We start from the raw sequence: 116259 nt of genomic DNA, 5'->3' as shown, positions 1-116259 counted from the left end.
AGGGGGTGCGGGAGGGGGTTCCGACCTGGGACAGGGGGTTTGGGATGTGGGCTCTGGCCGGGCGGCACATACCTCAGGTGGCTCCCGGTTGACAGCGCAGCAGGGCTAAGGCAGGGGAGGGGCCAGGTGGCTCTGCGTGATGCCTGCATCTGCAGGCTCCGCCCCCGGCCATTCCTGGTCAATGGGAGCTGCAGAGCCGGCGCTGGGAGTGGGGGAGGTGTGCGGATCTTCCCTGATTGCCCCTGAACCTAGGGGTTGCAGAGACAGGCTTGGGGCTTCCGGCCCACGGTGCCGGATTAAATGAAGCAGGCCGTAGGTTCACCACCCCTGGACTAGATGATCACAATGGTCCCTTCTGGCCTTGGAATCTATGAATATGAATGACCACCATATAAAAGGATCTGAGTTCAAGGATCAAGAATGGTGCAAAGGCAGCATGCTTAAGCAGAGGAAGGGAAGAAGGAGGACCTCACATTGATCCCCGTTCAGTGGATGCATGAAGCAGCAATAAGTGACTCAGACGTTTTGGCTCCTCTTTCCTGGAAGGAAAGTCACAGCATGGGGCCTTTTAAGGAGAGTGGGAGGAGGAAGCTAAGATCTACCAGACTCAACGAAAGACTTGGGGAAGCAGCAAACCTCCGGGAAAAGGGAGGTGGTGAGAGGACTGGCTAGAGCCAGGCAAACTGCAGGTGAGGTCTGTACAAGCTTCCTACACACAGCAATGTCAATGTACCTCAGTCCTAACACCACCCTGCTATTCCAGTCCTGGCCCCCTCCCCAGTTCTGCCAATGCACCTCAATCTTAACTCACAGTCCCCCACCCCCGCTATTCCGGTCCTGACCCTTTCTCCCATTCTGCCAGTGCACCTCAATCCTAACTCGCAGCCCCACTGCTATTCCAGTCCTGCGCCCCATCTCTGCCAGTGAACCTCAATCCTAACCCACAGCCCCCCTGCTATTCCAGCCCTGGGCACCCCATCCCCACCTCTCTGCAAATGCACTTGTGCTGCAGGTCTACTAGTTACATCTTTAAAAAAAGATTTATTTGTGAGATGTAAGACATAAAATCCAGTCAAGTAATACCAAAAGCAATGTGGAAACAAAAAGGTTTAACACACAAATACAAATCCTTCTCGGTCTGACTGATGTTCAGACCTTTCTAAGGTGTTGTTACAAGAAATTACACAGATAAAATCTCACCACCACTGAGCCTTTTGTTGTCTAGTTTAAAACACTGAGCCAAGGAAGTCTTTTCTCATCTCTCTGACACTCAACTTGGGCCAGATCATGGTCGAACTTGAGTTACCTGCAATTTTGTCATTGATTTCAGTAGAAACAAAAGTTTGACCCTTCCAGACCAGTTTGTTTAGTCTTCAGGAGCATCCTTTGTCGGTGTTGGGTTGCTCGAAAAGATTAATTCAGAAGGACCCACCCCCACCCCGAACTATCAGAAACTCTGAACATGGAGAGAGTGGTCTGGTGGCTAGCACAGGGGTTGAGCATCAGTACTCCTGAGTTGTTTTCCTGGCTGTGGGAGGGAATGCATTCTGGTGGTTAGAGCAGGTGCACATTCCTATATTTTATTCTTGACTCTGCCACTGGTTTAGCTGTATGACTAGTTCAAGGCACTTGATCTTTGTGCCTCAGTTTCCCTGCCAGTTGCCTGATCTATGGATTGTGTATTAATTATATTGATTGCTTAAGAATTCCAGTTATCACTTTGAGGTTTGACAGGTACTTGTCCCAAGATCAGGCTCTATGGGCTACATGCAGAATGGGATTAATACTTCCCTATCTCACAGGAGTGTTGTGTGGGTTAGCTAACAAATATTATTATACAAATGCTATTGCACTAAGTCAGGGGCCACACTACTTATGTTCACAAAGGCTAGATCCAGTGCATGACTTTAAGGGGGACACCCTGTACCAATCTGACCAAGACTACAGGCATCTGGCGATGGAGCTATGCAGTATTTGGCTTAGTGGTGAGATTCACTCTACATTCCCTCTTCTCAGTTTCAGCCTGTTACTCTGGCCCAACCTGCGCCCCTGCATCTGAGCTATTCTTATAGAAACCCCAGCCTGACCATCTGCACAGAAGGCTGCACAGCTCCTGCAGACACACAGCCCCGCCAGAGCGCCTAGAGTTTCTCTGCCCTTTGTTTGCGATGTGCCTCGGCAGCCACCTCCCTCCCTTGGTGCCATTAACCCTTCCACCATAATCAAAAAGAGGATCCTCCTATTTCGGGCATTGTGCGGGAAAAAATAGAGGGAACGCTGCTCACACTGCTCACTGCCCAGGGAGCATCACAGGGTACTGTGAGATTTAATGTGTTCATAGCGAATAAGGATGGCACAGGGGTTAGGAACTTGCCTAGGACTCAGAAAAACTAGGTCCAGTTCAGTGCTTTGCCACAAACTCCCTATGTGACCTTGGGCAAGTCATTTAGTCTCTCTCTGCATCAGTTCCCCAGATGTATCATGGGAATAATAGTACTGCCCTTCCTCACCAGAGTGCAGTTAGAATACATACATTAAAGAATGAGAGAAGCTCAGATACTACAGGAATGGAGGCCAGATAAGTACCTAAGAATAAAGGATGTTGTGTTCTTTGTGTGTAAGGAGCTACAGCAAATGCCTCTGGAATGGATCTGAAATAAATGGACTGAGAATCCAGATAATCTTCCTCATAGGATTATGAACTATTTTAAGAAGGTCAAAGTTTGGGATGAAGATATTTGATAGTGACTCTCTACCAGATAATGTGTGATCCCCCTCTAGTTTGAGATTCAGTAAATATGACCTATTTAAAGCATAATAGCTCATATTTATAGTATCTTTCATCCTAAAGGAGCTCAAAGTGCTTTCCCAACTTCCCACAAATACAGTTCCTAGATCACTTCATCAGCCTCTGATGCAGCCACCTCTAGTGTGGTGGTATGTGGCAGCTGTTTCACAACAAACAGTAACACCAGTTAATACAGGAACCAGAGAAAAAATCTTATTTCCAACTAAGACTGCAGAGTGGGGGATCGGAGAAAGCAGAATGTAACTGCTGGAGTTGGAATTCAGCAGGGAAATGGGACTAACTCGCCTGCTCTGGGGATCACTTCTACAGGACCTTTGCTGATCAGGAGTGGTTAGGTTCTTGTTTCATCTGACACACCAGACTGACATTCCTTGTCTAGCTCTTACTGCTCTATGGGTTTTGTTTCCAGCACCATCACTCTGAGTGTTTCAGCTTGAGTGGCCAGTGACTCACGCTGATCCCTTTGCTCTCTGACTTTCAGTTGTTGTTTAGCATACACCGATTCACAGAGCAGGGTGACATACTTTCTAAAGGTCCTGTCTGGAGAGGATGTTCGCTGGTGTCTCTCATATCAGTGGTCAGCTGCCTTTGCAGCTTCTTAGGGGAGAAAAGGATTTTAGTTACCTTGTGCTGCTCTTTGGGGTCTAAATTTTGAGGATCAGATCCATTCACTGCTTTTGCACAGAAATTAGTGGCTGTCTCTTCACAATCCATGGTGATCACTGCTTGATTAAATAATCCAGCGCAGGGATTTTCTGCTGGATACTGCAGCCTCTAGTCAAGGTCAGCCAGAAAAATAAGACAACCAGGTAACTGCTCAGAGACTTCTTGTTTAGCAGCTTGCCACCCAGTAGACCTCAGATGAGGGGCAAGACCATGGGAGAGGCAAGTGATGGCCACATTTCCCTATAGAGCAAATTGGAGGTGGGGCTTCACACTCAGTTGGTGCTCTGCAGATGCAAGATCACTTTGTTCTGAGCACTCACCTACGTCTGGCTAGCAGGACCCATTCATTTGCTCTCCCAGGAGGTCTGCACCGTCACCTATCCACATGGACACAACCACATCAAACCTCAGAGATCTCCACCCCCTCCCAGGCACTCTGGATTCCCACTGCATCTCTACACATGGCTATGGCCCCTCCTATGCAGCCCCACTCCCTCCTCCTCCCCGCTAGCAGAGGCTATTTCTTTGCCCGCTGCTATTGCAGCAGGATGAAATTGGGAACCTGACTCCCAACCCTTGTATGACACAGCCCTGACCCCCAATGCTTCTCCATTACCACCTCTTTTCCTGACATCCCCACCCACATTCTCCCTCCTGCCCTCCAGCGTAGTGTTTCTGCTGCTGTCACGGCTCTGTATTGTGAAAAAGCTTCACGAATGGCCTGTTATAGATATTACATGCTGGTGTAGCAGGGTTGGAGAGTGGGCTAAGGGGGTGGTGCTTAGATTTTAGAATGGCCTGGAATGGGAGATCTCCAGAGAGCATCTAGGCGATGCAGGAAGTAGTGCTGGCAATTCCGTAGCTCACACTCCTTCCTGAGTTAGTACTGAGCCAACACCCCAGCAAGGTGCAGGCGGGGGAGGGTGCTGTGCTGTGGGAGGCACCATCTTTCAGGAAAGGTGGAAAACCCAGGGCCTATTCATTTGGTATCTTGGATCTCCTGGTACTTTTCATATAAAAATGCCACTTAATCCCGAAGTTTCTGGCAAAATTCTAGCTAGCGTCTTCCTAAAATTCCCCTTTGCAGTTTCAGTGGGAGCCAGAATTCTCCTTAGCACTCTGGCTTATACTGTTGGGTAGGTTCAGATGTGCTTCTAAACAGCTGCTGAATTCCATTCCAGCACTGCCTGTGTTTCAGTGGTGGGTGGAGTGATCCCTCTCGATCTTTTTCCTACTTCACAGGGGTCTTGTGAAGCTTAATACATTGAGCTTGTTGGATGAAAGCTGCCAGTAACTTTATATAAAGGCAAAGAATTATTAATAATACTCTCAAACTCTCCAGAGCGTACAAAAAAAAATCACAAAGCGTTTATCTAGCACTATTCATCCTTAGATCTCAAGACACTTTTACAGAAAGGGAAACTGAGTCACAAAGCAATAAAGTGACTGGAACAGAACCCGTCTCCCAGTCCAGGGCTCTCTGCACATCACCACACAGTCTCCCTGTCAGTGTTTTTTCATATGCAATGATACAAGCCCTGGGAAGAGAACAAGAGGTGCTACATGTTCACACCTCATCCTTCTGGATTCAGCTGAAGTGCTTTGTGAGTGAGGTGCAGGCCAGGGGATTGGGAAGCTCAGTCCCTTCCTGACTGGAAACCTGGGATTCTCTTGGCTCGTTTCTGGGATGCCGTGGCTCTGACTGAGCTGCTTTGGGGTTCTGTGCTGCAGTTAGCTGGCACCGGGAGGTCTGAGCGTCAGTTACTGCTGCACCTCCTAAGAATGAGTAATGCTGTGAGGTACTGCTTGTCCGCAGCAGGCCGGTGTCACGGCGTGTACGTTAAAGGGTTCCGGTAAAGAGATCGCAAAGTGACACTGTTTCTGGAAGGGTTTTGGGGGAAGTGGGGAGGGGGGGGGAGATGCTAAGGGCACAGTGCTGCTCCCCGGCTGTTAGTTAGCATGTCAGCCAGCCAGCATCCTGGGGGTGGGCTCATCGATGCACGTGGTGGTAGGCTGGGGAGGGAGATACGTGGATGTATGTGTGTGTGTGTGTGTGTATACTGTATATATATATATACACACACACCACTGTGACAGAGACACTGTGGAAGAGTCACATATCAGAGGAAGCCTTGCTACTGACAACACACCCTCAGGTAGGTAATTGCTTGATAATACCAGCACTGCTCTCTTTGTGTCGTTGGGGAACAGAGGACCACAAGGGCTCGCTCTCTCTCTCTCTCTCTCTCTGCATGCAGGTGCTTCTTCAGATCAGGACATCCTTTTAGTATAAAGACAATGGGAGAGGCTTTTGGTTTTACTGAGATTTCCCCCCCATTTAAAGGGTTACAATAAATACATTCCCTTTAAGGAGTTTCTCTGGCTGAAAGGGACTAAAAGATCAGACCCTGCTTAAGATGCTAGTTTGGGTGAGTGGTTCAGAAAAAAAAAGTTTTGCCTTCACAATCCAGCTACCTAGAAAATCTTTCTTGGACCTAATTACATGAAAGACCAAATGTAACTGAAGATGGAATTGCTCAGTGTATTGAAATCTACTAACCCTGTGGAAAAACCACATCATCTTCTTAGTAATATGTTTATTGATTTCTACCCTCCCTGTTATTTCTATTGATATTTATTGGACAGGTATCATTTACATGACTGCTCATTCTAGACAAATATTTTGCAGGTGCCTGATCCTCAGTTGAACAAAATGGGGGATTTTTTGTTTGATATCTTTAAAAAATAAATTGCTATGAGCTTTGTGCAATAATTCCCAGGAGAATTTCTTTGACCCAGGCTCAGAATTCCCTCCGGCACTGCACCATTATTTCCCCCATTCGGTATTTCTATCTCATCTAATTTAAAGCAAGAACAAAAGAGATCACTAACTTTGGAACTTGACTGGAAGGTGTTCTCAAAGACATCTGAATTAGGGGCGGTGCCTTGATCTTTTTGAAAACACACAAAAAGGTAAACAGAGTATTCTTGCAGTCACCCGTGCAGGACAAGAAGGGGTAGGAAGACTGAGATTCAAACTGGGTTATACTGGAAGGAGAACGGCAAGGAAAGCTTTTCCCAACATTGCTCTACCTCTAAATTGCATTTCTGAATCTATAGATTTACTCCATCTTATAATTTGGCCAATTATGACCAATTGAACAATTTAGTGAATTAACAAGAGAATACACTTGCTTTTCTGCAAGCATCAAATAAACTAGAGGAATCTATGGCCAATAAAAACCCTCACTGAAATCTCACTAAAGACAGAAATAAAATTTTCTTCTTATCCGCCCATTCTTGCAAAGGAGTGTGATTTCAATAATGTTTGTGAACTGCTTTAAGATACTCTAGACATGTTAAATATTCTTATTATTTTGTATACATACGTCTTTTAAAACAACATTTTCTGTTTTATGAATCAGATTCTTCCTTGCTTACAGACAGGCTAGTCATAACTTTATACTTAGCATTGGAAGAGAGATTCAGAGAGCAAAACTGCCAATGTTTTAACTGTTGCCAGTGGGGGGCACTATGGGACAATGTTGTGGCTATTTGCTGAAATCAGTTGGACACATTCCCTGCGACTAACATCTGCTAGCCACAGCATGTTCAGACCAAAGGCCTGATCCAAAGCCCACTGAAGACAATGGGAGTCTTTCCAATTGGGCTTTCGCTCAGGCCCCACTTTGGTGTGTGTGCATGAATGAATGAAAGAATGTTATGGATGGATTAACTTTATAAATGAAAACTTTAAAGAATGCAGGGTACAATTCTTTGTCATTCCCTGGTATGGAAATCACCCTTTTCCTTGTCTGTTAGCTCAGTAAGAGCATGACTGATTCAGTATCACTTCACCCACAGAGCAACAGCTCCACACACACCAACAAAGCTATAGAAAACTGATCATATTGTCACCGATTCTAACTTTTCTGGCTATTGAGTCTACAGAAGGAAAACTAGACCATCCAGCCCATCCCCTCTCCCCGCTGTGGGATGGTTCCCTCCTAGACATTGTGTCCAGCCTCATGTCCCAAGCAATGGGGCTTCTGCTACGTCCTTTAGGAGATTGCTGAGCAGCCAGTGGGTGGGAGGGGGAATTAATAATTCTGAGCCTGCTCTCACAAACGCTCAGTATAAAAGCATCAGTACCTTTTAAATTAATTTTCGAAAGACAAACAAGAGGGCAAAGATCCTGCCACTGGTTCTCTGCCTGGATAAAGTGCTTTAGTGCAATAGAAGATGCCTATGAGAGGAAGTATTCGGTCTTTAGTACTGCCAGACTCCAGCATTAGGCTTATCTGCAGCATGAAGTAAGACTAGCTCTGAGCTGAAGAGTTGGCTGGCTTGGATACAGTAGGTCACAGGAACAGGTTCAGTCTTGACTTTTTAGGTTGTTTCACAGCAGTATTACCAAATGGCAACATGTTTTGACCGACAAGGTGCTTTCTGCAGTGTTATCTGATGGGGAGGAATTTCTTCCTAGTAGCCTGCTACTGATCAGTTTGTGCCCTGATGCATGAGGACTGATGGGCCTTGTAGTTTTTATTCTAACTGGCCGGTACTATTCTTAGTCATCTAAATGTCTAATCCATTTTTCAATCTTACTAACCCATTCAATGCAACATCCTACAGCAGCACGTTCCACAGCTTAATCATATGCTACTTTTTAAAAATAGCATGTTCTTTTATGCCTCCCTTTCCACTTGTATCATATGGAAAAGGGTTATTAATGGACGTGCTTGACTGATCTCATGAGCTGTGCTCAGTACAAGTGGCCTCAGTATTATTCATAATTTTATATACCTCCAACATGCTCCTGTCTGGAACCACAGATATCCCTCCAATAGCCAGACTCCTAATATCTGAATTGGTAGGCTGGATTTCCATAGTGCTTTACAGCTTGGCTACTTCACAGTAGAAATTGAGCACAATTAAGCTACATTGAGTGATAATAATTACCAATATTTTATGCTTCCCTAACACATTCCATCCAGAGATCCCAAACACTTTACAAAACATGAATGAACCTGCATACCCCCGCCCCTCCCTGTCAGGTTGGAAGGGAGAGATGCCTTGTTTCCCCCCCTCCCCCTTCCCCTCTGGAAGCTACATCAATACCCCTATTCCAGGCAGAGATTTCTGCTGAGCGCATATTTGTTCTGGGGAAAAAATCTTTACAGCTTCATCTATACTTTTTGCTAATTCCGTGAATAAGGGTACATTCTCCTCTTGACACCCTGTGGGTGGAGATGTGATGACTATAGGCTAGAAGAAAAGGAGGACTTGTGGCACCTTAGAGACTAACCAATTTATTTGAGCATAAGCTTTCGTGAGCTACAACTAACATGGCTGTTACTCTGAAACCTGACTATAGGCTAGTACGTTCGAGTGTCTTACGCCGCCATTTGCATTACTGGAATGCTTCTCACAGAAGCTATCGGCATCTCTTTGGTTCCCTGCCTTCACACTCATTCTTCCTCCCATGCTCCCTGCAGTTTATAAAGCCTCATAGTTCTGACCCTGCAGTTCTGTTGATTTCAACATGAAGGAAGGGCTCCAGGGCCTGGCCCTGTGTCATTGAGCATTCAGAAGACAAGTTCAAATCCTTCTTCATACCTTGGTACCTTAAATGCTATTTCTATTGGAGAGGGCAGTCACCAAGCTGATGCCCAGAGAGGGAATCTGGAGAGAAATTCTCCTTTTGCTCACTGCTAGACTTAGACTGGCATATTTTTGGCTACATTTAATGACACCAAATTTGGAATTTGAATGTTATTACAAGTCTATGGGCCAGAACCTCATCTATGACCAGCAGAAGGGTGTGGGTGGGGGTGGCTTCCCAATCCTGGGGCTGGTTGCAAGTCCCACCAGCCCTCATGTAACTTAAGACAACCTAGGGGCTGCTCTGAACTACCCTGGCTGGCTCTGGGCTCCAAAGGCTGTACACCAACCAAGATTGCCAGAGTGCTCTGGCCATGTGCCCCTACACCTGGGACTGCGTGGGAGGTGGGGTGGGTGAGGCCAGGGTAGGAACTGTTTACGCTGGCTCTACATTCACTAGCTGGGGACTTGTGGCTGCTTCTTGACCATATCTCAGCCCTCTGTGCCCTTGCTCAGATCTCTGCCCTCCATCCCAGGGACCCCCCATCACTTTCTGACTGGGCTGATTTTGGGAAGTTTATGACAGCAGGAAGGTTCATAGCTGCTGCTCTGACCCCACCTCATGGTTGATCTCTTGAGAGCCACAAGCAATTGTGTGCCAAACCAGGATTTCACATTGCACAGCAGTACAAATCAGCTGCTTCGCTTATCTCTCTAACCAGAACATGTCTGTCCTAGCCAATTCTCTGTGGTGCGTTTCATTCACTGGGTGATGATTGCTAGTGCCTGGAGAGACTGGGCTGATAAAATCTTTCAATTAGCAGGAAAGAAAAGACTCAATGGTAGTCTGTGTGTCTCCCTCAGCCACTTTGTGACAGCCAGTTGCAATCTGCCTTTCTAGGGCACAGTGAACTTGAAACCTCTTTTGGGGACAAAAGGAGTGTGGTAAGCTGCCTGGAGGGCCTGATCCTGATCCCAGTTACTTTGGTATGAATCAGGATCAACTCTGTTGCAGTTACATGGTTTACACTGTGTGAGTGTGGTCAAAATCAGGCTCACTGGAGTTTTGCCCTTTGTAGTACGGGGGAGAGCACAGCCTTTGTCTAGTTAGTCTGGGAAGCAGCAAGAACTACTGGGTCTTGAATATGTCCAGCAGCTGCCACAAAAGAATCCCCTTTATATTAATTACAGCCAACACCTGCCTCTTTCCCACTGCCTTGCATGAGAGCAGGATGGAAGCCACACACTCTCATTGACGTCAGTGAGTGTGGTGCCAGCCGTTCTGGGCTGAAATAATAATTAATAAAGTCAAGGGAAAGAAGAGGTCTTAAACATTAGACTCCAATAAAAGGGTTGTAAATGAATAAGTATTGGTAAGGTGCTGTTTCTTTATCCTAGTCTTAATTCTAAAATAACCACTGCGCTTTGTAGAATGATTAACAGATTTCACAGTCAGAAGGGCCATTAAGATCATCTAGCCTGGCCTGAATGGCCAGTGCAAGAGCTTCATAGCACTTCCTACCACTACAGCACTTTTCATTCAAGGATCTCAGGTGCAGCCCAAATGTAAGAGTTGAAAAATGAGAACAGGCTTTAAAACCAGAGCCTTGTAGTGACCAGGTAAAGAAGCAGGAGATGCCACAGACAGAGAGATGCTGCAGATAGTAACAGTTAGCACTTGCAGGGGGTTAGACTAGATGACCTCCTGAGGTCCCTTCCAACCCTGATATTCTATGATTCTATAGAGTTTTTCCCATCTCCAAGATATTCTATGCACTTCAGTAATTAGCCCTCATAACACTGTGTGAGAGAGATCAGCCAGAACCAGTAACCCCCATTTTACAGATGGGGAAACTGGGGCACAAAGGGGTGACACAATGTGCATAAGGACACCCAGGGAATCAGTGGCAGCACTGGGTTAGAACACAGCACTGCCTGGCCCTCTAAACCATGCTCTGCCCTTTAGGTCACTCTGCCTCTGTGCATCGTGAGAGAGATTAATCCGAATGACTTTTAGGGGTGCGTTGAAAGGGTGATTGCCATTCCCAGCCCCTCTTCTGGAAGCTTTTGCCAATCCTCTGACTCATTCTGCCATCCAGCTTTAATGAGACTCAGCAAAGATTAAAGTAGTTCCAAACCTTATCAGCTCTCTCCCTTATACAGTCGGCAAACAACAAACAAGCTACTGAGATTAACCCTTCCATGCCTTCGGCATACTCTACTCCAGCCAGAGAGAAACTGTGTGTGACCCTGGTACCAAAGTGCTATGAATCTGATACTCCAGACTTTATGGGAAGCTGGGTAACACTCCTACACTGCTGGTAACACTGAATTAAGGAAACTTTGTATGAACCAGCCCTTCATAGCATCACTTCCAAGCAGAAAGAAGAAGCCCAGCTTTCATTTCTTTACTGCCTTATGTGTTCTTTGTACTCAGCCTGGGAAAAGAATCATGGTTTGAGGATCCTGAGGGCAGCCTTTTCCTCTCTACATTTGCCACTATCACAAGCCCCAGAGAACTAGGTCAGACCAGATCAGATTGGAACCAGTTCAAATGTTTCCCCAAGTTAGAGCTGACCCTGGCTCAAACTGAGTCTTTGTTCTCAGGCATCAGAGCTTTGGACAAACTAGTTTTCATGGCACTGCAACCTTGATTTTCCAGTAATAGACGGATGTTCCCTCCTATGCCTGTCCAATCCCCCAGCTTCAAACTGTTTACACTCAGCTTGCTTCCCTCTACCCAAATCCCCTTTTTCTCACTTGGGTTCTGATCAACCAGTGAAATGAGCATTTACAATAGGACGAGAGTCACGGGACCACATTCAACAAGGCAACCTGGAACAAGCAGCTGCAACATCTATAGATATCTCTGGGCCAAGTTCAGCAGTGACATACACAAGGGTGTGCTCAGATGCCGGGGTGATGGGTGGCGGTAGAAACCCCTAAGGTAAACAAACTACATGTTAGCTCCAAATCTCAGAACTGCTCTGATTACTTTGCCTGGTCTTGTACGTGAGATGGCATATTCATGCCCTGCATGTGACTGCACCTGTTTCCGCCACGAACTGCTGGGAAAACATGCCATGGCCCCAACACCAGCCAGCAGAGCCAGCTGGAGACACCAGGGCAAGACATGCTGTACCATCCTAAGGTGCAGCAGAGGCCCAAGGAGCCATAATCCTTTCCGCAGCTCCCTCTGGGGTAGCGCTGAGACACCAGCTCAGGGCAGCGCTTATCAGGCATGCTTGGGCCCTAATGGATTCCACACCCTGACATCCCTCTGAGGAAGATGAATGATCCCCATTTTGCAGATGGGATAAATGAGTCACAGCAAGGTAAAGTGACTTGCCCAGGACCACACAGTGGCAGAGCTGGGAAATGATCCCAGGTCTCTTACCTTCACATCCAAACCCCAAATAAATCCATTTTACTCTGTATAAAGCTTATACAGGGTAAACTCATAAATTGTCTGCCCTGTATAACACTGATAGAGAGATATGCACAGCTGTTTGCTCCCCGGGGTATTAATCACTTACTCTGGGTTAATTAATAAACAAAAGTGATTTTATTAAGTATAAAGAGTAGGATTTAAGTGGTTTGAAGTAATAGCAGACAGAACAAAGTAAGTTATCAAGCAAAATAAAACAAAACACACAAGTCTAAGCCTAATACATTTAAGAAACTGAATACAGGTAAATCTCACCCTCAGAGATGTTCCAATAAGCTTCTTTCACAGACTAGACTCCTTCTTAGTCTGGGCCCAATCCTTTCCCCTGGTACAGCCCTTGTTAGTTCCAACTCAGGTGGTAACTCAGGGATTTCTCATGACTGGCAGCCGCTTTGTTCTGTTCCACCCCCTTTTATAGCTTTGGCACAAGGCAGGAATCTTTTGTCTCTCTGGGTCCCCACTCCTCCTTCTAAATGGAAAAGCACCAGGTTTAAGATGGATTCCAGTACCAGGTGATATGGTCACATGTTCTGTGAGACCCCCAAGCCTCCGTTCTTTCCGGCCTGAGTCACACAATAACAGGAAGGCTTACAAGTAAACAGAGCCATTTACAACCAATTGTTCTAGTTAATGAGAGCCATCAAGATCCTAAGCCACCATTAATGGCTCACACTTTGCATAGTTACAATTGGACTTTAGAGTAATACTTCATATTTTTAGCTTCAGATACAAGAATGATACGTTCATACAAATAGGACGAACACACTCAGTAGATCATAAGCTTTGTAAAGATATGCTTCATGCAAAAGATAAGGTATTTCAGTTACATTATATTCATACTCATAAGCATATTTCCATAAACAGATGGAGTGCAATATCACAACCCCTTTCAGGAGTCTGACTTGTCTTGCATACCCCAAGTTTGACCTCACTTAAATTCTACTTATTGACAAAATCAGACATAAAAATACAAGTGTCACAGCACGCTACGACTGAAAAATTGCTGACTTTCTGATTTTTACCATATCATTCTAAAATAAACCAATTGGAATATAAATATTGTACTTACATTTCAGTGCATAGTATACAGAGCAGTATAGACAAGTTATTGTCTGCATGAAATTTTGGTTTGTACTGATTTGGCTAGTGCTTTTTATGTAACCTGTTGTAAAACTAGGCACATATCTAGATGAGTTGATGTACCCCCCTGGAAGACCTCTGCGTACCCCCAGGAATAGGCGTACCCCACGTTGAGAGCCACAGATCTAGTCCATCCCTCAGATGCCAGTACAAGGTGATTCCCTATGTATATGCTCCAGTGCATTGTCCAGTCTAGTTTTCCCTTTGGGAGATTCTTCCACAGGCTACATGCATATGTGTGCCTGGATTAGCTATACACTGCAAAGGTGCCACGTCGGGTGAATGGGGCAGCACCCCAACCTCAGATCTGTGCTACGTGAGGCAGCTCTGACAGGGATCTGATCACTTATTTTCGGTAAATTGATGCTGCAGCAGCAGGTGGTTAAGTAACATTATCCTGTGACCACATTCCAACCCACTGACAGCATCGCTGCAGTAAACTGTACCCAGGGGAATGATTTTAAAGAGGATTCACAATGTAATATGCAACCCTTCAGTTATGCAGGTGGACTCATCTCATCTCTCTGTAACAAAGCCCCTTTTAAATCTCTTCCAGTCAGGCACCCTAGGCTAAGTTCTGTACACCCTTTTCACTGAAGTCAAGAGAGCTCTGCATGCAAACTCTATACATGAGGGAGTTATGCCCATCCTCTTGGCATGAGCTAGGGGCCTGGATTCTCATCCCTGTCTGGAATGAGATAGCTGGCACAAAGGGAACAGAACCAGGATTTGGCCCTAAGTCTCAAAGTATCTTCTTCTCCAGCCTTCTCTGTTTTCCCACCTCCTATCTCTCTCTCTTTCCCCACAAAGACTTTTAGGGGTTGCACTAGATCCTGTTTCACACAGCAACCACAAGCAGAAGCAAAAAGAAATGTTGTGGTCCGAATCCTGGTCTTACTGAAGTCAACAGGCCCAGTTCTGCTCTCATACCAGTTTGACACCCGCTGAACTCCACTGACTTTGACCAGGTTACTTTCAATTTACCCTGGTGTGAGCAAGGTCAGAATCAGGTCCAACTGGCATTGTGCCACTGACTTCAACTGCATCAGGATTTGGCCCTCGTTTATTAGGTCTGTATCAAACATCTCACTTTTGCATTTGTTCAAAGGCAATTACAAGCTGGATAGCAGGCAGAGCAACAAATGCTGCAATCACAAGCACTATACCTGATTTCTTATTGCAACAAGGAGTTGGTAAAAAGCATACTCAAGTGCTTAGTTAACCTTGTAGCCTCCCGAATCTTCCCAATTAGACAGTTTCCTCTTAGAATTTGTTTATCCCTTACTATTGTCATCAGAAACACCCTAAAAAAAACTAGTTCACAAAATGTTTTTGATTATACAGGTGAATGGGAATTTCAGCTCTGAGCTGCTAATCATTTGAATAAAAGCTGTTATCCCCACTGTGGAGAACAACACTGTGACAAATAAGACCAGTGCGGAGGGAATTGCCTTTCCTTCCATAAAATGATTCATTATTTTTGTTTTTGAATGGTGACGTGCGCTAAGGTTAAAGACCTTGCTCAAGCTATTCACCTAACTGAGTAATGGCAAATGAGCCTCTGGAATAAGATTCACGTCTGCCTCTTCTAAGCTAAGTTTATTCACAGTGACAAAAAAATGGTAGTCTTAAGGCACAGGTTACAAAAGTGAGGAATGAGACAAGCAGCTTCTTTAAATGCTACAGGCACATCTCAGACCTGCCATGGCATTTTTGGCTGCCCACTCCTTCAGCAGCCTGGGGCCAATTCAGGGAAGCCCTGGCTAGTCTAAACTACACCCAGATGGCCATGATCCCAAAGAATCATCTGCCATCGACTTGCCAGAGCACATCATGTGCTGGCTATGCCATCTTCCCCTCTGCCACCAAGAATGACTTGACATGCCCCCTGTACTATGGGCTGCAGAAGGTGCTGGTGTAGGAGTCAGTTAGCCTGACTCTCTGCCAGTGGAGAACTTGTCCATGTGGGGGGATTTCCCAGCTGGGGAGATCTGGCTGCTTTCTAACTTCTTCGCACCAAGACCAATGCCCAACAGGGCCAGAGCGGGGCTCAGGATTGAATCCCACTGTTCTTCTGTTCATCCACATCCACTGCTGTGTGAGTGAGTAGAATTTGTGCTGCTCTACACATCGTCTCTAGATCCAGTCCTTGGTCTCTGATCAGAAGGAGCTCCTGGCCCTCAGTGTATTGCTCAGGGAGAACAGTGCCATCGAAAGCAATGCCCCATGCTGTCCCAGCTCATGTCCAGTTCATAGGGCGGCCCCCCATTCATGGATTGTCACCTCTGAGCAGAATCTTACAGTGTCAGGGAAGGAAATGAAAGTCACCGTGCAGGGAGGGGGCCTTCCGAAGCCTGCCAGCTTCGTGCCACACATGCAGAGATTGCTTGACACTGAGGACGGGAATGCGAATCACAAACAGAACATCTCATTAGACAGGAGACATAATGCTGAACATCTGTCACACCACCCTGCTTTGTGGGAGTCATTGCCCCATGCAGGGGAAATGCAGATCAGGAATTTCACAGGAAGCAGAGAGACTGGCATCCCCACTGTATTCAGCATAAATCACCCTGGTGACAGGCACCCTGCCTGCTCCTGGGCTCTGTTCATGAGTAATTGCGTGTCATGTATCCTCTCTTACTGTCATGCAAATAAGAAAACCTGCTTCTCCTGTGTGCCAGGACCCAAGTCCTTGTTCCACTTCTCCCAGCCCTGCTGATTACATACAACAGCTCAAGAGAGAGCTTTCAGATAGGTCAGACCTCAGCCTATATGTACTTTTACAGCACCTTGCACAGTGACTCTCAGATCCTTGACCGGGGCGCCTGGGTGCTCTTATAGTACAAACAATAAACAATAATATATCCAGTGCTGGAATTGCAGTGGTGAGAACTTTGGGGGACAAGGGAAAAGATGGTGGGCCACCTGCTTTACTTACTTTTGTTTAAGTTGATATCTTAATTTGAAATGTACCAACTCTCCTTAACAAGGGGAGGAAGGATGGTTAAAAGAACAAGCCACTGGCAGGAGTCCTGGGTACCACTTCTTCAGGCCTGATTCACTGCTGCTCCTTGATTTTGTCATTTCACCGCTATTTGCCTCAGTTTCCCCATTTATAACATGGCAATAAACAACCCCAGTCTCACAGAAGTGTGAGTCTTCATTCATGGCTAAAAGTGTATTCAGATCTTCAGATGAAAGGTGCTTGAAACAAGATAGCATAGTCTTCTATTGGCCCATTTCAACTATTCCCATATTGACTGGGTACATGTCATCTCAGGATGGGATGCAGAGATAAAGTTTCTTGACACTTTAAATGCTTACTTCTTGGATCAGCTAGTCCTGGAACTCACAAGAGGAGAGATTCTGATTTAGTCCTAAGTGGAGCACAGGTGCAGGTCCAAGAGGTGAATATAGTTGAACCTGTTAGTAATAGTGATCATAACATAATAAAATTTAACATCCCTCTGCGGGGGAAAACACCAATGCAACCCACCCTGGTAGCATTTAATTTCGGAGAGGGGAACCACACAAAAATGAGGAAGTCTGTTAAATAGAAATTAAAAAGTACAGCACCAAACGTGAAGTCCCTGCAAGCTGCATGGAAACTTTTTAAAGACACCATAACTGAAGCTCAATTTAAATGTATACCCTAAATTAAAAGACATAGTAAGAGGACAAAAAAAGTGCCACCGTAGCTAACCAACAAAGAAGAACCAGTTAGAGACAAAAAAAGCATCCTTTAAAAAGTGGAAGTTAAATCCTATTGAGGAAAATAGAAAGGAGCATAAACTCTGGCAAGTGTAAAAAAAAAACATAATCAGGAAGGCTAAAAAAGAATCTGAAGAACAGCTAGCCAAAGAGTCAAAAAGCAACAGCAAAAAAAATTTTAAGTACGTCAGAAGCAGGAAGCCTGATAACAACCAGTGGGGCCACTGAACGATCGAGATGCTAAAGGAGCACTCAAGGACAATAAGGCCATTGCAGAGAAACTAAAACTAAACTAAACTAAACAAATGAGGCCATTGCAGAGAAACTGAATGGATTCTTTGCAACAGTCTTCATGGCAGAGGATGTGAGGGAGATTCACAAACATGAGCCATTCTTTTTAGGTGACAAATCTGAGGAACTATCCCAGATTGAGGTGTCATTAGAGGTGGTTTTGGAACAAACTGATATATTAAACAGCAATAAGTCACTATGACGAGATGGTATTCATCCAAGTTCTGAAGGAACTCAAATGTGAAATTGCAGAACTACTAACTGTGGTTTGTAACCTATCATTTAAATCAGCTTCTGTATCAGATAACTGGAGGATAGTTAATGTGACACCAATTTTTTAAAAAGGCGCCAGAGGCAATCCTGGCAATTACAGGCTGGTAAACCTAATTTCAGTACCAGGCAAATTGGTTGAAACTATAGTAAAGAACAGAATTATCAGACACATAGATGAACTTGATTTGTTGGGGAAGAGTCAAGATGGTTTGTGTAAAGGGAAATTATGGCTTACCAATTTACCAGAATTCTTTGAGGGGGTCAACAAGCATGTGGACAAGGGTGATCCAGTGGATATAATGTACTTAGATTTTCAGAAAGCCTTTAATAAGGTCCTTCACCAAAGGCTCTAAAGCAAAGTAAGCAACCATGGGATAAGAAGGAAGGTCCTCTCACGGATCAGTAACCAGTTAAAAGAAAGAAAACAAAGGGTAGGAATAAATGATAAATTTTCAGAATGGAGAGAAGTAAATAGTGGTGTCCCCCAGAGGTCTGTACTGGGACTTGTATTTTTCAACATGTTCATAAATTATCTGGAAAATGGGGTAAACACTAGTGAAGTGGCAAAATTTGCAGATGACACAAAACTAATCAAGGGTTCAGAGTAGCAGCCGTGTTAGTCTGTATTTGCAAAAAGAAAAGGAGTACTTGTGGCATCTTAGAGACTAACACATTTATTTGAGCATAAGCTTTCGTGAGCTACAGCTCACTTCATCGAATGCATTCAGTGGAAAATACAGTGGGGAGATTTATATACACAGAGAACATGAAACAATGGGTGTTACCATACACACTGTAATGAGAGTGATCACTTAAGGTGAGCTATTACCAGCAGGAGAGTGCCGGGGGGGAGGGGTGGGGAGAACCTTTTGTAGAGATAATCAAGGTGAGCCATTTCCTTAGAACAACACTTCCTCAGCTCTCGTCCCCTAATGCCCCTACTCTACTTGCGCTATATTGATGACATCTTCATCATCTGGACCCATGGAAAAGAAGCCCTTGAGGAATTCCACCATGATTTCAACAATTTCCATCCCACCATCAACCTCAGCCTGGACCAGTCCACACAAGAGATCCACTTCCTGGACACTATGGTGCTAATAAGTGATGGTCACATAAACACCACCCTATACCGGAAACCTACTGACCTCTATTCCTACCTACATGCCTTCAGCTTTCCTCCAGACCACACCACACGATCCATTGTCTACAGCCAAGCTCTACGATACAACTGCATTTGCTCCAACCCCTCAGACAGAGACAAAGACCTACAAGATCTCTATCAAGCATTCTTACAACTACAATACCCACCTGCGGAAGTGAAAAAACAGATTGACAGAGCCAGAAGAGTACCCAGAAGTCACCTACTACAGGACAGGCCCAACAAAGAAAATAACAGAATGCCACTAGCCATCACCTTCAGCCCCCAACTAAAACCTCTCCAACGCATCATCAAGGATCTACGACCCTGAAGGACGACCCATCACTCTCATAGATCTTGGGAGACAGGCCAGTCCTTGCTTACAGACAGCCCCCCAACCTGAAGCAAATACCAGCAACCACACACCACACAACAGAACCACTAACCCAGGAACCTATCCTTGTAACAAAGCCCGTTGCCAGCTGTGTCCACATATCTATTCAGGGGACACCATCGTAGGGCCTACTCACATCAACCACACTATCAGAGGCTCGTTCACCTGCACATCTACCAATGTGATATATGCCATCATATGCCAGCAATGCCCCTCTGCCACATACATTGGTCAAACTGGATAGTCTCTACGTAAAAGGATAAATGGACACAAATCAGACGTCAAGAACTATAATATTCAAAAACCAGTTGGAGAACACTTCAATCTCTTTGGTTACTCGATTACGGACCGAAAAGTGGCAATTCTTCAACAAAAAAACTTCAAAAACAGACTCCAACAAGTGACTGCTGAATTGGAATTAATTTGCAAACTGGATACAATTAACTTAGGCTTGAATAGAGACTGGGAGTGGATGGGTCATTACACAAAGTAAAACTATTTCCCCATGTTTACTCCCAACCCCACCCCCCACTGTTCCTCAGACATTCTTGTCAACTGCTGGAAATGGCCCACCTTGATTATCACTACAAAAGGTTTCCCCCCCACCCCTGCTCTCCTGCTGGTAATAGCTCACCTTAAGTGGTCACTCTTGTTACAGTGTGTATGGTAACACCCGTTGTTTCACGTTCTCTATGTATATAAATCTCCCCACTGTATTTTCCACTGAATGCATCCAATGAAGTGAGATGTAGCTCATGAAAGCTTATGCTCAAATAAATTTGTTCGTCTCTAAGGTGGCACAAGTACTCCTCTTCTTTTTGCGAAAACTAATCAAGATAGTTAAGTTCCAAGCAGACGGCGAAGAGCCCTTTCTCACAAAACTGGGTGACTGGGAAACAAAATGGCAGATGAAATCCAATGTTGATAAATGCAAAGTAATGCACACTGGAAAACATAATCCCAACTATACATATAAAATGATGGGTCTAAATTAGCTCTTATCACTCAAGAAAGATCTTGGAGTTATTGTGGATAGTTCTCTGAAAACATCCACTCAATGTGCAGTGGCAGTCAAAGAAGCCTACAGAATGTTGGAAGTCATTAGGAAAGGGATTGATAATAAGACAGAAAATAATACATTGCCTCTATATAAATCCCTGGTACATCCATATCTTGAATACTGTGTGCAGATGTGGTCGCCCCATCTCAAAAAAGGTATCTTGGAATTGGAAAAGGTTCAGAAAAGGGCAACAAAAATGATTAGGAGTATGGACCAGCTTCCATATGAGGAGAGATTAATAAGAATGGGAATTTTCATTTTGGAAAAGAGACGACTAAGGGGGATATGATAGAGGTCTATAAAATCATGATTGGTGTGGAGAAAGTAAATAAGGAAGTGTTATTTACTCCTTCTCATAACACAAGAACTAGGGGTCATCCAATGAAATTAATGGCAGCAGATTTAAAACAAACAAAAGGAAGTATTTCTTCACATAATGCACAGTCAACCTATGGAACTCATTGCCAGGGGATGTTGTGAAGGCCAAGACTATAATAGGGTTCAAAAAAGAACTAGATAAATTCATGGAGGATAGGTCCATCAATGGCTATTAGCCAGGGTGGGCAGGGACAGTATCCTTAGCCTCTGTTTGCCAGAGGCTGGAAATGGGCGACAGGGGATGGATCACTTGATGATTACCTGTTCTGTTCATTTCCTCTGGGGCACCTGGCATTGACCACTGTCAGAAGACAGAATACAAGGTTAGATGAATCATTGGTCTGACTCTGTATGGCCGTTCTTACGTTCACATTCTCAGCAGCTGCTGACTGATTCCTGCTAACTAGTTTTGGCACTTGTGGAGGTGGAAGTGGGATAGAAAATTAGGATCTGAGGTACAAAGGTCCTTCAGGTAGAGCCCTAGAGCCAACCAAACCTGGGGAGAGGGCTCGGGTTGTCATATTGTCAATGACAAGGGCTATGGAAGCACTTAGATAGAAGAAAAGGAGTACTTGTGGCACCTTAGAGACTAACAAATTTATTTGAGCATAAGCTTTTGTGAGCTACAGCTCACTTCATCAGATAACATGCATCCGATGAAGTGAGCTGTAGCTCATGAAAGCTTATGCTCAAATAAATTTGTTAGTCTCTAAGGTGCCACAAGTACTCCTTTTCTTTTTGCGGATACAGACTATCACGGCTGCTACTCTGAAACCTTAGATAGAAGAGAAACTTGTATTCTAGTTGTGTTGGAAATAGAGAGAGACTAGAGAGGCAGAGAGAAGTGAAGTGAATACAAACGAGCTGAAGCTGGAGAAGAGGATGGCTCCAAGGACTGGGAATGAGATGTAAACACGTTCACTTCTAGATTACTAGCTCAGACGGGAGGTGGTCTCTGCTCAGCTCCTAGCAGACAGGATCTACATCCCACAAACTACATCCCTAATTAGCTTTAAATCAGCTGCCTTGGCTGGCAGCCTCAGCTCAGAAACTATGATGGGTCACAAAAACTTACTTCCCCTCACAGCCAACATGTGATCACTCCAGGGTCATAGAATCATAGAATATCAGGGTTGGAAGGGACCCCAGAAGGTCATCTAGTCCAACCCCCTGCTCAAAGCAGGACCAATTCCCAGTTAAATCATCTCAGCCAGGGCTTTGTCAAGCCTGACCTTAAAAACCTCTAAGGAAGGAGATTCTACCACCTCCCTAGGTAATGCATTCCAGTGTTTCACCACCCTCTTAGTGAAAAAGTTTTTCCTAATATCCAATCTAAACCTCCCCCACTGCAACTTGAGACCATTACTCCTCGTTCTGTCATCTGCTACCATTGAGAACAGTCTAGAGCCATCCTCTTTGGAACCCCCTTTCAGGTAGTTGAAAGCAGCTATCAAATCCCCCCTCATTCTTCTCTTCTGCAGGCTAAACAATCCCAGCTCCCTCAGCCTCTCCTCATAAGTCATGTGTTCTAGACCCCTAATCATTTTTGTTGCCCTTCACTGGACTCTCTCCAATTTATCCACATCCTTCTTGAAGTGTGGGGCCCAAAACTGGACACAGTACTCCAGATGAGGCCTCACCAATGTCGAATAGAGGGGAACGATCACGTCCCTCGATCTGCTCGCTATGCCCCTACTTATACATCTCAAAATGCCATTGGCCTTCTTGGCAACAAGGGCACACTGCTGACTCATATCCAGCTTCTCGTCCACTGTCACCCCTAGGTCCTTTTCCGCAGAACTGCTGCCTAGCCATTCGGTCCCTAGTCTGTAGCGGTGCATTGGGTTCTTCCGTCCTAAGTGCAGGACCCTGCACTTATCCTTATTGAACCTCATCAGATTTCTTTTGGCCCAATCCTCCAATTTGTCTAGGTCCTTCTGTATCCTATCCCTCCCCTCCAGCGTATCTACCACTCCTCCCAGTTTAGTATCATCCGCAAATTTGCTGAGAGTGCAATCCACACCATCCTCCAGATCATTTATGAAGATATTGAACAAAACCGGCCCCAGGACCGACCCTTGGGGCACTCCACTTGATACCAGCTGCCAACTAGACACGGAGCCATTGATCACTACCCGTTGAGCCCGACAATCTAGCCAGCTTTCTACCCACCTTATAGTGCATTCATCCAGCCCATACTTCCTTAACTTGCTGACAAGAATACTGTGGGAGACCGTGTCAAAAGCTTTGCTAAAGTCAAGAAACAATACATCCACTGCTTTCCCTTCATCCACAGAACCAGTAGTCTCATCATAAAAGGCGATTAGATTAGTCAGGCATGACCTTCCCTTGGTGAATCCATGCTGGCTGTTCCTGATCACCTTCCTCTCATGCAAGTGCTTCAGGATTGATTCTTTGAGGACCTGCTCCATGATTTTTCCAGGGACTGAGGTGAGGCTGACTGGCCTGTAGTCAGGTCGAGGTAAACTTCACATCTAGACAAATTCCATCTCCAGCCAATCCTTCATCAACATAGAATTAACTTTTAAAACCTGTTTCAGTTACACTGAAGCTTAACAGAACTTGCTTTGGGTTTGAAGAGTGCCACAAAGAAGGGCAGAGCTGCACCCATTGATTTTAATGGTACACCCCTGTAAGAGTGACAGTACAACTTGGCCCACTTTAGCTCACTGATATGCAGTTTTCCTCCAGCACCATCTCAAATATAAAATTAATGTACCAGACAAGTACATCTATCACTGAAGACAATGTGAATTGTATGAATGTGTCTGAAAGCAGAATTTGGTCCCATATGTTTAACAATATCTCCCTTACATGTGTCACTTAGAGCTGATGGAGTATTATGAGTAATACGGTTTGTTATGGATTTAGCTGCTCTTTAAATTATCAGATTGTTTGGAAGCCAAATTTGGTCGCCTATGAGTGTATTCATTACTCATGTTTGCTGAATAGTTTCGACAGATACATTTTCAGACCAGAGGCTCTTCATTAACAGTTTACTTTGACTATTTGCACCTTTTGTTCCATGATCTTAAAGTGCCTTACAAACAATTAAGTCTCACACTGCTCCTGTGGAGAGACACAACCTGCAATTTAATGATGGGAAACTGATCTGAAGAAATTAAATGATTCATCCAAGGTCACATGGGGAATCAGTGGCAGAATTGGTAACAGAACAGTGGAGTCCTGACCATTAGTTTTGTAAAATCATGGACAGTTTGGGGAAGCACCAACTGACTGGGGCAAAAGCAAATGCAGTATCTGTTTCCAAAAATGAAAGCGTGATCCTGGCAGTTACTGACCAGTCAGACCACATGCACCTTGTTAGTATACTGGGAAAATAATCCGGTTGCTTAAGAGCTTTTGCGGCTCTGGTGACTCAGCAATGGAGAAGTTCTCTTTCTAACAGACCGGGAGTGATCTCTTCAATGCGCTACTTGTCTTTGTTTCTCTGTTCTCTAGGTCTTGCAACTGCCGCCATGGGGGCTCTGCTGTGGGATCTCTTGCTGCTGTGTTTGTTTGCCCACGTGCTCGGCGACTGTCAGAGGGACTGTCTGAGCTGCAACAGACACTTGTACAACCAACAGGACAACTTCAATGTTCTCGTAAGTCAGTCAAGGCCATAGCCTCACTCACTCTCCAGCGACTGACATGCAGATGTCCCAGGTGCACCAGTAATGCTGCCCTGTCCCGATGTCACCAGCATTAGGAACAGATAACACAAGCAATCACCTAGAGCCACATCAGGAGATGGGGGGCAGTAGAATTGGTAAAGTGCTTCACGGGAATAAATGAGCCCTTCTGTCAGGGTTCCTTCCCCACTCTGAACTCTAGGGTACAGATGTGGGGACCCACATGAAAGACCCCCTAAACTTATTCTTTCCAGTTTAGGTTAAAAACTCCCCCAAGGTACAAACTTTTCCTTGGCCTTGAACAGTAATCTGCCACCACCAAGCGTTTTAAACAAAGAACAGGGAAAGAGACCACTTGGAGACGTTTTTCCCCAAGCCCTACACACCCCCTTTCCTGGGGAGGCTTGAGAATAATATCCTAACCAAATTGTTACAAAATCATGAAAGACCCAAACCCCTGGATCTTGGAACAATGGAAAAATCAGTCAGGTTCTTAAAAGAAGGATTTTATTAAAAAAAAGAAAGGTAAAAGTCATCTCTGTAAAATCAGGATGGAAAATACTTTACAGGGTATTCAGATTCAAAACACAGAGGGCAAAACCCTCTGGGCAAAACCTTAAACTTACAGAAAACAGGAATAAACCTCCCTCTTAACACAGGGAAAATTCACATAAAACAAAAGATTAACTAATCCGCCTTGCCTGACTTACCTATACTGGTTGCAATATTGGAGACTTGGCTTAGGATGGGTTGGAGAAGATGGATTTCCATCTGGCTTCTCTCAGTCTCAAGAGAGAACAACCATGTAAACAAAGAGCACAAACAAAAGCCTTCCCCCGCCCCAAGATTTTAAAGTATCTTGTCCCCTTATTTGTCCTTTGGGTCAGGTGCCAGCCAGGTTTGCTGAGCTTCTTAACCCTTTACAGGTAACAGGATGTTGCCTCTGGCCAGGAGGGATTTTATATATAGAAAGGTGGTTACCCTTCCCTTTATATTTATGACACCTTCTATCCCTCTTTTTTTGTTGGAAATATACCAGGGTCATCTTGTACCCCATAGTGAGATCCCCACCTGCACCCATCCACTCCAGAATCCTTTATTCCTTGCATTAGCAGCCAGGGCAGCCCCATGCAAAGGACTCTCAGGAGCGTTTGGAAGTAAGGTGGGAGATCAGATCCGTTCATCTCCTAGGGCTTCCAGGGACAGACCTGGGGGTTGCTTTGCAGGAGAGCTATATCATCTATGAGTGTGTGAAACATCCAGCTATATTTTTATGGCTACAGATTAAGAAGATCAATGGCTAGAGGGACAGTCAAGTAAATAAAAAGCATAGAAACAAAGGCCTGATTCTGAGCTAGCATGCCCTGGTGTAAATCAGGAGTAATCCTATAGAAGTTAATGGAGTTACACCAGTGTAAAACTAGCATAGCACAGTGGTGAATCAGGTCCACCCTTCTCTTCTCTGAATTTGTTAGGAGCCCTGGAAGGCACCTCCTAAAGCTGGAATACTTTGTGGGACCTGTATGTTTGGCACAGGGACCTATAACATAGCACCGCGTACAGCTATGGCATTATATACATGGCTAGCAATGGTAAAGGCCTGTGTTTTAAGAGCAGCAGGTTACAAGTTCTCACCCAGATGTCACCTGTGTGCAGGTCAGTTAGACACTGAGAGGTCTTATTTCCACCCACAATCGTAGAATTTCTGAGATTGATTACATTAGGACACTTGCTTCTTGGACTTTCGACACTATAGCAAGGGGTGCATTAAAAATAACGCAGAAAGACAGGCTTGTTGGGGCTGTGGACACACAAGTGGGGTGTTTCAATCTGATATGTTGAGGGCCCCCAATCAGAAAGCTGAGATCTTGGTGTTGTCAGCTTCCCACCCCCGAAAATACAGTTGCCAGGTGTCTGGTTTTCGACCAGAAGGTCCAGTAGAAAAGGGAACCTGGCCGGGTCCGGTCAGCGCTGCTGACCAGACACTAAAAGTTTGGTTGCCTACAGTAACCAGCCTCTGACACCAGGGCTGCTGTAGCCTGGAAGAGCGCTCAGGAAGGGCTTGCGTGGAAGGAGGCACCAGCGGCTCCCCTGTCCTGCCCCGAGCATGGCTCTGCCTGTCCCACTCACCCACCCCCAATCGCCTGCGCCCGGAGTGTGGCTCTCCCTGCCCCACTCAGCCCCCCTGCACCCCACCCCTAGAGCACAGCTCTCTCTTCCCTGCCCTACCCCAGTCACCCTCCCACCCTCAGAGCCTGGCTCTCCCTCCCGTGACTTGTCCCAGTTACTCACCCCTATAGCCCGGCTCTCTCTCCAATGTCCTGCCCCAGTCACCTCTAGAGCCCTGCTCAGCTGGGAGTGGGAGGGTGGTGGAGATAGCAGCGAGCGATGGGGCGGGGCCTCGAGGGAAAGAGGCAGAGCAGGGGGCGGGAGAGGTTCCAGCACTCAGTGTCCGGTTTTCACAAATGCGAAAGTTGGCCACCCTACCCCAAAACAATCTCTAGGCCCAAACTGCTCATAGATAGAATCTGAGCCATTTCCTGATGTGACTTTGTTCTGAGGACAAAAGAGTTTTTCGAAGTGTCAACCCTCGAGTCAGCCCAGACAGAGACAAGACTGTTATAGGGACACTTAATTACAGCACCTAGATCACAGCTGGCTTGAACCATTTCACTGCTCCCCCCACTATTCTACTGCAGCTTTAAGCCCATAGAGAAGAATAGTCCTGCCTTTCTTCTTCTTCACACCTCCTTCTCTCTCTCGAGCACAGTGTTTGTTAGGCAGTGAATCCTGACCAGTTTTATTGGCAACAATGTGTCTGAAAGGCCTTGTCTGGCTCTATAAATTTCTGTTGAAGTTTATGGCTCACAAGAGGTACCACAGAATGCACCAGGCAAAGGAGCGGAAAAGCCCAGCTCATAAAAAACAAGTCTCAGTAACTGCACCCAGGAGAAGGGTTTGCAGTTTGCCTTGGGAGTTACAGCTGGGCTCAAGGAGAGTCAGGATTTGATTCCCGTCTGGTGCATATTAATAATCAGTGGGAAGTGGCTGAGAGAATGTCCATCTGTATGGGTAACGGTAGCTTCTATTACTTGGTGTCCTGTGCAGAGGAAGAATTTCCAAGGATTTGTATTTACACTGGAAGAGGTGGATAAAGGGCCTGAAGTAACTCTCACCCCCTCATCACAAGATTGAGGTGGCAGAGCTGGGGGATCTAATGCACCAGCTTTACTGTGTCTCTGACTTCACACTGACACAGTCTGCTAGGGTACCTGCTGCACTGCGAGTCCTGATCCACAAACACTCATGTAACCCTTCTGCCTGTCAGAGCTGGCAGCAACAAGGGCCGGGTTCAGTATCTAGGGGTTCCATTCCAATAACACAATGCACAACCGGCTCGAGCCCCCACCCAGTGACAAATATATACCACCCCCACTGGGCGCCTCCAAGAGGCAATACTTCCCCTCTCGCAAGCACATAGTCTGAGTGTAGCAAAAAGCCTTTTAATAACAGAGAAAAACAATGTGGCATTATGTTGGAGAAACACCACCAACAGGATTCATAACACAACCCATGAGCAAAAAAACCCACCCCAAGCAAATTGGGGGGTGTCTTTTCCCTTTGGTTCTTGAGTCCACCAACCCAAAATCACCCAAAGTCCCAAAAGTCCAACGACCCAAAAGTCTCTGTCCCTGGTCAGGGCAGCCCCAGAGTTCAAAAGTTTATCTGCAGAGTTTTACCTCCCAACCTGGGTGGAGATTGCAGGGGTGGGGGGGAATTAAGGGGCACTTTATGTGGTCCAAAGCTGATGGCCCCAACTCTCCATGGGGCTCCGCTCTGCCAGCCGCCCCATGAGCTGCTCTAGGCATCTGACAAACTGCTCTGCTCGCCATCCCACAAACTGCTCCACCATATATCTTCAGGCTCCCCCACTACTTAACACAACACTCAGTGATTTCAGCTCTTAGTAAGTTTAGCTCTTTTGTGATTGCAGCTTGTAGTAGGGGAGCCTCAGTGCTGGGGCACCATTAGCCCAAAGTGAATTCAGCTCTGCAGCCTGTAACTAGACTCCTAATAGAATCAAAATTAGCTCTGATATTCCACAGCGGAAAGAGAAGAAAGTGAAATTAACATGTAAGGCCCTCACCAGAGGGCCCATATCACCAAGTATTAATACCTGTCCCCAACCTCTCCCAATTCACAGAGTTTTGGAACCCATGTCCCTTGCCTAGCGAGTGTTACTTAGTTGATGGCGAGTCCCTCCATCATAACAAAAGGCCAAGTACAGTTCCACTGTCCTTGATTCCCATAATCAGGGTAATAACAATTTATTCTTCCTGCCCCAATAACAGAGACACTGAGGATCCCACAGCAGCCAAAGTGACCATTTGGGCAGCTATGGCCTCATTCTAGGCGGGGTGGGTGTGCCTATGCAAATGAGATTGGCCCCTGAAGTTCTTTTCCACAACTTGCCACACCTCACCACCAGATGTCAGGGTGGAGCTCATCCTGACTCTGCTTACATACTCATGTTCAGGGCTGGCTTTAGATGCCTCCTGGTACTGATTGAAGTGTCAGGAAAAGGATTTACAAAGTTGGTCACACTAATCTGGGCACATGATGATGACAGATTAGGCCAAATGAATCATATTGCTGAATGCAGATTGGCTGTGGTTAGTGCTCTTATCCATACAACTGTTTAGATTCCATCCAGTCTCCTGCTTCCTGCATCAGTGGCAGTAAGGGGTTGTGCAGGAAGGCTGCTCAGCCGCTCCCATTGCTTAACAGGGACCACTCTGGCCGGTTGGGCTCTGAAGAGCAATTATTCATATCAATTTTAGAGTGCAATCTGCCTTCCCACTCCAAGCTAGGGCTGGACAAGGGTTACAATAAGGGCGGTGTGGGGATACACAGCTAAAAGCCAAGGGAGAAATATCCCTCTTCTACCAGGCTCAAGGGAGCAGAACTCCCCACACGTCCTCCTCAGTTCCAGTTGGGTTTGGGCAAACTTTGCCATCCCTATTCTGTTTCTTTCATACAACCCTGTGCACTGCAGCTAGAAGGGAAAGTGCTAAATACTCAGAGAAAAGCAGTTCTCATGTGATTTCCAGCCTCAGCTGTTTAAATCCAAAATGTCTAGATTATTCTTCATTATTTGTATTACTGGGATGCCTAGAAGCCCCAGTCATAAACCAGCACCCCTTGGCAAGGTGCTGTACAAACCTAGAATAAAGAGACAGTCCCTGCCCCAAAGAGCTTACAGTCTCAGTAATGTAAGCCAAACTTTTGGATGTTCATCTGAACCTCTGTACCCTTTCGGAAGCTCAGCCACTGCTAATGCAAACCACCATTTAGAATAAAGGCGTTGGCCACATTATAGTTTCATGCATGAATATTACTCTGAAGGATTTTAAGTCTCATCCTCTCTTTTACATGTAAAATAGTGCGTTGAAGACACACACACAAAAACAAACACCTCTGGCTGAATCCAGCCTGGGTTGGTAATAATCAAAAGCAGCTGCTGCCTGTTTGGTGGCCTCTGTGAAACACTCTTTGTGTCTTTACACCCCCTTTCCAGCACCCAGGTACCCCTAACATAATGGACAATAGCTAGTCCCCTTTCTCAGCATTCTCAACACAGACACCAACAACTGCATGGTCCATGGAGGGTGCGTGGCCATCTGATTCCCAGAAGTGGTCTCTCCTCCTGGGCAAGGTTGAGGCATGGAGAAGGAGGAAGCTGACATGATCACTCCTCCTGTTGTAAATGTTCTGGGGATAACAAGAGGACTTCAAACTCCAGGGCTGTCAAGCTAGCAGTAAGTGCATTCAGAATGGAAACTTTTAATTGGAAAGGAATGAATCAGCATGTCAGACCCGACTCCCCGACCCCAACAGACATGAGCCTTGGGAGCTGGCGCGTAACTTTATAATCTAGTCTTTAGACACATTTTCAGAAACCATGCTAAGCTTTGCTAGTCTCCTGAGTCACTCCCACTCTAACTCGTCGCAACAACTCATCCCTGTTGCCAGCTGTTTGTCCCTCAGGACTCAGCCTTACACGTACAAATGAAAACTGTCTTTGTCAAGACCAGCGAGGCTCACTGTGCCGATACAAGGTGACGTTCTGATCTGATTCAACATGTAAACTGATTAATGAGCATTACTTAGTTCAGAGCATCTCCTGATGCAGATCACACATGTGGAGAGGGGCAGAGCAGGACTGGAAGGATAGGAAAGAGGACATTTCTATCCTCCCTAAGCTATGATGGAAATGAAGGGCCTGATCCCGAGAGGTGATGAGTAGCTGCATCTCCCATGGAAGTCAGTAGGAGGTGCACTTGCTGACCACTCTCCGGATCAGGCCCTAGCTTCCCTAGGGAAGTTTGGGTGTCTAGATCAGTATCTTCTCATTCCTTGGTTATCACTGCTCCGATCTTTCTAGCCTGTTGTGCAGGAAAATGAGACTTGCCTTCAGCACTTGATTAAAGAGCACACAGGGATGAGAGCCATTAAAGACTCTGGCCAGTACTTTTTCACAGTTCATAATGCTTTCTTTTCCTCTCTATTGATCCTCTGTGACAGCCTTGGTAGGCGCCTCTCTTTCCCTATTGTTCTTTTCTCCTTGGTATGTATTGATTTCCCCTCCCCCTTTCTATTTCTTAACAAGCCCAAGACAGTACATCACGGTGTTTTACTTGAGTTTGTCATGGTGACAAGTCCTGAGTCACTTGGGTACATTTCACAGGATGCATCTTCTGCACTGAATGCCCTGCAGGATCCATCACCCTGCAGCAGATGGGCCAGACTTGGACTGCAGGAGGCACCTTCTGCATCAGCAAACCTCCTATAAATGTGCTGAAGAAGTTAATTCCTATTGTGAGGGGTTCTTCTAGGGACCCTCAGTGCACTCGTTATCTGCAGGAGTGGGAAGCAATATGGCCCAATGGTTAGGGCACTACCCTAGGACTCAAAAGTCTTGCACTCCCATCCTAGCTCTGCCATTAACTTGCCAAGTGACCTTGGACAAATTATTCTCTGTGCCCATGTTTCCCCAATTGTAGAATGGGGATAATAATGCTTAGATGATGATTACCAGATACTATGGTGATGAGCACAGTGTAATTGCCTAGCTACAGCCAACCAAGACATCAGCTGATCATGGTGCCGCCACATCACCCAGCCCAGTGATTTTGGAACCAAACATGGATCTTCCAAATCTTTGTGTTAGGCTTATGTTTTGTAAGTGTGATTCTGGCCAGTGCCAACCTGGAAATGCAGGGGGAGAGGGAGGAGATGGTTGGGACAGTAGGGAATGCACTGCACTTCTCTGGGTATGCCTACATTGCAAATTAAAACCCACGGCGCTGAGTCTCAGAGCCCAAGTCAATTGACTTGTGCTCTGGGCTAAAAATAACAGTATAGAAGTTCCCACTTTGGCTGCAGCCTAGGCTCTGAAATCCCCCCAGTGGGGTGGGACTTGAAGCCCGGGTTCCAGCTCAAATTGGAGCATCTACACTAGTATTTTTAGCCCCACAGCACAAGCCCCACAACCCCCAGTCACTTGACCTGGGCTCTGAGACTTGGTACTGTGGGTTTTTCTTTGCAGTTTAGACATACCCTCTGAGCTGGCTGGCTCTGTTTGCCAGGAGAAGACTCACCATAAACTGCACATGGATTGTCTTTTAACATATATGGATTTTACAGTTCTCTAAATGAGAGAATTATTGTGTGCAGTGCATTCCAGTAGCACCAAGAGGCCGCAGCGAAGATCAACGCCTATTGCACAAGTGCCTGTCGATTTAGATTGTGAGTTCTTCAGGGCAGGGACTATCCCAAAGAGTTTGCAGCCTAAATATATACAGACAAAGGAAACGTCTTTGTCCCCATTCTGTAGATAAGGAACAGAGATTAAGTAACTTGCCCAAAGCCACAAAGATTCTGTGGCAGAGCAAATGGCTCAACCCTTATCTCCCAATCCCTCCCCCAAGGCCTTCACCACAAAACTAGTCTTCCTCTCTATTCTCCTGCTTAAAAAAACATGGAATAACAGTTGCGTTTTTCAGTCTGCGCTCTTTTAGACCTGGAGAGCAGCAACAGGATATTTAATACCTCACACAGCTTAACAGCTCTCAGAGGGGCAGCACATATAAATAATTTACCATCTTGTAGAAAGAGTGCTACCACCTGGAAGATGCTCAGAGACTACAGGGCACAGCGCTTGGATCAACTACATGAGCATTCAGCTCAGTCTGAATCTGCTCAGACGTCTAGAGACATCAAGTAGGGGCATAGCGAGCAGATCGAGGGACGTGATCGTCCCCCTCTATTCGACATTGGTGAGGCCTCATCTGGAGTACTGTGTCCAGTTTTGGGCCCCACACTTCAAGAAGGATGTGGATAAATTGGAGAGAGTCCAGCGAAGGGCAACAAAAATTATTAGGGGACTGGAACACATGAGTTATGAGGAGAGGCTGAGGGAGCTGGGATTGTTTAGCCTGCAGAAGAGAAGAATGAGGGGGGATTTGATAGCTGCTTTCAACTACCTGAAAGGGGGTTCCAAAGAGGATGGCTCTAGACTGTTCTCAATGGTAGCAGATGACAGAACGAGGAGTAATGGTCTCAAGTTGCAGTGGGGGAGGTTTAGATTGGATATTAGGAAAAACTTTTTCACTAAGAGGGTGGTGAAACACTGGAATGCATTACCTAGGGAGGTGGTAGAATCTCCTTCCTTAGAGGTTTTTAAGGTCAGGCTTGACAAAGCCCTGGCTGGGATGATTTAACTGGGAATTGGTCCTGCTTTGAGCAGGGGGTTGGACTAGATGACCTTCTGGGGTCCCTTCCAACCCTGATATTCTATGATTCTATGATTCTAAGTTCACACAGGACATGCTCAGAAGTACTCAGTCCCGTACTGGTAATTGATCCCTCTCCTTAGTCACGTAGTGTAAATCCAAATGACCCACTGATGTCAATGGAGTTACTCCAGTTTGTCAGGAGCGTAATGAGAATTTGACTTAATTACATTTATAGCTCTTCACTTGTTGTTACTCATCCTATCACTCAATCTACTAGAGCAGTAGTTCTCAAACTTATTTGATCAGGCCCCTCTTCTTTGTGTCTGTAGTCATTTATGCCCCCTCCCCAAGTACATATATCACCACCCAGCTCTGAAGGCAGAGCGGAGAGCAGCGGCTGCTGGTTGGGTGCCCAGCTCTGAAGGCAGTGCTCTGCCAGCTGCAGCACAGAAGGGTGGCAATGTGAAAAGTGATATTTGTCAATATCACTTTTCACAGCAGACTTAGCGCCCCATTGCCACCCTTACTTCTGCACTGCTGCTGCCATCCTGGGGCTGACCAGGTGAGGGATTGGCAGGGGAGGAGATCCTGAGTCTGGGCTGCCTCCCAGTGAGGGATTCCTGCAGAGGGCGGGGAGGAGGAGAACCTGGGTGTGCACAAGCCCCACCATCCCAGCTGACAGCTGGAGCTCTTTTAAAAAAAAAAAGAAAAGAAAGGCACACAGCTCGTGGTTCCTGTAACACATCCTGTGCCTCTCTTGGGAGGCCCGCCCCATAGTTTGAGAACCGCTGTACTAAAGCAGGGGTCCTTAATCTTGTCTGAATCACACCCCACCATAGAAACTTTTTTTTAAACTTAGAGCCCCGTCCCTTTTTCCAATAGCAAAAATGATACCGCTACATAACCATGTATTCCTCAGACAAGGCACCCAAACTACCCTAACTCTGCCCCCAGAGAGATGCCAGCTTATCTTATCCACACGTCCAGTCTTGAAATTGTGTGTTTCAGGATATTAGCTTTCTAACGTCTCATACATGGCTCTGGTAGTAAATGTGCTGCTTTGACACCACGGCAACCTTTTCCTTTTTCATACAAGTGCTCTACCTTCATGATCTGACCAAATAAAGTTTGCATACAGAGACATATTAGCCATGTGTCTAATGACACTTGGAGAGCTGGCCACCTGATTCAGCAGGTTATGCTGAGCACCAGCTGAATCATAGGACTGGAAGGGACCTTGAGAGATCATCTAGTCCAGTCCCCTGCGCTCATGGTGGGACTAGGTATTATCTAGACCATCCCTGACAGGTGTTTGTCTAACCTGCTCTTAAAAATCTCCAATGATGGAGATTCCACAACCTCCCTCTGCAATTTATTCCAGTGCTTAATTATCCTGACAGGAAGTTTTTCCTAACGTCCAACCTAAACCACCCTGGCTGCACTTCAAGCCCATTGCTTCTTGTCCTATCCTCAGAGGTCAATGAGAACTTTCCTCCCTCCTCCTTGTAACAACCTTTTATGTAGTTTAAAACTTTTATGTCCCCTTTCAGTCTTCTCTTCTCCAGACTAAACAAACCCACCTTTTTTCAAACTTCCCTCAAAGGTCATGTTTTCTAAACCTTTAATCATTTTCGTTGCTCTGCTCGGGACTTTCTCCAATTTGTCCACATCTTTCCTGAAATGTGGCATCCAGAACTCAACACAATACTCCCATTGAGGCCTAATCAATGCTAAGGAGAGCAGAATAATTACTGCTCATGTCTTGCTTACAACATACCTGCTAATACATCCCAGCAGGATGTTCGCTTTTTTTGCAGCAGTGATCCACTATGACCCCCAGATCCCTTTCTGCAGTACTCCTTCCTAGGCAGTCATTTCCCATTTTGTACATGTGCAAATTATTGTTCCTTCCTAAGTTGAGTACTTTGCATTTGTCCTTATTGAATTTCATCTTACTGACTTCAGACCATTTCTCCAGTTTGTCCAGATCATTTTGAATTTTAATCCTATCCAAAACACTTGCAACCCCTCCCAGCTTGGTATTGTCTACAAACTTTATAAGTGTACTCTCTGTGCCAGTGGTTTTCAAACTTTTTGTATTGGTGACCCCTTTCACACAGCAAGCCTCTGAGTGTGACCCCCGCTGATCCATTAAAAATGGGAGGGGTAATTTAATTTAATGGAGGCTGGGAGCTGTCAGTCCCAAGGAGTTGACAGCTTGCGATCCCCATGTAACCACCTTGTGACCTCCTGAGGGGTCAGGACCCCGTTTGGGAACCCCTGCTCTATGCCATTATCTAAATCATTGATGAAGATATCGAACAGAACCGGACCAACAACTGATTCCTGTGGGACCCCCACTTGATAGGTCCTTCCAGCTTGATTGTGAACCACTGATAACTATTCTCAGGGAACGATTTTCCAACCAGTTATGCACCCATCTTATAGTAGCTCCATCTAGCTTGTATTTCCCTAGTTTGTTTATGAGACGATCATGCGAGACAATATAAAAAGCCTTACTGAAGCCAAGATATACACATGTGCTGCTTCCCCCCATCCACGAGACTTGTTACTCTGACAAAGAAAGCTATTAGATTGGTTTAACATGATTTGTTCTTGACAAATCCATGCAACTATTACCTATCATCTTATAATCTTCTAGGTGTGGACTGATGTGGAGAAAGTAAATAAGGAATTTACTCCTTCTCATAACACAAGAACTAGGGGTCACCAAATGAATTAATAGGCAGCAGGTTTAAAACAAACAAAAGGAAGTATTTCTTCACACAATGCACAGTCAACCTGTGGAACTCTTTGCCACAGGATGTTGTGAAAGCCAAGACTATAACAGGGTTCAAAAAAGAACTAGATAAATTCACGGAGGATATTGGCTATTAGCCAGAATGGTCCGGGATGGTGTCCCTAGCTTCTGTTTGCCAGAAGCTGGGAATGGGCAACAGGGGATGGATCACTTGATGATTACCTGTTCTGTTCATTTCCTCTGAAGCACCTCGCATTGGCCACTGTCAGAAGACAGGATACTGGGCTAGCTGGACCTTTGGTCAGACCTAGTATGCTGTTCTTATGTTTGCAAATTGATTACTTAATTATTTGCTCCATTATCTATCCAGATACTGAAGTTAAGATGACTGGTTTGTAATTCCCCAGGGTTGTTCTTATTCCCCTTTTTATAGATTAGCACTATATTTGCCCTTTTCCAAGTCCTCTGGAATCTCACTCATCTTCCATGACTTTTTGAAGATGGCTCACATATCTCCTCAGTCAGCAGCTCCTTGAGTATTCTAGGATGTATTTCATGAGGCCCTGGTGACTTGAAGACACCTAACTTATCTAAGTAATTTTTAACTTATTCTTTCCCTATTTTAGTCTCGGATCCTACCTCATTTTCACCGGCATTCACTATGTTAGACATCCAATCGTTATGAACCTTTTTGGTGAAAACAAACAAAAAAGTCATTTAGCACCTCTACCATTTCCATATTTTCTGTTATTGTTTTTCCCCCCTCACTGAGTAACAGGCCTACTCTGTCCTTGGTCTTTCTCTTGCTTCTAATGTATTTGTATTGAGTATCCTCAGCACCTTGAAGGATCAGGCTCTTAATAAGGTCTGGGGAATTACTGCCTTCTGTGTCTAATTAACAATTTGTAAAATGTTTTGGTGTGCTATGTATGGCTTTAAAGACGGTTGTGAAGTAGCTCAGCCACTGTATGATTAGGATTGTTTTTTTCACTGACAAATGGAACTCTTTGTTGTGGATGGATAAGGTGGGCTGAGTTCCCTACACTCAGGACATAGCTGCAGGAGCAGAGCTGAAGTCATTAGAGTGCCTAGTTTGAGAAGTGCAACCTGAATTCTGTGCCAGGTCTCAACACCACTAACTCAAATTTGACCTGGTTCACTGCACTCCCCTAAAGTTTGATGCCCCCCAGTTGAGAACCTTGAGCACAACAGTCCCCCAGTTAGAGTTACCTCCTCCTGTACGCTCTACCTTGTAACCATGCACAGGACATGCAGTGCAAATGACTTGGTCCTAGGAAGGTACTGGTTTATATTCTACACCAAGCCCTGGATTCATTCTGAGGGCAAGTCTACATTTAAAATGCTACATTTGCACAGTTGCACCACTGTAGCACTTTAATGAAGTCACTCCTGCTGGCTGACTTGGTCTGTGAGAGGAGCTTTTGGAACCTCTACAGCTCTTGACTCCCCACCCCCAATTTCCCTGTAAAGGACAACAGACAGTTAACACAGCTGATGCATCATTACGGTTAGTTTTGAACACCCATCACCATCCCATGCTGTGCTCTCCCATGGTCTCTGTGCTTCAGCACTATGACTAATCCCTGCCATAACATGCTTCACCTTCAACAGCCCTTCAAGGGCACAGCAGAAGGGAGAAGGCTTCTGTGAGCTCTTGCTGCTGCTGTGCTTGGGAGCAGCGATGTGATGGCCTCGCAGCGAGGGATTGTGCAGATGGTCACTTTCTGGCTCAGTAGCCCAGGCAATCACTAGGGATGATGAACGAATGCATGCACTGGAAGAATCCGCGTTAGCAGCTGGCGTCATGAGTGGCCCCTGGCAGGCAGCTAAGCAAACGGGTATTTGGAGCAGGAGGGAGGGTGGCAAATGAGTACAAAATAATGGATTGCATGGGGAAGTAAATAAGAACTAGAAGGTGATAAAGCAAGGCTGTTCCTATGATCCTGTTGCTCACTTATCATAGTTATTAATATAGGACCAATGATTTAAAGGGAAACAGGATCAGGACCATAGTCTGCCCAGGAGGTTGCTCTCCCTTTCTGTATTAATAGCAATAATTTGCGAATCAGCTACTATAAACCCCCATTATCATATGCTCAGATTTCTGACACGTTCCCAGCTCAGGCTAAGATTCAAGACTCAAAGATTTATTTTTTTCCTCTTGAAAGTTAGAGCAAAGTCCCTCCAGTTCCTTTTTTTATTGCAAAAAATTATTTTCCCATCACTGGCTCTAGCCCCCACTCCACCATTTTTTCACAGAACTACCTCAAAAGGCTGAAGCTTGAAGCATGCTCAGTTCTTCCCATCTCTGCTTTCCCCAGCATATCAGGTCTTCTCTGTGTCAGTAAACAGCTTATCCATAAGCTCGTCAGGCAGCGCTCCTTATTGCTGTGGCTCGTGCAGCACCGAGCACATAGCTGAAGCTCCCTTTTATAGGAATTGGGGAAACTGATCCAGGCTACCAGTTCTGTAGAGTGACAAGTCAGATTCAGCTCTCAGTCACACTTGGACATAACTACTGAAGTCAAAGGAGTCAACTGGTGTAAGCGAGATTAGGCTTTTCCCTGAGGAATATAGACATATTCTGTTTTGGAGAGGATCTGGTTCTGTCCAGTCTCTCAGCTACACTTTTTGCTGGTGCACTAATAGTGAGGACTGTCTCCTTAGCCTTAAAGGCCAAGAAGGTTAGTGCGTGGTTGCCCTAAAGAAACCGAGTTTAATAGCAAGGATGACAGGTAGTTAGATCTTATGCCCATTGAGTACTGAGAGTTGGCCATGTTGGGAATATTTCCAGGCAAGATGAAGGGAAGTGAGATGTAGGCGAGAGCTCAGATTTCCTGCTAGCTCGTGATTCTGGGACACTGCGTGGTGTCCAGTACAATCTCACATTTTGTCTCAAGCCAGATGCAAGTTGAGCACCGAAGAAGAGCATTTTACATTATGACAGACTTGATTTGCCCTGCAAGGAGCTAAGTTTCTTGTTCCACTTGAGAGTGTGGCAGGACGGATATGAATGATAGCTGGCATGCAGCCACCAGCAACAATGACCAGTAAAATGTAGGTGACTAGTGGCATTGGAAATAATTGCTTCATGAGAGGAGATGACTGGCTGGTGGTGGGCCAGTGTGTGACACTGAGACACAAGCAGAGGATGACTTGAATCAGGGAGGCTCAGATTCCACAGTGATAGGCACAGTAGACTTAGAAAGAAGATTTGGTTTTGACAGTAAGAACGTTATACTGAAACCTGATATGGGATGCCTACATTTTCTAAGCATCAGCCAACTAATTCTCATTCAGTCTCATGGGCAGGTGAAGCCCCACTCGACACTTTGAAAATGTAGGAGTAGTTTTTCAGTGTTGTGACCTAATTGGCTGGCTGGTTAAGACTTCTTAATGATGCCCTAGCCAGCTTCAGATCCTGCAAAGTTATGGGCATGACCTCAAGTCCTTCGTCATCATATCAACTTGCTGTCAGTGGGGGCAGGAATTTGGGGTGAGGTGTAAAGGACTGGGGGGAGAAACTCTGTGGAGCAAATGTAGATGAGCTGTTCAGTCTAGTTCACTCTGAGCCAGACCCACACCTGGTGTAAATCAGTGGGGCGCTATTCACAGCTCAGGATCTACCATTATGGCTCTGGGAAATTCAAAACAAAGGGGTGTTAGAAACTGGGATTAGGGAAGTGGATCTGGCATGTAACATTCATTCGGACAGTCCCAACCCTTATCTCCCACCCCCATTGCAACCCCTGGCAGTGTCACTGTGTCAGCCTTAATCAGTAGGTGCCTGTGTGCCCTGGAAGGCACAAGTTAAAGAGAGAGAGGAGAACCCTGACAACGAGGGCCTCTCGCTCCATTAGAGCTCCATTGAATCCTCCTGAGGAAGCCATGTCTAGCATGTAATGTTCCTAATGTAGACACAGATCAGTGCCTAAACGGCAAGTGGAAACCCATTTGCAAGTACGCTTGAGTGGCAACAAAGGAGTTTCATTATCTTTTATTGGAAACGAAGCATTAAAAATTGCACCTGCTCTCATTCTGACAGAGAATAGTCTGGGGGCAGCAGGGTGGGGGAAGGAGAGACAGATGTCATTCCCCCTCCCCGCACCCATCAGCTCAATCAATAGCATTCAGGACCTCTATTTCTGCTCACTGGCTTGGAAGTGAAGCGGTGGCACGGTACGGGGAGGCACAGTTGATAGTGTCTTTCAGCTGACTTGTTAAATGGACCGTTAGCATGATCTTTGTGGGGAAGTAATGCTCTGCTTGCTGTCCGCAGTGTGTGCGCTGCATGGTCAGGTTTAAAGCAAAAGACAGGGAAAGGCTGCAGTCCTAGGCGCCGGTGGGACAACTTCCTGTGGCCATAACATTTGGGGCTGTGAGCTGGCCAGACAGTATAAACTAAGAGGGGCTGGCTAGGAGACCTCCAAAGGAAATCTCGCTGCTGTAGGACGTGGAAATGACGATGCTCTTTCCTTTGAGTCAGTGCTATGTTAATGCGTGAGGACAAGCGGCACTAACTACTAGCAGTGCTGTCTTATGGATGAGCTACAGAACAAAGGCCACTAAAGCCGGGGGGGCATCAACCCTAATGTCTTGACTAACTTCCCATTGTGCCTAAAATTCCTCTGTAGCTCTAACTGGATAAGGTACTCTAACTTGAGCCAGTGTGTTTGAATCTACCACAGTGCAAAGTGCGGTGCAATGTGATTTCAGTGAGTAGAGAGAAGGTACAAATGTTAAACACTTCCCAAACATTTCAAAAAAAAAAAAAAAAAAAAGGAAAAGGAAAAGAAGACTTAATTCTTCTTCTAAATTATTTTAAATTAATTGTGATTAATCGCAGTTTTAATTGTGCTAGTAAACAATAGAATAGTAATTGAAATTTATTAACTATTTTTTGATGTTTTTCTACATTTTCAATTATATTGATTTCAATTACAACACAGAATACAAAGTGTACAGTGCTCACTTTATATTATTATTTGCACTGTAAAAATGATAAACAAAAGAAATAGTATTTTTCAATTCACTTCATATAGGTACCATAATGCAATCTTTTTATCGTGAAAGTGCAACTTACAAATGTCAATATTTTTTGTTACATAACTGCAAAAACAAAACAATGTAAAACTTCAGAGCCTACAAGTCCACTCAGTCCTACTTCTTATTCAGCCAATTGCTAAGACAAACAAGTTTGTTTACGTTTACGGGAGATAATACTGCCGGCTTCTTATTTACAATGTCACCTGAAAGAGAGAACAGGCGTTCACATGGCACTCTTGTTGCTGGCATCGCAAGATATTTACGTGCCAGATGTGCTAAAGATTCATATGCCTCTTCATGCTTCAGCCATTGTTCCAGAGGACATGCTTCCATGCTGATGACACTCGTTAAAACAATAATGCATTAATTACATTTTGCTGAACTCCTTAGGTGAGAGTAGTATGTCTCCTGCTGTTTTACCCGCATTCTGCCATATATTTCATGTTATAGCAGTCTCAGATGATGACCCAGCACATTTTGTTCATTTTAAGAACACTTTCACAGCATATTTGACAAAACGCAAAGAAGGTACCAATGTGAGATTTCTAAAGATAGCTATAGCACTCTAAGGTTTAAGAATCTGAAGTACCTTCCAAAATCTGAGAGGAACGAGGTGTGGAGCATGCTTTCAGAAGTGTTAAAAGAGCAACACTCCGATGCAGAAACTACAGAACCCGAGCCATCAAAAAAGAAAATCAACTTTCTACTGGTGGCATCTGACTCAGATGATGAAAATGAACATGCATCGGTCTGCACTGCTTTGGATCATTATTGAGCAGAACCTGTCATCAGCATGACGCATATCCTCTGAAATGGTGGTTGAAGATGAAGAATCTTAGATTTCAGAATAGCAGCCGTGTTAGTCTGTATTCGCAAAAAGAAAAGGAGTACCTCTCGAAGGTGCCACAAGTACTCCTTTTCTTTTTATAGAACCTTAGAATATCAGGGTTGGAAGAGACCTCAGGAGGTCATCTAGTCCAAGCCCCTGCTCAAAGCAGGACCAATCCCCAACTAAATCATCCCAGCCAGGGCTTTGTCAAGCCTGACCTTAAAAACTTCTATGGAAGGAGATTCCACCACCTCCCTAGGTAACGCATTCCAGTGTTTCACCACCCTCCTAGTGAAAAAGTTTTTCCTAATATCCAACCTAACATATGAATCTTTAGTGCATCTGGCACATAAATATCTTGCAATGCCGGCTACAACAGTGCCATGCAAATATCTGTTCTCACTTCCAGGTGACACTGTAAGCAAGAAGCGGGCAGCATTATCTCCTGCACTTGTTTGTCTGAGTGACTGGCTGAATAAGAAGTAGGACTGAGTGGACTTGTAGGCGCTAAAGTTTTACATTGTTTTATTTTTGAATGCAGTTATTTTTTGTACATAATTCTACATTTGTAAGTTCAACTTTCATGATAAAAAAATTGCATTACAGTACTTGTATGAGGTGAATTGAAAAATACTATTTCTTTTGTTTTTACAGAACAAAAATTTGTGATAAAAATAAACATAAAGTGAATACTGTATACTTTGTATTCTGTGTTGTAATTGAAATCAATATATTTGAAAATGTAGAAAACATCAAATATTTAAATAAATGGTATTCTATTTGGTTCCAAATATTTGGTTCTATTTGGTTCTATTGGTTCCAAATCCTACTACCAATGAAGTCTGTTGACATTCATGTCAAGGGCATTTTTTGCCAGAGGACTGAGCCCCAAACTATCCCTCACAAAAACACTGTAAGCAAGCAAACTTATTAATGATCTAATTTCTTCAAACACAGCTAGTGCCTGGGCTTGCAAGGAGAGGTGACTATAAAAAGTTTGAAGGGATAGTGTAGTAATCAGTCTGCACTAGAAGGAGACAAAGGAATGTTAGACCATTTTTTTTCAAATCTAGGTATTTATTGACCAGTCAGTCACTTAGACTGATTTTCTTCAAACTTTGCAGAAACAGTCCTCCGTTGTTTCAGACTAAATGTGGCACTTTTTAGTTTAAAGGAATTTTCCAAACCAAAGCTGTAGGGTGTTAAAAATAGGATTTTATAACAGAAGCTGGCTGCAACTAACTACTGTATGGACAGGCTGCCCCCCTTTCATAATGCCAATATAACAAGGGTGAGCCTTTACTGTGTTTGTAAAGCACTTTGGGTTCCCCAGAAGCAAGATGCTATAGAAATGCCACATGGACCAGAGTAAAAGCATACCACCACATAGGAGTTACAATGAAAGTGGCATACAGTTCACCAACAGGTCTATACTTACCTCTGAAGAGAGCATTCACAACTCAGGATAGATCTTACCAGGAGTGCTGAGAATAGCATTCCATACTCCTAGAGCCCTCTGTTTTAATGTAAGGTGTTCTCCCCATTATTAGATATACAAAAAAGATGGTCACAACCAAGACTCCAGGTCCAGACACCCCTGGACTTTGGTAAGACAGGCCCATGAGCTACATAATTAATATACCTACTGGTTTCTAACATGGGTGTGGTTTGGCAGGGCACTGGCAGGCACAGAATTCCACCCCCCCCGACCCGCAAACGCAGCCCCACTGGCCTGACTGCAGCTGCTCCCCCCTCCCCCCCACAAATATAGAAGTCACACTACACCTATGGTTTCTAAGGGTAGTTCCCTCCTAGAGGGCCCCAATCTGTAAAGGTGGTGTAGTCCCTGATTCCACCCCCCTTGGTTACTCTCAGACCCTCTCCCTTCCCCTTAGGACCCATGGGCTCTGGGTCCAGGTGACAGGTGCCCCCACCTAAAGGCAGGCATACACAGGGCTAATACCCAATGACCTCTTAGATAAAAACTAACATAGCAAATCTAAACCACATCAAAAATAACAACAGTTTACGCCCTGGAACAGGAAAGGGGATCATTAAGGGAGGAGAAAGGGACAGGAGACGGAGCTAGGGATGGTGACTAAAAGCTGCAAGCAATTTTACAACACCTAGTAAAAACCCACCACGATACCAGTACATAAGAACATAAGAATGGCCATACTGAGTCAGACCAAAGGTCCATCTAGCCCAGTACCCTGTCTTCTGATAGTGGCCAGTGCCAGGTGCCCCAGAGAGAATGAACAGAACAGGTAAATCATCAAGTGATCCATCCCCTGTTGCTCATTCCCAGCTTTTGGCAAACAGAGGCTAGGGACATCATGCCTGTCCATCCTGGCTAATAGCCATTGATGGACCTATCTTCCATGAATTTTTCTAGTTCTTTTGTGAACGCTGTTATGGTCTTGGCCTTCACATCATCCTCTGGCAAGGAGTTCCACAGGTTGACTGTGCATTCTGTGAAGAAATACTTCCTTTTATTTGTTTTAAACCTGCTGCCTATTAATTTCATTTGGTGACCCCTAGTTCTTATGTTATGAGAAGTAGTAAACAACACTTCCTTATCTACTTTTTCTACACCAGTCATGATTTTATAGACCTCAATCATATCTCCCCTTAGCAGTCTCTTTTCCAAGCTGAAAAGTCCCAGATTTATTTATCTCTCCTCATACAGAAGCCGTTCCACACCCCTAATCATTTTTGTTGCCCTTTTCTGAACCTTTTCCAATTTCAATATTTCTTTTTTGAGATGGGGCGACCACATCTGCGCATAGTATTCAAGATGTGGGCATACCATGGATTTATATAGAGGCAACATGATATTTTCTATCCTATTATCTATCCCTTTCTTAATTATTTCCAGCAATATTAGGAGAGAACCTCACCTCTCCCCAAAGGCCATCCGCAGCCTGATCAAGGGAGCTGTTTGAGGGGCAGATAGGTATCACTGTCTGAGCTGCAGGCAGCTTCTGCATGCAGCTGGTTGATGTCCCACTCGAATCAAGGCCCGGCTGACTCCTGGCTTCCAGTGTGGGGAGTGGCCCATGGGCTCTCTGGGGATCTGAGGCAGACTCAGGCCCTCTGACTGGGACAGTCAGAAAACGGCTCCCTCTCCATGTGGTGGTGGAGGTTAACAATCACCCCCCCCCCCTTCTCTTCTGGGTCTCTCTTGCTCTGGTCATGCAGTCCCTCTGACAGTACCTCCCAGGGGAAACCCAAGTTGTCAATCACACTTCTGGTGTGTCCACTCCCCAGCCCAGGTAGATAGTCTCTGTGCGGCCCTGTTCCCTGTGTGAGCTACATCTCTGGAGCCCCCAACTAGCAGGGTCTACACACATTGTTTAGGTTTCAGAGTAGCAGCCATGTTAGTCTGTATTCGCAAAAAGAAAAGGAGTACTTGTGGCACCTTAGAGACTAGCCAATTTATTTGAGCATAAGCTTTCGTGAGCTACAGCTCACTTCATCGGATGCATTCAGTGGAAAATACAGTGGGGAGATTTATATACATAGAGAACATGAAACAATGGGTGTTATCATACACACTGTAAGGATAGTGATCACTTAAGATGAGCTAATACCAGCAGGAGAGCGGGGGTGGGAAAGAAAACCTTTTGTAGCGATAATCAAGGTGGGCCATTTCCAGCAGTTGACAAGAATGTCTGAGAAACAGTGGGGCGGGGGGGGGGGGGGAATAAACATGGGGAAATAGTTTTACTTTGTGTAATGACCCATCCACTCCCAGTCTCTATTCAAGCCTAAGTTAATTGTATCCAGTTTGCAAATTAAATTCCAATTCAGCAGTCTCTTGTTGGAGTCTGTTTTTGAAGTCTTTTTGTTGTAATATTGCAACTTTTAGGTCTGTAATCGAGTGACCAGAGAGATTGAAGTGTTCTCCAACTGGTTTATGAATGTTATAATTCTTGACATCTGATTTGTGTCCATTTATTCTTTTACGTAGAGACTGTCCAGTTTGACCAATGTACATGGCAGAGGGGCATTGCTGGCACATGATGGCATATATCACATTGGTAGATGTGCAGATGAACGAGCCTCTGATAGTGTGGCTGATGTGATTAGGCCCTACGATGGTGTCCCCTGAATAGATATGTGAACACAGTTGGCAATGGGCTTTGTTACAAGGATAGGTTCCTGGGTTAGTGGTTCTGTTGTGTGGTGTGTGGTTGCTGGTGAGTATTTGCTTCAGGTTGGGGGGCTGTCTGTAGGCAAGGACTGGCCTGTCTCCCAAGATCTGTGAGAGTGATGGGTCGTCCTTCAGGATAGGTTGTAGATCCTTGATGATGCGTTGGAGAGGTTTTAGTTGGGGGCTGAAGGTGACGGCTAGTGGCGTTCCCTCCCCCCCACTCTCCTGCTGGTATTAGCTCATCTTAAGTAATCACTCTCCTTACAGTGTGTATGATAACACCCATTGTTTCATGTTCTCTGTGTATATAAATCTCCCCCCTGTATTTTCCACTGAATGCATCCGTTGAAGTGAGCTGTAGCTCATGAAAGCTTATGCTCAAATAAATATGCTAGTCTCTAAGGTGCCACAAGTACTTCTTTTCTTTTTACACATCGTTTAGTTTGATTGATCTGTTGCTGCAACCAGTGTGTCATTTGGGCCCAGCCTGCGTCATACAAGGAACTTTGGTGAGGACCAAATTGGTTTCTTTCTGAAGATAACAAAAAAATACTATTTCTCTCTGAACCAGTTTTCCCCGTTGGCTGGTTTAGTCATCAGCATGAGGCTTACTAACCATGACTAATAGCAAAAGCTGTGGCCACATGGCCCATTGTTTGATCCACATCCTAGCCTGGGGAGAACTAGGTCTGATAAAAGGAGGAAGCATGCGGATGATGCCTGGATTAAGGACAGAGCGGTAATAAGCAGAGGGAGAGTGGAACAGAAGCACAAACTTCAAAGGGAAACGTGAATCATTTTCACCAATGAGTGGATATTGTTTTTTGAAGCAGTTGCTGTCTGCTTCCCCAGTAGTCAGACTGAGGATGTACAGATAAGTCCTTGCGAAATGGGGGTGAAGTGAACAGTCTTGAAGATCAGTTTGGATAATTAATACATTGTGCACTTCTAAAAGGCATTGCATTTCTGTGGCTCTTTTCAACCCAAGGGAATCTATAGTGCTTTACAAGCATTAGCTGCCCCCGGATAGGCAAGTATTATCATTCCAAGCTGATGGATGAGCAAACAGACATATGGCAAAGTGACTTGCTCAAGATCACACAGTGAGACAGTGTCTGAAAACCCATAAGTTCAGATACTTACTTGACCTATTGGAATCTCTCAACTCTCCTATATTTGGGGTGGAAGCCTCTCAGGGTCAGACTTGTTATTGTAAAGATAACCAGTAATGTTAAGTCAGACATATGGTGAGAACAGCATCCCACATGTGTATTTCATAGTGGGGATGCCAGAACCAGAGACCAGAAGGTTTTTAAACAAATGAAAGCTAAGGGAGAGGGAGCAGTTCCAAAGCTCAAAAAAGGATCATTTCAGGCTAGTTAGTTCTGATTTTGGGTAGACTAGTTCACCCGATGCAAGTCAGTGGAGTTACTCTGGCTTTGTACCAGCATAACCCAGAAGAAATCTAGCTTTGTGTCTACAGTGTCTAAAGGGATGCCTGCTGGGCTGTAAAAGGTGCCCAGATACTATTACCCAGGTACTATTACGATGGATGCAGTATGATAATTCCAACATCAGGTTTGAATATTGTCTGTGAATCCTCTGCACAGACAGTTCAGTGCTGCCAAGCAGCCAAAGCAGAGAAAGGAAGGAAAAACGTGGAAGGGTGTTAACTATACAATTTCCAAACATGCTTCAGTGACAGGATTACAGGGCTGGCTAGATAGCCCCATTGTGAGCACAACTGCTTTCCCCATAGATCTTTTAGTCACTTACAAAAAGCTAATTAAATACCATTCTGCAGATCAGAGGGGCTGCTGTGCAGTATTATAACCTCAGCATTACACAGTTGCGGGCATTTTACAGGCTGCTGTAATCGGACAGTTGGGATGAGCATGAATGGTATCTAGCCCCCTCCGCGCGCGGGGGGGGGGGGGGGGGCTCTGCACAACCTTCTACAGCTGTGGCTGATGGGAATGTATTTTGCCACGAGGCTGAAACGAAAGATTTGTTTCAAAATGTCCTCCAGCAGAAGGGTGCATTTAACGCACACACTCTGTATTTTAATACTGCTGTTATGAACTGGATTAAACCTTGTGATGGGTGAAATAAAAACCTCATTGAAACTGATGTGCGAATTCACCCTTCACTTAAAATAGCTGTGAAGCGTTTCGGGTGTGGCCCCTTAACTAAGGCCTAAGAGAGCCCACCCAGGGGCTCTTTGACTGAGTGGGTGGAAGGGTTTTGCTGAGTATTGGTTGTAGGGGGGGTGTTCATGTGTAGGCAGAACACACAGAAATTGAGAGACAGAACAAAGAAAGAGAGGCGGCGGGGGAGGCAAGAAAGCCCAGCAGTAGTCAGTGAACACAGTATGACCCTGGAAAAGGCTAGAGAGTGTGCAGCTGCTTTTGTTCGTGGTTCCTACTGCGTTTGGGGAAGCAGGTCCTTGTTCACTCCTTGTAAATAAACAAGATTGTATCAAAGCTAAAGACCAGATTCCATCAATTTCTACTTCCAGCTAGAACATCCCCATTACCTAGGGTGACTAGATAGCAAGTGTGAAAGACAGGGGCTGGGGGATAATAGGTGCCTACATAAGACAAACTCCCAAATATCGGGACTGTCCCTATAAAATTCAGATATCTGGTCACCCTATTGTGGCCCCAAAATGTAACTAGTTGCCTAGGTCAAAAAAGCAACACTATGTCATGGGCATCCCAGCTAGAAAAGCAAAGTCATGCCATTCCTCTGATGTGCAGAACTCCATGCATACCAAAATTAGCTCTGCCTGCAGGCCTGGGAATTAGCATAATTACTTGCTTCAATTAATCCTTATTCTGTGCAGCCCTTTTCAAACATCTTGGGATTACTGGTTCCCTAGCAGTTTAGGCAGAATCCTGGAAAGACTCTGAGGTCTTTGCCAGATCTGTACAATGGTCTACAGCTATTACTTGTTGGCTAACAAACAGCCAGCTTGGGAAACCCAAGTGTAACACCAACAGACCCTGGCTGTCGGCGGGTGGGATCACACCTGGGACCTCTGAAGCTAACTGCATGAGCTTCTACTGAATGAGCTAAAAGCCATATGGCTGTTAGCTAAGGCTGTAGAGCAGAATCATTAATCTCTCTCTCTTTTTCTAAGTGGTCTCAGTACCACTAGATGGAACAGAACACCACACCCAGGAGGTTACGCAAGCTCACGTTGGTGAGCAATTGTCACTGAGGGCTTAAGTAGGGCTTGAAGCAGAGCACAGTGTACTAGTGTCCTGCAGGAGGTTACTTCCACTTGCTGGAGAAAAGGTTGCATGGCCGATTGAAAGCCTCCTTGTTTTGTTCCTCTCTGCAGGTCTGCATCATGGAGTGCGAAGGGAAGGCCTTTTCGAGTACTACCTGGGAGCTTTGCACCAAAGTGGCTGGGAAGTCATCCATACAGGTGAGCACTGACAGCCTGGAAGAAGATTCCTACCAGCCATTAGAGATGGAAGACAGTGGCCTGTTCAGAGGCAGCCGGAAGCACTTCAATGACCTCACCAAAGTGGTGGATCTTAGCAAAGTGGAAGGTGAGAAGAGAGTTTCCAAGGTGAGCAGCCTGATCCACCAGCGGGAGGTGGACAAGGGTGTCAGCAATGGGAGTGAGACCCCGCTGGGTGACTTCCAAGAGCAGCCCAAGGATATTTCCAAGCGGCTTGGTGGCTTCCTCAAAGGAAAGTACAGTTACAGGCAGGTGCTGGAGCCCACCGGGCAGGGGGTGCAGAAGCGGTACGGGGGCTTCATCGGGGTCAGGAAGTCAGCCCGGAAGTGGAACAACCAGAAGAGATTTAGCGAGTTCTTGAAGCAGTACCTGGGCATGTCACCGCGCTCCAGCGAGTACGATAGCTTAACCAATGACCTGAATGAACAGAACGAGATCTAACTGGAAACTCTGTTTCACGTCACTGACACATAGTGAATCGGTTTAAGTCTGCTATGGCCAAAGAAGTCAACCCCTTCCCTGATCCCAAAGAGCCTGTGTTAGGAATGGTTCACCAGACACAACCGGATTCATTGCTGCTCAGAATCAAGGGGGGAAAGCCTTCTGGTGGTGGTTTCTGAATCATCCAATGTATTTATTAATTCTTCTACATTTTCATGGCACTTTTGGCTGCAAATACAAGACAACTGTCCCTGCCCTGAGCTTACAGTCTAGGTTTATTAGAATGGGAATTTTCTTGTGAGGGGAGAGAGAGAGAATCAGTCAGGTTTCTCTTTTCACATTCAAAATGGATTTCCAAGTGTTTTAGTCCCTTAGGATACGTCTACACGGCAATTAGACACTCGTGGCTGGCCTGTGCCAGCTGACTCAGGCTAGTGGGACTTGGGCTAAGGAGCTTTTTAATTGCATGGGCTCGGGCTGCAGCTTGAGCTCTGGGACCCTCCCACTTTGCAGGGTCCTAAACCCTGAGTTGAATGCCTACACTGCAATTAAACTGCCCATTAGCCTGAGCCCCCTGAGCGTGAGTCAGCAGGCACAGGCCAGCAGCCGGTTTTTAATTGTAGCGTAGATGTACCCTAAGTCTCACAGGGCCACATGAGTAACTCAAAGCTCCACTAACTACAGAATCCACAAACCTCTGAGGCCTGTGACTTCCAGGGGCAGTGCAGGCACCCATTACCACCAAGGTAATCCCCCTCCAGAGCAGCCAAGGGAAATCCCATGGCCATCCCTCTCTACCTGGGACCAGCATGCCCTGGGGGATACAATTTCTAGCCCAACAAGATGGAGTTGTTTAAAATCAGTCATGTCACTCTTTCCTTCTTCAATCTGGGCTTTTGCTTTTAAAAATGTAGCCCTTCCAAACCTAATACCCATGCTGCTCTCCCTGCTCCACATGGGGACTTTGTTTGTTTATTTTAAATGCATTTTCTTTGGGTTAAATGTGCTGGATTAACATCCCTGGAGGCTAATCAACTACAAAACAAGTATGCCATGGGCCAGCAGGAGTGCAAGTCTGATGGCCGCCACACCACGAACTGAATCGGGAACCTCCTGAGCGTGAAAGCTTGAGCTGCTTCAGCTTGAGCTAAAGAGACAGGCTCTGTAGCTCTGGCTGTGATAGACTCATTGTCTAAGCCCAGGCACAAACAGGGACCTGTAATATAAATTTCCCAGTGGTTACAGAAGCTTCAGTACACACTGCCCCACCACCATGCCTGAGCCCTGCCCTGGGGGCAGAGAGGGGAGTTGATTCCCAATGCCCATTCATTCTTTGAGCTCTCTTCTGAGACTTAACCCACACCAGAAGGCTCCAGGTACACTCCAACTGTAACCTTGGCAGAGGACAGGGTTAGAACATGGTCATCACATAGCCCAGTTTCAACATGGATAAATCTGTAGTGTAGATGGGATCTATTTGTGTCCCCACACCAGGTTAACACCTTGGACTGATCAAGGGTTTAGTGACAGGGACACGGTTACTACAATTTTTATCTGTGTTGTAACCACAGCCCCCCCAAGCCAGAGAAAACCTTTCCTCTCTGCATGAGTTCACCTCGCTCCTGCCCACTGCCCTCCTTCCTCAGTGAAGCTGGCAACCATCCTTTCTCTTTGACTTTATCCAGACACTGCAGTGTCACTTACAAGATGAACCCCCATGCTCACAGCTGGGGAGGAAAAAGAACTCTGACACCAGAATCAGTTATGTGGGCTAGGAGGATTATTCTGGGATCAGAGGATTGATTATGTACCTGCACCGCCTGGAGGAGAGTTAGGGCATATATACACGACAGCTGCATGGTTACAGTGCAGGGTTTCAAAGTAAAAAGGCGGCCTCTTCAGAGTTGGAGGTGAAAGAGCCATGGTAGGACAGAGGGAGAGAACTGTACATGATTAGAGATTCCAAAATACTCAGCTCTCATGAAACAAATGAGAGCTCACATACACACCTGAACAGGAGAGCCACTAGCGGGCAGCCTCAGCAGAGACTCAGGGCTGACTGGGCCATGGGAAATGAGCTCTACCACTTGAAGTGTCCCTCCAGGACAGAATCAAGGCACTTTGGGAGTGGGTAATATCTGATCAAAGAGAGTGGGCATTACCATTGCCTGTGCTGCACGTGCTCTGTGGTTAAAGAGGACTACAGTTTTCAGGACTGCTCATCCAGCACCAAATTCATTGCCTTTTTTAAAAAAAATTAAAGAAGCTTAATGGCCCCTTCACTGTGTGTAAATACAGACTCATTCGTGAGAACATTGCTTCAGTTTGTCCTTAGAAAAATCCTTTGGATTAAAATATCTCATATACATCTATATAGCATCCAACTCATTCTGGTGGATCCCAAAGCACTTCAGACTCTTATTCAGGACTTATTCAGGAATCACTTTACCAACTACCGCAATGCAGCCACCTCTATGGTGGGGCATGAAAGCTGTTTAACATTACAGTTTAACAGAACAATAACAGTTAAAGACAGGATGTAAAGAAGGGTGCATCCATCTGCAACTGGATTGTGAATTTACTGGAGCAAAGGACTATGGGTAGTACAACTGGTGGAGGAAACAGATTTTACAGAAGAGTTAACATCTGATTGGTCACTGAAAATACCAAACTAGATCTGTGGGTCTGGAATTTCAACAGAAATTTTTTTTCATCCCCCTGTAAAAAGCAATAGGCCATTCCAAGTGGTGATACTATGTAAGGATATTTAAAATGATACTCCTGTTATGTCCTCTGTGTCTCTAATACATGCTGGTTCTATTTTCAGCTCCACGACTGACTCACTGTGAGACCACAGGCAATCGCTTCCCCTCTTTGTGCCTCAGTTTCCCCCTCTGTATAATGGGGGTAGTGATCATATTTACCCCCTTACTACTCTGGAGAGTGCACTGAGTTCATTAGAGAACAAGTGCTATTGCAATACAAAGTGCTGTCATCTCCCTGTCTGAGTATTGGCAGGCGAGGTCCTGAGTCCTCCTCTTCCTTCTTCGCATATGCACATGGCTCAGGTGGCACATGACCCAGGATTCATCACCGAATTTGGTCCACTGGTTGGATCATTAGCTTCCCTGGCTTGGGCCAGGTACTGACGGAGATGCGATAAGAATGTTGATCAATGCCCCCCCACCTCCCTGAGTCCTTTACCCAGCTGGTCGTTAATTGCCAGGAAATGTCTGACTAGGAGATCAATATTGCTATTAGAAACTACAGAAATATAAGAGCGTAAATGAAACCTAAGGACTGTATTCTGCTTCCCTTACTGATGTTAAATAATGCCTTACTGCATGAGTGGACCCACATATGGAGTAAATTGCTATTTTGTATGAATAAGGGCATCAGAATTTGATCCTACTGTAATTATTTTAAATGCCTCACACTTCTCTACCATCTTCCCCCAGGGGCCACAAAACACTCAAATTTTGATAGCATTAAGCCTCACATAACTCTTGGATTGTTATAGCTCATTTTACAGATAGGGAAACCGAGGCACAGAGAAGTCACAAGACTTGACCAAGGTAATCCAGTGAGCCCAGAGGAGTGCCCAGATGTCCCAACTCTTAGTCCCCTTCTTTTGTTACCAAGTACTTCTCTTTCCATCCCAGTTAAGAGTTGAACTGTTTACTGCCATGAACACAGGTATCCATTTACTGTTCAAATCCAGTAAGGTATACAAGGGTTGTCAGAGTCAGCACCAGCCTGTCAGTTAAAGGCTGGTACAGGAAGCAGCAGGAAAACAAGGTTTCCTGGTCAGCATTCCTTGAGATTTTATAATCACTCCGGGGTTGACTTCTTTGCTCAGCGATACAGCGGTGTCTGTGTTTTCATTATGTCTCTTTCCCATGGCATGTATCTTGTCCTAGCTGCTGTCTCAGTGCTGTCACTTTAGAGGGTGTATTTTTGTAACTCCCAGGATGACAAATGGAGCCGGGCCTGCCGCTCTGCCCTATTCTGCCTAACTCGCAGATGAAAGCATGACCAATAAACAACAAGCCTGGGTCTTACCTGCGTCACTGCCGTTACTGTTTGTAAAAAGAACCAGTTCTTTTTAATTGTTTCATACAAATATTTCTCCATTAAACTTGTACATAGCAAAAAATGATTAATAAATTAGTTTACTATTTCTACTGTATCATTGTGATCGACACAATCACTGGGTCTGGCTTCCTGAGCACCCACCCCACAAACGTCCACATAATACCACCTCCACTGCTAGGGTCCCACAGGGCAATATAACCAACCCCAAACTGTTCAAAAATCACCAATCAGACCTCAACATAATTATGAGATTAGTTTAAAAACCATGAAAATTTTTAATAAAATAAAGCATTTGGGTTATTGGCCTCAGAGTCTTTAGAGTGCATTTGGGTTCAGGTTTTGAAGCTTTTCTCTACTACCACAAGGGTAGAAGTTTGTTGGGTTTTTTTAAAATGAAGGCTGAGATTCTCACATCATCACGTGACTCCAGGTGTGGGGGCATTAGGAAAAGTACTGCTAGACTCATGACAAACATTGAGAGTTGCCATGCCTGCATGGAGGAAAGCAGGCTTCCCTTAGGTATGGAAGGAAGAAGAGACCAGGACCATGGGTCAGTTCCTTCCCACTTTGGTCTCGCTTCTGGGGAGGAGATAGGGAAGGAACCGACTTGTGGACCCCACTCTGATCCTGCCTCTGGATCCTTACAGAGGATTGTAAGGCAATGAGCATTACCTCCCACTAGTCTCACACCCACAAGGAGAGACAGGGCCAAGTCTTCACAGAACTGTGGAATTCCAAGAAGTCATTTGTGCCCCATGCCATGCCTGCATCCACCTCTCCTGGACACAGGTGCAGACTTTCCAAAGTGCCGGGGGGTGCTCGACCCCCATCTCTGCCCAGGCCCCACCCCCACTCCACCCAGCCCCGGAGTCGGCGCCTATGCAGCTGGATCTTATCCAGCACCCTACCAACCACATCCATTTCGTGTGTCCAGTCACTTACACCTTCAGGACCATGAAGGATGTAACCGTAGCCGGCTGATCTGCAGCATGCAAGTGGAGCTAATGTAGACATAGGCTTGGCAGAATTCAATTTTTTTTTATAATTTTGACAGATAATATTGATGTTTATTTTTAATTATTCGTTTAGATTTTTATCTGTTTAAATGTTCATAATTGCACAAAATTATGGGGCGTGTCACACAATAGGACAGTGGTCCCCAAATTTTTTAAGTCACCCCCCCAGGCCTAATGTAATTTGTCTGCACGCCCTGGGAGCCACAGCTGGGAGGTGAGGCCGGGAGCAGGGCCGTGGTCAGGGCTGGGAGCAGAGCCCGAGCCGTGGTTAGGAGCCAGGGAACAATGTTAGGGCTGGAGCTGGGGCTGGGGCTGGGAATGGGGCTGGGTTGCGGCTGGGGTAGGGCTCTGGCCAGGAGCCAGGGGCCATGGCCGGGACCCAGGGACCGAGGTCGCAGCCAGGAGCCACAGCTGGGGATGGGGCTGCAACGGGAGCCAGGGCTGAAGCAGAGCTGGGGCCAGGAGGGCTGGCCCAGGCCCCGCTGCGCCCCCCAAATGTTCCTCCTCAACTCCTTAGGGGGGGCGCGCCCCACAGTATGGGGACCATTGCAATAGGGGGATGAGACAATCATTATTTAATTAGAGTAGACATTGAGATTCAAATACTGTAGTTAAAGCTTTATAACCCTTAAAACACAAATTGTAAGATCACAGGTCAAAATACACAAAGTAAATATCCTTAAATCAAACGCTAGTAAGTTCTAAAGCAGCATTGTTCTTACTTTGCCTATCTCGACATTTCAGTCAACATTCACTGATAAAAATTCCAAACAGGTTTATACAAATGAACTAGCTGGCACGCTCTCAGTTTGCAGACACATGCATACACATTCTTCTGAGTGATACACAATCTTCTATCCATAATGAAAAACAGAGTTTTTATTTAGGCAAGAAAACAAAACAAAAAGTCTTTGTGCATAGCATGGGGCGTGGGGAGGGAAATTCATCTAGATCAGCAAAGCAAAGCTAGTCCAATCATGAGATCCCTGGGGTGGGAGGAGGGGTTGTCTCAGTAGATGCTGGTGTCCACATCTCAGACCAGTCTGTATCCTTACCGGAAACCAGGCCAAGTCTGATGGATATGATTACTGAATGGCTGTCTCACCCTAGATTAGGGAGGAGATACCTGTGTAATGACCCCTCCATCAGTTTGTTCCCTTCATTCTATTTGCATGCTAAGGGAGGACCTTCAGCACCACACCACAGATCTCTAACCCCTGAGGTACAGGATTAACTTGATTACATGGTAGCGGCAGTCAGCTATTTCCCTTCAGCCAAGGACACTACGTACACTTTGCCAGTGTGTTTCATCTGTACTGCCCACTGCCCGCCTTATGTCTGCCCTGTGGCTAAACAGGGAGCTTCCATCTTCCAATGCCATCAACTCAATGCCTTTAGTCAGCTTCAAATTCACCGGAAGAGACATTTTAACCAACTCCCACCATGCAAACTGTTTCGGGGGGATAATAACACAACTAATTTGCAGCCAGCTAGGACTTCACAGCAGCAGCTGTGCCGCGGGCCACGGCTACTCAGAATGTCACGGAGATAGCAAAGATAGAGCTGCACATACCTTACCCAGACAGATGGATTGCCACTCCCACTCCGTGCTGAGCTCCGTCTCTCTCTCTCTCTCTCTCTCACACACACACACACACAAATTTCCCCTTTATTCTTTTGGGCCTAGAGAGGATACACACTTAGCTCCTGAGAAATCTCTCTGCTGCGAAAGGCAGGCCGTGCAAAACAAAATTAAAGTAATGATTACAAAAGCAGTTGATGCCATCAGGACTCGTCTCTAGTGTTTATTAGAAATTGCCTCCTCCAGGCTGAGTGTTGGGATAATAATAAGGATCAGAACCAACTGTGCTTCTGACTCCCATCCTGCCTCTGAGCATTTCCTGAATACATGATCATTTTCTTTCACTCGCTACCAGAAATTTTTAAACTTCCCTAAGGATACCGATATCTGCTCTGCCCCCTCCAAGCCATGGTCATTCATGTTTGAATGTAAAGCCTGGATTAGATACACAGGTTTCTCAGGAATTTAACATTGTGAATATTACCTTTAACATTGTGTCTCCTGTAGCTCTTTGTGGCACATGGTATTAAAACATTGTGTGATTTAAGTATTAACCAATCATGATGCTTTTACTATGTTATTAATCAACTGTAGTTAATAAAATAATACTTGGTGTAGTGAGGTGGAGTGGCCTGCCTCCCCACTTGAGAGCGAGGGACTACTACACTCCCCGTGGTGGACAGAGCCACACCCTCCTTGCTGGAAGTACCAGGGTGGGACAAGAAGTATAAAGGGAGGGCTCTGCAGCTCAGTTGAGCAGAAGCCAGGGAAGGAGATGGATGCCTCCACTTTGCTGAAGCACTTTGGATCTGAATCTATGCTCTGCCGCACCCTGCCCCCAGTGGAGACTGACCCTGAAGAGGAGTTGTCGGGACTGCCAGCAGCTGTGTACCCAGAGGAGGCAGAGGACCTGTGGATTACAGAGGTACCAAACCCCTGGGAGGTAGGCAGTAGCTCGGGGGCAGCTGACAACTATCTGGCTAAATTGCTGACTGACTCTAGAGCAGCGTGTTGCGGCTGACCCAGTGGCAGACCACTCCGCTGCTGTTAGGGTCCTGGGCTGGGATGCAGTGGAGTTGGGCAGGCCCACGTCCCCTTACCCCCTGTCACCCCACCCCTAGGGTGCCAGACTCTCCAGCCTAGGCCAGAAGGGGAAATACAGGTACAGTCGCTCTGAACCCATAACTTTTCATTGTTTTACTGTATCAACTTTTCATTGTTTTACTCATACAAGAAGAGACGGCCCAGCAAGGACACCCACTCTTAGGTTCCCAGCTTTTGCCTCTCTTGGGTGGAGGAGAGACACCTCTCCCTTCTGTCCCAGGTATTTCCAGGCTGCACAGTTCCCCACCTTCACTGTCTTCCCCAGTGCAGACAGGGTGCCCAAGCACATCTGCTGGCTTTCTCGTCAGGGATGGTTAACAGGTGTAATTGCTACAGTTATCAGTACCACACAGTTCTTTCTCTGCAAGCCTATTTTATTCTTCAGATAAGAAGCATTAGAGAGAAACCATATTAAAAATGATAAAAGAACCTACGCACATGCTAATATCAGGGGGTAGCCGTGTTAGTCTGTATCCACAAAAACAATGAGGCGTCCGGTGGCACCTTAAAGACTAACAGATTTATTTGGGCATAAGCTTTCGTGCGTAAAAAACCCACTTCTTCAGATACATGCTAATAAGCTCGCCAGAATTAACCCCAACCCTAACATAGATGCTGGTAGGATAAATCCTTCACCCGACTCTAGGGGTTTCTTTGTAGTTACCAGTTTGTCGGTACAGTTGCCCTGAACCATACCATGTATCAATTTTTCATTGTTTTACTCATACAAGAAGAGGTAGTGGTACAACAAACAGAGGTCGAGTTATCATCGGCTTTTCATTCCCCGTAGGATTAGGCAAGGAGTGGGGGGGCATGCAGAGCAGTTTGTTGATGTCCCTCATATCCTTCTGGGAGATCTCAATGAAACTTTCATGGAGATACTCTGTGGTCCTCTCCTGAAGGATTCTAGGGATGGCAGCCTTATTTCTTCCTTCACAGTAGGACGCATTCCCACACCACTCTTTACAGAGTTCGTCTGGCATCATTGCAGTAAACAGGCTAGTGGCATATGGGTCCAACTGGCTTTTGGATGCCAGCAGCAGCTGTGTTCTCTGTGCCTTTGTCACTCTCAGGAGTGAGATATCAGCTAAAATCATGGCCGCCTGTGGAAATTGGAGCCAATTTTCAGTGCCATTGCCCTATGCTTGTACCCACGGATATATGGACCAAATTGTTTCATGCAACTTAAAATGTTAATTTCATTCTCCTTCCCCCCCAGTCCCAGTCCCTCATGGGCAATACTCATCATAGCTGGGGCTGGAAAGCAGTACAGTGCAGAGGCACTCCACAGCAGAAGTGTCAATAAGACATGCCTTACTAAAAAAATGTTAATGGGGACGAAGGAAGAGTTTTGAAATGTATCTTTCACTTTCCATTGTGATGGTAAAGACAATACGTTTGTCTGTTTTATCTATAGCTGCCGCCATTGTGGCCTTGAGGGGGAATCTTCCCCACACCCACAGAATGCCTGACCCTGTTGCAGAGGAGAAAGAAGAGGATTAGGGAGAACATGTTCAGCAAGATGCTGCAAGCCAGCTCTGCATCGAATTGTGAACAAAGGCCAACATGGCAGACAGCATGGAGAGAGATAGCGAGGACAGGAGAAAATGGAGAAAGAGCCAAGAATCACATCAGGAAAAAAGGAGAGGGAGATTCACCAGGACACAATGGGGATTCTCAGGCAGCAAACACAAATGCTGCAGACTCTAGGTTGACCTACAGGTCCAACAATCATGGACTCACCACCCTTTGCAGTTCCTGGAGAACTCCATGATGGCAGCTCCCTACACCCCCTCCAACAATCCAGGTGGCACCATGGGTCACATCCTTACCACTGTATGCTGGGAGACAGTAAGGACAATCACAGCTTCACATACAACAACCATGCCTCTCATAGGTCAGTGTATGTGTAGCCAAACTGGATTGTATTTCTGCACTGAAATGGACAGAGCTGTTTGCTGCCTTTCTATATTTAAAGTTTAATTTGGTTAATTTATGTTTGAAGTTTGCATTGTATTGTCCTCTTACTTATACATTTTTTACACTGCTTTTGTCAGTTGATAAAATTCCATTTAAAAAACAATATAGCTTCATTAGCTCACTGCACATACTGCAGAATGTATAGTAGGACTCAAAGCACCCAGTACTTTAAGTGTGCAGCCCGACAGTACTCGTACCTTCAAGAAACCACCCAATCGTATGTAATATACAGCAAGCACTGCATAATGCATTGTGTGAGTGAAAGTGTCAGTTATAAATGCACAGCAAAACAGGATAATTCCTAGGTTCACTATAAGACACAGGGTTATACGCATAAACGTACACCAAGCACTACAGCGTTGCATTCCTAACAAACCATTAGGGCCAGAGCACAGTCAGGCACAGCACATTACTGTAGCTGATTGTTAAAATGCTCTTTCAAAGTCTCCCCTAACCACATAGCTCCACGGTGGGCTCTGGCAATGGCCCTTGTGTCCAGCTGTATAAACTCAGCAGACAGCCACTCCACCTCCATTCTCCACCGCAGCAGCAACTTTTCCGACTTTGCCTCATGTCAGGGTTCCTTCCCCACTCTGAACTCTAGGGTACAGATGTGGGGACCTGCATGAAAACCTCCTAAGCTTACTTTTACCAGCTTAGGTTAAAACTTCCCCAAGGTACAAACTATTTTACCCTTTGCCCTTGGACTTCCACTGCCACCACCAAACTTTATCTGGGTTCCTGAGAAAACGTAGTTTGGACACGTCTTTCCCCCCAAAATCCTCCCAACCCTTGCACCCCACTTCCTGGGGAAGGTTTGGTAAAAATCCTCACCAATTTGCATAGGTGACCACAGACCCAAACCCTTGGATCTTAGAACAATGAAAAAGCATTCAGTTTTCTTACAAGAAGACTTTTAATAGAAGTAAAAAGGAATCACCTCTGTAAAATCAGGATGGTAGATACCTTATAGAGTAATTAGATTCAAAACATAGAGAATCTCTCTAGGCAAAACCTTAAGTTATAAAAAACTCACACAGACAGGAATATTCATTCTATTCAGCACAGCTATTTTCTCAGCCATTTAAAGAAATCATAATCTAACACATACCTAGCTAGATTACTTACTAAATTCTAAGACTCCATTCCTGTTCTGTCCCCGGCAAAAGCATCACACAGACAGACACAGACCCTTTGTTTTTCTCCCTCCTCCCAGCTTTTGAAAGTATCTTGTCTCCTCATTGGTCATTTTGGTCAGGTGCCAGCAAGGTTACCTTTAGCTTCTTAACCCTTTACAGGTGAGAGGATTTTTCCTCTGGCCAGGAGGGATTTTAAAGGGGTTTACCCTTCCCTTTATATTTATGACACCTCACATATAATATGCAGCACAAAACAGGCATCTAACACCATTGGGATATTTTTCATACTTAAATCCAATCTAGTGAGTAAACAACACCAGCGACCCTTCAATCTACCAAAAGCACATTCAACTGTCTTTCTGCAGCTAATGAGCAGATAGTTGAATCTTTCCTTGGTGCTGATGAGGTGGCCGGTGTATGGCTTCATGCACCAGGGGAGCAAGGAGTAGGTTGGGTCCCCCAGGATCGCTATTGGCATTTCAATATCACCAATCGTAATTTGCTGGTCATGAAAGAAGCTGCTTGCAGCTTTCTGAACAGTTCTGTGTTCTTAAAGATGCAAATGTCATGCACCTTCACTGGCATCCGTGTTGGCTAGTCAGAGACGCATCTGCAGTGATCCACCAAAGCTTACATAACCATAGAAACCATTAACCATAGAATAACCATAACCATACACCATTACATAACCATAGAAACCATATACTATGTATGTAGACTATAGCAACATAGGCTGGTGCCAAAATAGGGATACGCATGCCATCTATTGTCCCATCAGAGTTCATAGTGAGAGTCACAATCCTGCATAGCAGGCAACAATTAATGGCCCTGCACACTTGCATGACAATGGCCTCCATTGTGGATTTTCCTACTCCAAAATGATTTCCCAGTGACTGGCAGCAATGCAGCATTGAAGTTTCCAAAGTGCAATCACCACTCACTTCCCCACTGCCAGGGAAGCTCTCATTCTGGTGTCCATGAGCTGAAGGGCTAGAGCGATCTCTGCATACAGACCCAGAAATGTGGCCCTTTGCATCTGAAAGTTCTGCAACCACTGCTGATCATCCCAAACTTGCATTATAATGCGATCTCAACAGTCAGTGCTCATTTCTCAAGCCCAGAAGTGGTGCTCCACCATCTGCCGCTGCTCTGTGAACACCACTAAGAACCTTGAATTGTTTTTCACTATGTCCCTCAGCAAATTGTCCTCAAAGAAATCATCATGTCCCCCCCACTGTTATGGACCTTCCTGCAGCGCTGATAATACTGGAAAATTTTGAACACTGCAAATACAGGATACATGACACTAGTACACAGCTGTGTGGGCTCCATGCTTTTGTCAGAGTTGGCAGACACTGAATAGTGCCATGTGGATTTGTGGGATTTTTTTTTAAGCAAAAATTATGGGATATAGATGGCATTAGGGAGGGAAAAAGTTGCATGCTGGGAACTTGACCTCTACCTCCCAGAGATCCCTACGTGAGTTATCTGTCCCCCAAACTATTTTGTAAAAGCTTCCCAGAAGGCATTGCACAAGATGGTAACACATGGCACACTGGGATACCTACCCATGGTGCACTGCACTTTGCATCAAGACTCAAGCACTCTTGGTATGTGCAGCACCAATGCAAAACAGCCAGGTATGCACGCACATGAACAATACACTAACTTCCGCAGCTGAATGCCAATGTAACTTGCATCGACCAACGTTTGTAGTGTAGACATGGCCTCCCATCCAAGAACTGATCCAGCCATACTGGCTGATAACATCTCTTGGTGTACATGCAGGGAGGAAAGGAATGAGCTTCCCAAAAAGCTGCATTTAATAAAAACTACACAACAGCTGTAGGGAAAGGAACCTGCTGGGACCTCAGAGTTCAGAACACCTCAGGAATGGAGGGTGTTCGTATCTTTGAAATGTTCGTAACTCTGAACAAAACGTTATGGTTCTTTCAAAAGTTTACAACTGAACATTGACTTAATACAGTTTTGAAACTTTACTATCCAGAAGAAAAATGCTGCTTTTAACCATCTTAATTTAAATGAAACAAGTACAGAAACAGTTTCCTTACCTTGTCATATCTTTTTTTTTTTTTAAAAAACTTTCCCTTTTTTTTTTTGTAGTTTACATTTAACACAGTACTGTACTGTATTTGCTTTTTTCCCCCTTGACTCTGCTGCTGCCTGATTACTTCCAGTTCCAGATGAGGTGTGTGGTTGACTGGTCAGTTCATAACTCTGGTGTTCATAACTCTGAGGTTCTACTGTATCCTGATTTTGGTTAAGAACAGTTGTAATTTGGTCTGCATTTAGTGCAACTCCCTGTTCAATCGTTTACTCTTTCAAAAGACAGACTGAGAGCCTCAATATACACAACACAATGATCCAGGCAGGGGAATGGGATTTTTACAGTTGTGCTTGAGGAACCTGAGATGTCAAAGCAAGTTCCCCTAGGCCCATTCCTGGTGTCTGTTCAGGAGCAAGTTACAGATGCCATGGCCACGTTCAATCAGGGTAGGGAGTGACCTGGCCCCAGCTAACCTTTACTCTCTCAGGAAAACAGCTGCTAACACCCACAGCTGCACGTGAGCTACAGCTGAGTGCAGGAGGGCTGACGCATTTACCTGCAACAGTCACAGCACAGGAAGTATAGAGCTCATTGCTTTGTTAAGTGCCTAGAGTATGAAAGACACTAGTTATAAAACCATATTCTATCCGAACAGGAATAATGGTCTTGGCTTACAGGATTTCTTGTACGTTAATGGCCCACAGCAATCAGCTCTTGGCAGGGAATTTGTTTTCCTGGAAATGCCACATACTTGCACCTTTTTTCTGAAGGAGAAGGAAGTCTGGTCATGTAATTAAAGACCCAGATCCCAGCTCTACTGCTAAGAATTTCCTAAGCGACTTTGGGAAAGTCACCACCTCTGTGACTTAGCTTCCCTATCTGTAAAATACGGATCATATCTTTCTGCTTCACTGGGATATTGTTGCTGTAAGCCAAGGGGTTCACCAGCTGCAGAAACAAGGGAAACACTGGTGTTTCTCTCCCCATCCTCTTCTCCTGCTGAGCTGCTCCTTAGCTTCCTTACCAACCCTCAATAATCCCTGCAGCTCTCCCAACAAAAGCTTCTTCCCCCATGTTCTTAGGGCATATGACCAGTCTATAGGAATAGGGCTTCTGGAATAGGAGTTTGGAGGCACCCACGCCCTCCTAAAGCTCACAGAGATTGTGGGACCCTTTGCCAACCAGGTGATACAATTGTCTGAGAACAGCTCTATTCCTGTGGAGCCCCTATGGTCAGCAGAAAATGGGCTCCCCTCCTAGAGAATGTCGGAGATGTGCATTAGTCTGGCTCTCACCCTGCCAACCTCAGGAAGCCACGAGGAACAGAGGGGAAGTCCCCAACCTGAAAACTTCCATCATTCACCAGTACCATGCCATGCCTGTTTTAAAAACTAAGGAAATTTCTACACCAACAAACTTCATTAAAATGAAGTTAAGGCTGCAGGCACATATTGTTAAGGAAAAGTTAGCACAGGTGACTCCATTTTGGTTTGGGGCCCACCATTGTTTAAATGCCAGCACATCATACACCAGGAGGAGTAATCCTTAGATACTGAATCCCTGTGAAAATCCTCCTCCTTGTCTCCAGCCTGCCTTGACTCCCAGTATCTGTTTTTTGTCAGTCTCTAACTCCCTGTCTCTTGGCCTTGATGTGAGGCCTCCCATCCTGATAATAAAAGTTACTGATGCATGGCTTTAGGACCATGCTGTGTAATTAACATACTGGTATAGCACGAGGAATGCACCAAGCAGGGATAGGTGGTAGATAAGACAAGGGTTTGTTTATTGGCTAAGGTTTCCGATGCACGAGGGCAACATGCTTTGCTAAAAGGTATATAACCTTTGTATAATCTGCATTCAGGGTCCCCTCCTGGCTAGCAGGGAGGCACCACGGTTGAGCGTAATAAACTTAGTGTCTTTTGGGAACTCTGCAGTTGTGGACTTTATTTCTGTGCCTCAACCTAGATTCGAACTGTGCGTGACCTATCAGGTGTAATTCGCAGCACTTGTGTGCGTGTCCTACCAGGTGTAATTCGTAGCACTTGCGTGCGTGTCCTACCAGGTATAATTCGCAGCAGTTGTGTGCGTGTCCTACCAGGCATAATTCGCAGCAGTTGTGCGTGTGCCCTACCAGGTGTAATTCGTAACAATATCAATGGTTGGAGTGCTTATTACTTTCCTTGAATGTAGGAGTTAAAACACTCTCAAGCATTAGATACCCAGGAAATGCAGAGATAAAGATATATTACTCTAACAAGATACCCAGCTCGCCTTAGCACTGCATATGTATCAATGCCCTTAAATAAAATAAACACTGCTATTCTTCCTCAACCATCCATAGAATATAGAATCATAGAATATTAGGGTTGGAAGAGACCTCAGGAGGTCATCTAGTCCAATCCCCTGCTCAAGCAGGACCAACACCAACTAAATCATCCCAGCCAAGGCTTTGTCAAGCCGGGCCTTAAAAACCTCTAAGGATGGAGACTCCACCACCTCCCTAGGTAACCCATTCCAGTGCTTCACCACCCTCCTAGTGAAACAGTGTTTCCTAATATCCAACCTAGACCTCCCCCACTGCAACTTGAGACCATTGCTCCTTGTTCTGTCATCTGCCACCACTGAGAACAGCCGAGCTCCATCCTCTTTGGAATCCCCCGTCAGGTAGTTGAAGGCTGCTATCAAATCCCCCCTCACTCTTCTCTTCTGCAGATTAAATATCCCCAGTTCCCTCAGCCTCTCCTCATAAGTCATGTGCCCAGCCCCCTAATCATTTTCATTGCGCTCCACTGGACTCTCTCCAATTTGTCCACATCCCTTCTGTAGTGGGGGGACCAAAATTGGACACAATACTCCAGGTGTAGCCTCACCAGTGGAGGACCTGACAAATTTTGTGAGAACAGTGCCAGACAAATTCACAATAAAATGATTAAAAGTAATAGTATGCCTTGCCCAGGAAAACAATAGAATAGAAATACTGAAATCATCAAGATGCTTTGATACAGACATGGTATTCCTATTCTGATAGGATAATCAAGAAGGATATACACGGAGGATAACAACAAAATTACATCCTCTTTCTCCTTTATCTTTCCTTTCTTTCTATTCTCCTGAGATACTTCCCTGACCAGGAAACATTCTGCTTCCTCCCCGCCCCCAAAGAAGTTAATATGAATGGTATAGCATGTTAAGGTTGTCTTTAAATAATTGGGGGAGGGGGTGCTATAACTATAGATGGTCAATATATAATATGTTGCTTAGTATTGGTAATTCTGTAATAAGATATGTACTTAGGTGTGTCAAGACTATGTAAACGACCCAAATGATCCTTAGGAAGCCCCAGGAGGATAACCAATCAGAAAGGGTCACACAAAAGGAAATGAAGACTTAATCTCTCATTGGTTATTGGTAGCTTCTCACTGGAAAAAGAAAAATAGCCCAACCATGGAGGATGGTTAAAAATATATAGGAAGTTGTGGTTATGGAAGAATTCACACACCAATTACGTACTCAGCAAAATTGACAGAGGACAGATAGATACGAAGATATTTGGTTATCTTTTATTCAGTACTCAGACAAAGTACATTCACCTGCAAAAAGCCCAGCACACCTGTCCAATTATTTTTAATATTAACATTTGATAGACATACCTTGTCTGTTAAATGTGTATATAAAGATTTCACTCAATTTAATAAAATCACTCGAAACATAGGTATTGTAATGATGCTCACTCTGTAACATGGTAGCACCCTGTTAAATAGAAAGATCCAGTGACTATATTCCTGTATCATGTCTCTTTAAACAAAAGATAACTGCTGTAATGGATTGTTTTGTTTCTGATAATTGCATGGCAAGGATTTGTAAACTTGTTAAAAACTTCCCAAATAAATAGTTTAAAAAAATTAAATAAATGAAATCTCCCTCCCCTCCAAAAAAACAATATCTATAACACTCTTTTCATTTCCAATCATATAGCAGCTGGATAGTTTTGTGGCTTTCTTTATCATCAGACACATACAGGGTTTTTACAAAACCCCATTGCCTTCAGCATGCTATCATTCTCCACTCTTCTTTAAGGGGCCTGAGCCTGCAGAAGCGGGCAGGAGCGGGTCATAACAGAAGGCAAACACTCTGGAAAGGCTTTATTCGAACACAGGATGAACACAGATAGCCTCTGATGACATCATAATGTAGGCATCATGCCTATGGTTACAGGGAGCTGGCATCAAGCCTGTTTCCCAGCTGGCTTAGGATGTGTTTCTGAGGACACCATCCAGATGTTATTCACCTACCAAATGTAGGGTGCTTGGAAAAAAGACTGTCTTGCCAATAGGGAGGGAATCCTAAAGAAGGGATTTCCAGAGAAGGTCTCTGAGAATCAGCTTGTACCTGTAGCTTCCAGGTAAGTGACGCACCTGTAAGCCTCAGCATTAAATCAAAAGACTTAGCTCTGCTTATCTTCTCCATCCCGTCCCATTGTATTGTTACACCCTATTCCATGTTTGTTGTAACATGATAATTTTGCCTACAGTAACAAAGGCATCAGAGTTCTCTCTGATCAAATTGTCCCACATTCTGCTCGATAATTCAGCGCAAAGGAATGAAATTCTCCATCTGCTTTCTCCTGCCTGCCAAGGTATGTCTAAGCTGCATTGTGAACCTGGGTCTGCAGGACCCAGGCTTGTGGACTCAGGGTTTCCGGTCCACATTTGAGCATCTCCACTGCTTTGTAAATCTGGACTTCCATTTGCTGGACCCAGGTCTCACAGCTGTGCTAATGCCTCTGTACTACACTGCGCGGACCTTCTGACTCAGGTCTGAGGCTTGAGCTGCATCCACATTGCAAAATGAGAGGAATTGTATCCAAGTCAGAACAGGATTCAGGCTCTGACCCATCCCTCTAGTGATGTCCTAGCACCTGGGTACTGAGTGCTTGCTGACCTGAATCAGACTGATTTGCGTGTGGACGGAAGGAAGGTTTGGGCTCAAACCTGAGTCAGAGCCCAGGCTTAGTGTGCAGTGTAGACAGACCCCCAAAGGAATGCCTGCCTTCTTCTCAGCTCCCTCTGTTTATCCAGCAGGAGCCAGGCCTTTTTGACTATCTAGTCTTTGCACTCTCAGCTCTCCTATAAAGCTCATGCCACCTAGAAGAGCTTACCTGTATTTCTCCACCTGACTCACTCCAGTTTCAAATCTCATCTTCAAGCCTTAGGCCAGAGTCTCCTGTTCATTATTACGGCAAAACTGCCTTAAAACTGGTACATCCAGCTACCAGAAAGGATCACTGGAGTGCAGAGAAATCCTCTGGTGCCATCCAGATGCTGTAGACTTTCATGCTGACCATGTTGCAAAATCCTTTATAGAGATGAATAATATGAGACAGCTGTTGCTCCAATACCACCCCTCTCCTAACCTGCCAAGCAGGCTGCACGTCTGGGGAAACAGGGACATTTCTACACCCCTGCAAGCCTCAGCAGCAAGAACAGTTCCTCGGGACCATTGTCAGACAATTCAGTTTACAGCAAGAAGATCAGGGGCCACAAAATGGCCTAAAGACACCTGTTCACTCCCCCTGCACTCTGGGTGTTCTGCTCCATACAGTTCAGACAGACTGGAAGACCTGGGCTAAGATCTTTTCTCCCTTCCCTAGACATACACACACCCGCCAGTACCTATCCCCCTTTGTTATTAGCAGGGCTCTGTGTAAATCACAAAATTTTGTTTAGAAAATTAATGATAGTATAAAGGGGCAAAGTACTGAATGTCACAGTGCATACATAAGTAATATTACAACTAAAGTCACCAGTAAACACAAAAATATACAGTTCCCTAAAGGTCACTAGCAAGGGCTACCATGTGGTTATGTCTAGCTGCACAGGGCAGTGAAAGGCTCTGGCAAGGAGGAAGCAGTAGGACATTACCCAGCTTTAAATAGCACCATAGACATTGGAGACACTGCTTGGGCATGTAGAGAGCCTATATAGGCTACATACCCTTGGGGGAGGAGGGGGGGAATCAGGCATGTAGGGCACTCCACTAGCTTAAGCCACACCTCACAGTCTACATTGTTATTTATACCCATGGTAGCTGGGCATGCAGTGTCTGTACTCTACACACCACTGTAAGTGTAGACGTACCTTGAGTTAAGCAGTGATCCCTGATGTACTGGACTGTAAACTTTTAACACGTACGATGCACTGTCAGCGATAAATGCAGCACTATCATCAAAATCCACCCCAAAGGTATTCTAGCATTTTACAATAGCTTGTGCAATGGTGTTGTAATTAACAAATCATATCAGCCAGCACAACTTTCAGTTCTGAATTAGATGTGTCTTCATCGTTTAGGCCTTGCAAAACAAAATAAAATGTGACACATATGGATTGTGAGCATCAGTCGATTTGACAGTGATCATGGACAAACAATCAGACTGCTTTAGCAATGCTATAATCTCATCCTTGTGACAATTGGTAACATTATATATTCATGTCTTAGTGAGGCTGATGAAGGAATCGATCAACCATTTGCTACATTAGGACTGAAGAATTCCCATAGCTTTTGGTTGTCCATATTTGTGCAAACAAACCCCTGTGTAAAGTTAAAATTTAAAGTTACGTACTTTACAGTTTTCCACAGAATTTTGAAATGAGGAATTTTTGTTCCTTCACAAGTAAAGCCGTTGCCACAATTTGAATTTCCATCTTTCTTTTGGTGAAAACCCAAATCCAGCTGCCTGTCAACAGACCCTTTTTGGTAGTGATCAACAGTAGTATTGCAGGAGGTACAGAGGAGGTTGCCTCCATCACTGTGTAAAACTCCTGGTGGATATCGGTGACTGGTACTTGACGAGATCTGCGGCAGACACCTTTTTAGCTTTTCTTAGAGACATCCAGTTTCCTGTTTCAGCGTTTCCCACCTAGATTGCATTTAGATCAATTCACTTACACAGCACTCTATGTTGCGCATGCAGAAGAACAGGACACACAGGTGCGTAACAGCTGGGCTGCACAGTTTGCTACGCTGATTTTTTGGATAAATTACTTTATATTATACACTTGAGAATATTGAAAAAAAATATGGTATTGAAGTATTTTCATGATTTCCAGGCATTCCATGAAATCATGATTTACACAGGGCCTTAACTATAAGTCCAGAGCTGAGACAGCTGATCAGAACTCCAGAGAAGGCTGAATGTGTATGTCCATGTCCAAGCTCAGGGCCATCTCTAGTTAGCAAGCTGATGACTGAATGCTTCCATTTACTCTCCATATGATGGCCCTGATTCTCCACTACTTTGCACTTTCGGACATTTACATGAGTTCCCAGTAAGTGTAAAATGGAGCCCTCAGATGACTGTAGAGACCCTTGAGAGAGTCCCATGTGTGAGTTAGAAAGTTTGATTCTTCGCATGGGTGTTTGCATGTGCATGTTTGCTTGTGTGCATGCTTGTCTGTTTGGACTGTGGTATGTAGCTAGAGACAGAACCTGCCACAAGGTGAGCTAGAAAAGTCCTTGAACCTCCTGCCTTTGGTTCATTCTGTCATCATGGCCTCTGGGTTTCTGGTACCAGTCTTGAAGCTGCAGGGTTTTGTTTGCAGACACCGCAGTGTGATGAACTCCACTATCAGCCAGTCAGAAAGCGAGGTCTCTTCCATGGCCTGGATCCCCCACAGGGAAGACCTTCAAAGATACCTGGATGAAGGGGAATATCCTCCCTTTCGGTCTGTTGCAATGTTTGAGAGCAACTTCATCCAGGTAAATGGGGACTGGACATTGAAGTGGGAGGGTTGGATCGCAGACCTGGGAGCCTTGAGTACTTGGTTCCAGCACCTGGCTTTACCACTGACTTTAAGACCTTGGGCATATCACATCACCAATCTGCAAAATGGGGATGGGGCAGAAAGGGGATAGTAACATCACGCCTGTTCAACAAGCATAGAGATTTAACAGCTATTGGAACCAGAGATCAGTAGAAGCATCTCCCTGGCAGTTTTAGGCATCTATCTCTCAGCTGTAATCCACACTGGGTGGCGCTGTCCCTGTGTAGCGGTGGGGGCCAGGTCACACGTAGGGGTTGATGAGCCAGCTACCGTGTTAAGTAGCTGAGGTGCGTCTTTTGGCTCAGGCAGTAAAGCTCATATGTTAAGACCCAGAGTTCCCAGGTTCGATCCCTACTGCACACTACCCACACAGGTGTGCAGTGTTACAGAAGGAGGGAGTGGCCAGGTGGAATAGTGCAAGGAGGTTCATTCCCATGCGCACAGGCCCCCTCCTGGATCATACTAGAAACTTGGGTCTTATCAGTCTACTGCTAAAGCAGAATATGTCCCCTTCTAGTCCACGGGAGAGGCCTCAGACACTCCCCTTCTGCTCCCATGGGTCGGAAGGGAAGATACCCTAAAGGTTAACATAAATGCTGAAGAGTTTATCTACTGCCCCCAATCCCAGAGCTGAAAGAGATCCCTGGGTGTAACCCCCTTTCTCAACATGCTGCTATTTATACGGGTGCCGTATGCAGGCGTGCCGATCACAGCTCCACCACACCAGGCACTGTACAGACATGCCAGAGAATGACAGTTCCTGTCACAAAGAGCTCACAGTCTAGGTTATGATAAGAAGCAGCAAGTGGACAAAGCAAATAAATCAGATGGAGATTTGAGGGGGAAGTAGCAGTGAAGTGAGCAAGTTATTGTACAGTATCCACTCCCTTGTATTGCAATGTAGCTATTGCCATGATATCTCAGGCTTTCTGCACAGATTACTAGGAAGGGCAAGAACGTGGACGTCCATAATCATCCGACCGAGGCCACCATCGGCATCATCTCCACCGACAACAAACTGCCACTGCCCAACATAATGCTTATCGCTCGCCCAGTGCCCAGGCAGAACGGCCAGGTCTCCGCAGGGTGCCGCACTGAGCAGCTGGTGCTCACCAGGTGAGTTCACAAAGGTCCTGCCCTTACGCGGGCTGGCTTTGGGAGGCGGGGGTGTTGACTCACTCATGTAGCCTCCTGGGGTGTATCTATGCTGCAGCCAGGAGGTTTGATTCCCAGAGCGAGTAGACAGTCAACTAGCTCAGCTCAAGCTAGTACCCTAAAAGTAACAGTGTGGACGTTGCCGCACAGTCAGCAGCTGGAGCCAACCTCCCAAGCCCAAGCCTGCCTGAGGCCCTGGGTCTGAGCCCAGCTGGCTAGCCTGAGTTGCTGCCTGCACCACAACGTCCGCACGGCTCTGGCTAGTTGTGACGGGTTGGGGCACAGAAACTCCCCCAGGACTGTCACTAGATGTTCTGGGATACCACTGAGAACAACCCCCCAGCCGGAAAACGCTCCCCTCCACTCCTGTCTTCAGCTGGCTCAAGAGATGGCCCCTCCACCCCAAAGACATGCCTGAAAGAAACTTGGACAAAGGACAGTAACTACGGGGGTGTACGCGATTGCTGGACCCAGGCCATAAACTACAACGTTGGTCTCAAAAGGATTGGGCCCAGATTAGGAAGGAGTCCAGTCTGTGAAAGAAGCTTATTGGAACATCTCTAAGGGTGAGACACATCTAGGGACAGTCCTGAGGGAGTTTCTGTGACCCAACCCGTCACACTCATGTGCTAGCTTAAGCCTAGCTAGCTCAGTTTCGTCTACCCGCACTGGGAATCCCACCTCCCAGCTGCAGTACAGACATACTCCTAAAGGAAAGGGAGAGAACACAGTTATACCCTGGGCTAAAGTCTGTAGATTAGTATCACCACAGGGCGTCCGCCCAGGTGAGTATGTCTACACTGCAGCTAGAGGGGAGTCCACCCAAGCTAGAAAATATACCCGTGTGCTAACTTTGATTGAGCTTGCACACCAAAACCAGCAAGGCAGCTGTAAGGGCGCAGGTAACGGGATGAGCTAGCCACCCCAGTATAATTCTGTCCAAAACCTTAAGTGTGTAGGTGGCTAGCCCATGCCACTGCAGCTACACTTATTTTCATTGCGCTACCTCGATCAAAGCCAGCGTACGTAGGCCTACCCAGGCTGGAAATTACACCTCCAGCAGCAGAGTAGAGGTGCCCTGTGAGGCCAACCCGGGTGCAGAATGCTAGTGGGAGTAACACAGCTGAACTCTTTTCCCCGGCTCTAGGGATTGCCCAGGTGGAAAGTCAAGATGCCTTTGCTTCTGCTCAGACACAGCAGGGATCTAACCCAGGCATTCTGGCCAGCATCGTCATCTGTTTATAAAATTGATGTGCACAGAACAGCCGCTGCACTAGCCTGGGTGGTCCCGGCACCAGACTCCCTGCTGTGCAAAGTGCTTTGGCGCTTAACTTTGGTGCTTTAACTCCCTGTCTGTTGCCCAGTGTACTGGGTACCCGGAGGCAGACCGCAGCTCCAAAATAGGATTGATTCCCTATAGTTATCCCAGCTTCTTTTTTTAGAGTCTCCCAGGGCTATATTGCCTGTCTGAGACTAGAGCATCTCCCTAGGGAATAGAGTTCTAGGATTCCACTCACCTACAAGCAGAAGCCGCAAAAGACTAGGCTATCCCTAGGGAAGATGATATGACCCCCCACGCTAAGCTTTCACTAGCTGTTTGGAGCTGCTGTTGTTTAAAGCTCTGGCAAAAAGCTTGTTCCCAAAATTAAGGGCAAAAAGGCCCAGCTTGCTCCCACAGATACTAGTGCATGCTGGGCTGAGAAATGGCTCCTGGAGTCTCTTCTTAAGCCAACAGCACGTTACCAGCATACTCCCCATGCATTTCCACTCAAGCTCTTCCCTCTGCACTCCGAGTTCCTCCACACAGTGATAGGTGCAGAGGTTCAGCGAAGAGGCATTATTTGGTCTCACACTGGGGTTTCCTTGTAGGCTCCTGCCCTTGAAGTTTGTGCGCATCTCCGTTCACGATCCCGACAGGCAGCGCATCAAGCTCAAGCTGATCAATGGGCGCTCCTACTACCTGCAGCTTTATGCCTCCCCGGGTGAGCAGCAGCTCCTCTTTGATCGCTGGCTGTCACTCATCTACCTGCTGCATCACCCCCCGGACTGCTACCTGCGCCCCAATTCCTGCATGTGCAGAGACAACCTCAGTGTGCAAATCCTAGCAAGCGAGGAGGAAGAGGAGGTGGTGGTGAGTCCACAGTGGGCACAAGCCTCACCTTCAGCATATGCAAATAAGATAAGCTCAAATACAACCTGCCTGCAGTGTCCGTCCCAGCATCCACAGTTGCCTCCCATGATCATCCCCTCCCATATGGCTTCTCCACTGTCTCTTTCAAACTGTAAGTTAACCCTAAAATCTATGGTGCTGTAGCCTCTTCATTATCTCTGGCCCATCATATGCTGCATTGCTACAGCTCTTTCTCCCCTCACCGTCACACCATAAACTTTAGTCTCCTGATGTAGCTGTCTTGCTGTATGTTTGCAGTCTCTGATTTGCTACTGTGCTTAACTCCCTAAAGCCAGAAAGCCAGAACAAGGCTCAGGAGGATGCAGATGCAGAAGAGAAGGGAAAGGAGGAGGTGGGCAATGCTGCAAGTCCTCTTGGAGAGAGCAGCAGCAGAGAGAGCCTCATCCAAGGGCCAAGCACAGACACCAAGCCGGAGCTCAACTCGGAGTCCAAAGAGCATGAGAGTCTCACACAGACAGATGTGGTGAGAAATGAAGGGGATCTGGGAGAAAGGGCCAACAGCAGCTCACTGCACTCCAGCACAGCATTAGATCAGGCCAGGTATGTAGGTGGCAAAGGGGCATAGTGGTTCTGACTGAGGGGCCTGCCACACACCATTCTCAGAGGATGCCACATGGCATAGACCTCAGATGCAGGGGATCTTTTAATTCAGAATTGATTGGTACATTAAATCACTACTAAGAACCATTCCTAGTGTTGTAAACTTACAGACATCGAATGAGACACAGTCCTTCCCCTGAAGAGCTTCCATCTTAAGCCAGCAAAGAAAAGAAACAGGACAACAGGTGAGGGTGCGAGGAGAAGGGAAGAGTGGGTTTTAAGGAAGCATCTGAAGGATAGAGGATACTTAGCCAAAAGGGAGTGGGAGATTGTTTCAAGCCAAGGAGGAAATATGAGTGAAGGTAAGAAGAGCAAGAAGAGTGTAGGTTGCAGGGAAGGTGGCAGGAGATTATGTAAAACTGTGAAGGGTTTGCTCAGATCAACATGAAAGCAATGCATTCTGGGACCTGTACTCTCCATGGGTGATAACTCTGTACTGAAGATCTGAGTGATTACAGTCTGCTTACTTTCATCTAAATTGGCTTCAGCCCTCAGGCTCCTGACAAATCAAACTGCAGACCTTGACTGGGCAAAGCTTAGGCAGCCCCGAATGTACCTGGCATGCCCATTGGTCAAGGCAAATGTGAGATCCAGACTTGCCCACACAACTAGAGCTAGTTTTGTCCTTGTCCCACAACTGGCTCCTGGCTGTGCCAGTAAGAGCTGCTGCATCCAGGGACATATGCAACTCCAGGAGAGGCCATAAAACACTTCCACTGCTGCCTTTCCTTGGGAGTTCATGTGGCTTTCAGTTCCATAGCACTTAAGATTGGCTATACTGGGTCAGACCAAAGGTCCATCTAGCCCAGTATCCAGTCTTCCGACAGTGGCCAATGCCAGGTGCTTCAGAGGGAATGAACAGAACAGGTAATCATCAAGTGATCCACCCTGTCGCCCATTCCCAGCTTCTGGAAAACAGAGGCTAGGGACACCATCCCTGCCCATCCTGGCTAATAGCCATTGATGGACCCATCCCCCATGAACTTATCTAGTTCTTTTTTAAACCCTGTTATAGTCTTGGCCTTCCCAACATCCTCTGGCAAAGAGTTCCACAGGTTGACTGTGTTGTTTGAAGAAATACTTTATTTTGTCCATTTTAAGACTACTGCATATTAATTTCATTTGGTGACCCCTAGTTCTTGTGTTATAAGGAGAAATAACTCTTCCATATTTACTTTTTCATACCTATCATGATTTTATAGACCTCTATCAAATCCCCCTTAGTTGTCTCTTTTCTAAACTGAAAAGTCCCAGTCTTATTAATCTCTCCTCCTATGGAAGCTGTCACACACCCCTAGTCATTTTTGTTGCCCTTTTCTGTACCTTTTCCAATACCAATACATCTTTTTTGAGACGAGGCGACCACATATGCACGCAATATTCAAGATGTGGGTGTACCACTGATTTATATAGAGGCAATATGATATTTTTGTCTTATTATCTATCCCTTTCCTATCGATTCCCAACATTCTGTTACATAAATAATTCTAGTAAATCAGCGAGACATGATTTCCCTTTACACAAACCATGTTGACTCTTCCCCAACAAATTGTGTTCATCTATGTGTCTGATAATTCTGTTCTTTAGTATAGTTTCAAACAATTTGCCCAGTATTGAAGTCAGGCTTACCGGCCTGTAATTGCCGGGATCACCTCCGGAGCCTTTAAAAATAAATAAATAAATAAGTGGGTGTCACATTTACTATTCTCCAGTCACCTGGTACAGAGGCTGATTTGATAGGTTACATACCACAGTTAGCAGTTCTGTCATTTCACATTTGAGTTCCTTCAGAACTCTTGGGTGAATACCATCTGGTGCTGGTGACTTACTACTGTTTAGTTTATCAATTTATTCCAAAACCTCCTCTAATGCCATCTCAGTCTGGGACAGTTCCTCAGATTTGTTACCTAAAAAGAATGACTCAGGTTTGGGACTCTCCCTCACATCCTCCGCCATGAAGACCGAAGCAAAGAATTCATTTAGTTTCTCCGCAACGGCCTTGCCTTCCTTGAGTGCTTCTTTGGCATCTTGATCATCCAGTGGCCCCACTGGTTGTTTATCAGGCTCCCTGCTTCTGATGTACTTACATTTTTTGCTGTTACTTTTTGAGTCATTGGCTAGCTGTTCTTCAAATTCTTTTTTTGGCCTTCCTAATTATATTTTTATATTTCACTTGCCAGAGCTTATGCTCCTTTCTATTTTCCTGAAGAGGATTTAACCTCCACTTTTTAAAGGATGCTTTTTGACCTCTAACTGCTTCTTGTACTTGGTTGTATCCCTGAGACAGGTGCTGCCATGGGGAAACTGAATCAGTTCACACACACCCCATCTGAGCTAGCCACGCCCCTTTCCTGGCTAGCATTAACCATCTCGATGGACAGAAGCTTGCAGCACCTTTGCTCTGCAGTAGCCTCTGCTCCAGGTGGAGCTTTCTGCCATGGGGGCCTTGCTCCTGAGTCTGGACTGGTGGTGCAGACCATGAAATGAATGTGGACCCAAAGTGATAAAGGCTGACCTTTGGGGATAAAATAGCAACTCTTCTTTCACTCCGCTGAACTCCACAGGGGCTGGGAGAGACTTCCAGAGGGAAGGAGCATCTGGATTATATCTTGGCTATATTTATTAGGCTCCCACCAACGTAGGGTCCTGTTCACAGCTCTGCCAATCCCAAGTAGACCGGGGCCCTATCTCCCAAAAAGTGGGAGACCGGAGTGACAGGCGTTCACGGTTTAGTGAGGGGATGGATATCCTGGCAGCACTTTTGCTGCTAATCACATCTGCACCAGGATATCCAGGTGAGTGTGACAGTACAGAGCCTACCAGTAATGATTGAGTTGTCTGTGTTAATCTGGGTTCTTTGCTTCCAGGGAAAATACAGCAGTGTCTGACAGGACAGACAAAAAAGCTAAGGATACAAACACATCATCACAGACTTCAGGTATGAAACAGATCCTGTTACATTTTTACATATTCATCCCCTTTAACTACTGCAACAGTTCCCCCCCTCGCAGAGGTCAAGACTGAACAAGCTAGGCACTCCCCAACAATTAACATCCTACACCACTCACTGCCACACCCTCCTGCTGGGGTCCCCCCACTGCCAGCACTCCTGCACTCATCCCCTGCTAGGAAAGGCTAGAATTGAATCCCCTACAGGTGATGCTCCTTCACTGTTCCCGACAGTGAGATTCTTTTTATTTCAGGCTGCAGGGCTTGAGGCCAACTCATGTAACGGTTTCTTACAATAGTTGTTAACTACTTTATACTAAACAATCCGTTCCACCTTGTACTTAGCTGTGACACCCTGGGTACATCTACACTGCAGCAAAAGACCACAGCTGGCCCAGGTCAGCTGACTCAGGCTCAGGGGTAGGGGGGCACTTGGGCTGTGGGACTGTAAAATTGCAGTGTTGACATTTGGGCTCAGGTAGGAGCCTGGGCTCCAAAACCCCATGAGGGGAGACGGTCTCAGAGGCTGGGCTCCAGCCCAAGTGTCTACAATGCTATTTTTAGCCCTGCAGATCAAGCCCCTAGGAACCTAAGTCAGCTGACCTGGGCTCTGAGACTAAGTGCCACGGGTTTTTTAATCGCAGTGCAGACATACTCTCTGAGTACCTTTCCCAGACCTGAAGAGCTCTGTGTAGCTCAAAAGTTTGTCTCCCTCCCCAACAGAAGTTGGTCCAATAAAATATATTACTTCACCCACCTTGTCTCTCTAATAAGCCTTAGAAGTGTCTATTCAAGCAAGGACACTTGCCCTTCTCTACATCATGGCCCTGGTTGCGTTGGAATGTACTAGGCATGGCTCAGACAGCATGGACCATGCTAGAGACCATGCTGTGTGTTGTACAGAGACTTCCCCTCTTTGTACTAATAATAAACTCTTAACGATTCCTGCCTGCAGATGAACAAGTCAATCCATCTCCCTCCTCCCACTCCCTATTGTCTTGTTGTGTTCAGATGTCTGATGAGATCTTCCATAGGTGAATTTAGATCAAATAGAGCTCACAGACGCCAACATTTGGGTTCTTTCCAAAACCCACCAGCCCCACCTCCTACCCAAGAATTTTCCCCAAATACACTTCCTCTTCTCCCTTCAACAAACGGTTTTGTTCAATATCTTCATAAATGATCTGGAGGATGGTGTGGATTGCACTCTCAGCAAATTTGCAGATGATACTAAACTAGGAGGAGTGGTAGATATGCTGGAGGGCAGGGATAGGATACAGAGGGACCTAGACAAATTGGAGGATTGGACCAAAAGAAATCTGATGAGGTTCAATAAGGATAAGTGCAGGGTCCTGCACTTAGGACGGAAGAACCCAATGCACCGCTACAGACTAGGGACCGAATGGCTAGGCAGCAGTTCTGCGGAAAAGGACTTAGGGGTGACAGTGGACGAGAAGTTGGATATGAGTCAGCAGTGTGCCCTTATTGCCAAGAAGGCCAATGACATTTTGGGATGTATAAGTAGGGGCATAGCGAGCAGATCGAGGGACGTGATCGTTCCCCTCTATTCGACATTGGTGAGGCCTCATCTGGAGTACTGTGTCCAGTTTTGGGCCCCACACTACAAGAAGGATGTGGATAAATTGGAGAGAGTCCAGCGAAGGGCAACAAAACTGATTAGGGGTCTGGAACACATTACTTATGAGGAGAGGCTGAGGGAACTGGAATTGTTTAGTCTGCAGAAGAGAAGAATGAGGGGGGATTTGATAGCTGCTTTCAACTACCTGAGAGGTGGTTCCAGAGAGGATGGTTCTAGACTATTCTCAGTGGTAGAAGAGGACAGGACAAGGAGTAATGGTCTCAAGTTGCAGTGGGGGAGGTTTAGGTTGGATATTGGGAAAAACTTTTTCACTAGGAGGGTGGTGAAACACTGGAATGCGTTACCTAGGGAGGTGGTAGAATGTCCTTCCTTAAAAGTTTTTAAGGTCAGGCTTGACAAAGCCCTGGCTGGGATGATTTAATTGGGGATTGGTCCTGCTTTAAGCAGGGGGTTGGACTAGATGACCTCCTGAGGTCCCTTCCAACCCTGATATTCTATGATTCACCCAACTCCGATACACTTCTTGGTCTCCCTGCTTCTAGCCTCCTGGCACAAACTGAACTTCTGTCTCATTCTCTGTCCAGGACCCCACAGACCACTGGACCCACTTCTCAAAGATCCCACCTTTGCTCACCTTTGGGGCAGTCTGTCAGTATGCCTGTGAAGGAGTCCAGTTGGCCACCTGTGAGCTCCTGTGTGTGGCTGGGTCAGTGATGTTCTCTTTCCTTCCCTGGAGAGTCATGTTCCCGTATCCATCTGTCTGGTTTCCATTGCCAGTGGGTCTCTCCCTTGTCCCTTTCCCTGCTGCCTGTCACAATATTGCCAAGCCCAAGCATTTAAAAATCATGAGTCAGGCCCAAAAAAGTCATGAAAATTTTAAAATAAAAGTCATCTTTTTTCCATTTGCCTTCTTGTTTGAGCCTTTGGGGGTGCACTTGAGTCACATTTTCAAGCTTTTCTGTGCAATTGTGAAACTTACTTATTTTAACAAAAGCCTGAGATTCTCACCTCACACACCTCCAGGAGCTAGGGCTTTGGGAAATGCACCAAATATCCCAAGAAAGAGTTGGCAGCACTGTCATCACCCTCTTTGTTTGGTTGCAGTGAAGGGGAGATGCAGCAGCCTTAAGACTGTGACGCTCTTTAGTGCCATTTCCAAAATACTTCTGAGAAAGGGGAGTGAGGAAGAGAAGACTGAAGCTGACCATGGATGATGGAGAAACTGAGACCAATCAGCACAGAGGAAAGAGAACAGAGACCCTAATCATGGGAGGAGAAGGTAACTTACAAGGGAAGGCTTCTGCCCAAGCCATTCATTACCACTAGAAATGGGGCATTCCCAGCAGTCTTCCCTATTCCCCATCCAGACCCTGAGGGCCTCCAACCCACATGTACCCACCACCACCACCACCACCTTTCAAGGCATACATCACAGGTCCCAGCTTTTTGAAAAGCACTAGATAAAATGAACTCAGAACTTGTGAGCACAGCTCCTTAAGGCCAGAGGAGTCATAACTGAACAGTCTTTGGCCATCTCACAGAAGTGAGTGTGACCCACTCACCTCCTGGGTGTGGTGTTCTGTCCCCTTTACTGGCACCAAGACCACTCAGAGAGAGATTAATGAGTCTGTTCTACAGACACATTCATATGCCACAGTCATATGGCTTTTAGCTCACGCAATATAGGTTCATGCACTAAGTTCCAGAGGTCCCACGTTTGATCCCACCTGCCGACAACCGGGGTCTGTCGGCGTTACATGAGCATGCTCCCCCACACCGCCAGTGCTGTGTGGGACTATCTGGGCTCTCTCCACGGCTGTGTCGAGTACTAAGGCCTGGCTACCGTGTATCATTCTCTGAGCCTGAAATCAGAGGGAAAGGTGCTGGATACAGCAATATCCCTCCACTGCAGGAATCACTGGGAGAGATTCTATGGCCTGTGCTATGCAGAAGGTCAGACCAGATAATCATAATGGTCCCTTCTGGCCTTAAAGTCTATGAATCTATTAGCCACGAGATACTAACAACTGAAATGGGACAAAATAAAGTTAAAAACAGTGTTCGATATAGGATGAGCTACATCAGATCAGATGAAGTGTCCCTTAGGTACCCTGCCTCTACTAGGGACCAGGACTGATACCTTGTAGGAAGGCAAAATCCTCAGAAGATCCATTTGAGGAAGTGAGATATTCCCTCCTGACCCTAGCAAGCTATGGGGCCCTGAATCATGAGATTTAATTTCCCTCATCTTAGCAGATATAACTATAAAAAGGACCATTATGATTCAGGTTAAGATTTCATCACAGTTATTTTTAGTAAAAGTCAGGGACAGGTCACGGGCAATAAACAAAACTTCATGGAAGCCCGTGCGTGACCTGTCCCTGACTTTTACTAAAAGTAACTATGACAAAATGAGGCTGAGCCAAGCCCTGCTGCGGATCGGGTGGGGGGGGGGGTCCAGCATCTGCCACTGCCTGTGGCAGCTGGGAACTGCGGGGCCCTCTGCCAGCTGACAGCTCCAGCCCCGCTGCCCTGAGGCTGAAACAGAAAATGTCACGGAGGTCACAGAAGTCATGGATTCTGTGATATAATCTTAGCCTTAATTATGATTAACTAGTCTGACCTCCTCAGTCCAGAGTCACAGTCCAGAGAACCTCACCCAGTAATTTCTGCACCAAGCCCATGACTTCTGGTTGAGTTAGAGTGTATCTTTTTAAAAGACATCCAGGTTTAATTTAAAAACTTCAAATGATGGAGAACCTACCATCTCCTCTTATGTCACTGTCCCTTACAGTTACATTATGGGCAAGTGTATACAACAGGGACTGATTGGTTTTACCAGACCTGTCATAATCAGAACTACCTGACTAAAGTCTCCTCTAATAGGTCACCTTTTTCCAGTCTAAGGAATCATTTTCTGCCATTTGTTCTCATATGCAAGTCCCATCAGGACTTCTCCCTCCATCTAGCTATCTTCACTGCCCTTATCTGGCCCTTTTCCATCTCTACCACATCTCTACCACACAGTGCTCCACAGGAGGGTGCCCAACATTTGACAGCTCCTCATTGTGATTTGTTATCCTGCTACACTTTCTGATCCTCTTTCTCTTCTGGTTTGTTTGCAGGGAAGCAGAAGGGCAGTGCCCAGCTGGAATGATCCAAAACTGCTTCCATATAAGAATGAAGAGAAAGAAATAGAAGAGAAATGGATGGAGAATGGGAAGAAAAGTTTACCACCTAAAAGACTTATCCATTCCCTCCTTCTCATGCATTTTAATCCTTTAAAATTCAACATTCTTCTAAATATCAGTCAGCAACACTGTGCTGAAAAAGCCAATGTCCAGGCTAGAGAGAAGGCTGCTCTGGGACATTTACAATTTATATTTACAAGACAATTACAGCCGTCAGCAAGAGGGTCAGAAGGGACAAATTTTAAATACTCTAGCCTCTGCCTAGATTTTTGTTGCATTATCTTTCACACTTTTCTATTGTGTGAAATGCTCCTGATGGTCAGCTCTCAGAGAGTTGGTCATAACGGGGAACAAGTAAGGAGTTCTGGTTTAATCACAAGAAGCAGTTGCTACCCGCATGTACTGGAGCCGAATGCATCAGATACATCCAGGTAGAACTCAGTTGCTGAGCAGCTAAATTGTCAAGTACATTCAAGAAGAAGTCAAGCTCTGTTGCTAATGTATTAGTTATATAATGTAGTCTCTGCTCAAGCTAGATCTGGAATAGCAGGGGCTGTTGCAGGTCTGGACTGGTACATTGGCAGAGCTGCGTGAGGGGTCCAGAAGTGGAATAGTAAGGGGCTCAATAAGCTATTTTTACCACCCCACAAGTAAAGATAACAGCTCCTACTCTGTAGAACTTACAATCGAACATTAGATATGACACAATGAGTAGAGCAACAAAGAGTAAGGAGGGAAAAGCAATAATACAGCAATAAAATCCATGGTTACTCAGTTATGGCACGTACACACAGATTCATAGATTAAGGTCAGAAGGGTCCATTATGATCAAATCAACATGTTCAACAGCCTAAGGGTTACTGGAAAGGGTTTAATTATTTTAAACATAACCCACTGGAGCCAAGAGCTTAACACCTACAAGGTACTGAGGGATAAAAGGCTAAATCCCAGTTTATAGCCACAAGAGAAAGAAACAAAAAAGTGACACATACCTCCATACTGGGGTTCTTTACTGCAGGGCAGGCTGCTGGTCTTTCCTTTTCTAGCCTGTCTCAGAATGACTCCTCTCTGGTAACTCTTATTTTATAGCCTAGCGAGGGTTCCCAGCCTGCCCTACTCTGTCACAGGCAGGACAGATTTTTTTTAAGGAGGGATTTGAATGAGAGCATCATGGTTTGGCAAAACCGTCAAAGTTGAGCTTGGTTGCATTGGCAGAGCTGTAGTAGGAGTGTTTGGCCTTGCCGGGAAAAACTGCAGAGAACTTCCAACCTGAGACTCCAGCCAATAAGAGAAGCCACAGCCAAGCAGGGACTGCTACACTGGGGGAGGGGGGTAAAATGGGGCCCAGCTGATGCCACCATCCCCTCAAGCACCTCCCTAGACTCGGAACTGTGCAGGGAAGACCTTTTCCTTTCCTTCCTCAGTGTGTGGCCTTGGGGAAAAACAGCAGAGAGCAATCTGCCAGACTCCAACTGGTAGGGACACAGCAGCATCCAAAGCAGGGACATCTTTGGTCTGGACTGGACATTACAGTCAAAACCATACATTGTCCTCTGACTGATTCTCTGCCCTGTGCCAATTGGCTGTTTGCTCCAACCCTCCGCCTCCCGGCCACAGTCACTTCACCCAGCTTTGTCCCTCCTCTCCTCTCCTGCCCTGTCCTGTCTTCCTCCCTTTCCTTTTCTTTCCATTTAGCTGATTGCAGGGGCATGCACAGGAATAAAATTTTGGCCACTTTTGGAGGGGTACTTTCTGTGCCCCCCCGCAGCCAGAGGAGCTGCCTTCCTCCCCCACCCACACAGCTGGAGAAGCTGCCTCTTCCCTCCTCCCCACCCCCACCCCCACCCCAGCACCGGCACTGGTTGAGCTGGTTCTCCTTCCGCGGCCCCAGGACCGGTGGAGCTGTCATCTCCCGCCCCAGCCTAGGGCCAGAGGAGGTCACTCTCCTCGCCCTGGCACCAGAGGAGTTCTGTGCCCCCACTGATTGGAGGGCCATACCCCTGCTTGAGCGCCTCTTGCCCACACCCCTTCCTAAGTAAATCCATCGACCCACCCACCCAAAAAAGCAACCAATAAAAGCAAATTGTGGAACAAAACATGCCATTTGCTACTATCCCTCTGTCACGCCACTTGTGTATTCTGCCCCTTCCCCCATCCTGTGTCTATCTGGTCTATTTAGACAATATCATCTGCTTCCTTGGTGTAATGGTCTCCACTCAGAGTCTGGTTGGGAAGCGTGGCCTAGTGGTCATGGCCACAACCCCGGACTGCCAAGGCGGTTCTGGGGAGGGGATCCCGGGCCCTTCCACTCCACCGACCACCAGGTAGGTGGTTTCCTCTTTCCCTATTTTACATTTTGCAGGATTTGCTGTTAGTCCAGCCTGTCGCAGGGAGCAGAGCACGAGCGTCGCTTGGGCCAGATGTTCTTCCCAGCTTCAGCTGTAGATGACTACATCATCTAAAATAGACTGTGGTGTATGAGTTATGGGGCTACAACACCTGGTCCATAAGGCATTGGAGGGTTGCGGGTGCCCCATAAAGTCCAAAGGACATAGTTCAAAACTGCTACAGACCGAATGGAGTGGCAAAAGCATTTTTTTCTTGAGATTCTGGTGTGAGTCGGATTTGACAATACCCCTTTGTTAAGTCTAAGGTGGTGATGTACTGAGCTTCACCCAGCCGTTCTAGTAATTCATCCACACAGGGCATGGGGTAGGCATCAAATTTGGAGATCGCATTAACCTTCCTGAAGTCAGTGCAAAATTGGACAGTGCCATCCGGCTTTGGGACTAATACGATGGCTTCACCACTCGCTGTGGGATTCCTCAATGACCCCAAGCTCCAACATGGTCTGGACTTCCTATTTTACCACCTCACGCACTTTCCAGGGAAGCGGCCGGGGGTTCTCCTGGATGATCGGGTCCAGGTTCCATCTGGATGTGGTGGTGTGTGAGGTGGGTCCTTCCTGGCAGGGAGGAAAACACTGTTGGGAAGGCTTTCACTAGACTCTGTACCTGGACTCTTTGTTCAGGGCAAAGTTATTCCCCACCTGTATAGCCTCTGGGGACATGGTGTAAGGTACTTGGGGCCCCAGTTCTGGTTCTGGGGAATACGAGTTGATGAATAGAATTTCTCATTCTTTCCATGCCTTCAGCAGATTGATGTGATAGACCTGGGTGGGCTTCCATTTGACAGATTGTCTAACCTTATAACTGACTGGTCCGACTTGGCGCACAATTACATAGAGTTCCTGCCACTTGGCCAGTACTTTAGACTCCGTACTTGTGAGTAGAAGGAGGACCTGATCGCCTGGTCTGAAAGTATGTACCCGCGCTCCCTTGTTATAGGAGAGTTCCTGGGTTTGTTGGGTGGTGAGGAGGTTTTCTTTAACCACAGCTCCCACAGTCTCAAGTCTCTCCCTGACTCTCAACACGTACTGTAGGACATTCTGAGTTCTCAGAGTTTGTCCTTCCCACATATCCCAGACCAGATCGAGGATTCCCGGGGCCATCTCCCATACAGGAGCTCAAATGGGGAGAAGCCTGTAGAGGATTGTGGGATTTCCCGAATGGCAAACAGGAGTGGGAGGATCAGTTGATCCCAATGGTGGAGGTCTTCTGGCATAAACCTTTTCAGCATCTGCTTCAGGGTTTAGTTGAAGTGTTCAACCAGGCCATCCGTTTGCGGGTGATAAATAGAGGTACAGAGGCTCTTTATTCTCAAAAGCTCACAGACCTATTTCAGCAAGCCGGATGTGAAATTGGTGCCTTGGTCAGTGAGAATCTCCTTGGGAACTCCTACTCAAGCAAAGACTTTCAAAAGTTTCCATGGGAATAGTCTTTGCATTGGTGTTACACAGTGGGATTGCCTCCGGATAGCGAGTTGCATAATCAACTATCACCAATAGGTGTTTGTATCTGGTGGCACTTTTTTCCAGGGGGCCGACAAAGTCTATTCCAATTTGTTTGAAGGGGACATCAATGACTGGGAGAGAGACAAGGGGGGCTTTCATCCCCCATTTTGGCCCGACTAGCTGGCATTCCGGTCAGGAGTTGCAGAAGTTTTTAACTTCTTGATGTACACCAAGCCAGAAGAAGTGGTCTAAGATCTGGGCCAGAGTTTTCTCCTGTCCAGGGTGGCCTGCAGAGGGGATGGCATGGGCCAATTGCGTGACTTCTCGCCAATGCGGCCAAGGGACAAGGAGTTGTGAATGGATTTCCCCCATCCGATGGTCCTTTTCCAGCTGATATAATCATTCCTCTTGGAGTTCAAAGTGGGGGTACTGCGCATCCTGGTGGGGATCTACAACCTTCCTCTAGTCCTTCACAAAATCCGTCTCTTGGGTCAGTAACTCCCCTTCCAGGAGCAGGGTTTGTAATGTCTCCTGATTGGGCGGATCTTCTGGCAGCATTCCCTCTTGGAGGGAACCCCCATCCCCGGGGTCCTGCTCCTCACCTACTCCCACCAGGGTCACGGGCCGAGCTTCCCTGCCTGCCCTGGTTCCCTCAGGCACTTCCTCCGTGCTCCCGGGAACAGGTCTACATCCACTCAATAGGTCAGAAAAGTGCTCTCAATCCAGACCCAAGATAACAGGGTAGTCTAGGGCTGGGGCTAGCCCTACTATAAGGGGCCTCGTGTTATCCCCTATGATGACCTCTACCCGGGTACTGGTGTGATGTCTCCATGAATGCACTGCAGAAAGATGGTCTCTCTGGGGGCTTCAGGGTTGGGGACCAGGTCGTCCCAGACCAGGGTTTGCCCACACCCTGAGTCTACTACACTGATTACCTCAGTCCCATTTATTTGTACAGGAACTGTTAGTTTTGCTGGGGTGCACTTCTGGGTACGTCTCTCTGCCATCCATACTTGCCCATAGCTGCACTCCATATAGGGGAATTCCTGATAATGGTGGCCAGGACACCCACAGGAGAAACAGGCCCCCATGGTTAGCCCTGAGACGGCTAGTCAGGGCCCAGGCCTCGGGGGATGTCATCCGCCCCCAGGTGCTTGGCCCCCTCACCCTTCCTGGCCTCGCAGTTTCCAGGCAACAACCCGGGGTCGGGCCCCTGAAGGGTACCTTCCCCTCCAGAACCTCTGGGGGAAGGTCTCCTCAGTAATGTTGAGGTACTCCAAGATGGCCGCTCTGACCTGGGGGGTAGTCTTGGGCGCTCTCTGAATCCAGTCCCCGGTATGCAGCCTGCGCCGGCCCCGTTAGGTAGCGTGCCAACAGGATGGCCCACTGGTCAGGGGGCCATTGGGCAGCCGTCACCACCCGCTCAAATGTTGTCAGAAAAGCCTCGGGGTCATCCTCTGGGCCCATCTTTGTGAGCTTCATGGGTACTGGCAGGGCTCCTGAGCTTGGGCCCAGGCCCCCTGATGGGGAGGCTCCACGGGACCCCGGGACTGCATCAGCGCCACAACTTGTTGACCTAACCTTTGCTGCTGTTCCTGTTGCTGGGCCGCTAGGTGCGAACCATTCGCTGCAGGAGTTGTTGCTGTTGCTGCGCCACCTGCTGGTGCTGCTGGTTGTCGGTCATCCATTTCAGCAACCGCTCCAACTCCATCATGGATGGCTGACCAGCCCACGTTGCTCTAAATCAGGCTGTTTGGCTGCCTGGGTCCGTCAATCGCCCCTTCTCTCAGGGGTGGGATTGAATGCCCGCATTCTCCACCAGTTGTAATGGTCTCCACTCAGGGTCTGGGTGGGAAGCATGGCCTAGTGGTCACAGCCACAACCCCGGACTGCTAAGGAGGTTGTGGGGAGGGGAGCCAGGGCCCTCCCACTCCACTGGGCTCCAACCCAGGGCCCTTTGGGCTACCAGTAACCTGGCAACCAAGACTACTTAAGGCTGTCCTCCCTGGGCCTCTTCCTCTCATCTCCCCGCTGGGGTCACCTCAGTCCAAGACCTTCACCTGGTGGGAAAATCCAAATCACAAGGAAGCAAGAGGGAGTCACCACTGTCCAGGGCCACAGGATACTTCCCTTTCTGCTTGTCTCTGCGGAGGGGCCTCCCTTTCCTCATGGAGGGCCCCTTTGGGCAGCTGCGTCAGAGCCTTTAGATTTTGCTTCACTCTGCTTTGCTGGAGCTGTGGGCTGCAGGTCTGCTCACCTTCAGCACCACCTGTCAACTGAGCTAATTCACTGCCTTTTAATTCTTCCGGCAGATGGCACATTTGCAGCAGATGTGGCGGGGCGGGGCTGGCTGAGCCAAAAATGAGCCCTTCAGCCCTTGTTGCTCAGTGTGGGGTTTGTACACCCCATCACACTTAGATTCCCACATGTGTCTGCAGCTAGCTGTTGTCTTTTTTCTTATACTTAGATTGTAAGCTCTTTGGGACAAAGTCTGTCCTTTAGTTCTGTGTTTGTACAGCACCTGGCACAGTAGGGTCCTGGTCCATGTCTAGGTCTCCTAGATGCTTGATAATACAAATAATAAAATAACATATTGGACTCTAGAAAAAGGGGTTCATTAATCAAAATTAATATGGCACACAAATGGATTAAAAGCTGGCTAACTGGTAAGTCAAAATGTAATTTTAAACTAGGAATCATCGAACGGGTGTTTCTCTGTGGGGTCTGGCAGGGATCAGTTTTTGGCCCCATGCGATTTAACATTTTTATTAAGAAACTGGAAGAAAAAACAAAATCATCACTGATAAAGTGTGCAGATGACATAAATTTGCAGGAGTAATAAATAATGAAGAGGACAGGTCACTGATACAGAGAAATTTGGATTGCTTAGTAGCTGAGTGCAAACAATCTGTGTTTAAATAAGGTTAAGTGAAAATATATACATCTAGGAACAAATAACACAATACCCTGTCTTCTGACAGTGGCCAGGGCCAGATGCTTCAAAGGGAACAAACAGAACAGGGCAATGTCAAGTGATCCATCCCCTGTTGTCCAGCCCCAGTTTCTGGTAGCTGAAGGTTTACAGACACCCAGAGCATGGGATTGTATTCCTGACCTTCTTGATGGTCCTAACTTCCATGATGGACCCATCCTTCATGAACTTGTCTAATTGTTTTTTGAACCCAGTTATACTTTTCACCTTCACAACAAGTTCCACAGGTTGACTGTGTGTTGTGTGAAAATATACTTCCCTTTTGTTTTAAAGCAGAGGAATCTTGAGGAAGAGTAGAGAGGTTATTTTACCTTTGTGTTTGACACTGGTGTGACCCCTGTGTCCAGTTCTAGTGCCCAGAATTCAAGAAGGATTTGATAAATTGGAGAGGGTTTACAGAAAAGCCACAAAAATGATTAAATGATTAGAAAATATGGCATAGTGAGACTCAAGGAGCTCGGTTTATTTAGTTTCACAAAGAGAAGGTTAAGGGCTGACTTGAGTTTATAAGTGTCTATACAGGGAACAAAGATTTAATAATGGGCTCTTCAATCTAGCAGAGAAAGGTATAATACAGTACAATGGTTGCAACAAATTCAGGCAGGAGATAAGGCATAAATTTTTAACAGTGAGAATAATTAACCATTGAAACACTTTACCAAGGGTCATGATGGATTCTCCATGACAGACAATTTTTAAATCAAGATTGGATGTTTTTTAAAAAAGATCTGTGATTACTCTAGTAATTACTTTGGAGAGTCCTATAGCCTATTATACAGGAGCTCAGACTAGATGACCACAATGGTCCCTTCTAGCCTCAGAATCTATGAATGACATTAGCATGAGAACTAAACTAACACACAAAATTTTATGGAAGAAAAATATGATGAAAGTGTTAAACCCTAAATGTCACCCTCAGAGGATCTTCAAACACTGGTGCCTTTAAGACAAGGGTGGTTCTTGAGTCTGCAAATGCCCATGCAGCTCTCCCCCAAGAGATTACAGAACAATTACAGCTAGCTGGAGAACAAGTGTCAAGTGAATAAAAACATTTGAAGGTGGTTTGTCACACAGACTCAGGACAGTACTGAAGGACTGCTAGAATAAAATTACCTCTGAAGTCTTTACACACTTTAGAGCAGGGACATGGCAACTGGTAATACTCTAATATCATGGTTAAATGGGCTGGGATTATAGGGGGTGGGGACAGACTGGGACCTAGCATTGTTTGTGATCCGGCATCTGTAAAAATGAGTGTGAAGTTAAGTGATTTATTTGGGTGCAATGATGGAAACCAGGATGTCATTCACGAGTAGAGATTGGTGCTCAGATACCACAGGAATGGGAGAGTTAGGAGAAGACGTTATAATAAAAAGTGGAAGAAATCGCTTTTTTTGCCATGGAAATCAGGACTGGGACAAACAGAGCCTCATTAATATACCCCATAGAACATTTCATTACAAAGTCATTGAGTGGCTCAGAGAGAGTTTTAATATTAGGTCTCTAGTTCAAATCGACCCCATTTTGGTAGCCAATAAAACTGCTACCATCTCACAGCTATTTAATGGCCCTGGTCTGAAATTAGTTGAGTGGATCTCACTCCAGTTTCATGCAGGCAGGGATCTGCATCACTAAAAACACTAATGGGTCTCCTCATTGATAATGTCAGAGGAACCCAGGAGTTAATAACCCATGGGGATTAAATGCCTCTCAGAGGGTCCTTCCAGGGCAGGGAATGTGGGGAGCTGAGGATGGCAGTCTACAGGGCTGTCAATGCAGTATACTCTGCATCATGGCATTTGTCATGGTAAACTACTTGCTATTACGGAGGAAGAGGGGATGGTTTTTGTATTTCAAAGGAGTGACTCATTTTAGTAAGTTCCCTATCTTCCCTATCTTTAAAAAAAATATCTCCTTCACCTCAGCATGCATCCGGGATGGGGAGGAAATTGAAGAAGGGGTTAACTCAGGATTCGGGGAGACAAATAAATAGCGGCTGAGAACTTCAGAGCTATTTTTAGCATTTCCATAGAAACCAGTGTCTTGTGGCTGCAGTTCAAATATACCCAAAAGGCATATGGGTGGTGTTGGTTGGGGAGAAAGGGGTGGAGGGTCAAATATCCCTCAATTCTCTATCTATACAAAGTTCTTGTAATACTTTAAAGATGGGCCTGAACAAAAGTCTGGGCACAAACACACACACTCTGAACTCTGCAGGGGGATCGTTCAAACCCAGAACTCCTGCTTTTTCTTGATTCTCTGCTATTCACACTACTAACTATTTTTTCTTCCTCCCATCTCATTTCCAGTGCCCATAAAACACAGATTAGCACAGGTTTCACCTCCCAGCAAACAGTTGGCTCTGTTATAGCCTCAGGAATGATGAAGTCAGTTAAATAAGAGAATCACAGTTTAATTTCAGAGAAACAAATCTCCATCTACATTTTCTAGTGCACTGAGCATAAAGAAATATGAAGAAACCCCCACTGGATACAAGTATATTTCATTAGCAAGATCATCATCGGCACCATAAATTTGTCCAGAGGGAAATTCCACTAATTAATATTTCTACCCATATCAACTGCTACAAGACCAGACTGGCAGGGAGCATCATTCTCTTAGGTCTTACTGTTGGCCACATTACATTGTTTGCTACACAATGCACCTTCTCTTTTGGGGCGGGGAGGCATAATACAGCATATCCATTCCAGAGCGCCCCCTTGCAACACTGTCCAGTGTAGCAGCCAATCAGACCCAGCTTCCCTGTTGATCTTCCACTGCTTTGCCCAGCTTCCAATATTCCAACATCTTCCAGGTTGCAGTGACTTAGCTCTGTGACTAGGTCACTTACAGCTCTACCCCTTTGGAATACCCAAAGTCCATAACAAATACAAAAAAGAAACATCTTTCCCCCCACGTGCCCTGATAAGTCTTGCCCCAGCCAGCCCTCTTCTGCATAGTGAGAGCTGCACATCTGCTCTCCATGTCTTCCTCTCTCCAACTGAGCAGGGGCTTTAATTCCTCCTTGGAAGCCTGACTCCTGCCCCAGGCATCCAATAGCCCAGTAACCTTCTCCTGCCTTTTGTGGAGTTTGCATGCCCCATCACAGAGGACACCAGGTTTGTCTCCCTAGAATCTAGACATGGGCCACAAACCATAATCCCAGATTCAGATGTTGATGGAACTTTGGTTTTGAGCTTTGTTGTCAGCTTTTTACCTTAGATACTTATACCATTACAACAGTAGTTGAGCACCTCAGCTAATGTATCCTCCCCACACCCCCGTGAGATAATACAGAACTATTATTCCCATTATACAGGTGGATAACTGAGGTACTGAAAAGCCATCTCCACAATATTGCAGTGCAATCCTCAGCCCTGAGTTAGACACCCAGGCTCTCCATACAATGCATGGGGAGAGTTAGGTGCCTAAGGAAGAGATTTTCAGAAGCCAGCACAATGAGCAGGGAGCCACTTAAGCTAATCTGGAGTGAAATGCAGAGGAAAGGAGCAGGGAGATAAAAGAAGGCTTCAGTGCCTGGCTGATGGGCCAGAGATAGGCACATCCCTCTGGTTCGGATGTTCAGCCATGACTCCTCTCCTGTAGTTAGGCACCTTAACCAAGTCAGCCACTTAGGTAGCTCACACCCTAGCAGCAAAAACTCATCTGGCTGAAACAAAGACCTGCCTCAAGAAAAACCAGAGAGAGCAAGAGACACCCCTCTACAGCAGATTGATTATTAGGGCACTAACATAGGATGTGGGACCCTCAAATTCAAGTTCCTACTCTGCCTGATTCAGACAAAAGACTTGAACCCACATCCTCAGTGACTGCCCTGACCCCCAGGCTGCTGGCTATTCTGAAGTGGACCTCTCTCAGTTTCTCCTACCAGAGCCATTCCATTGTGTATAAATTAAATATTCAAGGGAGCAGGGACTTGAACCTGAGCCACTCATCCCAGGTGAGTGATGTAACCAATGGGCTATAGAATCAGACTCTCTCTGTCTGGTCCAGTGCATTATTTATTCAAAATTATGTACCCAAAGGTTTTGTTGAAAAATTCCTGATCTGCTCACCCCAGCTGTCTTTCATGACAGGTACCAGGTGTGCTCAAAGCACACCTACAGGATTGGATCCTGCTGGACAGATATGCACTCCCCTGCCTAGTTTGAGAATCCAACTTCGGCTTGAGCTAGGGCTCCCAGCAGCTCATTGTCTGCACATAGGTGGCTTTGTGAATGCTGACTGGTGGAAGCTTAGGTACCTAGGGAACTCAGGCAGTTGCTGTACAGTTGTTTTGAGAAGGGAGTGGCACTTAAATTGTGAATTTACATGCCTAAAGACCTTTGCACATGTGGTCCTAAGTGATCTGTCCAAGAGTATGGGAGAGCAAGTAATTGAAATCAGGGCTCCAGAGTCCTTGGCTAGCACCCTAACCATTGGACAATTCTTCTTCTCTACAACAGGATGAACCAATACCATGGATCTGACTCCCACACACTTTAGGACAACTTGGGTCCATCTCTGCTGGAATCACATATTCAACTCCCAGCAGGGTCAGGTCAGCCTTTTGTCTTTCTGCGGTAAATTGATAACCAAGAGGATGGCTATGGGAGTCTTTTGGATGAGACTTTAAAGATCCAGTGGGATTTTTACAAGAGTGAAATAAAATTGTAGAACACCATGCCACCTGGTATGGGCTCACTTCCACCTGCTGTGGTCAAGCTATGCATTATGAACGTGACTACCTGAGGCAAAGCTCTCCATGCACGGGTTACATGTAAAGACCACAGCCAAAGAACTGAAGGTGCCCAGACATGGCAGTGGCACGCATGAGAACAAGACAGATATGTAAATAGATTGAGCCAACAGATCCACTTCAGGCAATGAGGTGGAGTAGCTGAACATTTGCCCACCAATTCTCAGCAAGCAGAAGCACCATTCAAACAGAAACACAGCAATTGCCATGCTGGATCAGTAGCCCCTACAGTCTGGTATCAAAGGCTTCAGAGAAACATACAAGAATCCATATGATAGACAAGCGTTCCATAAATACATACATATACACACACTAGCTAATGTAGCTGTGGAGGTTCTCATTAGACATAGAAATGTCCAATCGTTTTTGGAATTCTACTAAGCTCTCAGAAATTACAGTGAAGAGATGCTGCAGCTCAAGCCGAAGGTACAATGGCAGATCAATGCTGGTGGAGGGCAAGGCTGGAATAACAGGAGGCTGCTGCAGATCAGGACTAAGGTGTGGTGACAGGGCTGTGCAGGGGTCCCCAGTACTGCAATAGAAGGAGTACTTCTGATGAGGACTCCAGTGCATTGGCAGATCTGTGCGTAGGAAGCTTTAGAGCGGCTGCCTACACTGTTAGGCAGATGATCCTGCTAATACTGCAGCATTTTTATCATCCTGAAGTTGAAATTAATCCACAAGTTTTAAGAAAAGAATGGTTTCCCATTGCGTAAATGAGAGAGGAAATAAAGCAGCCGACAAGCAGGTTGGCAACATAATGAAGAGCTCAATGATTCAGAACGAGTTTATTTTGCATAACCAGCAGCAACTCTTGTCGTCAGCATTCATAAAACAAGCCCTGGAAGTATTTAGTTTTGAATGACGTTCCAGCCTTTTGTCAAACTGCAATTCCTGGTCACACTTGGGAGGTTGAGTGACTATCATAAAGCCAGCCCAACAGAGAGAGACATGACAATTAAGTAGTTTGGAGTAATTTATGTTTTACAGACTGAGGGGGTGAAAAGGCCAACAGCCGCCAACTTTGAAGTTAATCATTTTCTAAAAGGGTGTTAGTTTTATTTGTATAACTGGCTATGACACACTTCAGAAAAGAGCTGCAGGACTTCCACATCACCTTGAGCAGTGACCTATCTGATCTCACAAGGTTAGGGAGGTTTGGGAGTTGGTATTTAGAAGGCAAACTCATGCAGCACAGGAAGAGGTGATGATGATGATTCAATCCGTGCAATTTAAAGCGGGTCAAAAGTTTTATGATGGAATAGTTTTCCCCACCAGAAAACATTGATTCCGCTAAACTTAAATATTCCACAGAAACATGCTGACTCTGTCAAAACGTTTGACAGAAACCAAGCAGGCAGACTGGCCATCCTGCCTGCTTTCCTGGCCCACCCACCTCCCCAGGCTCCCCAGCAGCTCACCGGGGAGGCTGCTTGGGTTCATGGGCTCTTAGTCAGCTACTAAGCTGCCCAACAGGAACAGGCAGGCAGCTAGGAAGCTGGCCAGCGAAGGAACCAGGCAGCCCACCCACCCACCAAGTGGGTTGCCATGGAGCCAGGGAACCTGCCCACCCCTCAGATGAGCGGCTAGCAAGCCAAAACTTGCCATTTCAGCTCTGCCAAAACAGAATTTTCCTCCCCTTTTGTTCCTGTGAAAAATTTCATTTTTTTTTCCTGGTTCTGATTTGGAACAAGAATTTTTTCAAAATCTCAATTTTTTTCCGTGGGAAGGAATATTCCATTCTTCCACTATTCTAGTGGCATTGTTCCTTCTGAGTCAGCACTGAACCAATGACCCATAATGGTGACAGGGGGCTGTGTGGTTGTCATGCACAGGAGCTGTAAAACCATTTGCAATCATCAGTCAAGGCTAGCCTGCAAGCTAAATATCAGTTAAGGGTAATTACATTCTGCTTCTCTACATTCCAGTGGTATCAAATGCAGAAGTGCATAGATGCAATACACACTTGCGGACACTAGAGAGCCTGGAGGGGTCTAGACTCCTCCCCCAGTGGAGGCTGCTTACATATTCGTACATTTGATGAACAAAGAATCCTAATTAACTCTACTAACTGCTTGCTTTCCTCAATTAAAGCACAATTCCCTCTGCAGTTTCACTTCAAATATGATTCCTATTCACTTCCTTTCCCTGAACTGTTGGCTGTGTTGTTGTGTACTGCCATAAGAACACCACAGAACGCAGAGGTGGATGATTAATTACTGATTAATTATGTTTGTAGCACCCCCTTTCCACCCGGTTACCTTCTTTAATGCCAATCTGCTGACAGGTTTTGATGGACAGGTCTGGGTTCTTCTGGATCCCGCCACCCACTCAGCGGGGTGTATCTTCTTTATTTTTCCCTATGAATTTATTCGGCAGTGCCTCCACCCCCCTCCCTCCTTCCTGGCAGGGTCACCAGGGCAGCTTGGGAGGCAAATTCTAACCACAGGGTAATCCCCACTTACTTATCAGATAGTTGGAAACTTCCAAGAAATAACACAAACACATACAATATGTTCAACACAATAATTATATTAAACAGGAGACAAATATAACGTAACCGGGTAAAACACTATTTTTAGGTTCACCGGTGCCCACGCTGCTAATACCTGTGACTTTCCCCAGTCACGTGACTTGATGTAGCAAACGTAAGATTAGTGTCCCGTTGGTACGCGTACTTTGTTGGGGCCCTTGATGACCTATGACCACAAAATTCTTCTCTGCAGGGGTTTAGCAGCGTGGCTGACTGGGTTCAGTACAGCCCAAAGGACTCATGTGGGAGAAGGTAGTAAATCCCTCCACAGGTTTAATATGCAGCAGGTTATAAAATCCCTAAACCCTTATGCCCTGGCTTGAGGACACAGTTCCGGGAGTAGGGGGTCCCCAAAACAAATTTCCTGACTGACTAAAAGATGGTGCACTCACAAACTCCATGAATGATCCTCAGGTTCAGAGATAACTCTGGACTCCTCCGTCACTGCAGAGGGGCTGATCTCTGCTGGCAGGGATCCTCTTCCGGCAGGAATCAGGCTGCTTTGGTCCCAGGATTTCCCCTCACCACAAAGGGGTACAGAGCTCAAGCTGCAGATTACACAACTACACTAAAATCCAAACTGTAGTCTCCGAGCCCAGCGTCCAGACACACACACAGCAGGCAGCAGCCCTGAACTAGCAGACAGAGAAGAGCTGACCTTGTGGTGACATGTCTCACCTAGGGAACTGGAGGGCTAACTCAGCCTGGCTGGGGAAGTTTCCCAATAAAACTCTACAAACTGGGAATCATCTGCGGAGAAGGAAAAGCCCAGCTGAGGGATTTTGCTTTCGGGTCCCTAGAGGCCAGTTCTCAGGGGGAACCCTGCATGCAGGCCTGGGACTCACCAGCACCCAGGGTCATCCCTAGTCTGGGGCCCTATGCAGCCCCCCTGCGGGAAGGGGGGGGCCGGCAGGCCTCTGCGGGAGGGAATGGGCCCCAGGCCTCCAAGGGGGGGGGAGCGGGGCTGGCTTGGGGGGCAGGAGGGAACCACCCCCCAGCACTCACCAGCAGCACAGCTGGGGCTGGGTTGCTGCACTTCCCGCCGCCAGTGAGTGCAGCTCCGGCCCTGCTGCAGAGCTCAGGGGAGTGGGGGCAGGGCTGGGGTGGAGCAGGCGCGGGAAGAGGTGGGGCTGGGGCAGGGAAGAGGTGGGGTGGGGTGGAGCAGGGGCAGGGGCCCTGGGGAAGAGCCAGAGCAGGGGCTGGAGCAGTACGCAGCTGCGCAGGTCACCACTGGTGCCCTACGCAGGTGCGTACTTTGCGTATGGGTAAGGACAGCCCTGCCAGCTCCCCACACAGCGAATCCTGCCCTGGCTGGCTCCAGATGGACTCAAAAATGGCTTCTCCCCTTTCCTGAACTCCCTGGGCATCTCACTCTCTGTCTCACTCTCTGTCAGGAATGGAGCCAGGCACCCCAGAATCACAAGATTAACCAAATATAACAGTTTGCTGCCTGCCTTCTGATCCAAGAGGAAGCTTTCCATTCCCGATTTGTGTGTGATCATTTTCAGGTTCAGGTTCTCTGTCGGTTGCCGAGCAGACTCTTAGTTTGCCTGGGCTCCCCCTCCCTACCAGGGACAGTGCGCCTCTCCCTGAGCTGCCAGCAGACAGAGCCCCAGGAATCTAGGTCATCTCCTTGGGGGTTACATGTACAATCCATTCATCAGAAATGGCTGAACTGTCCATATGCCAGTGAGGATTCTCCCCAAATCATCCATTCATAACAGCCCAAACGTCAGACGTGCAGATTTTTGAACTCCCAGGGTTTTACGAATGGTTCCAAGAAGCATTAATTCAGTATTCTGGATTCAGTTTGCAGCTGGGTTGGTGGAATCAGATGACATAATTACAGTGCTATGATTGACTGTCCTAACCTTTACAAACAGAAGCCGCGCCTACAGAAATCACTGGTAAATTGACTTGCAAGAAGAGGGTGGGCAAAGATATAGGAAGAAATGAGCAGCTCTAGCAAATCTTAGAACATTTTAGATCGTTGTGTTCTCTTTTGGCTACATACATGAACCCTGGACTTAAAAATTCCAAGCAGAGATGGGCAGCAGGGGACAGGGCAATATATATGGGCTATTATCTAGCACACTTTGCATTCTTTTTCTCTTAAACATTGACACCAAGTAACCATGTCTATATATTCCATTTGTGAAGAATGCAGCCAGATCCTTGTCTGACTCATTTAATTCACAGAGTGCGAGGGCTCTGGCCAGGGAGTCTCGGGGAGCTGCTGTTTATTCCCACACACAATCTGCCATGTGCATGGATTGAATCCATGGGTGTTTATTTTATGCCATGCTATCATTCGCTTCCCACAGTCACTAACTATATTTCAATGTGAAGCGAAGTGTGTACTGACTCATTTGATTGACTGCCAGGGCTCTGCATAGGCGGCTTGGGACCTGCCATGTATGTTTTAAAGGTGACCTGCAGTCAAAGAAAATAATTGGCCTTCTGCCCTTTTCCCCTTCTTTTTGGGGGTGTAAAGATGGCTTGAAAGGCATTTTTTAAATTTCTGTCTGCCTTTACATTAGAATTTCAGGACTTGTCAATCCTAGAGGATTCTATGGACAACTGGTCAAAAAATGGAGAACATCTCTGTCTCTTGCCCCCCCAAAACTCCCTCTTTCCCTTTCCACTTTTTCACAAGTATGAATTAATGGGCAGCTTTCTGAATATATTCAAAGAGAGAGAGAGAGCCTGCAAGTGATGCTAACTTGCTAGTTTCATTTGCCAAAGTGCTAGTAAAGAAACATGTCAAAATAACTATTTGCTGAGCTCTAAAGATAAGACAAGTTCTGGGGAAAATTCCACACTTAAAATTCAGTTGTAAACCTAGATGTGATATGCTGTCAATTTGTGTTAACGTTACTTTTCCACAAATGATGAGTATCCAGGAAGAGTGGTCACTGCTGAAGATAGATTTGCTTTAATTTGTTTGAAGGCCTAGGTTTTTATGGTCACAAGAGAAAAGCAATGACGAGGTATGATCTAGGGTCCAGATCCTCAGCGGTATTTAGCCTCTTAAATTTCCACTTTTCCCATTACCTTTGATGATCTCAGCCTAGGAGACTACTATTGTGTGATTTGATCTTGCATTGCTTGGGCACTCCAACCTCCAAGCATTCAAAATGAATGGAGCCAGGCACCCCAGAATCACAAGATTAACCAAATATAACAGTTTGCCGCCTGCCTTCTGATCCAAGAGGAAGCTTTCCATTCCCGATTTGTGTGTGATCATTTTCAGGTTCAAAATTCAGCACTAAGTGTATGCACAAAAATGTGAGTCTCCACACCAGCTGTTTTTGATAGAGGCTCCACTTACCCTTTAACCTTTGTGGGGGTGGATCTGCCATTTTTATCCCTCCCCACTACCTCTACCTCTCCATCCAGACTGCTTCTTCCCTTCCTGTCTCATTCCCTGCCCTCCGCCCCCAACTCCTGCCCACCAAATGTGCAGTATCACTGCTTCGGGAGCCAATCAATGGTTCCCACCATTCTGGGACAAAAAACGGCATTTTGCAGATTCTGCATTTGTCTGTGTCCTGTTATAGAAACCATCAACAGCATCTGCCTCTCCTCGCTCCTCCACTCCCAGCCTCGGCAGCAGGAGCCATCCAAGCAGGAGGTAGGTGTAGGGCCATGGCAGGACAAAGCCACCCTTTAGTATTAGGGTTTACTCATGCAAAGCATTCACATTGATCGGAGAAGTGGGTCTAACACAAGGGTGCAGCAAGTGTTTTGGTCAAAGGGTAAGTTAAAATGGAAGGTACAGTTCCAGACTGGACCATAAGGAGGAGCTGCTCACCGGGGCCTCCATCTGGCATGCTTGGAAGTAGGAGAGTGGGGTGGGGGAGCCAGCCCAGGAAGGAAAAAAAACAGACACTGTGGGCCCTGCCCCTCCCACTTTTGTTGGGCTGTCAGAGAAGCCCAATCCAGAGTGGGTTCAGGAAGAGCTCTGCACAGAAAGGAGTACCCCACCGAGGGAAGGAAGCACCAGGAACAGTTACTGACCATAAGAGTTGCAGTCTTGTCACTGTCAAACTGCTGTGTCCACTTTCTCAGGCATTTGAGCCTGTGCATTCCTCCCAGTCCTCCCTTCCATTCAGAGCACAGCACTGGGAAGGGGCAGAGGTTGGACATTGGTGTTACATACCCAGCCTTACCAGCCCAGCTTGAGCAATCGGTATGCCTTTAAGAGCAAGTCTGCTGATGTGCATCACCACCACGTAGCTCATAAAAATCAGCTATTGGGCTTGTGGGCATGATGTGTAGATTAAATATGATTTTTCATTCAAAACAGTGTTCTCTCCACCACTCATCCTCCACACTCCCTTGCTGTCCAAGGTCACACTAGTAAATCCTTTCCTCGCTGATGTTAGCTAATTAACTCCATACCAACTTCTGGCCGCTAGTGCGTCAGAGGCGCCCACGTGAGCAAGCTAGAAAAGCTGCCAGTGCACGTTAGTTTTCATCCTGCTGCTGGATTAGGGCGAGTTCCCTGCAGCACAGGAAAGAGACAGCATATTTTGCACCTTCTTGTTAACTCTTATGTTTAATTTTTCTATCATTTCGTGTTTCTGCAACACAGAGATAGAGCCCTTAGAAAAGGCCTAAGGGAGAGTTTATACCTCTAGATTCGTGCAGTTTGCTTAGAATGAAATCACTAAGAGTATGTCTACAAAGCCAAAAACCCCTGCAGCAGCAAGCCTCAGAGCCTGGGTCAACTGACTCAGGCTCGCGGGGCTTACACTATGGGGCTAAAAATAGCAATGCAGACTTTCAGGCTCAGGCTGGAGCTCAGACTCTGAAACCCAGTGAAGGGGGAGGGTCTCAGAGCTCAGGCTCCAGCCTGAGTGGGAATGTCTACACGGTTAGTTTTAGCCCCGCAGTGTGAGCCCAAATCAGTTGACCCAGGCTCTGAGACTTACTGCTATGGGTCTTCTTTTGCTGTGTAGACTGTAGACATACCCTTTGATGCAGATCCTCAGTCCCTTCCTGCAGAGCAGGACTCTGGGAACTTGTGAAAGGGATCCCAATCCACCACACTTGCATGCTTCAGAGCACAGTTCTATGGGATCATTGCCCCCCGGCTCCAACTTATAGACCAGGGGCTCTCCTTCTATCTCACACTTTTAGTCTCTCCTTTCTTTTCCATTGTGGTTTCTTTCCTCTTCATTTCTCTTTTCCCACCTGGTTTCATCCCTCAATATTTTACCCTCTGTCCCTTTCACCTCTTATCCCTCCCACCTTAACCTCATTGGACTCTCCACATTTTCCATAAATGACAGATTTTTACCAAGCTTTTCTTATCTAGAAACAGCTTTTATATCCAAACACTGAAAGTGTGATTTTCTAGGTGATACAGACTCAACAGTCATGGACAAGTCTTTCAGGGCAGGAATATGAGGTTGGAAATCAAGAGCTGGTGTGGGATGTGGGATGGAGAGTTCTCCAGAAATGTAAGACATTGCTCATTTTCCTGTAGTGACACAGATCCAGATTTTAAAAGGCAGAAGGGGCCATGATGCTCATCTAAAAGACTATTCTCCTGTGTAAGACAGGCCACAGAATGTCATCCAGTTACTTCTGCATTAGATTTGGCCAAAGCAACTCTTCCACAAAGGGGCCAAATCTTGATTTGACATAAAGAGATGGAGAATCCACCCCTTCTTTTGGTAATTTGTGTGATGCTGGCAAACCAGGTGCCAGCTCTTGCCAAGGCTTTGGGCCTCAGCTGAACACTGACGAATTCACTGGTGGAAACTAGTCTGTTTTACCTGTATGTTAATATGGTTAAGAGAAGTACTAGACTTCTAACAATGTGTTTGCTGTTTAGACTTTGTGAAATGCTTGTAAATTACTGCATGCATTTACAATTTCTTTATCACATGCTATACGGTAATATTAAAGTTTTTGCTTTTTAACTGTAAAAAATGTTTGCTCTGAAACTGTGAACCCAGTCAGGAGTGATTATCTATGATCTCCTGCCTATCAATAAGGCCTATCAAAACTAAATGGGCCATTGTGGGACGTTACAATACCAAGACTTTGTTTATTTCGCTTATGTGCAAAAGGGCTTGTCCCATCAGCTTGAATTCTGGAAGAAGGAAATAAAAATAGCTGACAAGAAAAATTTTCATCTCTTTTGCTGTTTGGACTTGGAGCTATGAAACAGAAGCAGAGATCCCCAGGGTCTACTTGGGTAAGCCCTACAAGACATTCCTAGCTGACAGATTACTACAACTCCATCACCCTTTGAACCCACAGACTAATTCGTTTGTGTATATTTGTTTGCCTGCTTTAACCTTGTAATAATTCATTTCTTTTCTTCGGCCAGGTCTACACTACAAACTTGTATCAGTAAAACTATGTCGCTCAAGGGTGTGAAAAATCCACACACACACCCCCCATGAGAGATGTTGCTATACCGACCTAACCCCCAGTGTAAACAGCGCTAAACTGATGGGAGAGCTTCTCCTGTCACCATAGCTACCATCTCCTGGGGAGGTGGATTAACTACACCAATAGGCGAAGCTCTTTCCTGCACTGCACTGATGCTGCTATAGCGCTGTACATGAAGACAAGCCCTTTGTTAATAAATCCTTAGATAGTTTATTATAGGATTGGCTACAAACAGTGCCTTTGGTGTGAGATGTAAGCTTCAAATTGACCTGGGGTAAGTGACTGGTCCCTTTGGGACTGGGAGTAACCTGAATCTTTTGTGATCTTGGTATATAGCAACCATCTATCACTAAGACCAGTTTGCCTGGGTGGCAAGATAGACTGGAATGCCCAAGGGGCCTGTCTGTGACTCCATGGTAAGACTGTTACAGTGCTTTTGGAGTTCACAGTTCTTACTGGGTTGGTGGAATCTAATTATAGAACATACAACCAGTTCGGGGTCTCTGCCCTGCTTCTTGACAGTCTGCCCTGAGATTGGATCTCACAATCATGAGTCACTTCAGACAGCATAATAGTTTGTTCTGGTGGCTAATCTGCTTCACTGTTAGAAATTTTACATGGATGACACCCAGTTTCAAAGCACAAGACTAGAGACTTTTGTCTTTTACTAAAATACCTGTGGTTTTAGGCTACTCAGGAATCACACAGATTGTTCTGTAAGAGGAGGTAATGAAGGGAGAGTGCCTGGAGACTACCCTGCTGTGGATTGAGGGTCAAAGAGTACAGGCTGTAGTCAGTTGTTGGCTGCAGGTGTGTTCTGTCTGTGTGCTGCACTAACTCTGGCCAGATTGCCTGTACAGCAGGCTCTGATCGAACTGCTCAAAAAGACCACAGACTCAGTTTGGTAGTGAAGGCACTCGGGCAGGTTAATTACCGATGAAGCACGGCCCTAGCTTCTCGGATCAATGGGTCCTAGCTTCCCGGATCAATGTCTACAGTTACACTAGCATGTGTATGCCTATGATAAAGAATTTGGCTCAGTGAATGGCGGGACTTTTCATTTCCCCCTTGGCTGGACAAAGACACCCCCTCTGAGACTCCTCTTTATACACCAATACAGACAAATTACGTATTGCCCCTCTCACGTTACCACCCTTTACTTTGTACATGTTGGTTTGATCAAAACATCTCTATCCATCACCCTGTCATCCTGACCTTATCTTTAAGAGGGGTCAGTGTGTCCCTATTATCTTCAGAGAGTGTGTTTATACCATAACCTTGTATTGGGGTGTTGTGATGCTACCCTTCTGGAATGTGTTTAAGTGAATGTTTAGTGCCTAGGAGTGCTTGTGTTTTTGTAACACCCGCCCTGGTCTTGCCAAGTTCATGTATTGGACAGTGAACTTGCAAGCAGGCATCTGCTTTGTAACAGGGCCTGACTTTTGCTCATAGCTTGACTCTTGCTAACTTTGCTTTATCTCAACAGGGCCTGACTTTAGTGCAGACCTTAGGCTTTATACCAGGCCTCATGTCTCAGGCTCTCCTTCTACTAAGGGCTCCTGTACTGTCTGGCATGTGGCTGTGAGGATTTGGATTCTAATAATGCCCAATGACCACACATGAGAACCTCTGTGACACCTGAGGAACTTGTCACCCTTTACTCTTTAGGAACACATATAGTTTACTACATCCACAAAGTATTTTTGCTCCTTGGAATGAGCAATTAATCAATATTCAAGGCCTTGCTGGATTGTTTCCAATAGGAAGAGAAACTGATTATATGATTCTTTGACCCTATTTGTTTACAGTGAATGCATACAGAATCCTGTTTCCCAGAACACTATCATACTCATATGGTGCCCCTTACTGCATTGTCTGAGTACCTCAATCTTTAATGTATTTATCCTCACAACACCTCTGGAGATAGGGTAGTGTTGTTATCCCTATTTCATAGATGGGGAACTGAGGCAGAGAGAAGCTAAATGACATGTCCAAGGTCACACAGAGGATGTCAGGAGGAGCAGGGATTTGAACACAGGTCTCTTAAGTCCTAGGCTAGTGCTCTAATCACTAGGTCTTCCTTCCTCATGCAGGAATAAACAGCAGGCAGTTTCCTTGCTCACAATTTCCAAGCCTGCCTTTTCAGCCAGTCCTGTGCCTGAAGGAGCTCCATCTGCGCTCCTTCTCAGAGCCACATTCACAACTGCTTCTGTGGCTTTCTGTTTACTTTCTCCTGGCTTTCCAGGTGCTTTCTGCCTCTGACACCCACAGACAAACACAGCTGCAATCACTCAGTTCCTGTTTCAGACCTTGTGTTTGCAATCGGTCCCCAGGGAAACCCTTCTTATTTTCTCCAAGTTCTTGCTCAGGCCTTTCCATATGGCCCATCCCTTGGATGGGGGCTTCTGTTGTTTCAGCTGTCTTACTCCATAACAGAGTTTAATTGTTTCTCTTATTTAGCCTGAATGAAAAGCAACTGGCATGACCAAAGGCGGTCTGTTATTTCCCATAGATCAAAGACAAGATGACAGCCATTAACCCCTTCCAGCATAACAGTATAATGGAGCTGACGGTACTGCTTGCTCCTGAAACTACCAGAAATAATTATGCTTCCCTACCAGTGTATCATGTAGGGAGCTAAAGAAGTTCTGGTCCATCTTATAGACTTTTGTGGGCGGGGAGTGGGAATGAGGGCACACAGAACCGCTGGGGAGAGAGAATGGGGACCCTAGTGTGGGATGCACACATAAGCCTGGCAGGGGGTTTGGGAGGAATTTCAGGGACTCCCTGAAATAGAGGGGGATGGGAGGTGGCACACAGGGAGCTTGTGCAGGCGAATGGAGGAATGCAAGGAGTCAGTGGTATGTGTAATGAGCTCAGCTGACACAAGGGACGAAGCATGCACCCCCCAGTAGTACCGGTTACTGTCACAAGCTCAAATGCAAAATATTACCTGCATGTACATACAAATGCTCCCACTAGGACTCTTCTCTGGGCAGACTTAACTTTCTCAGTTGCTGTGGCATGGGATCAGCTCCTTAAAATTGGGAAATAAGTGATAGTTCCATTAACTCGTTCACACTCCTTTTGGGTCTCTACCACTATAGCCTGCAATTAACAAAGCCTGCAGCAATTCTAGTCCTCTTTCTTCCTCAGTGGGCTGAGGGAACCTGCTGTCCAAATCCAAACTGTCAAAGTCCTTGAACACAGTCCTAAGGCTTACAGCAAACCCTGGTGGTCCTTGCACTGCTCCACAGCTGAGTCCTCCTGTTGGTCTGGCTCCCTCTCTTTATAAACTCCGTCTCCTACCCTTGAGCTCCCATTGGTTCCACTCTCAGAGAGTGACTCTAGGTGTGTCCTGCCAGGCTGCATGCCCACAATAGAAATCGCCTAAATAGCTTCAAACAGCTAATGAGCACTTCCAGTTTCTGGGTGATTCTTGCCCAACCAACTGAGTCACATTATCCAGCTCTGGTAAATCTGTGGGCACACAGCATCCCCTGAAACAAAAACAAGAGCATAAGTATCCTCCCTGCTTTTACTTCCCTTATTTACACCACTAAATGCTGCAGTACAAGTATGTGAGATAGACACCAATGGACAATGCATTTGGTAGTAATTCCCGTTGGGTGGCAGGGCTGCCAGGTCTTATGCACCTGCCTGCAGCTCAGTCTGAATTGCCTCCACCCAGCTGAGCTGTGAGCAGAAACCCTTTTGACTGCTGGAGGTCATCAAGCCTGGCTTCATGGAGTCAGATTACCTCTCCTCTGGCTGCTTTTCCTGCTAGATCTCAGAAGGGAAGGAGGCAGTGACAACAGCCAGTTGGCTCGTTACTACACAAACTAAGGGAGCTAAATACTAGCCCCAGGCTCCCGCAGTTAACCTCCACACTGACCCCCACCCCCTCCCAACCCTCAGGAAAAGTCCTTGCCTCCCAGCTAGGGGAGTCATTTCAGATTTTGGTAGAGGGAGGTGGGGGCAACTTTAACCGTGATTCCAGGGGCTACTTAGACACTTGAAAGCTCTGTTTTTTTGGCAGATAATTTAGCAATAGGTGACAGGAGCATTGCATCTAATTCTGATACAAAACAAAGAAAAGTAAATAAATATTGGACCCACTCAGCTCTATTACTAACATATGGTTCATCCCCTATCGCCCACTCCCAGGTTCTAGCAAACAGAGGCTTGGGGCACGCAGAGCATGTTGTTGCATCCCTGCCCACCTAGCTAAAATCCATTGATGGACCTATCCTCCATGAACTTCGTTAGTTCTTATTGGAATCCTGTTATAGTTATGGCCTTCACAGAGAGTTCCACAGGTTGACTATGAAGAAATATTTTCTTTTGTTTGTTTTAAATCTGCTGCCTATTAATTTCAATGGGTGACCCCTAGTTCTTGTGTTATGTGAAGGAATAAATAATGTTTCCTTATTCAATTTTTCCACACCAGTCATGATTTTATAGACCTATATCATATCCCCCCTCAGTCATCTCTTTTCCAAGCTGAAAAGCCCCAGTCTTTTTAATCTCTCCTCATATGTAAGTTGTTCCATACCCCTAATCATTTCTGTTTCCCTTCTCTGTATCTTTTCCAAATCCAATATATCTTTTTTGAGACGGGGAGACCAAATCTGCATGCAGTATTCAATGTGTGGGTGTACCACGGATTTATATAGAGATAATATGCTATTTTCTATCTTATCATCTATCCCTTTCCTAATGAGTCCCAACAGTCTGTTCGCTTTTTTGATTGCCGCTGTACATTGAGCAGATGTTTTCAGAGAAGTATCCACAATGACTCCACGATCTCTTTCTTGGCGGGTAACAGCTAATTTAGACCCCATCATTTTGTATGTAGAGTTGGGATTATATGTTGCCATGTGCGTTACTTTGCATTTATCAACACTGAATTTCATCTGCTATTGTGTTGCCCAATCACCCAGTTTTGTGAGATCCCTTTGTAACTCTTTGTAGTCAGCTTTGGACTTAACTATCTTGAGTAATTTTGTATCATCTGCAGATTTTGCTGCCTCACTGTTTACCCCCTTTTTCCAGACCATTTATGAATATGTGGAACATCACTGGTCCCAGTACAGACCCCTGGGGGGGGGGGGACATCACTGTTTACCTCTCTCCATTCTCATCATTTATTCCTACCCTTTTTTTCCTATCTTTTAACTGGAGTGCCTGACAATGCTTTCAGGGTCATCTAACAATCCTTAATTTTATTTAATTTAATTTAATGACAAGACTTTTGTTATCTTAACCACCTTGCCTCTGTTTATAAACAAACTCCCTGCCCCAAAGATGACACTGGGAGCAGCACAGAACTCTTCGGGCTGCATTAGTGGGAGCATTGTCAGCAGATTGGGGGAAGTGATTATTCCCCTGTATTCGGCACTGGCGAGGCCACATCTGGAGCATTGCGTCCAGTTTTGGGTGCCCCACTACAGAAGGGATGTGGGCAAATTGCAGAGAGTCCAGCGGAGGGCAACAAAAATGATTAGGGGGCTGAGGCACATGATTTACGAGGAGAGGCTGAGGGAACTGGGTTTATTTAGTCTGCAGAAGAAAAGAGTGAGGGGGGATTTGATAGCAGCCTTCAACTACCTGAAGGGGGGTTCCAAAGAGGATGAAGTCCAGCTGTTCTCAGTGGTACCAGATGACAGAACGAGGAGTAATGGTCTCAAGTTGCAGGGGGGGAGGTCTAGGTTGGATATTACAGAAAACTATTTCACTAGGAGGGTAGTGAAGCACTGGAATGGGTTACCTAGAGAGATGGTGCAATTTCCATCCTTGAGGCCAGGCTTGACAAAGCCTTGGCTGGAATGATTTAGTTGGGGTCAGTCCTGCTTTGAGCAGGGGTTTGGACTAGATGACCTCCTGATATTCTATGATTCTGTGATTCATCACTAAGGCTCAGATTTTGTCACGGATATTTTTAGTAAAAATCAGACAGGTCATGGGCAATAAACAAAAATTCACGGAAGCCCATGACCTGTCTGATTTTTACTAAAAATATCCCAGACAAAATGGGGAGGGAGGATGGTCAGCATCAACAGCAGCTGGGATCCCCTTGTCCCCCCACAGCGGCTGGAAGCTCTGTGGTCCCCCCGCCGCCCGCTGCGGCTGGGCAGCTGCAGGGAGCTGCACCACCTATGGCAAATGGGAGTTCTGGAGGAGGGGTTGGGAACTCCGGGGTCCCCCTGCTGTCCTGCGGCTAGGAGCTGTGGCTGAGAGCTGCGGGGCTTCCTGCTGCCAGCTCCAGCGCCGCGGCAGAAAATGTCACGGAGGTCTCTGGAAGTCATGGATTGTGTGACTTCCATGATCTCTGTGACTTAATCGTAGCCTTACTCATCACATATCACACTCAAGCCGAGTTGCAGTTACGAGCTCCATCTGGGGCTAGGGCGTGGGCTGTGAGCAGAACTCAGGTATGAAATTCTGTCCCCCACACAAATGGCACCCCTGCTCCCGAGGATACCTCTACCACATAGGCGCACTCCAGACATTCAGAGAGGCCCCTATCACTTCCCATTTCCCTGCCTTCCAGAAACATCCTAGCTATCAGTCCCACAGACAGATTTCAGTTCCCCTCCCAGGCAGCATCCACCCACCTAACCCAGCACTCCCAGACATCCCAGCACGCCCCTACCCTGACAGCACCCACCTAGACACCACTGCTACTCTTAGGCAGCACCCAGGCATCCCAGATCGCCAGCACTCACCTAACCAGCCAATTCCAGACTCCTACCAGCACTCCCCTATTCAGATACCTTAGCATCCCTAGACACCTAGCCTGTATTTTGCACAGTTCCATATCCTACACTCACCACTACTAGAGGAAGGGTCAAAGGCTGTATTGACTATAAACTTCTATTGAAAGTCATGTGTAAATTATTTGAAAATATGCAAGTTCACTAATATTTTTTGCAATCAGTGTGACACATGGAGTTGAACAAAACTTGGCTGCTATGTTTGTGTTTGATTCTACTGGGTGTCTTTGCAGAACTGGTACTGCCCTCTGGTGGTTTGAAAAGGGCATGATGAATAAGCAGTAAAGATGAAAACCTTGGTGGATAGCACTATCTAGTGGTGTCATGGCAAAACTATTCAGTCTGTAAGAATAGACAGAGGCTTAAATGAGATTGTAAAGTTAGAAGGTTAAAGTGTACAAGTCACCATCAGTGCTTTGCATACTCTGGCTCATTCGTTCATTTAGAGAGGGCATTATTAACTATGCAACCAAAAGGAGGTTTTTGTCAGTGTCAAGGGTTTCTTGTTGCTTTCCAGGTTCATTTTTAGAGTTGCTGGGTATTTCAGACTGTAGCTGACAGTCTTCTTTGCTGGCTGGGTTATCACAGCTGCAAATGCTACTGCTATTTTTCCTCATGAGGTCTGCTGAGGTGTTTGGGAAGAAAGGGGATTCTGTGTGGGTTGTTTGGGTGGTCTGCATTGTTTAAATGAACTGAAGTAGTGGAGTTAGATATGAGTCATGCTACCTGCACAATTTGGATTGTGCTGGCTGGAGTTTTGGGGTATCCTTTCATTTTGATCTTATGGCCACATGAGTGGAATTACTAGACTTCTTCCCTCTCTTTCCTGGTGTCCCTTCACCTTTTTCCTCCTCCTCTCAGAGAGCCTGGGCTCAGAGTGAGCAGGAACAGGCAGAAATGTAGTTCTAACACCTCTCTGGAGGCACCATCAGTTTCTGTAGCATCTATGATTTCACTTGAAGAGTTATGTTTCTAAACTTTCTGATTGTGAAGGAAAATATTTCAAATGTGAACCCAACATAAACTAATGCACTGTTATCTACCTGACCATCCAGGCAGCTATCTAAAAAATATAACCTTGAGAGGTATAAACAGTCTCCATACATATTAAATTACTGTTACCTTGAAGTCTAATGATGTCAAGTTAAGCTGACCCTGAAAGCTAACACTGCCGATCCTTTGAGCCAAAACATCACGCTAATATGCTTAGCTAGAGTGGTTTGATACCATAGAAAGAAGAGAAGGAAAAGATCTTTTATCCATCTGGTGATCTGGAATTAACTATAAAAATAACTACTGATAAAATTTGCAGATGACATAAGAACAGCCATACAGAGCCAGACCAATGGTTCATCTAGCCCAGTATTCTGTCTTCCAACAGTGGCAAATGCCAGGTGCCCCAGAGGGAATGAACAGAACAGGTAACCATCAAGTGATCCATTCCTTGTCGCCCATTCCCAGCTTCTGGCAAACAGAGGCTAGGGACACCATCGCTGCATCCTGGCTAATAGCCATTGACAAAAATTGGCACAGTGGTAAATAATTATGAGTATGTGGACAGTCACACAGAGCAATCTGGATCTCTTGATAAGCTGGGCCCATTCAAAGAGAATGTGCTTGAATACAGCCAAATGCAAAGTTATATACATCTAGGAACAATAAATGCAGGCCACACCTACAGAATGAGGGGACTGTATCCTGGAAGCAGTGACTCTATGGAGGATTTAGTGGTCACAGTGACAAGCAACTCAACATGATCTCCCAGTATACTGCTGTGGCAAAGAGGGCTAATGTGATCCTTGGATGTATAAGAAGGAAGCAGTGAGGTGATTTTACCTCTGTATACAGCATTGGTGAGTTCAAGATTGGAAGACTGCGAAGAGTTCTAATGTCTACATTTTTTTTAAAGGGTGTAGAAAAATGGGTCAGGGTGCAGAAAAGAACCACAAACATTATTTGAGGGCTGGAGAAAGTGCTTTACAGTGAGAGACTTAAAGAACTTGATCTCTTTAGCTTATTAAAGTGATGGAAAAATAACTTTATGGGGAGAAGATACTGGGTACTAAAGGGCTGTTTAATCTAGTGGAGAAAGGCAAAACAAGAACCAATGGCTAGAAGCTGAAGTCATACAACTTCGATTTAGAAATTATGCACAAGATTGTAATAGTGAGGGTGATTAACAATTGAAACCCAACTACCAAGGGAAGTGGTGGACTGGCCGTCTCTTGATGTCTTTAGATTAAGAATGGAAGCTTTTTGGATGAGATGCTATAGCTAAACACAAGTTATTGGGTTCAAAACAGGGATAAGTAGGTGAAATGTAGTGGCCTGTGACATACAGGAGGTCAGGCTAGATGTTCTAATGTTCCATTCTGGCCTTAAACTCTATGAATCACTATCTTCTTGGAAAATTGTTTGTGCCAAATTTAAAATTCCTACTAGCTTGCCTTCTCTTACTCATATAGAATGTCTTCCATTTTACTTTCCCCATTGCCCAGATCTGTCGGTTATAATTTGTAATTCACACCTTTACTCCCAGTATTCTGAGAATAAATTTATTTCCCTGGCAGAGATGCTTAGGAAGCGGAATTTGATAGTTTTCTTTTTACTCCTTTCTATACTTTTAATATTTTCAAACAGAAAGCCTCCTTACTCTGCCTGCTAATAAGACAGCACAGAGCAGAAGGGAGCTAATGGTTGAATCTGTTGTATTTTTGGTCAGTGAGTTCAGAGTTAATGAGATGCTTATACAACACACTCATGAGTACAATGAAATGCAGGAATAGGGAGCTGGGTTATTAATTTTTCCTAAAGAATGTGGGTTGAGATGGGGAAATATAATGACCAATTTATGCTCCAATCATAGGACTGAAAGGGACCTCAAGAGGTCATCTAGTCCAGTCCCCTGCACTCATGGCAGGACTAAGGGTTATCTAGACCATCCCTGACAGGTGTTTGTCTAACCTGCTCTTAAAAATCTCCAATCTTCTACAACCTCCCTAGGAAATGTATTCCAATGCTTAACTACCCTAACCGTTTGGAAGTTTTTCCTAATGTCCAATGTAAACCTCCCTTGCTGCAATTTAAGCCCATTGCTTCTTGTCCTATCCTCAGAGGTTAAGAAGAACAATTTTTCTCCCTCCTCCTTGTAACAACCTTTTATATACTTGAAAACTGTTATGTCCCCTCTCAGTCTTCTCTTCTCCAGCCTAAACAAACCCAATTTTTTTCAGTCTTCCCTCATGGGTCATGTTTTCTAGACCTTTAATCATTTTTGTTGCTCTTCTCTAGACTTTCTCCAATTTGTCCACATCTTTCCTGAAATGTGGGGCCCAGAACTGGACACAATATTCCAGCTGAGGCCTAATCAGCACAGAGTAGAGCAGAAGAATTCATTATCGTGTCTTGCTTACAACATTCATGCTAATATAATGCCATATCTGTAGATATTGTAGAATTCCAGAAGAATATATACCTTGAGTATCAAACTCTTGGTAAAATGCTACGGTTGCCAAACCTCCAGGATTGGCCTGGAGTCACCAAGAATTAAAGATTAATCTTTAATTAAAGATTATGTCATGTGATTACATCTCCAGGAATATATCCAACCAAAATTGGCAACCCTAATCTTGGCTCAATAGATGGGCTAAATATTAGAGTGACTATAACTAAAATGCCTCACTGTTTATATACTTTGAGCCTGACCAAAACTTATTCTGATCTCTTGTGAATTTTTTTCCATGTAATGGAGTACAAGTACAGTGTCTTTGAACTCTGGGACAGCTTCATGTGCAGGAGGAAAGCTTGGTCAGCACACAGGCACTGGAGAAAGATGGATCCTCAACCCCTGTTAGAATGGTTAAATCAAGTATGAAAGATTGCTGAATAGCACACATTTTTTCAGGCAGGCTAGATGATCTGGTGATCTCTTCTGGCCTTAAACTCTACAGACAAAAAAGGATTATATCTGTTATTAGCAGATTATTTCAGGAGCTCTAAATCTCCTACCCACTATCTCCTTTCTCAAAACCACCATCCTGCGCTTGTCACTCAGGCCTGTAACCTGGGTGTCATCTTTGACTTGGATCTCTCTCTCTAGGTCAGAGATTTTCAAACTGTTGTGCGTGCCCCCTAGGGAGGCAAAGGAACATTTGTGGAGGGTGAGCGGAGACACCAGGCAGCTCAGGCTTCAGCCCTGTGCAGCGGGGCTTGGTCTTTGGCTTGAGCTCTGCATGGTGGGTCTTGGGGAAGGAGCGCCACCTCCACCCCCTGACTCACTTAAGTGAGCCACCCAGCTTATGGGTCAGTGTCAATGCCTCCAAGACCTGTGCTGGCTCCTTGCCCCGCCCCCCCAGGCCATTACACATACCTTCCCCCACCCTGAAAACCCAAGTGGGAGGGGCAGCTATTGGGGTGGTGCAATCAAAAATTATAACTCAAAGCAGGGGCTCAGCTCAAAAAGTTTGAAAACCACTGCTCTAAGTCCTTACTTCCAGGCTGTATTTAAGAATTGCAGATTCTTTCTGCATAGCATCTTGAAGTTACAGCCTTTCCTATCCATTCACACAGCTAAAACTCTCATCCATCTCATGTCTCGATTACTGCAATAACCTTCTCTCTGGCCTTTTAAAATGCACTCTTGTCCACTCATATCCATTGAGAATGCTGTGTAAAGAATTTTCCCAGCCCATCACTTTGATTATGCGATACTTCTCTTTGCATCCCTCCACTGGCTCCCTCTTTATCTATCATATCAAATGTAAGCTACTTGTTCTTCCTTTCAAGGCCCTTCATGACCTGTCTCTACTTTACCTATCATCTGTAGTTCAGTATCAAAAGGTCAACCCCCCCCATCTCCATGATGCATGATTCCATTATCTACTTCTTAAATTATCTACTTCTCAGGCCTCCTGCTCAGGGCCGGTGGAGGGTCCGGGGCTCTCCACAGAGGCCCAGGCTCCCGGGGTGAATCTTAACATAGCCTAGGGTGAGCATACTTCCTGTTTTGGCCAGGACAGTTCCCCTTTTTAAGCCCTGCCCATGACGTCCCAACTTTTTTGGCAAACTGGCCATTTGTCCCATTTGCTGTTCCCAACTGATGGCCCTGCAGATGACCAGTTGGCAAGAGCAAATGGGACAAATGACCAGTTTTGCCAAAAAGGGTCTTGCGGGGGGGGGGGGGGGGGAAGCATGTGAGCGGCAGGGCTTGGGCCAGCTCCGTGTGAGAATGGGGGGGGGGGGAAATCTGGTCACCCTACCACAGCCCAACTCCAGCTTCCAGCCTGGCCGGGAGTGGGGCCCTCAGGGGTAGAAAAGGAGGAGCAGCGGGTGGGGCCACAGTTCCGGCACCATTGGCTCTTCCACTTCTATATGGATTCCGGTGCTCCTGCAGGGGTCCCCAAATTAGCTGTGGACCCTGGGCCCCGTGAGCCTGTGCGTTAATCCATCACTGGGTCCAGCAAACTCTTTGCATAGCTGAGCCAAAGCTCCAAACATGACTACATTTGTTTCCACAATACAAGGCACCTCGTTTGGATATCTGATGGACATACAGATCAAACAACAGTGTCTCTCTCTTTCTCAGTTCCAACCACATCCTTTAGGAATTTTAATTTCACTAGCACACATCCCAGGGCTGGGTACTGGTTATCTCCTAACCCCCATATGGCCAACCTGGATAGGAGCTGCAGGGACTAATGAGTCTGATGCTGCTGGTAAAATGGTTTGTAGATGATAAGTGACCTGAGAGCCATTATGTAGAACTGTGGTACATTCCATTCCCCCAATATTCACTCCAATCTAAGACTTTGATCTCCACAGGCCTACAGTCAAGCCTGGCATAGCTAGAGGCAAAACTCAGCCTTCACGTTTTTGAGTTGGGGGAAGGTGTTTAGGGGACCCAAGGTGCTCCCTTACCTGGTCTCTCTGAAGCTTCCCACGGTCTTAGTGATGTAGAGGGCCTTAAATATTTCCTCAATCCTGAACCAACCCACAGGATTTGGACATCCATGTAGGTAGTGCCCATCTTCTCCACACCAATAACAGAAACGCATGGTCTCCAAGAGGCAGGGGTTTTGCCAGCCCCTATCATTTTCTTGATCCCTGCCTCTCTGGTACAGCTATCCACCTTGTGTTTGCTCTTGGGGGCTGAGTTACTCGGCCTCTTGCAGTGGAAGCATTACACTGTTAATTTAACAGCTGTAAAGAGTTCATAGAATTGGGAAGAGGGTGCATTTATTTCATTTTAATTGCACTGCCCTGACAGGGGCCAGTCTCCCAGGTGCTCTCGTATTAGGATAACCACTGCATACAGCACACTTGTTTGCATTTCCTAGAAGAAAGCCTGGAGA

At 45.9% G+C, this 116259-nt stretch overlaps 1 protein-coding gene across 1 annotated transcript; it reads left to right on the top strand.

The window, feature by feature from the left end:
- The first annotated feature begins 5525 nt into the window (after positions 1–5525).
- Positions 5526–54284, top strand: PNOC (prepronociceptin). Its single transcript, XM_048845837.2, has 3 exons — positions 5526–5631; positions 24402–24544; positions 49529–54284. Exons 2-3 carry the CDS (start codon positions 24419–24421, stop codon positions 50093–50095), a joined length of 693 nt encoding a protein of 230 aa, XP_048701794.1. The 5' UTR covers positions 5526–5631; positions 24402–24418; the 3' UTR covers positions 50096–54284.
- Positions 54285–116259: the final 61975 nt, after the last annotated feature.

The sequence above is a fragment of the Caretta caretta genome, chromosome 3 (genome assembly GCF_965140235.1).
Source record: "Caretta caretta isolate rCarCar2 chromosome 3, rCarCar1.hap1, whole genome shotgun sequence".
Lineage (NCBI taxonomy): Eukaryota > Metazoa > Chordata > Testudines > Cheloniidae > Caretta > Caretta caretta.
This window is presented reverse-complemented; position numbering and strand designations above follow the sequence as displayed.

Bases quoted from the DNA above. Each gene is read 5' to 3' on its own strand.
- PNOC (XM_048845837.2), top strand. From the start codon at position 24,419: ATGGGGGCTCTGCTGTGGGATCTCTTGCTGCTGTGTTTGTTTGCCCAC. The intron at 24,545-49,528 runs GTAAGTCAGTCA...TCCTCTCTGCAG, and splicing joins AGGACAACTTCAATGTTCTC to GTCTGCATCATGGAGTGCGA.